This window comes from Prionailurus bengalensis, chromosome C1 (genome assembly GCF_016509475.1).
Source record: "Prionailurus bengalensis isolate Pbe53 chromosome C1, Fcat_Pben_1.1_paternal_pri, whole genome shotgun sequence".
NCBI classification, from domain to species: Eukaryota; Metazoa; Chordata; class Mammalia; order Carnivora; family Felidae; genus Prionailurus; species Prionailurus bengalensis.
The window spans coordinates 168,684,805-168,828,983 of NC_057345.1; the positions used below are offsets into that span (position 1 = coordinate 168,684,805).

The 144,179-nt window shown below is 36.8% G+C and overlaps 1 protein-coding gene and 1 pseudogene across 3 annotated transcripts; both read right to left on the reverse strand.

The window, feature by feature from the left end:
• Nucleotides 1-10,854: 10,854 nt before the first annotated feature.
• On the reverse strand, nt 10,855-68,762 carry CWC22 (CWC22 spliceosome associated protein homolog). 3 transcript variants are annotated; one of them, XM_043577201.1, is made up of 20 exons: nt 68,495-68,762; nt 53,147-53,285; nt 48,278-48,345; nt 46,226-46,336; nt 42,985-43,230; nt 39,307-39,435; nt 37,628-37,796; nt 37,195-37,248; nt 35,263-35,398; nt 34,962-35,168; nt 34,807-34,869; nt 30,305-30,409; nt 28,847-28,928; nt 24,590-24,650; nt 20,509-20,586; nt 19,685-19,837; nt 17,881-18,008; nt 16,263-16,364; nt 15,947-16,167; nt 10,855-11,697 (listed from the first exon to the last, which is right to left on the reverse strand). In XM_043577201.1, the coding sequence occupies exons 2-20, from the start codon at nt 53,171-53,173 to the stop codon at nt 11,111-11,113; spliced, it is 2,727 nt and encodes a 908-aa protein (XP_043433136.1). In that variant the 5' UTR covers nt 53,174-53,285; nt 68,495-68,762; the 3' UTR covers nt 10,855-11,110. The 3 variants fall into 3 exon arrangements, with proteins under 3 accessions (XP_043433136.1, XP_043433137.1, XP_043433139.1); XM_043577202.1 differs by lacking the exon at nt 68,495-68,762 and adding an exon at nt 56,451-56,579; XM_043577204.1 differs by lacking the exons at nt 10,855-11,697; nt 15,947-16,167; nt 16,263-16,364 and having other exon boundaries at nt 17,877-18,008; nt 68,495-68,723.
• Nucleotides 68,763-113,109: 44,347 nt separating this feature from the next.
• Nucleotides 113,110-114,376, reverse strand: LOC122479701 (annotated as a pseudogene).
• Nucleotides 114,377-144,179: the final 29,803 nt, after the last annotated feature.

Genomic DNA, 144,179 nt, shown 5'->3' on the forward strand with positions numbered 1-144,179 from the left:
AATGATTTTCATCAGTTTAGGATTTTTTGGCCCCATTTTCTCTCTGCCCTTTTTGTACAACTCCAATTACATGTATTATTGACCATTTTATACTGTCCCACTTATCTCAGATATGTGTTCCACTTTACTTTTTTCTTTCTCAGTTTTCTCTTTGTGTTTAAGTTTAGATAATTCCTATTGACTTACCCTTAAGTTCATTAGTTTGTTCCTATGGTATGTCCTCTGGGCATATAAGCCCATTAATAACTTTTCATCTTGGTCATCATAATTCTCATTTCTAGGACTACCGTGTGGCTCTTATTTATAGTTTTCATATAATATATGCCCCATTTTTTTCTGATATTCCCCATTTTTTCACATGTATTGTTCATTTTTTCCCATGAGTTCTTTTAACACTTCCTATTGTGGCCACATAGTTGTGTTAATCATTCACCAGAGTCTCCCTCATCCTGCATCTCTGATTGGCAATATACTTCAGAAGGGCAGAGGTCAAGAGATAGAGGTATGGCCTATAATGGTACAGCCAACAGAATTAATTGGTTACATAGCATTCTCCTAAAACTTAAATTATTCTCCTAAACTCACAATCCCAAGTCTCTTAGCGTTAAGAACATCATAAAAATTACTGGCAGCCCTACTACATTGCAAAGGTGGATGCCAATGCGAATTTATGTTGCATTTGAGGCAGAAGCTGAAATCATTGGATCGGTAGGGATCAAAATATTACCTTTAGATGTGTCCAAAGAGGAGAGAAATCTTTCTTCCAAAGTAGATTCCACAACCTTCCACAGTAAACTTGTTCAATTTCTCTGACAGGAATATATTTCTTCAAAAAAAAAAAATCATGAAGTGCTGAAGAACAGTTTTGACTATTGTTTTCCAAATAGACAGTTAACTAATCAGCATGGTTTGTGGGAGTAAAACTGTAACTAACATATCTGAAGGTTATTCCTGAAGATTTCAAAGAAGCCGGTTTAGGAAAACAAAACTAAACAAACTCAACAGTGATAAAAATAATGTAACAAACATTGAAAATATTTTAATAATTACGTTTATGTTGTGAAACTATTCAGGGGGAAAGGAAGAATGAGAAGAAATCTCCATCATTATTAAGAACATCTGTTAAGTGCATATTAGTTTTATGTGGTAGGTATTATATTAATTGCTGTGCAAAAAGTTCAGGGGTCATTACTGTGCATATCAGTTAGCTTTTGTTGTGTAGCAAACTACTCTACATCCAATGACTTAAGGAGAAAACATTTATTAATTCTTAAAGCTCTGAGGGTTGCCTCCTGGTCTGTGCCAGCCAGGTCAGGGCCCACTCCCATTTGGTGCTTGGCAGCCAGTTTGGTCTGGAGGGGTGCAGGTGCTTTTTTTTATATGTGGCAATTGGCTCGGTGTCAGCTAATGGCATGGCCACAGCCACTCATGATCCAGCAAGCTTAGCATGGGCTCATGCACTTGGTAAAGGAAAGATTTCTAGCATCAGAGAGGACAAGCCCCAATGCATAAGACTATTCAAGCTTCCCTGTGCATCATGTGTGCTAATGATCTGTTGGCCAAAGCAAGTCATATACCCACATGCAAACCTCTCACAGAGGTGTAAAAATAGATTCCTATTGTGAGCAGGCCAAAATTTGAACTGGGATTCAAATTAAAAACTCAGCTTCAGTGTTGGGTATCTCATTTGGTTTCAACAGTGCAGTAATAAGAATATACCTCTTAATGATAAGTGGCACCAGGAAAGGGATTAGAGAAATGACCATGGTGCAGTCTCTCACATCACACACCTTTGGTTACCGTTTACATGAGGCAATAATTCCAACTGCATTTGAATTGGAAAGAAGGTCAAAAGCACAGTTTACTATAGGAGATTTTACACATCTGTATCTTTTTTCTTTTAACTTGCTTTTGCTACTGAAAAGAAAGTATGCAAATCCTAAGCATTTATCAGTCAATGCACTGGCACAAAATAAAGACATTGTGTAACTAACACCTATGTTTGGGATTAGAACAATACCAGCATCCCCATAGTCCCATTTATCCTTTCTCTCAACATACTCCACTCTCCTCCCCCAGAGTAACCACTATCCTCACTAGATTGTTTTGCCTGCTTTCCTACTTCATACTGTCCAGAACATACAACATGTGCTCCTTTGAATTTGACTTATTTTGTTCAACATATGTGCCTTTTTTTTTTTAAAGTAGGCTCTATGCTCAGCACAGAGCTTAACATGGGGCTTGAACTCATGACCCTGAGATCAAGACCTGAGCTGAGATCAAGAGTAGGTATTTAACCACCTGAGCCTCCCAGACATCCCAAAGTATATGCTCTCCTGTTTTATCTATGATATTGGACATACCTATGGTTTTATTTTCATTTCTGTACAGTATCCCATTGCATGGATAAACTACTAATTTATTATCCATTCTACAGTTGTTGGACATTTGAGTTGTTTCCAATTTTTTGCATTAAGAATAATGCTATTCTGAACATTCTTTTACACATCTTTTGGTGCACATATGTACATATTTCTGTTGGGAAGAAAAAAGATTTAAAAAGTTCACTGTTCTTACTGTTTGTGTAAGTAGGTACCCAACATGCAGTGTTTTTTTTCCCCAGCTTAATTGAAGTATAATTGACAAATAAAATGGTAAGATATTTAAAGTACACAAAATGATGATTTGATGTATATATACATTGTGAGTTTTCTCCCATCTATCACCTCACTTCTCACTTTTTTGTGTGAGAACATTTATGTTCTGTTTTTTACAAATTTCAATGATAGAATACAGTGTTATCAACTATAGTCACCATGTTATATATTAGATCTTCCCCTTATTCATCTTATAATGGAAAGGTTGTACCCTTTTACCAACTTCCCCTCATTTAACGGGTAGTGTTCTACTATGCACTATTGAATGCCTAGTAGTGGCATTGCCGGCTGACAGGAAGCATGTACGTTCAAGTTTAGCGGATGCTGTCAAACAATTTTCTAAAGTAATTTTTACTCATTTATACTCCCTTTGCCTCTGTGCATTTTTCCTTTAATTTGATGTTATGCATAAATTTTACCTTCATTTTGGTGTCCTAGGTTTTAAGCTAATATGTTCTTGTCTCCTACTTTCTCTTGCTCTACTCTAAAATAGTTATGTTTGGACTCCAATTGGGCTAACAGTAGTTGATTCTTCATTTAAAACTTCACAAAATCGCAGGAATCCTAAAGTTTATCAAATTATTCTGCCTAGCAAACAAACCAAAATATTCTGTTTCCCTGTTTGTTAATCATTGAGCATCTGCAAGAGATTTTTAGATTTGAACCTGGGGCTACAAAGGAATGTATAATTGAACTTCTGACCTCTGAGAAGTATGTACAGTAGAGGACTTTTTTATCGGCAACTCCCGGCTCCTCCCCGGCGCCTCTCACCTCTCTTACCACTTCTCCAATACTTGCCGCTAGCCAAGGTGAGCAATGCGGGATCTTTCATGAGCCACAAATACAATTTATCCTCTTCTCTTTTCTCTCTTCGGAAAACTACCCATAAGAATTTCCTTTTCTCCCTTTTTAGACAAAAAATACTGTTAAGGACACAAACAAAATTATTCTCAAAACTTGAGGAATGGTGGCAATATTTACTTTCGCATTTTGTATTTGAAGGAAGAGTCTGCAGGTATTTGTATATAATGGGATTTTCAGACTGCCTTTATATTGTGTAAGAGGATTGCAAGTGTTTGCAGTGTCCTTACTGTTCAGTATTTCATACTGTAAATGATCAGGAGAATACATTAGTTGTTAAGGTAAAGTATCTTTGTGGCTTAAAGGAGGTATTATAGCTCTCAAAATAGCTGCAGTTAGTCCTTTTCATTGGTAATATGAAACCAATTTTTGTTTGTGAATTGAATTGTTACATCTGTACAATACATTTCAGAGCCCACAAAGAGTGTTATGGGAAAAGTGAGGTTCTGTTATCGACAAAAATAGATCATCAGTAATAAAATTAACCTCATTTAAAATTAACCTCATTTAAAATCACTAGTAATAAAATTAACCTAATTTAAATCACTCACTTAGATGTTTCTATAAAGTACTAAGAGCCACCCAAAGGCACTTTGTTGTATTTTTTCCACAGGACATCTTTATTGGGTATATATTTATTTCCTTCTATCTTTCTTTGAGTAAAAGTAGGTAAGCACAAATATGGTGAGGTGGGAATAGCTGCCTTTACCGTCCAAATGATTCCATCCTGTTCATCAACAGGAATCACCCTGATTTAATACAGATGTTTCTAGTGCAAGTGGTATAAATCCAGATCAAGTAGCTTAAATAGAAAAAGGATTCATTGGCTCATAAAACTGAGAGTTTAGCTTCAGCCACATTTCAATTAATTAGGGACTCAAACAGAATTGTCTCCGCCTCCATCTGGGGGCTGCCTGCTTTTGAGATGCACTGCTCCTTTCTACTGCAGATTGGCTGTTTCCCCAGGACCATGGATGCTCCAGCTTCAATAAACAGCCTTCTTGCTCTGTGTGCCTTTAGACATGGCCCTGTGTTTCACGCCCCAAACTGCAGAACTACTCGGGAAGGATTCTGGGTAGATCAGCTCAGGTCACGTGCTCATTCCTGAAACCATTACGTTGCTCAGGGGATTGGGTCCTCTGTATGGCCAGGCAAAGGGGTGCTTTTATTGGCAGGTTCTCAGAATTATCTGATCAGAGAGAAGGAATAATCCTCAGACAAAAATTGCAAATGCTGAGTACAGCCTTCAAAGGGACTTCACATGTATTCGTCATAAAAACTGTTGGGGAAGGGACAATCTCTGGTTAAACAAAACAAGGTGTTATATAAAGTATGGGACTCATAAGGACTCTTAATTCATACCAGATACTTGTTTCAGGATCTTTTCCTGGAGGGACTCTAACTCGTAGGAGATTAAATCCCATTTTTCCAATCTTTTAGGTCTTATGATGCATGAAATTACTGATTAAATGACTAGTTAATTCACTTTAGCAACCATTTGATGGTCACTGAAGTGTTTGATCAAAAATTGAGGTGTTTGGTTATTGGATAATCTAATTCTCTATTATAGGATTAAAAATAATGCAATGGTAACAGCTGGTTATTTTCCATTCCTAAAATGTATTGGTTATAAAAAACAGTTACAGTGAGAAACCAGAACCTATAGGAGACAATCTTATTAACAGGCTAAGAATCATGCATCCATTTGCAAAAAAAAAAAAAACTCCCTCTTAAAATGTCAACAAGAATGTCTTCCCTAAAATGATATGGTATTTTGCTCAAACAAAAACAATTGGAACATTGCTGTCCATTACTCTATTAAATGAGTATTAAATACTCATTTAAAACAAATCTTACCCTTACAAAAAGTAGAGGACAGAATAGTAAGACACAGCTTCATATGACTGGGAACAGTGATGTTCCCAGAATAAGCACTATTATTGTGATCCACTGAAGGGTAGTTCCTAAGTGCTAGGTCTATGGCTGTGGTGGTCAGCTAGGGACGACATTACCTTCGAGGGCATTTTGGCAGTGTCTGGAAACATTTTTGATTGTTATTGACTGGGAGATTGGTGTTACTGGCATCTAGCAGCTAAGGCCAGGGATACTGGTAAACATTGTACAATGTGCAGGACAGCCCCCACAATAATTAAGTGACCCCAAATGTCAATACTACTGAGGTTAAGAAGCTCTGGTCTATACAAGGTGCAGACAGAAAGGCAATATTTAACACAAAACTCATGGCTGATTAATGTATTATCTACCTAAGGGGGTAAGATAAAAAATAAAAGTGATCTCGCAGTACAATATACAGGTGCTAATCACACGCTCGTTACTGCATGTGCCTTGAATTGCATCAAACGATATAGAAGGAAAAGCCATTGTTGGGTTCTACATCAGAGCAACTTTCACATCAATAGCAAGGTGGATGTGTGTTGAATCTTGGGTAGGTGAATAGAAGAAGGATAAATTTCAGGTGGAGGGTAGGAAGGAGGCAAAAATTCAGAAATGAGAGAAATAGCAGTGTCTTTTCAGGACAGTAAATAAGCAGCCCAGCTATTGCAGAGTTTGTGTGGTAGGGTAGCCTTAAGAAAAAAATCTTTCACCAGTCATGTGAGATAAAGCGATGGGTGGAGTCCTGGCCTTGCCACACTTTACCTGGGTAGACACCAGTGTGCAAGCTGTAAAATTGGGATATCTTCTTACCTTACAGTTGTTGATGTGAAACTTAGGGATTCTAAACTGCCTGCCCCAAAGTAGTGCTCAAAGGATGGCAGCTTCTAGAACACACATTAAGAAAGACAGGTTGAACTTGAACTTTAAAGAAACCAGACAGAGTAACAGGCTGGGAATTTACATTTATCCTCTAGGCTAGAGGAGTCATTGAACTTCAAAGTACAAAGAAGTGACAGGATGGAAATAATACTTTAGATTATTGAATTCAGAATTGAGGTAGATAGCACATAGGTGGTCAAACTGTACTATTCTTTTGGCCTTTCTGAATAGCTAACATTTTTCAAAGTGTGAGTTTTTACTTTTTAAACTTTGTTTTCCCCCGCAAGGACTTAGGCTCAATTGAAAACAGGTCCTGTTTGCTCTTTGCTATCTCCTCGGAACAGTACTTGGAGCACAGTAGGATGATGAATAAATAAACTAAGTCAGGCCACAACATACAAAGGGCCAGAACTATGGTGGTGGTGGCATTCTGGGTGGGAAGACAGTGACATATGCCAAAGATTTCCAAAAGCAATACTGATAGAATTTGGTGATCTGGGGAGAGGGGACCAGCTTTGAAAATTCAAAAATGGGAGATCTGTGGAATTGACTGCAGCTAAGTGAGAAAAGATGTGGCTCTGAGGAAAAATGAATTGTATTTTGGATCCATGAAATATGAGGAGTAGGCCAATGAAGTGCAGAACTAAAACTCAGCTAAAGTTTTAGAGCAAGACGGGACTGCTGAGGTTAGCAAAGTAAATGAGTTTTCTCACGAAAGATGACAGAAGACTTCTCCCATTATTATGAGCAGAAAGTAAAAGTGATGAGGTTGGTGTAACAAATAGTGTCATTTCAAGATTAAATAATAGCTTTTGAGGGTCTAGAGTTACAAACTAGCTACTCAAAAGCTAATTCACCCAAAGGGATCATAATGTGTGGAGTTTTAATAAAATAACTTTGGGCTGTTTTAAACTTAAAAATAAATCATTTTCAACATTTAAAAATCAGAAGCTATGTAAAAATCTTAATTCTTTAATTCTCTTGAGAATCTGGCAGATTTGTCAGTCTTTGGACTTCTTAAAAAAATTTTTTTTAATGTTTATTTTTGAGAGAGAGACAGAGACAGAGACAGAAACAGTGCAAGTGGGAGAGGGGCAGAGAGATAAGGAGACACAGAATCCAAAGCTGGCTCCAGGCTGAGCTATCAGCACAGAGCCCGACAGGGGGCTTGAACTCACCAACTGTGAGATCATGACCTGAGTTGAAGTCCAACGCTTAACCAACTGAGCCACCCAGGCGCCCTGGACTTCTTTTTAAAAGATTTTTTTTTTCTTTTTACATTTATTTATTTTTGAAAGACAGAGAGAGACAGAGCACTAGTCAGGGAGGGATAGAGAGGGAGGGAGACACAGAATTCGAAGCAGGCTCCAGGCTATGAGCTGTTAGCACAGAGCCCGACATGGGGCTCGAACTCAGAAACCATGAGATCACGACCTGAGCCGAAGTCAGACGCTTAACTGACTGAGCCACCCAGGTGTCCCTGGACTTCTTCTTTTTTTTTTTTTTTTAAATTTTTTTTTTCAACGTTTTTTATTTATTTTTGGGACAGAAAGAGACAGAGCATGAACGGGGGAGGGGCAGAGAGAGAGGGAGACACAGAATCGGAAACAGGCTCCAGGCTCTGAGCCATCAGCCCAGAGCCCGACGCGGGGCTCGAACTCCCGGACCGCGAGATCGTGACCTGGCTGAAGTCCGACGCTTAACCGACTGCGCCACCCAGGCACCCCTGGACTTCTTTTTTAAAAGCACAACTGGAACAGAGTAACCGTTGCTGCCTTTAAGGGGCTCCACTCCCCAATCTGACTGGTCTTGTTTGTGTTGAGTTGGCAATTCCTGGTCTAGTGGTACTATGTCAGCATTAGTGACAAAAATAACAATAAAGATAGTAACACCGAGCACTTAGGTCTATGCCCTGTTCATGTCACAGAGATCTTCATTACTTAAGGGAGGCACTATTACACTGTTGTACAAATGAGAAAATGGAGACACAAGGGTCAAAGGACCTGCACAAAAGTCAACAGCCAGCAGGTGGCATAGGTCAGATAAAAGCCTAGTGAGACTGAAACGTGCAGTTAGCCAGTTTTCAAGTGAAATGGTAATAAGTTACTCAATATGAACCTGAATCTTTTCCTACAAGCAAGTGAAAAACTGGAAGGGCAATGAGAAATTTTCACAAAGTCAATACATCTGAAGTTTTGATGAAATGAAAAGATTCCTAGAAGAGCACTAGTAAAGCAGGTGAGCGGGATGGGCAGTGGTCAAAGTGTGATGCTTGAAGAAGAGATTGAGAGATGGTATGGATTCTGAAGTAACATAAAGGGGATGACTATGGGCGTAGGTCGTTAGGGACATACTAGCGACAGAGAAACCCTGGATGCAACAAATTGAGAAACAGAAAAACAGTGAGCAATGCATGCAAAATATATAGGTCATAGCCGATCCTTAAAAAAAAAAAAAAAAAAAAAGCTAATCCTAAGAAGTAAAAAGTCAGAAATGGCAAACATAGTCAACATGTTTCTTGTCCACATATTAAAAGAACAAGAGTGAATGGCAGAGTTTGCATGTAAGCATACCGTATTTGATGCTGTAGAAATGCACTGTGAAGACAACAGTACCGTTCTGTCCCCTTGACTCCCATTCACTGTGCCCTGATGGGACTCAGTTACACTCAAATACATCTGCTTAAAGATAGTTAGGTATTCTGTTCACTGCTTATGTTAAAAGTAAATAAAATAGGGGTGCCTGGGTGGCTCAGTTAAGTGACCAACTTTGGCTCAGGTTATGATCTTGTGGTTCATGGGTTCAAGCCCTGCATTGGGCCCTGCCCTGAGATCCTGTCTCTCTCTCTCTCTGTCCCTCCCTTGCTTGCGCACTCTCCCCCTCAAAAATAAATATATATATATATATAAAAAAAAAGTAAATAAAATAGTGAAGAGGAAAAAAAAATCCAACTAGTTGAATAGGAAATGTTAACATAAATTTCCAGACAATATTTGTTATAAAGAAACATCTATACCCAAGCAGTTCTTTTTGCTTACGTTCCTCCCCATAGCAATCTACACATACCTTCTTCCTTTAACAATCTGGGCAAAGTCACCCTATCAGAGATCTATGACTTTCCTATGGAAAATTACCAACCACCCGCTAGTATCATGACCTCTTCTCCCTACCAACTATAGTCCGAACCCCAGTGAGAACTGAGACTTTGTTTTCCTCATGGCTTTATTTCTAGTTCCTAGAACAGGGCTGGGCACATAATAGAAGCCCAATAAATATTATGTTTAAAAAATTATCTACTTTAATAACTCTTCAAGGTCCTTACTACTCAATTAAAAGAATGGTTTCCTGTTTTTACATTTAGAAATTTTAAACTTAAAGTGAAGAAAAAAAAGCTAAAATTTTTAGTCCATTTTTTTTTTCCTTTTTACCATCCCCCAAGTTTAGGGTTCAGTTACAAAAATAAACCCTCATTTATTTCCTTTAGGGCTCACAGTGCTATGTGTTCCTTAAATCCAATTTGCTGAGCTTCATAGTTCTGTAAAATGCACGGTGTCCATGACAGTACCTTCTAATGACAACTCAGCATCTTCTAACCACCACAGGAGGAGAAAGTGCTAAAAAGAATTTTTCCAGGCTGCCAAATCAATTAATACTTTTTTTGTTTTGTTTTGTTTTTGCGGGGCAGGAGGATAGGAGGAGGAGAGGATAATATTTATTTATTTACATGGACTTTATTGTTACTTATACTCCAGTTTTTGAACAAAATAGAAAACATTTTGAATCAGAAAATGCCTGAAAGTCAAACATTAAAGATGGTGGTCCCATTACTCTTGAAACCAGACATCAGCTAAAATGGATTTCATGTACTTTAAAAGTGAACAAGCACAAGTTGTCTATTTGGTAAGTAGGGTTAAATGCAGGTAAATCTAAAATTTCAGAGGCAGTATTTTATTCCAAAAGTAATAAATGATATGGCCACATATTAATTGGTGAGAGTTACAATGATGGAAACCTTTAAAATTCTTATAAAAAAGTGGAATTATTTCAGTTAAGCTGTTCACATTTCTCATGACTATGTTTTCCAACAACCCGTTAATCTAAATTAAAAGTTAAATACACGTTAACTCACCAACAACAATATAATGTCAAGGCTCAGAAAATGCACTAATCACAAAGAATTTCAATTAAATGTTAATCTAGCAGTCCAGAGAGAAGAAATGTTATTAAACAGAGAAGTCCTAATTATAAATAACTGTGTATCTGTTTAAAAGACTAACATACCCATAGCTTCATGAAAACACCTGTTAAAAAAAATTACACATACCTATCTTGTTCAAGATGTAATATGAGACTTGAAATAATTCGTTTTTAAAAAAGGGTGACCCCTAAAAGAGGTTCATAGCATCTCATAACAAAGCAAAAATGTTACATGGAAATGGTTCACCTATTTTGGTCTCTAGTTATATCTATTAAAAAAAGCCACTACTAATTCATATAATAGTTCTGTAAACAATTGGAAACATCAGGAAAAAAAATTTTGTCAATGAAAAAAAATCACTGATTCAATGAGCATTTGATCATTTTATTAACAAAATATAAGCAAGATTACATCCCTCTCTGGTGAAACTTTTCAAATAATTTTATGTGGAGGGCCTTGAGATGTATCAATTATAAAACATGTTTAAAATGAAAAAATTTTAAATGTACAAATACAAACCAGTACTTTATACAAGAATTCTCTATAAAGTTCGTTAATGTAAAAAATAATTTGTTTCAACTGAATATAAGGCAAGTTCAGTTTCTGTAATTTTGTAGCATTACTTTTTTTGCTTTGTTGGAGACTTTTCTCTTCGCCAGTCCGGATGTTTCCTGGATTCTCTGGAGGGTTCAGAGCGTCTGCTCGATTTTTCCCATCGCTTCTCAGCACCATTCTGACATCTATCCTCATCACTTCTAGAACCCGAATGTTTTCTGTTCTTTTCTCTTGACTTTGACCTATCTCTTCTTGTAAAATGTTCACTGTCCTTATTTCGGTGCCTGTGCTCATTTTCGGAAAAAGAATTTCTTCTCTCTCCTCTCTTCTTTTTGGGATCACCATGCTTATTTTCCAAATCTGTGTGCATTTCTTGGTCTCTGTCATTCATGATTCTACTGTAACTATTTCGTTCAGCAGGGACACCTCTGTCTGCACTGTATTTTGTTATGGGATTTCTCCAGTTTGGCTCTCTTGAATTTTTATCTTTATGTTTTTCTGACCTCCTTTCTCTTTCAGTCCTTATTTCCTGATGCCTTTGCTCCAGTCTTCTTTCTTCTTGTTTCCTATCATGTGTGTGTTGTTTCCTGATCAATTTATCTACTTCTTTACTTCTGGTGTTCCCTTGTCCCTTTTTTCTTTTATCTTTAGCTGCACATGTAAAATGAAATAGTTAGCTTTTATTTTAATCTTTAATTTCATAATTTAACAATGACATTTATTGGTCCATTGCAGGCTTGTTAATTCAGATAAACTGGATGCAAAAGTAAATTGATTGAACGGAAAGTCTACTGACAATATTTCACAAGATGCATAATTTTAAGAATATACGACATATCACCACTAGTTACCAAAGTACTGTTTTGATCCTTAGACTCAAAGCAGTAAACAGAAACTTTAAATGAACTACAGCAAATGTAAATTTTTTTTATAAGGTGACTAGCATGGTATATTTCCATTACAAATTTTATTCAAAAACAGAAATTTCAGCCCATGTGCATTATGTCATATAAAGTAAAGTACTGTGTCAGATCTGGTTACGTTAATAATCAAAATACATGCCAGCAATATCCCCCTTAAAGGGGAAAGGGATGACTAGTTTGCTTAACAGCATGAATATATATTTTTCAAATAAAAACCTCTTCCTACAAAAAACAACAGTTCTGCTATCAGAGAAGCACTACCTGCACCAGAAAGAGAAGTGATGTTATGACATAATCACAGGCTTTATGAGAGCCATGAAGGCTTGATTTCTGAGAAAACTCTTCTGAAAAGGCCTAGAGCAATTTAATCTGATAGAATCACAAATATAAATGTTAAATAATCACAGTGAAATTTTAAGGTATAAAACAAATTTAATCACTTTATCTGTGTGATTTCTTTTGGGTACATAAATCAAAGGTGCTGAGATGACCAAAATTTCTGTCAAATTCATATACATATAGAAAGAAGAAAATATGGAAGAGAAGTGTCCACTTTCGTCCTATCTCCACCCAAATCTCACCGTACCAACCTGTATTTCTTCTGCCAAATGCCTACCCTTGGCACAGTCCATTGGTTTGCCACTAAGGATTTATTTCTCTGGCTCCTATCAAGCAGCTCAGCTGAGCAGCAGCTCGCCAAGCAGAAACCATCTGGCTGTGTGCTCCATCAACGTCTCTCTGACCCTACTCTATGCTACTCTCAGGGCTTTGCTGACATGAGAACCCGAGCTCCACCACAACGTGCAATCTCCCGTCTTTGGCATTTGCCTTACAATTTTCTAATTTGGGGATAGTTCATACCGCTTTTATGCTGTTTAATATTTTACTAATAAAACTGAAAACTCTCTACTGAAATTGTATGATGAGGCAAATTAATTTTGAATCAGCAAGATCCCTTATTGCAGCAATTCATGCTGTGTTCTCATCTGTTCTCAAAACAGATAACCGTGAAATAACAAATTCTTTAGAATTAAAAGAGGTGAATATTAAATGAACAATGTTAATATATTTTAATTCAAGAATAAGACTTCCTGTGGACAAATGGAATCTTACTCTGATAATTTAAAACACCAAGAGTCCCACAATTCTGGCTGCCACACATTACGTGACACACTTTCAAGTGCCACAAGCCAGAGAACCAGAGTGTAAAGATCAACCTTCCAACCTACTAAGACTATGGGGAAAAGTGCTGCTTCTCTGAAATATGCATTAAGAAGTTAAGAAGAAATGACATGCATTTTGGACAATCAGACTACGTCTTATTCAGACTAAGATGCTACAATGGAAGAAAGAGAGATGACCCTGGGGAAAACAACAGAGACCTCCTCAGAAAATGGCACATTTGAAAATCCTTTACTAAGCATTTCCACTTCCAGGGAGAATGGAGAAAGCTGTGGAAGACCAGGGCTCCTGCTGAAAACAACTAGAAGTGCCAGATAAAAATGTAAAATCTTCTGTTTAGAGGCAATAAAGATCTTAAACAACTTGAGATGTTCTAAAGATGGGTGGTGCTCAAAAAAAAGGATGGGGGTATGTTGAAAGAACACAGGGGTTAACCTGAAGGAACTCTTAACTGCCAAAGCTGAAATGATCTGAACAAAATAAATGATAGTACTGGATTTTAACTCATAGAATAAGATAAATATCCATGAGTCCAGACTGATGAAATATACAGTTAATAGATAAATGGGGATTGAGGGACAACTCTTACTTACAGAAGAAATTCAATTACTAAGCGTAGAAGAAAAAAGACAAACATAAACATCACATTCGGCAAACACCACGGCAGTTAAGTATTGCAGACAAGGTCCAAAGATAGATGCTAAAATTGAACAAATTATCTCTCTACAACACATTAATTTACAGAGAAAAGGAGTTTCCAGAAAGAAATCCAGAAGATATCAACTTAACCAAGTGATCAGTTAATGTCATGCCAGTATTATGAACTCCCAGATAACATGCACTAAGAACATATCATTTCTATGACATTCTGTCCAAAAATGCATAACCTCAATCTAATCATGTAAAAACATCAGACAGATCTCCATATTGAAGGGCATTCTAAAAAATAAGTGACCAGAGGACTTCAAAAGTATCAAAGCCTTTAAAAACAAGGAAAGCCTGTGAAGAACTATCAACAGGTTATAGAGGACTTAGGAGAAATACAGTTAAATGCATGTAGGATACTGGAACAAGAAAAAGGACATTAATGGAAAAACTGGTGAAATTCAAATAAGATCTGTTGTTTGTTTAACGTGTTGTTTCAATGTTAATTACCTGGCTTTGATCATTGAACTATGATTATGTAAAATGCTAACACCAGGGGAAGTTGGGTGAAGGCTATATGGGAATTTTCTGTACTATTTTTTCAACTTTCTTTACGTAGAATAAGGACCCAGATTCAAGAGAAGGCAGAACCATAGAGAGGTAAGCTGACATAATATAGCCACTTGCTCCCTGCAGGTTGTCTGCTGATTCAGGGCTGCTGCTGAGGGACAGAGAGACCAGCAGAGCTCTGGCAGCTGCACAGGGCTGGACATACAAGAATAGAACGGAACTATTTGCAATATATATGTGCAACCAAAGATACATGTCCAGAAAACCTAAAGAACTCCTACAAATCTATATAAAAAGATAACAATAAAACAAACAAAAACAGTGGGTAGCAAAGGACTTGAATAGCCATTTAACAAAAGGAAACTACCCAAATGGCCAATAATAATATAAAATAGTGCTCAATTTCATTAGCGATCAAGAAAATGCAAATTAAAACCACAATGCAATACCATGACATATCTACCAGAATGGTTAAAATGAAAAAGATAGCCAAGTGAAGTGTTGCAAGGTTGGGGTCAACTAGAGCTCTCATACACAGCTGATGGGGGCATAAACTGAAATAACCACTTGCAAAACTGGCCGTATCTACTGAAGCTAAACGTACACACAACCTACAACCCAGGAATTCGCAGTGAATCTCTAAGTACACACCCAACTGCAATGCATATGTGTATATATACATATGTATATGTATATGTATATGTATATGTATATGTATATGTATATGTATATGTATGTGTATACATATGTATACATATGTATACATATGTATATGTATATATACACATACCAAATGTAAATAAGAGTATTCATGGGAATATTTCTAAATCTAAATTGTTACTGAGTAAAAGAGATGTTAAACTAACTGCAGCATACTCATATAGTGGAAAACTATACAGCAAAAAGAACGAACTATAATTAAATGCAATATTACAGATGAAGCTCACAAAAGTGATTGTGAAAGATAAGCCAGACAAAGGAGTTCACAAAACATAGTGATAAAGTTAAAAATAGGCACAACTAACTTATGGAATCACAAATGAGAGTAGTAGCTAACATGAGGCAGTGGACAGGGGAGTGGCAATAGCTATTAACTCTTGTTATGGGTAGCTAGCACATGGATATGTTCTTCTCATGAAAATTTCTAGAGCTGTACACTTGCGAAGTATGTATGCATTTGATGCATGGCACGTGTCAGTAACTAACACAAACCCTCACTAATTAAAGTAAAAAACTATAATTTATTTAAAATATAAACACCAGGAAAGCTGTAAGCTGGACTGCAGGCATTATGAATGTATGGTATTTCAGTCATCATTCAAATAAATATTTACCAATGAAATATCTTCATTTCTATGAAAAAGATTCCAACAGCCAATCTTAGCATTATAAATGATGTAATTCACTACAGACTCCAGCAGTGACAGATGATTATTTATATTATTAATCGTGGCTTTTAAACAACTGAACTCTAAAATAATTAAGCAATCAACTTATTTTCTTCCCTCACTGTATATAAACATCACCAGCAATATACTTGTTAGAAAAGAGCTCAATCAATTATAAATGAGTTTCAGTACCTGAGGCAGAGCTCTGACTACTGCTGGATGAAGAATCGCTTTCCTCACTGGAAGACTCCGAACTGCTATCACTGCTGTCCGATTCAGAGGCAGAGGAGTCAGACTCTGAAGATGAGGATGCGGAAGAGGAAGAGGAAGGAGAGGATTTATTTGGCTCAACGTCTGGTTTCTGTGCCACAATGACCTTTGGTGTATTTTTGAGATGCTCGCGCAATTCATCCCTAATTAAAGATACAACCTCTGTTAGTTTTTGCTCCAAAGGCAACTGTGGGATAGCTTTACAAGATGAAAAAAAAATCCTGAAAATTATCCTTACGTTAAACCTCCAAGTCCTATAGAAGTAAAGAAGTTGATGGCAAACCGAGTGTTTCTTGGATTATCTCGGGGTAATAACCCTTCAAAAAATGGCTGTAGGGTTCTAAAAGAAGAAAAAAATGAACCAAAGAGAACACATTGCTTGAAGATTAAAAGGCAAAGTTCATATACAGTCATTTTTCAGATTTTCTATGTATTACGAAATTAATAAATGAAATACAATCAAGGAGGTGATTTATATCATTTATTAGGTTAGACTACATGCTATCTAAATGAATAGGGTCAAGTCATAATTTACTGTACTTGATTTCTATAAATATACAACAGAGGATTTAAAAACATTTTTATACACCACACACATATTGTGCAACATATACAAACACACACGCACACACACACAGTATGTGAATGTATATAATGCAAAGTAAAAACAAATCTCTGTTGTATACATATATCCACATGGATGCATGCACAGCACTATGCATGGCATTGGGGGTTGGGGAAAAATCGTCAACAAAAGGAAGAAGTGATGGATGAAGACTGCATGTAATTACTATTTCTATGGAGGGGAACAAACAGAAAACATTAACAGTACAAGGTGGTCTGGACATGTCCTTTGGAGTGCTACACCGAATGACTAACCAGCAGAGTCAGGACAAACTGTTTCATAGAAAAAACTGACAAATAAGAACGAGGAAGAGTCTGATGGATAGACCAAGAGTGTATATTTCTAGCTCTGGAGGTAAGGAAGTACGAACGAGTGGAGCAATGTTGGTGCAGGCTGTGGAGAGGGGGGAGATAAACCTGGTGAAGTAGATGGAGACCAATAAGTAAGTCTCTGAAGTCAAGGGGAGTAGACAGAATAGCACAGAGAGGGCATGTTGAGCCCAGAATAGAAACTGTGTCGAAGAGGAGAGGGAGGCTGAAGAGCAGAGACCATGAAGAGTAAGGCAGAATGACAAGAAAGTGAGGAGCCACAGTGAGGAAGTGGTCAACTGTCTAAGGGAGGCTGGGAAGTGAGGGCTGTGAGGGCTGAGAAAAAGTACTTGATTTGGCAGATAGTCACTAAGAAATCTGAAAGGATGATTTCAGTAGTGTGAATGCAGTAGAAGCCAATGCGAGTGGCAGGAGGCAATGTGAATATACAGGAAATAAGAAAACTGGGATAGGGATTACACGACAGTCCTGGAATAAGGCCCTAATTCAGTGTAATAATGTGGACAATTACATGACTGAATCATCTGTATATATTCACAATTGTCCACTGATAACACAAAAATTAATATTCTAAGGTTCAAAATTAGCATTAAAAATGAAAATAAAACTGTAAGCACTCATTATTGGAAAACTCCAGTGGGCATGCAAAATAATCCTGTGTGTTGTAACTAAATTCAAAGAGGCATTAATTCTGTGCTGTCTCTACTGGGACTAAAATCCATCACTAAAATTACATGTTGTCCTGTGCCACAGAACATGAGATTCAGAGTAGTAACTAATGGATGAAGAAAGTCCTAGGGGCTTATCTCTTGTTTTTACGACTAAGGGTGGACTTATGTCGCTAAAATGGAGGAAAATTCCTGAGTACAGTAAGAATAAAAAGTGCGTAACGATAAACTTACTCATCCTTTAATCTTGCATTAAGTTTAGGAAGACCCATATATTCACACAATTCTTGGAAAAATATTTTAACAAAAATTCTACTGGATGATGTAGTGGTTTCCTCACTCAGCTTTATACATTCAAGAACCTGAAAATTAAAATTAAAAAAGACAAGTTTATTTTGTTCAAAAGACAAAATGACCAACACTGATAACTTGAAGTGTCTCTAAAGAATTATCTGTGAATATCTTTCTTTGTCCTAGTAAGTATTACTTCTTGGCAAAGTTTAAGACTACCTCTCTATGCTAATTTTCATAATGCTAAGATGCTACAGAAATAGAGTTCTTTCTTTCTTGAGTAATGTGCTTTTTATAGCAGAGATATATTCTGCCATGAGTATATAATGCTGAAGCAAAGATTACTAGCTCCTAAAACTCACTCATCAAAACATGGATGTATAAGGGTTTGGGGCAAACTGCCACTTAGAGCATTAGGCTATAGTTTTGTATAGGACATATACAACAAGAGTAAAGACAGAAAGAGTGATGGCTTGTTCTGAATATTAAGATCGAGGCTTAAAAACGGAAGTTCATGGAGAGAGGTTTTAGGACAAATAAAAATAAAAGTAACCTCCAGTTTTTATGAGTTCTGTGTTCCAGAAACCCATTTGCTTCGATTGTTTAAAAACTTGATTTCATTTTCATTCCCAGAGGGAAAAGAAAGAAGTAAAAAAATTATTATGATCAGGCTCCTACGTCTGCTCACAAAATGCCTATTAGTACAGCTAGACATGTTTAGTACCTACAGTATTACAACAGTCCATCCAATGTTTATGAGCTCACTTTGTTGCTTCATTCTATCATCAGGTTGTCATATTCCACAGTGTGATCCTTTTCTTTCTTTCCTCTTGGATGTAATTTCCTTCTTTCAATTTCACTTTTCTCATAACCTATCACTTTTTATTTTATATTAGCACTATGGGCATACCTTACCTTATATATTTCTATGAAAGCAGAGACCATAAATAATTCACTCTGGATGCCCATTATCTCTCTCAAGTGACTAGGCTCTTATCTAGTAACTAAATGAATGGTTGTTGGACGAACAGAGGTTGTACAATAAATGCCAGCTTCATGAATGCATTTCAAATTCCAATCCAGTGTACATTTCTGTATCAAGAATATCTTATCTTGTTCTAAATAACTATGGCTACATGATACATGACCACCAAAGTAAGATGTATGTGGTATATGAGTGTGCATGCATGTGTGCACACACAGAGAAGACAAAAATCTATTGTTTTCCCTGAAAACACCACTAGCTATCACTTTTAAAAAGCACCGTGATGTTTGAACTGTTAATATCACCCCGGGTTGTATTTCTTAACACTCATGTTATTTACTTAGCTTCTCGATCTCATGTTATCTGAATATAGCCTCAAAGAGTGCCATTACAGTAAAAGTTTGGTATATATTTCATTTAAATTTTTTTTTTTTTTTAATGTTTATTTACTCTTGAGAGAGAGACAGAGCATGAGCTGGGGGAGGGGCAGAAAGAGAGAGGGAGACACAGAATCCAAAGCAGGCTCCAGGCTCCGAGCTGTCAGCACAGAGCCCGACGCAGGGCTTGAACTCACTAACCGTGAGATCATGATCTGAGCTGAAGTTGGATGCCTATCCGACTAAGCCACCCAGGCACCCCAACTATACATTTCATTTTAAAGTACATTTCCTACATAGGAAAAGTACGGCTATACTATACTTAATACCTACTTGAGAATAACAGGATTAGGAAGGAAGTATAAATATCGATCCATCTACTTACACTCCATGGAAGTGAATCAGTGTATAAAAGGTGAGCAAACATCTTAGCAACATTTCTCAATTTGTTTGTTTCCAAGCGATGGATGGTATCATATTGTTCTTTGAATATACTTTCAAAGGATTCCATGTATTCTTTTTTTAGCATGCAAAATCGCTAATAAATAAAAAAAATTGAATGTCAGTACTACTAAAAGTTGACTGTCAATACCATTATGAGTATATCAGATCCTCCTAAATTTATTGAATCAAAAATTAGTAAATCTTTTATACATCACATTACACAATCTTTTTGTGCTGTATGACAGAATGCTCAAAAAAAAAAAAAAGGATAATATATATCATCCCTATTTACTTGGGATTTATATGCTAAAACAAAATTATACAAGTATCTTATCATAGACACATACATTTGCATAGTATACAAATATATTTCTCTGTGGGTAGAGTTTAGATTTAAAAACTTATTTTAACTCATGATCTATTTGTGCTGCCTGAACATGCACTTGACTTCAAAAACAGCTTTGAGATTTTGAAAAGGCAACATTTAATTGTCCTCTTTGGGAAATTGTTACAAAGCATATAGAATCTCAAAAAGTTCTGGAAGAGACCTATGCAATGTTAAGGCACCACAAAATGAAGTAGGAAAGGAGGAAACTACACAGGGTAGGAAACGTGAGGAAGGGAAGAGCAACGAGATTTTATCAGAGATATGCTATTGTATTAGACCAGACCACAAAGAAGACACAGTAATTCACAATATTCATGTTAAGGATTCCCTTAGTGATGCTATTAAATTCCAACAAGAAAAATGAGGCTGGAACTCACCCCAGCTAATAAGCCAAAAAATTTTTCATAGGTCCTTTGTTGGGCACAACAATCAAGTATCATGTTGCAGAGTTCTTTCTATTTGGAAAAAAAATTCATTAATGATTCAAAATACAATGAATCCATGCTATAATTTATCAATATGATAGAGACAGCCTGAATTTTTAAATAAGATTTTAAACACACAAAATTTCCTAAGCTTTGTGAGCTTAAGTTATTAAGACAAAATAAAAAATTCAATCTATGTCAGGCCTATAGTTTTTCAAAGCCTTCAGTCTGGCTGACAGTTTCCAAGGTCATCTATGCTAATTAGATTATAAAATTCTCAATTCAAATTAAGTATGAACCACTTCAATAAAATCTACTATATGAAAAAGATACACCAAGAAAAGATTGAATAGACTATATTCTAAAAAGATCCTACACAAAATTTTTTAAAATACAGATCATCAATATACCACCTGACAGGTTTAGTTACATACCTTTAAACTCAATTCTTAAGAATATATTTAATTAGTATGGAAAAGGTAGAAGATGAGTCTTTATTTAGGCATAAATAAGTATAGCTACAACATTAACTTAAATGACATTCTGGTTAATAAAGAAAAAATGTATTTAATTTTTTTTATGTTTATTTTTTTGAGAGAGAGGGAGAGACAGAATGTGAGCAGAGGAGGGGCAACGAGAGAGGGAGACACAGAATCTGAAGCAGGCTCCAGGCTCTGAGCTGTCAGCACAGAGCCCGACGTGGGGCTCGAACTCGCAAGCTGTGAGATCATGACCTGAGCTGAAGTTGGACGCTTAACTGGCTGAGTCACCCAGGCGCCCCAACAAGAAATGTATTTAAAAGAATAAAGAAAAAAACACCTCTGTGGTTGGATTTGCTAGCCTCAAAATAAATGTTATACATATAGATCTATTGACAAATCTATACAAATAGATCAAATCATTCCATAACTGCTGGAATAATATATTGCCAATCAGCTATTTTTGTGCTTTGAAAATTCCTGTATAAAAATTCTGTTGAACTATGGGTGCCTGGGTGGCTCAGACAGTTAAGCGTCCAACTTTGGCTCAGGTCATGATCTCTTGGTTCATGGGTTCGGGATTTGCATTGGGCTCTGTGCTGACAGTTCAGAGCCTGAAGCCTGCTTCAGATTGTGTGTCTCCCTCTCTCTCTGTCCCTCCCTCACTAGCATTCTTTCTCTCTCTAGCTCTCAAAAAATGAATAAACGTTAAAAAAAATTATTTGGGGGAAAAAAAATTCTCTTGAACTAATAAATGCAAGAGTAAATCCAGGACCGGAAATACCATCATCACAAATGATTTATAATTTTAAAATACTCAAATGAAATATCCAAATATTCAAACTGTATCAATTTCACTGATGATGAAACTCAGACAACACGGACACATCATTGGAGACAAAATGAAAATAGGCATATATTCATTCTCTGACCACTGTTGTAGTAGTGATTAAGTATCTTTTTCTACAAGACATTTATCAAAAAGTTAAAAATTATTTTTTCCAAATATAGTAACTGTAATATACCTGCTTTCTATAAATGGAAAGCCAGCCTACAAAATATAACATATACCCATTCAGTTCATTTTTACTTCTATTTAATTTTACCTTTATATTTTCAACTAGCATGGTAGCCCCTAGCTGTATGTAGCTAATTAGTTGCATTACTTAACATTACATAAAATTTCCATTCTTCGGTCACACTAGTCACATTTTCAAGTACTCAAAATCCGTATGTGACTAGTGGCTACTGTACTAGACAGTGTAGAATATAAATATTTTCATCATTGCAGAAAGTTCTATTGGACCACGCTGCTCTAGAAGTTGATAGTCTACTTATAAAACACTCTACTCAAAGGCCTTAATTCACAATATGAGGATATTTTTAGATGTCATTACATTGCTAAATTATTATTTTTTATGATTACTCAGAAGTTACCTCAATTAAATAAAATGCTTCTCAATGTGTAAGTTCTGAAAAGATGTACTATGTCAAAATTTTAATATAGTAGTAAAAAGTTAAAATAAGGCTTTTCTGAGTTCTGCCATATTATGTTAATTTGATATTAAAATGCATTTTCAACTCTTTCTACCAACATTGTATTTTACAGTAACATAACAGTTAATCAGGTTTTAAACAATATAACATAGTAATACACTGATAGCATTGCTAATAAAGCCAGTGCTACTTGCAAAACAAATTACTTTCTTCCCTAGACTAAATGCAATTATAAGAGTTATTCCCTGTGGCTTAGAATAATTAAATATTTTAACATTTTAATTAAATATTATAGCAATTTCAGGAGAGTCTTTTGAGTGCATGAAAATAGATGTACTAAGACATTCTTCCAAATGCTATCAAAATATGTTGAGGTTAGTTCTAGAACAACTATCCTCTGAATTAGTATTAATAAAACGTATAAAGACTTAATTATACTCCTCAAATAATGTGACAAGATCATATAGTAATTTCAGTTTCAATTATAATTTTAAAGGTTAATTCCCTAATTTATTTCCTTTCAATGGTGACACATCAGGTACACCCAGGGTACAAATAGGTATACTGTTATTAATATACCAAAAAATAAACTTTAAGAGAGAAAAAAGAACTTTTTAAATTTGAAAAAAATAATTTCATCTCAAAATTACGTACCATGGCATTTCAAGAAGAAATCTATAATCTAGAAAAAAGGTTGGTAAACTTTTTCTATCATAGGCCAAATAGTAAATATTTTAGGCTTTAGAGGCCATACGGTCGCTGTTGCAACTAGTGAATTCTGCTGCTATAGGGTGAAAACAACTATACATGATCCACCAACCAATGGGCATGGCTGTATTCCACTAAAATTTTATTTACAAAAATGGGCAGTGGGCCTGGGCTACAGTCTGCCAATCCCCATAACAGACCATATTTAAAGCCTTAAGACAAAGCACTCACACCTAATGGTAACAGCTCAGATAGACAAGATCTTTTAGAACTAGAAACAAAACTGCCTACAGTTGATATATTCACTCTGGCATCTCTGCTGGGTCTACCACATGTAAAGCAAGATGTGAAGAACAAAACCCTAAAAGCCTTGGCTCAGGTTCCAAGGATTTAAAATGCAGATGGGCAGGGAGCAACATACACAAGAATGCAACTAGCAAAAAAACCCAAGATAATCTACTCAATCCAGTCTTTACTATCTTTGGCATTAGGGTTCCATGATACTTTGAACAGTGAAGTATACGGAGTTATAAGACTATGAGTCCCATGGACTAAGAGGGGGCTAATATGTACTTTATGGACCACTGAATCCCTGACACCTTGTAGAGTGTCTGACATGTAGTATATGGTAAACATAGACTGCTGAATTAATGAATGAAAAAAAATGACACAGATTCTTCCATATACAATTAAAGTAATGTAATAACATGTATGGTGACCTTTATAATTTCTACCACAAAAGAATGCTTGAGCACATTAAGTAGATGGGCTAAGCAATTCACTAAGGAACACATTTCTTATTGTATTTAGGCCACCTATTTGATTTATAGGCAACCACTCAGAAACTCATGTAATGTGTAGTGGTTCTGACAGACTTCTTCCTTTTCCCCCACATCCCATTTAAGCAGCCCATTTAAAAGTAATTTTTTTTTTTTCAATGTTTATTTATTTATTTTTGGGACAGAGAGAGACAGAGCATGAACGGGGGAGGGGCAGAGAGAGAGGGAGACACAGAATCGGAAACAGGCTCCAGGCTCCGAGCCATCAGCCCAGAGCCTGACGCGGGGCTCGAACTCACGGACCGCGAGATCGTGACCTGGCTGAAGTCGGACGCTTAACCGACTGCGCCACCCAGGCGCCCCTAAGCAGCCCATTTAATTCATTGCAATGAGTAGCACTTATGAAACACCCTAGGACTAAGTTTCAAGTTACTTTAAAATTTTAGAATAACTACATTAAGAACAGAATATCCAATACTGAGTTATTTCAATTCATAAAACCTATGAACTGCTTTAAACATTTTTATAAACTATATTATTTCCTAATAGAAGAAAAAAACATCAACTTACTGTTTGGCTTTCAGGAAACTCCATTTTCAGCAATTTGTGAGCACATTCTTCAAAATCTAAGCTGTAGAGATAAAACAGACACAATAGGTTAAAAACTTGCAGCATAGTTGAACTATGTTTTATAAAAAAAAGGATCTTACTTTAATAATTGTTTTAAATAAGTTTTTTACAGTAACTTCACAGTACTCTATTGTGTATAAACAAAAGACATAGCTCTTAATTCTACAAAGAATGAAGTATTGAGACATACTACAACATGGATGAACTCTGAATTATGCTAAGTGGAAAAAGTCAGATATAAAAGACCACATACAGTAGGATTCCATTTATATAAAATGCCCAGAACAGGCAAACATATAGATAGAAAGTGGACAAATTTTATTACACTGCTAACTACTTGCACTTATCTCTGACCCAAGTCAGGAAGAGATAAAGATGCTCCAGAGCCCATCATGACATCTAGGGCTTAATCACCACATTTACAAGTTATCTTGATTCATACTCAAACACAGTGCTTTTGTGTTACATTTTCAAAAACTAAGTATAAAAATAGTAAATAACCAGAATCACTTACAAGGAAAAAAACTGCTTTTATGCCATATAAGTTGCAGTAAAAATAATTCTAATATGCTTAAGAGAATTATCAAATTCAATGTGAATTCAATTTAGGAATAATGCTAATGTATTTGTACTTTTTGCAGAATGTTCAACCTTTATTCTTTTGATAACATCAGGATAAAATAATCAGAATGATTATGAATTTAGTTTTATAATTCCTTTGTATTCCTTAGTTTCTGATACTTATTGAGCTTCATAAGCACAACAGAGTAATAACTGTGTATGGTACAATGTAATGGAATTAAGAAAAAAACTATAAAGAAAAAAGAAATATATCAAAAAGAGCTTTTGCAATGGGAAATATTAAATATCTAGCACTAAGATTAAAACATTAATCGGGGCGCCTGGGTGGCGCAGTCGGTTAAGCGTCCGACTTCAGCCAGGTCACGATCTCGCAGTCTGTGAGTTCGAGCCCCGCGTCGGGCTCTGGGCTGATGGCTCAGAGCCTGGAGCCTGTTTCCAATTCTGCGTCTCCCTCTCTCTCTGCCCCTCCCCCGTTCATGCTCTGTCTCTGTCCCAAAAATAAATAAATGTTGAAAAAAAAAATTTTTAAAAAACATTAAACTACAGTTGATAAACTTCAAGAATATAGCAGTATTACCAAAAAGTATTTTGAAAGACACTGTTTTCTTTTCTAGTTTTAATTTTCCTCAAGAAACAGAATTAGTATGCAGGAATAAACCTATGAAATTTCTGAAAAATAAGTAGTCAAGGAAAATATTTTACAACTGTCCTTTTATCTAGTAAGTACCAGGGAGAAAATTAACTGTATGATAGACTCTTTTCCTTCTTGCTTTATTTTAAAAGTATTTGGTGACTCCCCATATCAAGATTGTTTTGAAGTTACACTAAACGTGAATATTAAATGAACTAAGTTTGATATTTCAGTTATCTTAGGTTGCTAAATCAAATGAATTTCAGGTTTAACACAAATAAGTATTGAGGGAAGGGTACAGAAAAAAAGATTTCAGGGGCGCCTGGGTGGCGCAGTCGGTTAAACGTCCGACTTCAGCCAGGTCACGATCTCGCGGTCCGTGAGTTCGAGCCCCGCGTCAGGCTCTGGGCTGATGGCTCAGAGCCTGGAGCCCGTTTCCGATTCTGTGTCTCCCTCTCTCTCTGCCCCTCCCCCGTTCATGCTCTGTCTCTCTCTGTCCCAAAAATAAATAAACGTTGAAAAAAAGATTTCACATGATACTAGTTTTCAAGCTGTGTTTACAAATGGTTTTGTTGATGTTTCCAACCTAAGAAACTCTGATGGGCAACGACAGTCCCACCTCCTTCTAATGCTACAGCTTCAAAAATGCAAAATCAGAGTGGAACATCATTTGAAAGCAAGAATAAACAGGAATGTCTACTTTTCAATAACAAAACCAATGGTGTTGTTTTATGTTTTGTGTCAATGAGAGAGGGTCATTTAGGAACCAGGATAGTAACAAGATGATAAAAAGAATACTGGTGAGATCAGTCAACAAGTCTAAAAGGAAAGAAATAAAAACAATAAAATCACCACACAGTTCAGCTGTCCGACCTTAGTTTTGTTTACAAGATTTCCGAAAGCAAACTGTATGATGCCCTCACTGCCATCTGACTTGATAAGTTATATTCCATTCTTAATTTATATTTTGTATAGATTGGTTTACTATCAATGTAAGACTAAAAAAAACTGGAAAAAGTAGACACAAAAAGTCTACAATCCAATTTCCTCTCAAGACAACCACTGTTGAGATGTTATATACTACTTCTAGAATCTGCCTACCTATTGAAACAGTGAAGAAAATACTACTGGTACAGTACTATACAGTATACAGTTTTTTCCCCACTGAACATTAAGTCAGACCACTTGCCCAAATCAGCAACAATTCCCCACTAGCCTGATTTTCAATGGTGGCATAAACTGGACATTTTGTTATTTATATTGGACAAGATGGTCTCTTTTTTTTTCCATATTGAACAATTCTCTCTGTAATTCTCTGTCAGTATGTATATCTTTAAGAAAAACATCCTTTTATGAAAAAGGATTGTCTAACGGCATGGACACTAAGTCCTTGATTCACGTTACCAAAAGGCTTTCCGCAGACAGTGTATCCCTTTAAATTCCCACCGATGTTTATATGTATCTCACTAAAATCATTAGTACTGAGTACTGTTGCTTTGGGAAAAAAACCAAAGTAAATCGCTTTGCTGTTTTAATGACCAACAATAGCATTTATTGTTCTAGAGTGATATTTATTTGATAACTTTATGTTTCAGGATCCCATTACATGAATCCCTCAACCATGTCCTTTAAACACCTTTCTGCTGAAGTCTGTGTGGTTCTTTCCTAAAATTTGTATGAGCTTTTAATTAAGTACATTTTGTTATACGCAAATTTTGTTATAAATAAATTATTTTTACTTGGCATTTGGGGGCTCAAAACTCTTAACAAATACTAACATATAATACAGTATTGCTGTTACTAGAGTTCTTACCACTCTGTAATTGTGACTGTGACCTAATGCTTCCTTGTTCAAATATTTCATGTGATTCAAGGATTATCAAGGTTTGGTAAGCTAAAAAAAACAGTTTTATTTAAATAATTATTCAAAGAGCTCCACTGTAACTCTTTCAAAATTAATGTTAACAGCAATATTAAAGCAGTGAATCTACTGTTTACAAGTGATTACTGTTGAATTTGTAAAAAAGGATAAATGAAAGGTCAAACTCTAAGAATTTTTATCTGTAACAAAAACTCCTCATTTTTCTATTTTAAGTTTGTATGAAAAAATATTTAATAGTTTTTCTTTCATTTGAGAGGCAAAGAAATAGGTAAGGATAAACCAAAAATATTTCTAGCCAATGTTTTGCTTTTTAACATTTTTCTTTCTGAAGATGAATCTAAGCCAAAAAGTTTTCAGACAGAATAAAAACAGGATGACTCCTACGTATGAATCATTTTTGCTATTACATCATATGAAATGGAAATATACAAAACCTAGTAAGAAAACAAAACTGAGAAAACATTCATCCTCCAGTGTAAAATGTAAACACTGTGCCCATTAAATCAATAGGTTGATTCGCATAAAAAACGACAGATGTACTAAGCATTTCATATTTCATTTATTTCTCTTCAAAACCAAACTCAGCCTTCAAAGGGAATAGGATATTCGTATGACATCATAGTAGTTCTTACTTAACATTACTTCAAAGGGTCCTCAAAACCTCCTAATTCCTATTTCTATTTATATTCATTTCCATCTGCACGGCAAGTCAGTATCCAAAAGTTATCATAACAGTGTTTCTCTGCTTAGAATCAGAATTAGAAACCAAATTAAAAAAATACTAAATTTCTACTACACAATTATATACTGTGCCAGCTCTATAATATAGAGTTGTTTTCAGGTTTTTATTAGTTATATTTAACTATGAGGAATGACAGTTAAAAGAACTCTGTTTAATTATGTAACATGAATAGACCTTCCAAATAAGAAAAGATAATTTTCTTTTGAATCAAAGAACCAACAGTAGGGATCTATGAAGTTGGGCAGGTAGTTTGAGAATCCCTGAAATGGTATCTAGTTTTCTGTTATCAGATACTAAAAATTTCATCTTCTTTTCCATCTCCTGTGAAAAGCAAGGATCAACAGAGCTACAGTATCTTACCTTGACTGAATAGCAAGATAAATTGTACGACGAAATGAGACTAGATTGATTTCTGTTTTGTCATGAATAGTCACTTTTTGTCCTGAAAGAAATTAAACATAACCAATTACAAAACTACAAAAATAAATGTGAAGAAATGTACATGTATCTCTACATAATAATTTTTCATAAATATTTAGAATCTAGTTTAATAATAATACTACTCTCTTCTGCGGAGTTCAAAGTAACCATTTCTAGTCTTTTGTCATATCTTAGAGTATTTTAATAACTTGTGTCAGTTCAAAGAAGTCCAGAATCAAGCCAGAAATATTATTTTTGTTTCTGTGCCACTTGCTCATTTAGACACTATAAAAGGCAGCGCTCATGGTATTGTTTGCTAAGATACTATTTCTAGAGTTATAAACATGACAATTTGGAAGAACTGTAATTTACAGGTAGAAATTCAGTTTCAGAGAACACTGGATTATCATGACAGACTGGATGGGTCCATTTTAAATATGTTTATTTATCAAAATTGTCTCATCTAATTCATGGAAACTTCTCTTAGAAATATTTCTTTTTATCTGAACAGTATTTTCACATGAAGCAAAAATTCTGAAGTAAATGTAGTACACAGGTAGTTAGGAAACATTTTAAATAAGAAAGACACTGGAAAAATTGAATTTACTTTTATAAAATATGTTGTAGAAAACTAATTACACTTCAAGACAGAGCTAAAATGCATTGTGTCTTAGAAGGAAAAGACATACTTTTAATATTTTCAAGTATGTAATATAAGTAAATAATGACCAGTGTATGTACGTTCTGATGTTTTAACTGAGACTTAACCAAACTAAAGTTCTGAGCTTACTTTTCTGTGAAATAAAGCAATCAAAGCTAAAGAAGATCATGCCTGCTCTGTGCAAACACAGCTTCTGGCCTCCCCACTCTATTTTGCCAAAATGAATAGAAAATATCTCATCACTTTCATGTGTCACATTCATGCCAGGGTTGCAGAAATCACATGCACTCAACATGAATGCATCTTTTTCACAGTTTATAGTCACATGCATAAAATGTCAAATTAAAATTATGCTGATATTAAAAAAATGATTTCCTTGTTTAATACTTTTAGAGCAGAGTTTTCAACCTTAGTAATACTGACATTACTGGCTAGATAATAATCTGTCCTGGGGGGCAGTCTTATGACTTGTAGTATGTTTAACAGCATCCCTAGCCTCCAGCTACCAGATGCCAGTAGCAATTCCCAGGCCTCCACAGATTTTATTTTAGAGATTACATTAGAATTAATTTATAATTAATTTTAGAGGATAATGTTAGTTTAATAAATTAAATAATATAATACATAAATAATAAATAAATTTAATGAAAAATCCTAATTTATTTTAGAGGATTACATTAAAATTAATTTAATTTCAGAATATTTTACAGTATTATTTGAATGAGCTACACTTTTACCTTCTTCATCTTCTTCTCCCTCTTCCTCTTCTTCTTCCTCTTCCTCTTCACTACTTCCAGCATCTTGGTCTGTGTTTGAGTCACTATCTCCTTCATCAAGAATTTCTACCAGAACAAAGTATAGGAAAATATCAGTGAGCAAGTGATACACATGAATCTCATTCTGAGAAGATAATTCTCAGTTGGCCGAAATCCATAGTGTTGTTCCAGTTTACCACCCAACAAAGATGATCACCCAGGCCTATGTTATTGCCTAGGTGGTCAGAGAGCCGTATGTATCATTCTTCTGCCAGCTAGAAAATGGTCATAAGATAAGGAAGGGATGAAAAGAACAAAGAAATAGTAGATGAAGGTTTTCCAAAACAGCAAGACCACTGGAAAAATAAATTATGAATGGAAACAGGTACACTGGAGTCAAAATAATAGTTCAGCATCAAAAAAGAGATCGTCTACTATAAAAAGCTAAGGCTAGATCTAGAAAAAAAGAATTTAGGGTAAGAATGTTTTGTGAAAGATGAAGAACGAAGAAAAAATAATTGCATAATTTAGTGTTTACTTTAAATAAACAGTGATGAGATTTTTATTCTTATGTATACTTAAATAGAACATTACAATTAATCTAAAGACTTTCCATATGTAAACAGAAACAGAAGTTTAAAAGCCTTAAAAAAAAAAAACTAGTAAGATAAGCGCTTCACTGGAAAATTGCATCTTAAAATACAACTCACCTTCAGAAGGAAATGAAAACAGTGATGTAAATCAGACAATACGTGGGTCCAGTCACCATATTAATAGTTAACAAATGACAAAAACTAAAATTGTATTTTGCCCAATGGTGTCCTCTATTAATCAGATAAAAGATTTTACAAACCTGGCTAATACTTCACTTTTGCATTTCTAGTACAATCAGAGATTTTAATATAAAGTTTTGGGGTGAACTTATTTTTAGGAAAATTCTACTTTCTTATATTTAACTGAGCACTATAAATCAGGAGCTACATATAACACTTAATGTTAGCAGAAAACTTCCTATCTTAAAAAATAAATCATTTTATTAAAATGAAGAGGTGTCATTCAATCCTTAGCTGACACACAAATCCCAAGAATACTTCTAACAAATGTGACTTCAAGTAATAATCTAATGTGTCTAGTTTCCTATTACATAATGTGGCTTAGACAGACTTTTAAGAGAGGAAACTATTTAGCATTCAATAGTAGGAAGACAGGCACTCCTGCTGTTTTCCCAAATGCTGTAAGACCTAAAACACAAGTGCACCTGGGTCACTCTAAGGTGCTAATTACTAAAGCTGTGCCCACTTCCTGCTGTGGCCATTTTTTTAATGCCAGTTCTAGAACATTTTATGAAAGAATGAAGGTCAAATGAATTGTCTAGTCGTTTACATCATCCTCTCCTCATCTCTCCATTTTAGAATCTACTTACTGAAATCACTTAGGCAATGACAATTGGATTTCATTAACTGAATGAAGCAGTGGTTTCAAAGTATGCTCTGTGAGTCCCTTAGGGGTCAGTGAGGCCTGTCAGGTGGTCTGCGAGGTCAAAATTGTTTTCATAACAATACAAAGACATTATCTGCCTTTTCACTGTGCTGACATCTACAGTGGTCCAAAAGCAATGGGGGTTGAAACCACTGCAACCTGAGCACAAATCAAGGCACCAAACTGCACCAGTCACTGTGCTCTTTACTGCCATGCTCTTGCAGGAGGTTTTAAAAAGTCAGTCTGACTTAAGAATGCCCTTGAAGAGGAAGGGCATTTCATTTCATTAAATCTCAGTCCTTATGTGTAGGCATATATAGGCATGAACAACAAAACATGAAGTTCATGTACGGCCCTTCTGTTAAAGACAGATGCACAATGGTGATGGTTATCTTAGAGAAAAGCACCTATGTGACTGCTTGACCTGCCATGGGAATTCGCTACATTTTTCATTTTTACTTGACAGAATGGCTGACGTTAGTTGTTAGGCATTCTGTCAGACATTTTCTCAAATATAAACAAAGTGAGACTGTCACTTCAAGGAAAACAATTAAAAATATTTACCCCCATGATAAAATCAGAATTCTCAAGAGAAAATTAGAGTTTTAGAAAACTCGTATCCATTCTTGTGAGCTTGACAGTTTCCCAATACTCAGAGTTCTCTGGTAAGACAGGTGGCAATATTAATAAATGTGATTTCTTGATACTGTGCTAATTTAATTTTGATAATGTTAACATGTTAACACTTGGAAGATATGCATAACTGCGTGAATTGCTATTTCCCAAATGATCAGTGGAGCATGTTATGAAATCATGCATGGGTAAAAGATCCATTCAAAGTGATATGCCAGGGGATTTTAATGTAATAGAGTATGAAAATTCATGAATACTGTTTCAGGTTTCACATTTCAATTAATCTTTAAGAAACTATCAGCTTTTGGGGGCACCTGGGTAACTTACTCAATTAAGTGTCCGATTCTCGATTTCGGGTCAGGTCATGATCTTATGGTTCATGTGACTGAGCCCCACTTTGGGTTCTGTGCCCACAGCATGGAGCCTGCTTGGAATTCTCTCCTTCTATTTCTCCTTCTCTCTCTGCTCCTCCCCATCTTGCACACTCTCTCTCTCTCTCTCAAAATAAATAAACATTAAAAAAAAACCAAAACCACCCAAAACTATTAGCTTTTAAATACAGGCATACTCTTAAGGAAGAATATACACATTATCTGAAAAGGCTATTAAAATACTTCTCTCTTTTCCTACCACATATTATCTGTGAGGCGAAATTTTTTTCCTATACATCCAAACAACCTATTGCAATAGACTGAACACAAACAATATGAAAATCCATTTCCTATTAAGTCAGATATTAAATTGTACAAAATATATGAAACATGCCATTTTTCTTAAATTTCTTTTGTCTCCTAAAGTAGTCATTAAGAGTAGAAAGGGATCTTGAGTTCAAAGAGTTTAAGAAAGTGCTACAATTAAAGAAAGTACCACTTTCCTGGCACTGCCCAACTGCTGATATCGTAAAGAAACGGATGGAGAGTTCCCAAGTTAAAAAAAACAAACAATAACAAAAAAAACAACAGGTATGGTAAAAATTCCATAAATCCATTTAGCATCTTTGAGGGATACTGTAGAAAAGCAAGTTCATAAGAAAAGAAGGCAAAATGGGTCCAAGGAATTCTCCATGTTTAGAAACTAAATTATAATAGCAAAAGGAATCTGGCCGTTGCAGTGAAATGCCCCTAGGAACCTGGTACCTAAGAAGAGAAATCTATTTATTGAACCAGATTTGTAGAATAGCGTATAGAAATGTGAAGCTGCTTACACTTTACTTGCTATTTCATTCTACTTCCAAATGACTAAAATAGGAAATGCAGGCAGTGACAGAGCTCTAGGCTGTCTGCTTGCTTCCTGAGAGATTTCAGAACAGTAAGTACTTCTCACACAAAATCACAGCTTGAGGGAAATGGAACTCATAAAATTGTAATTATAATATAATTATATAGGTAATTCTGAATATTAGCTTTAGAAGAAAAATGATAACAAATGTGAAAAAAAAAACATTGCCTAAATACTGGCTCTACACTTTATTTATCCTTAAACAAGTAACATTTACATCAAACAAGTTTTGTAACTTGTTCTAGGTCACTTAGCTTGTAAAGGCAGACAAAATACAAACCAAAGTCTGTCCAAAGTTAGTGTTTACAATACATCGGCAACATACAAATGATAATAATAATCAATTTATCAATTTATTGACCATTGATACCCTGTCTGGAATTATTGATTTTATCAGGATATCAATCTGCTCTCAAGAAATAATAAAGTACAGCACTTTATAATAAAAGAATAGCATTCAGTTGATCATTAAATCAGGGGTAAACTTAAGTACTAATTCTTAGGTGGCAGTGAAGTTAAAATGAAAGCCACCAGTAATTCTTAAGTGGTAGTAAATAAAATAAAGGCCATTAGTAATATATGGATATTTCTTAAGAGGAATAAGACTTAAGGGCTGTATAATTTAAACACAGGGAAAGAGGAGAGGGACAAAGAGGTAAATAATTTAGAATGAAGTAATACCACCAACAAGCACTAGGCAGAATACTAATGCATGGGGAAAAAAGTGAAGAAAATGGCTTCATAAGAGCAGAGATTTCATCAGGTCAGTGATCTAAACCTTTCTATTAGTATTATAGAGCTACATGAATTGCTTCTACTAATCCAAAATAGACTATAAAATTCTACCTACCTTTCTTTAAAAATTTTTTTTTTTTTTTTTTTCAACGTTTATTTATTTTTGGGACAGAGAGAGACAGAGCATGAACGGGGGAGGGGCCGAGAGAGAGGGAGACACAGAATCGGAAACAGGCTCCAGGCTCCGAGCCATCAGCCCAGAGCCTGACGCGGGGCTCGAACTCACGGACCGCGAGATCGTGACCTGGCTGAAATCGGACACTCAACCGACTGCGCCACCCAGGCGCCCCTCTACCTACCTTTCTTAATAGCTTTGTACTTCTCTTCATTCTCCATGAAATTAGGATCCATCTTGAAAACATCTTAAAAAAAGAAATTAAAAAATAGTGTTTATTTTCTATACTTACATTTGTTGGTGTCCCACGTCCCAAATCTCCCCCAACCCCTGACTCACTAAGAACATCTTCTGGATTATAGTCATCCTCCAGAGGAAGCATATGAGTGAACTGATCATCTTCTTCTACTAAATCAAGTCCTTCTAGGATAACAGGGTGGTCCTTAAATCCATCCTTCCGTACAGCAAACATCACTTCAATCATATACTGAACTCTTTTATCAATTTCAGACTCATGGAGAATATTTCGGAGGCGCTCAAATATAGCTAAAGTTAAAATCAAAGAAAAAAAACAGGAAAATAAGCAAAAAATATAATACTCAAGCCAAAGCTCGATATCAAACTGAGAGCATATACTTGCCATTGATTCCTCTTGGTGACACCTGTGTTAATTTAAGGCCACATTCCTTGAGAAAACCAATAGCTACTTCAACACTATCGTCAGTTGGTCTTTCCAGGAGCAAAGTGAGCATCTCTAGGCATAAAACTTCATGTGCCTTAAACAGAATGAAGACATATGGAATAGAGAAAATACTTTTAAATACATTAACCTACTATTAACAGTAATTTAAAAAATTAGCAAATCTTGTTTTTGCAGCAATAATATTATACATTTGATGAGCAAAGTTTTATAATGCATATAGAAATACTCCAAATATGGGATACAATTTTTTTTACTTTCATTAGGCATCTGTTAAAAATTTCCAGATGATTGTTCCAAAAATCTGAATTATACTGAATACAACTATTTGATTTATCTCCAGAAGAAATAATTCTTCTTACACACTACATGTATCAAATGATATGTTTATAGGAAATGCCATAATTAACTTCCAAATATAAGCTAAAAATTATGTACTAATTTTTTACAATCACTATGTGAAGAATAGTAATACTATTATTTTTTCTAATACCCTTCTTCACAACCATAAGTCTTTACAGCCATTTCCTAGGTCATTCTATCAGCCACTCTGTTATTTAGCAAATAGTTCATAAATTATATGAATAATTTTATCCAAAAATATCTTAACTGTTTCTGGTACTCAAGGACACTTTTGAAATACTTCCCTCTATTTTTTTTTTTTAACTAAATCAAGTTATTTACACTGGTCACGTTTGAAACTTAGTACTTCTAAATAATGCCAGGAAGGGTGGGAATAAAATTCTCCTGAGAAGCTTTGCTGTAAAAAGAAAATGTACCGGGAGGCACTTTTAAGACACTGTCTATATGCCTTTCTAAGGTTGGATCCTTCTTTGAGATGGGGAGGGAAACAGTCTAACTCTTAGGAAAATATTCTTTCCATTGAGCACAATATCAAAAACACGTCTTAACAGTCTTATATCAGTGATTAGAAAATATTGCCCTGTACCATAATTGAGAATCTAAAATATTTAACATTTTAACTGTTTTGTAGCAATGCCAAAAATATCTTCAAAATGAGTGTAGTTAATATACATTCAAAACTAAAACTTACTATCTGTTCTGTTATAGGCACGTGAAATTAAGTCTCTATGGTCTTAAGAAGCAGGTTAGCATTGTAGTAATTTAACTCATTAGGTTAAAATCTAATAGATTTCTAAGAGTGAACCTGGAAAGCATTTCATGTAGGAAAGAATTAAAATATTAATGGTAGATAAATAAGATTAAGTGTGACTTCAAAATTCTTCATCTTATATGTAGAAAGAAACCTTTGAGTGCTAATAAGAGCAATTTTATTATTTTCAAGTTTAAACAGAAATTAAATTAAAAAAAAACCCTCTCAAATAGATCAATGGATGAATACAAAATAATCATAAAACCTGAACAATAAAAAGACAAAACTATTTACATTTAAAACAGATTAAAATTACTTAGAATTACTTAAAATTTATATTTTATAAACTGATTCTAAGAATATATGACTTTATATACTATGTAGTTGCAGAGAAAAGAATTTCTTATAGAATAGAATATCAGCACGAGGTTCTCAAAACAACGGGTACAGGAGAAAAGAGTAGAAGAAATATCAACTTTATTGTCTTATAAATATGATTAAATTATATTCTTTGAAGGAATAATTTATAGTTGAATAACCACATACAGTATTATCAATGTGATAAAATACTGTTCTGTGTTCCTCTTTTTATTTAAGAATGTTAAACACGTTTATTATAGTTTTAAAACTAAAATATCATCCAAGATACTTCTCTGAAAGACTACAAGGCGAAACAAAAATAGAGATGTGTCAATGAAGTGGCATCAAGCATGTGGTCTAATGCCACTGAACGGCATCAAGTATTAAAAATTACTTACCACGTTTTGGTTAATAAGATGTGCCACAAATTTTGAAGCAGTCAAACAAAGTTGCTGAAAAGTGAACAGAGACAAAGTAAATCTATAAACTATAACCAATTTGCAGTTAACTACTGAATCTCCAGCTCACTTACACACTCTACTTAAAATATGTAGCACACAAACGTAATTTTTATAGTACAGAAAGTTACAAGATAAAAACTATTACATGTGAAATAGTGCCGTTTCTGGCTAAATAATTACAATTCTGCAGTTATAGCCATTGTGTCTGTGGCTCATCATTAGTCGCCAGGGATATTTAATAAAACAAAAAAATGTTCTCATGAAAGGAATGCAAGGAATTCCTATGTAGCAATCAATATTGCTTACCACTGTTGATAACAGATTAGTCTGTCCCTATGTGGCAGGCAATTTACAAGCCCATAATATATACCTTATCATTTCTTCGATAGCCTTTTCGAAAATTAAGAATTAACCTCTTGAGGATTAATTCTCCGATTTGTGGAAATTTTGAGTTGATAATTGCCACTAATGCTGCATAAACATGGGTGAAGATCGGAGAAGCACTCTGTGCTTGCAAAACAGATCTGGACAGCAGGCCTCTGTTTAAAAAAGAAAAAAAAGAGTCAATAATCACCAAATTAATTAAAAGAAAAAAAACATTTAAAATCCAGCAATATGACTCATCTGTAAATAAACACAATAGCTAAAACTGGACTAAATCTTCCTCACCTTATCTAGTCTTACTGATAAACAAAAACTTTTGAAAAACAAAACTTCGGATCTGTGCTTTTTTTAAAACAGCTTTGTCTACAATTATTTTCTTCAAAATTTTTTTTCTCTAAATTCCTCTTTTCCTTGCTTATGTCTCTTCGATCTAATCATGAATTTGAGTTTTTAAAGCATTTTATACTAATATGTTTTACATCTTCAAAAAAGTGAAGGTAAAAAAGATCTGCATCAAAAACTAATTTTGAAGTTGAATTTCCACTGTGAGCCCATCATTTATATAAAATTAATTCTGTGATTAAAGACAAATTTGGATGGTTTCCATCTTTAAGCCTATGTTAGTAAAATGAAGATTTGGAATACTGCTATGAGACAGACACAGTTAAAGCATTGCAATAATAATGCTAAAACAATGACAGGAAAATATAAGGTTCCACTTCTAACTCATTCCGAAGTGAGCATGGTTGTATACGCATTTGATAAGGGGAGAAATGCAAAGTGAGCTAACTGAAGAGTTATTTTTAGCAATGTAATGACAAATAATTACCGGATTGCCAAAAGGCAGGAAAACAATATCTTAACAGTTATTAGGTTTAACTTTGACAACTGAATCACCAGAGTAGAAAATGAGAAAAGAACACCCAGCTTATAAACTGTGAGATCTTAAGCAACCCATAAAGCTTCTGCTGCTTTCTGACTAAAACAGGAGAGCTCTACCTACCTTTTAAGGACAGTGGGTGCCTCTTGGTCAACTTTTATATCCCCACAACATGCTACACCTTACTTTATATGACATCCCCACAATGTTTTTGAGATGATAAATCAAGGTCATGTGAAATGACATCGGAAAGCATCCCTCAGATTTTAAAATAAAAAATAGCATATGAAATATTTCTATTTCCTGACCCTTTTAAAATCATGACCATTTAAAACCACAGAGAAAATGACTGTCACTCCCTTCTGCTTTTCTAAAATTTACCACTGATTTTTCTCACTTCTTTCCCATTCTCACTTTGCTTTCATTAGAAATGAACGTTATATAATAACATTTTAATAATAAATAAATATTATAAATATAATAAAAACAAAATATTCATTATCCCTCATGAGTTTAAATTAGAAGTATTCAGTAAACAAATATCTGCCCCAAAATCAGTATGTGACATCAAACCTTCTCAAAAAGCAAAAACTCCATGCAATTTCTAATAGTGAAGCACAAGTTATTTGTTAGTAGTTTACATTTTTACAAGAACTGCATTTTAAATAATTATTCTCAACTACTATTAAAGCAGCACAATGAATCAGTGATTATTGTCCATGTGGATATTATGTTCCTTTGAAAAATTGCTATGAGATACTATAAATAAAATAGTTGATGCTTACCTTCCTCTAACTATATTTTCTTGAAGAAGTTCTTGAATAATAATACCTATATTAGAAATGTTGACTTTGTTGATAAGACCATTGATTGACTTCTTTAGGGCCTCCCAACTCATCCTCTGGTATGCTAAGCTAAAAAGAATTGATTTTAATAAAGTGAAAACTTACACAATGATTACAATAACAAGAGGTTATAATAAGAACTTAAAAAATACTTAGTGTTCCTTTGTTTTTAACATTATATTCACAAATGACCTCAAAGTGCAGTAAAATATATGACTATATGACTACAAATACATAGATTATATCCTAAACCATATTTGATGTTCTGTACATATGATGCTCATCTATAGATCACTTCTCTTTAATAATATAATAAAACTGTGTAAGGATAATGTTTTATTCTTATATCCATGTACATTACAAATCATAATATCCATTTATTAGATTCAATGCATATTTATTTTACATTATAACATTCACTTACTTTAAATTATCTTTAAAAAATATTTAAAAATGACAGTTTTAAAAAATTTAAATTATAATATGAAGTATCAAAATATAAGCCATAAAAAGGAGATTTTTATTATGACCTTTCTCATAAAAGCATGAAAAAAAGCAAATATTTTAAACTATAAAGAAATGGTAAAATTTACAGGAAAAGGGAAGGTCACATGAAATCATAGGGCTGAAAGACTGTTTGTTGTATTTTAAAGAAAGAACATCTCTACATTTAGGCAGTAATCCCACAGCTATATTGGCTGTTTTTTAACTTAGATCTCAGGCAAATAATTTAGCCTAATTGGGTTTATTTTCTTTTAAAGTTCTAAAATTTTATGGTTTTTACATTTATTTCTCTGTGAAATATGATTTCACCTGCAGAAAGTCATCTTTTTTTTCTTCCTTATACTTCTCTGGCAGTCTGGTGAAGCTGATGGACTTCTTGGAATAATATATATAAATATATAGGACTACAAAGGATAGCAATCATATTTAAATAGTTTTCAAAGCACAAAAAGAAAAAAAGTTTGATACAGTATTCTATGTGTGTGTCTTTTTTTTTTTTTTTTTTTTGAGACAGGGAGAGACAGAGCATGAACGGGGGAGGGGCAGAGAGAGAGGGAGACACAGAATCGAAAACAGGCTCCAGGCTCTGAGCCATCAGCCCAGAGCCTGACGTGGGTCTCGAACTCACAGACCAGGAGATCGTGACCTGGCTAAAGTCGGACGCTTAACCGACTGTGCCACCCAGGCGCCCCGTGTGTGTCTTTTTAAAAAATATTTATTTTTGGGAGAGGGAGAGAGAAGGCGAGTAGGGGAGGGGCAGAGAGAAAGAATCTGAAGCAGGCACTGGGCTCTGAGGTGTCAGCACAGGGCCCGATGCCAGGCTCAAACTCATGAACCGCAAGACCATGACCTGAGCTGAAGTCGGAAGCTTAACCGACTGAGACATTCAGGAGCCCCTCTATGTGCTTAACACATTAAATAATACAAGGTGGTGGTGGGCCTAATCACTTCTTTAATTTCCAAATTAGCATGGCCATACACAATATTTTGAGATATTTGCAACAAATAGTCTGTTAATACTATGATCTACTGCCTACATTCCTAATATAAAGAAATGCCAAATTTTAGTGAGAGATTAGGAATAATAAAGATGCAATTTTTTTCTTTCCATTTACATCCACAGATTGCCTAAATTCTACCCATGGGTAGAAGGTCTGTAGGTTACGAGTCCCTGTTCTGGAGTGGCTTACCAAGGCAGAGGTGGTGAGAGCAGTCTGCCCTGGTGCGGAAGAGTTATTTCATCACTGACATTGTCCTCAGAAGATACTGAGGACAAAAAGTGGACTCACCTGCAGTTAATTACATTGTTTTTAAATTCCGTATAGATCATGTATCCCCTAAATGCCTGCATCTGAGGTGGGCAGAACACTCCCAATGGCCCCCAACCTCATCCCTTTAGTATGCTATTATTTGAGAAAGAAGATCAATGGCTTAAAAACTAGACTAATTAATAAGATTGTTGATACACAATCAATCTCTCTATATAAAGCTTGGAAAAAAACTAATCAAGTACAACTGTACTTCCTAATTAAGAAGCCTAATTAAGAATACAATTCACCTGACTTATTATCTACTAAAAGCAAAGTCTGTAGGCTTCTTTTAGAGACTTCTACTTCTCCTTGTTCCTTGTCCCCTATGAACAGACTTAAAATGTATATAAAATTATCTTCCAGGAATCTGTGTAAAATTACAAACACTGTGGACTCTTCTCCACCCACTTTATTTACAAGGAAGTAAGACTTGGCTTAATAACAATGTTTCTGGTCTTTTACAATTAGGATTGCTTTGGACAGAATTGGGGATCATGACTCTTTCTCACTAATGTTGCTACTACTGCCTCGGAGAGCAGAGAGCAAAATGCTTACATGCTCATGAAGCTCCTACTGACCACAGAAGCCCTTTCCAAATCCCTTCCCAACATAACACTGCAGGCATTGCCAGCAAGTACTGGAATATGACACATACAGAGAAACTTACTAATTAGTTTTAAATTTAATGTCATCTAATGTCCCTTTCTAGCTCATAAATTTTACAAATTTTATCTCAAATATTTATACTTGATATAAATGGCATTTCTACTTCCAGCCAATTCATGAAGTAACTTTAGATTTCATTTATAAAAAGGTTCTCAAGTACTTTCAAGTTGCCATTAAAATACCTATGAAAGATGTGGGAACACTACTGGCTCACCTGGAAATCTGTTTTTCTTAAAGTGTAGCTACCCTCTATCCCATCTTTTTATTACCTAACTGGCAACTGAGTGATCATTTCAATCTTGGATTGTATTACCTCATTCTGCTAGAGAATAACATCTTGAAAACTTAGCTGTATTTTCATACATAGTTCTTCTCGTCTCAATTATTTTGAAAAGGGAAGTGAAGATATGTATTTTCAGGGTGTATGTTCATATATGAATTTCGACTGTTTGCCTTAGCAAAAAATTATAGTCTAACATGGCATGGTCTAAGAAAAGTATGGGTAGAGAAAACTGTCAACTTCATGTCATAGATTAGTATAGGAGTTGGCAAACTACATCCATGACCCAAATGCATCCTATAGTCCATTTTTATAAATAAAGCCTAACTAGAACAAAGCCATATTCATTTGTTTACATATTACCTATGGCTGTATTCACAGCATTCAAGAGCAGAGTCGAGCAGCGGCAACAGACAGAACAACGCATAAAACCTAAAATATTTACTACCTGGCCTTTCACAGAAAAAGTTTGCCACTCTTGGTTTGGTATAACTGGAAAGATCCATTTTAGCTCTAAAATATCAATAATGCTCTTGGCTATCTATGAAAAATGGATACTACTAATAGGCATGCATACAGCTATAAAAGGAATAGTTTGAAAATAGTAAAAATAAAAGATCTTTCCTTAAACTCTTTGATTTACTCATGCAAAAAAATAAAATGTTGAGCTAATGTCAGGGCAAATAGTAAGCAGAGCTCCAAAGGAGCTTACGGAATAAAGAAGAGAAGTCTAATTTGAGGTCCCTACCATTTTGGACTGGTAATGTAAACTCTCAATAGCCAAGGTTAATTAGACCACAGTTGATTTTTTTTCAGAAAGGGTATCATCGCTTTGTACACTTAGTGATATTAACATGCCTGTTTTTATCTGTAATCTGCTCTTGCATCATCCTGAGCTTTGCAGGAGGAATATATGCTCCACCAGTACGAGTAAGAAGAGGATCCAGTTCATCTTTCTTCTTCTTTGCAGTAGGTTCATCCTGAGCAGGGGAATTCTGGGTCACTGATGGTTCTGGGCTTCTTCTCCCAGGAGATGGGGATTTCCGAGACCTTTTACGATCAGCATCTCTTTCTCTTTCTCTGCGTTTTTCTCGGTCCCTACTTCTGTAATATTTAAACAAAACTTTTTTTTTTTGGAGAAAAGACCATATAAATTACATTCTTAAATGAGCTACATACCAAATGAGCAAGACCATTTGCAGGTCACAAATTCAGATAAGGAAAAGTGGTTTGGAATGGTGAGGAAGTGCTTCACAGAGAAGATAGAACTTAAAAGAGGTCTTCAAAGCTTGACAGAATTTACACTGGGGCAAGTAGAGGAAAGTGGAGGAGGAAGCAGGGCATTCTGCAACTAGTGGAAGACAGAGTAACTACTAGAAAAGTGAGCAGGGATGTTCAAGCTAATTAGCAGAATAGTCAGGAAACAATAAGGAATCATGTATAATGGCAGTTGGAAAGATGAATTTGAGTCAGACTATGAAATCTTTAAAGACAAGGAACAGACTTCAAGTTTTTTATACTGGAGTTGATGGGGAATCATTAGTAGCTTCTGAGTGTGATAATGACGTGAAAATAGTGTTTTAAGAAGACAATTTAGCCTCTGACATACATGATAAACTGTATAAAGAAGAAACCAGAATTTATCTCCAAATGGCAATTTAGAAGTAAAATTATCTTAAAAAACTGTAACATTTGAAATTATTCCTCCATAGAAGTGGCATTTAAAACCTCAGAATATCAGAAACATCTGGTTATTCGAGACAGTGTAAAAAAAATCAACTATTTTCTACCTATAAGTGCCCATTCTTAAGCTATCATTTTTGTAGCTGAGTATCCATTCTGAAGCTAACATTTTAAAACAGTCAAGGTATTATTCTCTGAAATGATCAAGAACTAATGGGAAACAGTGAGTGAGTATCCATTCTTAGGCTAACATTTTTAAAACAATCAAGGTATTATTCTCTGAAATTACCAAGAACTAATGGGAAATAGTAAATACCTGCTTTTTGCTATTTTTTCTGAAAAGAATTTGTCCTGAAAGGGCGGGCCTACGCCAGCCGACTCCATCTTGTTCTGTGTCCTTCACCTAGACCACGCCTCCTCCCTTTGAGTGACCTCCCGCTCACCCATTCAAGCTTCCTGATCAAAACACGCCACTTCCCCAGCCAATCAGCTGCCCCTAGACCCCTATAAAACCTTTGTGCTTTTGAAACTCGCTCTCTTTCCCTGGTATCTCACCGCTGCGTTGGTGCAGGTAGGGGATTGAGCTTGAGCTAGCTCGAATAAAGGCTCTTTGCTTTTGCATCGGACTCGGCTCCCTAGTGGTCTTTGGGGATCACGAATTCTGGGCATAACAGTCCACTTAGTTATTTTTTACCTATACTACCTGGGAAACTCAGATCATTCTGCTCACACTTTGGGCACCATGAGTTAAATGAATATAGTAAATAAAAACAAGTTTCATTTATCACTATTACCAGAAAACTGCTGGCTAGATTTTAGCTAGATCTAGGAAGGGTGTATTTGAGATGGTCTGTCTTAACAAACAGTAATACAACTTACACACAAAGAGAAAGCAGTCACCTAGCCAGGTAGATGCAGAGAAGCTGCTTTGAAACTTAAGTATACCACTATCCACGGAGACACAGTGAACAGAAGGGAAGAAAAGTGGTTCCAAATAGACACGTTAATTAGTCACAAAGCCAGGTGCACTGAAATCTAGGCAGTGATTTGCAACTGAGTTGCTTCTTATTGTGAGTGTGATATGTTCCAAGAGAGCAGCTACAGCAGGAATTTACTGGCAAGGGTTATGATTCTTCTGAGAAACACTAGGTAAGACTGCTAGCTGGCTGATAAACTTGCATCTTTATAATTTTAATATTTGGGCCTTCGGAGTGCAGAAGTAATAGAGTCAGTCTTCTTTGAGACTAAATAGCATCTCTTCCAATGCTTTCAAACTGTTAGCTTTTATTTCTACATAATACACAGTCTGCTTACTTCATAGTATTGTTGTACGGATCAAATGAGACTAATGTACATACAATGGACCAAAAACAGTTACAATGAAGCAGTAGTCAGAGATTTTGGAAAAAAACATGGGCATTGGAGTCAAAATTGAGTTCAAATCCCAGTTTCATTGTCAACCAGATAGGCAACTGCAACCTCAGGTAAATTACTTAATCCCTTCAAACCCACTTTTTAGAATTTGTAAACTGTGAAAAATAGTTATCTAGTTTTAAGTGTTTTAACCGTATTTGACAAAGTATGCAGAATGCCCAGCTCACCAATTATGATGGCAGTCGTTGTTCTTAATGGGTGTCATTAAGGTGATAGCAGATGAGCCTGGCTTTTGGAGGTTAATTTAATCTGACATTTTGGTTTTAGATATAGTATATTAGAAAGTAAGTAGTGAGAAGGAAAGTTTGGCTGCAGATATCACATAACGTGATTAGCTCCAAACTGCAGAGGAATTTAATCAAAATTTTAATGGGGGTATAGTCTTGGTAGTCATGGAGTGGGTAATATGAGGGAGATATCAAAAGGATACAGACCTCAGTGAACAATAAAATATGGTAGACAAGTTTTTGAACATGGATGACCAATAATAAGGTGGGTAGTCAAATTCTCCAAAGGCTCAGGAAAGAATATATTTAGATAAAAACTAGACAGGCAGCTTCACTCTCACTGTCCTAGTGCCATCATGCAGCAAAGTAAACTGAGATCACTCTATCCATATAGTATCAATGACTTTCATTCAGTAAGGGATCTCAAAAACTCATCCTCATGCACTACAGTATCATATCATGAATAAGAGCTTAGGCTCAGGGTCAGACAGACCTGGACTTGCCACAGACTTGCTTCTAAAACAAAAACAAATGACTTAATTCTCTATGCCTCAGTTTCTTCATCTATAAAATACACAATAGTATCTACTTCATATATTTACTGCAGTAAGGAGTTAATCCACATGAAGTCTTTATTAGAAACCTGGCACCTAAGAACATCCGTTTAAAATTAGCTATTATTGTTTTCATTATGAAGCGTAAAAAAAAATTTAAACGAGTGTGATTTTTCTATAGTTAAAATTTCCAGTACTAACCGCAACTCCATGCTACCATCATGAGATCGTCCTCTTCTTGAACGCTCATAGTCCGACCTGCTGTAATCAATGCAATCTCTATCCCGAGGGGATCTGTCTTGTTCTTCATATCTAACACATAAAATAAGAAAACCAAAGTTATAAGATGAAAACAACTGTTATAAATACTTAGCAAAGTCATATACTGGTAATGCTAAAGTAACTCTATGGCTGAACAATGTCTTATCAAACTATTTTTAACAAACAGCTTATTTGGTTGACATTCATTTAGTCTTGACTGTAGAAGCTTTCAGCTTGTGTACAAAATAACTACTAGAGTTCACGTAACCAAACCTGTCATCCTGATTCACACTGTCTCAAGTAAAGGATTATATATCTGGATATCATATGTAGTTAGCATGAAAAAGGCCACCCTGCAAATGACTCGTTTGCCTAGTTGACTCATTTTATCAAAGCAATAACCACAAATGAGACCAACGTCATGGGTTGGCCTCCATAAAGAACAGTTTAACTCACTCCAACAGACATCCAAAAAACATCAGCTGTTATTCTTGAATCTGCTTTACCGAATAGCAGTGCAAACAGATTGAAATTATTAGCAAACAAGGATGACAGTATAAGATCTGCCTTAAACCTAAAACAATAAAATCAGAGAACCTTAAGAGAAGTTAAACATGTACACACATAATAAACATACATAGTAACATACACAGTAATTATAGTGATTCATATTTCATGTATAGTTAACCCTTGAACAACTGCAGGTTTGAATTGTGAGGGTTCACCTATACATGATTTTTTTCCAATAAATACAACATAGTACTATAAATATGTTTCTCTTCCTTATGATTTTATTAATAACATTTTTTCGCCAGCTTACTTTATTGTAAAAATACAGTATGTAACACAGATAACACATGCAAAATATTAGTTGACTGTTTATGTTGCTGGTAAGGCTTCTGGTCAACAGTAAAGTATTAGTAGTCACTTTTTGGGGAGTTAAAAGTTATAAGCAGATTTTTGACTGCAGAGGGCACCACTGCCTCTAACTCCCAGGCTGTTTAGGGGTCAACTGTATACCTCTACAAGTAATTTATATACATACAGATATAGGTGTGCATCAGTACATGCAGAGAGTTGTTTTTTTTTTTTTCTTTTAGACAGAGTAGATGATTGATGAAAAGTACTAAGTAGTTGCAAACCATCACAATTAACTTGATGTCAATGAAACAAAAGTTTTTAGAGATAGCAGAGTGGCATAAGAAGAAAAAGTACATACGGGGTAAGGCAGAGATCAGACAACTGAAAGAAGGTTTAAAGGATGCTTTTCCCTTCATAAATTATTTTTAATGGTCATAGTTCACTAAGTGAAATAATCAAAGTACTACTATGAATGCCTGATGAACATTAATAGTAATATTTGTAGGGGTGCCTAGGTGGTTCAGTTAAGCATGTGACTCCTGATTTTGGCTCAGGTCATGCTCTCACGTTTTGTGGATTCGAGCCCCCCATGAGGTTCTTCACTGACAGGGCGGAACCTGCATGGGATTCTCTGTCTCTCCCTCTCTCTCTGTGTCTCTCCCACTTGTGTGCTCTCTCTGAAAATAAATAGTTAACTTAAAACAATAGTAATATTTCTAGATCTTTGATCTTAACACAATTATAAGATATGATACACATAAAAGCATTCTGAAATCTATTAAGAGCCATGTATAGGACAGTGGTAACAAAAGCAACACTTCAAAATAATTTCAACTCCGTTTTCCATTTTATAAACTTTCATTTAGTATCCATTTCAATTTATAAAACTTTAATTTTTTGATATGCTGAAATTATTCTTTCTCACCTCCAAAATTAGATAAAATCTAGAATTATTTACTAGAAACTACCAGAACAGTCATTCAAAAATGATTTGTCCTCAAGCTTATTCAAATAATACTGAAAACCATCAAAAATAAATTGTTCACCCTAAAATTAGGAACCTAACAGCTAAATAATTTCTTAAACTTATTACAAAAAATTTAAATTGCAGAAGCACATAAAATTATTTACCTGTCTTCTGGAGAGGAGGTCCTCTGATATGAATTATAGTTTTCCCTTCTGTCATGACCAGAAGAATGCTTTCAAAGGGAAAAAAAAGAGGGGGGGGGGCATTTAAAAAATTATGATAAAAACACACAGAAAATGAAATATGTCTTTCAGAAAAACAGAAGTGCCATACAAATTATTTCAAAACATTTTTTTAAATCATAAGAAAAATACATGTTATCTAAGTAGTACATAAGATAAAAGAAAATTTTACTCCTAGGTAAATATCTGTGGCAGATCTCTGGTTTCACTATGGACCAACCACTTTTTTGAAACAAGAAAAATTCAAGGTAGAAGAAAGTAATTCTCAAATTTGTGATGCTAAGTTACTTAGTTGATATTTTATTCCTATATAATAAATTATAAATGTATAGAGTATCATTTTTTTTTTTAATTTTTTTTTCAACGTTTATTTATTTTTGGGACAGAGGGAGACAGAGCATGAATGGGGGAGGGGCAGAGAGAGAGGGAGACACAGAATCCGAAACAGGCTCCAGGCTCTGAGCCATCAGCCCAGAGCCTGACGCGGGGCTCGAACTCACAGACCGCAAGATCGTGACCTGGCTGAAGTCGGATGCTTAACCGACTGCGCCACCCAGGCGCCCCTAGAGTATCATTTTTATAAAGACCTTCTCTTGGTGAAAAACAAGACCAAAGTTTTTTCTTGGTGAAAAACATGACTAAGGGCCAGAGGTCTTCTGGCACAAAGAGCTCACTTCTGTGGTAATATCAAAGTCTTATAATACTGCACTTACCTCCTTGGATCTACTTTGACTTATAAAACCACTTTAATCCAGGTTAGTAAATCTGAATAAACAGCTAGAAGAAACCAACACTAGTATATTTATGAAAATTATTTTTTATTTTCAGAAAACATTTGAAAGTCTGATATGTATAGCACTATGTTAGACTTTAAAGATTTGAAAAACACGATTTGTGAGAGATAGCTCCTATGCCAAATCCTTTGAAAAAAAAAAAAGACATACAAATAAGTAACTGCACTGTAACATGAAACTGAAGAGACATGTCACAGGAGTCAGAAATATGAACTATCCAGTGAGAACACATCCTAATTTAAAAATCCAAATATAGTTAAAAAGCCAAAATATTTATCTCTGTAAATAGGTAAGTTTTTTACATTACTGGTGAAAATTCATGTTGACCAGTTTTTTGTTTTTTTTTTTAGAATTAAAATAATTTTAACTACCTAATTATAAGAAAAGAAAAATTGTATGTTTTTTTAAAGTACCTTCACCTAGAAATCTAAGAAAATGTAAATCAAATAATGAGCAACTTGTTCTGCATATTTATATGCTTGCCTCCTTAATAGGAAAAAGATACATTTCAAAATAGAAAGTTATGGGGTGCCTGGGTGGCTCAGTCAGTTGTGCATCTGACTTTGGCTCAGGTCATGATCTCGTGGTTTGTGAGTTCGAGCCCCATGTCGGGCGCTGTGCTGATAGCTGGGAGCCTGGAGCCTGATTCAGATTCTGTGTCTCCCTCTCTCTGCCCCTCCCCTGCTTGTGCTCTGTCTCTGTCTGTCTCTCAAAAATGAGTAAATGTAAAAAAAAAAAAATTAAAAAAAATAGAAAGTTATCTGCACAGAAATACAAACTTCAACTTCTTGTTTTATGAACATCTAATTAACAGCAGTTTGAATCTAACATTCTCATAAATATATTGCCAAACAATCTCATTAACTATTGAATTTTTCTCCCCCCACAACTGTTGAATTTTTCTAATAGTATATACAAACTATTGTATATAGGTGAATTAGCATGTGATCAAAATTTATAACTTACAGTAGCCATAGTTTGGCTACTATTTTATACTGAATACAACTATCTTAAAATCTGTTTCTATGTTTCTAATGCATATAAGAAAGTTTTAAAAATTATTTCCTTTAGCAACACAATGAAGTAGGACATTTGTTCAGTATGTAGGACATAGATTTCTACAAAACCTGACACCAAGATCCTAAACCTAAAATGGAGCACAAGATTCATTAGATTCATGGCAACATCAAATATAGTATTCACTGATCATTTATTACAGGACACAGCTCTTCCTGTGTAGATACTCTGGAGGATACACAAGATAGGAAAAACCCTCAGTGAACTTAGGATCTTATGGGAGAGAGACGATTGTAAAGATTTCCGTAATTAAACATATCAGATTGTAAGTTCCTGAGAGAACAACAGAGATAAAAAGGAGAAAAAAAGAGGAGGATGAAGAGGAGGAAGAAGAGGAGGACAGGAGGAGGAGAGAGAGAACTCAACAAAACTGCATGGTCTACTTTTTCTTTTATAAGGCACAGCAATTATTTTGATTACATTAGGGAAAAGGCCTCAGTTCTTTGCTAATGATTTTTAACACATCTCCGCAACATCTGTTGTAGGCATGGGGGGAAACCAAAAATATTGAAGTCGTGAATCAGAATTTCGTAAATATGATCAAGTTAACGTGACTGGCACACATAGAAGTGCTAACAGGACATCTTGAGTAGGGAACAGTACTGAATACTGAGGGATGACAGTGGGTAGAGGAGGATTTGAACTCCGGATTTGGTAGATGAACGGGATTTCACTCATTTTTGACATGCGATCCAAATAATAACCTGAATTTTCCTATTTCCTTTATCATAAAGTTCAGATTATAAGTCAGAGTAGCAGTTGAAAATAATATATTGTCACAATTACCTTAAAAAATTCTCTAAGTTGTTCATTAAGCAAAACAAATGTTTATATCATGCAGTTACCTATAGTCTCTAACAATATAAACAGAGCAGTATATGAAGGTGAGTGGAGCAGAAACCCTGAATCCAGACCTCTGAGCATCCATTAGCCTCACGGAACAAGTCTTTAAGAGCAAGGAGAGGAAGGGCTGGCAATAGGTGGGTAACTTGCTTCTAGATAGCTAAGGAGGCTGCAGTAAGACTCAATGGAAAAGCAAGGAATCTTCAGCTAAAGCCTCCTGAACCTAGCAGGTAAGTCCTCAGAACATTAAAGGAAGATGTGAGCTTTACCTGAGGTAAAAATGGGCCCCACCCAGCTTTTGGACCTGCCTGTAGCTAAAAGGATGGAAAAAGGGAGGCAGACTAGATTGAGTACTAGCAGAGAGAGCTGAGCCATCAAGCCTGAAGGGCATGTGACTGAAGATAGCCACTCTCAGCCTAGGGGGATGTCACAGAGGACTCAGCAGGACCACAGGAGGCAAAGGTGGAGAAGCACAGTATAAGAGGAGCAGGAAGAGGATCCTGAGAAAGACTAAACATGTCTCCCTCTGTGAAAAAAGTATCCAACTAAATCTGAGTGCTCTTGTCAGTCAAGAGCCAGTTACACACCAGGTCTCCTTTTTCTTTATGTCCCCGGCTCTTAGTATAGTCTGCAACCTACTAGGCCCACAATTAATCAACTGCTTAAGTGCCACTGGACCAACGAGTACAAGTCCCAAGGAAGCAGATTCCAGAACAATATATGAAGGTATCTACTGACAGATGGGTCTGCTTGAGACAGTGAGTTCCCACCAAAAGAGATGCAAGGACGGGCTGGGTGTCTACCTAGCCTTCTGCTCGACAGTACAACAGTCAACAGGATTTAGAAAAGATTGCAGCAGAGCCTGCCTCAGTGCCTGGTGTCCACTGTTAAGCTCGGTCTACTGGTTCTCTTTAAAGAAGAAAGTTTAGGGGTGCAGGGGTGGTGGGGGAGAGAGGAAGGGAGCAGTGCCTAGATCTATAATTAAAAATATACCCTCCCCTTTACTGACTCTAAGCCCCAAGAAATGACGCGCCTGCTTGTAGATCTGTGAAACTTAAAAAAAGTGGAATGGTTTGTTCTCCTGCTAAGTCCAGTAACAGGCAGAGGAGCAGCTCTGAAAGTAGATGGAGTTACTGGTTCTGTTACTGCTCTGACTGTATCTACCACTCTACCTTTCTTACAGCCTGCTTCAGCCACGCTAGACTCCGTCTTCATACTTGTTGTTTACTCTGCCTGGCACATGCTTCTCCTGGTCATCTGCATGGCTGACTTCTTCATATCCTTCAAGTTTTTGCTCAGATAGCTACTTTTTCAGTGGGTCCCTATTAAAAATTGCAACTTCCAATGCTAACGATCAACCTTATCCTATTTCTTTTGTCTACAGCCCGAATCTAACACTTAACACTGTACCATACGATAGAAATGACTTATGTATTAATTTTATAATTTATTTTGTCTTCCCCTACTAGAATGCAAACTCCACAAAACCAAGGATTTCTGTTTTGTTTACCACTTTACCTAAAGTACTTAGAACAGTCACTGGGACATAATTAAGAATTTAGTGACTATCTGTTAAATAAATAAGTGTATAATGTCTAAGTAAAGGATGACACAGAATAAAGAACTCATTTATGCATATGAAATATTCAATAAAAGGCTCACTTGTAGATAGACATGCAGGAACTATGATCAACTGAGGAAGCAGACACCTGTCCCCCATTTCATGCTCATTCAGGAAAGTATGCTCTTTAAGAATGGTGGATTCTCTTGCCCTGTTATTTACTTTTCTTCTGCATGTGCTCACTCACATGCACTTTCTTGATTTATGCAGGCATTGATATACACACACATGTACATGGACACATACATGCGCACACGTCCCGCATGTTCTCTTCTCACTTGTCCTCTTGCACACTATTGCTTCTATCTGACCAAGGATCTACATTTGAAATTGTCTAAGTTAGATATGCGTACAATGTCTGTTTCTAATGTCCTATTTATGTAAATGCATTTTTGATTAAAGGACAGATAATGGACTACAAGCTTATGTTCTTCATTATAAATTTCAAACACTTACTTTTATCTGTGCCACACTACTTTTCATTTTTTGTTGACAGTGGTCTGATAAATCAAAGACTCCTTAAGTTGGTCCAAATAACCGGTACCAAACGGTATGAATTCCTTGACACTTTACTTTTGCTGTCTGCAAACGTTACCTGTGAAATAGACCAAAGAAAGTTTTTTGTTAACATCGATAAAATGTATGTGAAATAACAACATATTATTTCCACACAATGAACACTTGACCATCTTATTTTTCTTAATCACTAGGCACAGATATATAATCAATAATTATATAAAAATTTAAAAAGTCCTTAAATGGTTCCACATAACAATGTATAAAGAACACATATGTAGAACAGACTCTGAATAAGAGAGCAAATAATAACATTATTAAACACCATAAGGTATTTTAGTCTAATGATGGAAAGGAACAAAAATTAATTTAATAACTGATGTCAGATAACTTTATTCAAATCGTTTTCATTGAGGGAAACCTATACCTACATCATAAAACAGTGCTGTGGTATTACATTAAACAAGTAAACAAAGGAAATGATATAAGATAAAGTCTATATAAACCGAGCACAAAATATCCCATGTTTCTATATAGACTAAGAATGAAATATCCAATTATCATTATCTTGTAATAATGATCACTCAGAAATAAATATGCTCTGCATAAAAATATAAGTAATTAAGTTTTAATGTAATCTATCAAAGGTACATGACTTCAGATATATTCAGGCATGAGAACTAAGTATTTGGCTCAGAATAAACCTAGTCACCAATGTTAAATGCTAAAATAAAAGTTTTCCAATATCTATCTGTTAATTACATTTTAGGAATTTTTGAAAAATGCTGAATTGCTAGTTATGTTAACACAGAACTGTCATTTAAGTATTTTATTTTAATTATGTATCTAAATGGTTTATGGTTTGGTGTAAGGTAATGGAATCAACAAAAATCAAATGAAAGAGTAGAAAATAAGAGATTTAAAAGAGGTAGAAAATACAGAGAAAGAACTGTGCCAGTACCAAAATAATTGAATACAACTAGGAAAATTTTTAAGCTTGAATGCCAGAAAGGTTTATAGATTATCTAGTCCAATTCCTTCTTTTTATAGATAAAAATAATGAAGGTCAGATAAGTTATTTCAATGTCCTAAGCAATACTACCAGTTAATGGCAGACCTATAACTGGAAACTTAGCCTAAGGACACCCAATTAAATTTTCTTTCCACTAGACCACATACACAAAAATAATACTAACACTATAAAGTGACACAGAGTTGCTATCATTTAATGCAGATAGGGATATACACAGATCACTAAATCAAGAAAAGTTTCTATTACAGTGGTTAGCATGGTATCAAGGTTATTAAGAGCAATATATATGAGATTCTTTACAAACTTAACGTATAAAGTATAATTGCAGCCTAAAGCACACCACCAATTAAGTATTTGTAGCTGCAGTTAGATTAGCATGCTGCTAGGGGACTCTCAGAAGGGAGAGAGCCCGAGAAGAGGAGCCGCATGTGCCCAAATCTCTGACCACCTCTGAACCAACACATGAACAAAACAGTACTCAGGATCAAAGAACCGAACTGTGATATGAATAGCTGCCTAAGAGACAGAATTTGCAATTTAAGTCTAATCAAGTAAATTGTCTAAAAAGTCACCACTCCTCAGAGGAAAGTAACAGAATGTACAGTCTTAACTAACAGTTATAATGACCAGAATACAATTAAAAAAGTTATCAGAAAACTGTGGTCCAATCTTTAAAAAAAAAGATAATCAAAGACCAACATTAAGATGGCCCAGATGTTGGAATTGGCATACAAGGTTTTTAAAGCATATTCCAAAGCACAAAGGAAAACACGCTTGCAAGGAATACACAGGAAATTTCAGCAAAAATGAAACAAACAAAAGCAAACAAAAACAACAATGAAAAGAATAGAACCAAAATGAAATTTTAGAACTGAAAAATATATGAAGTGAAAAACTCACTGGTTAGCCAAACCTAAGGCAAAATGGAGATAATAGAAAGTCAATGAAATTATATAATCTAAAAGATAAAAAGTATCCAATCTAGAAACAGACAAAAAAATTAATGAACAGGGACATGTAGGACAATTATCAAAAGGCCTAATCTACATGTAATCAAAGTTCATGAAGGAAAAAAATGGTATAGGAAAAAAATATTTTACGAAATAGCCAAATTTCCCCCCAAATTTGGCAAAAGGCATAAATTTACAGATTCATGAAGCACAGATAATCCTAGATAGGATAAATACAAAGAAAACCATGCCTAAACACACAGTCATACAGGGAAATAACTTATTTCTGACTTCTCATCAGAAACTAAGGAGACTAGAAGACAATCTTTAAAGTGCTGAAAGATTAAAAAAAACCTGCTACCCTAAGATTCCAACAAAAATAATATTAAGAATGAAGATAAAGACATTTACTAATTAAAACAAACAAAAGAAAACTAAGAGAAACAGAATGCAGCACCAGCAGACCCATTCTCCAAGAAATGCTGCAGTTCTCAGGCTTTAGGGAAATGACACCAATGGAGACTTCAGAAAGTAATGAAGAACACTGGAAATGGTGACTTCTTCAGGAAGTATAAAAGACTACTTTTTCCTTCACTTAAAATACATAGGTCTGTTTAAAGTAAAAATAACATCTTGAGGGTCACCTGGGTGGCTCAGTCAGTTAAGCATCTGACTGTTGGTTTTGGCTCAGGTCATGATTTCACAGTTCATGAGTTTGAGCCCCACGTCAGGCTCCATGCTGCTGGTGCAGCAGAGCCTGCTTGGGATTCTCTCTCTCTCTCTCTCTCTCTCTGACCCTCCCTCTCTCAAAATAAATAAATGCACTTATTAAAAAAAAACATCTTGAGGGGTTATAGTGTATGTAGATGAAAAAGACACATTAGGTAGCATATACAGGAGGAGGTAAGATAGACCTACATGATCCAAGATTTCTAAGTTTTTTTGTGAAGTGGTAGTAATTAATATCAAATCTAAGAAACTTATGGAAAGTTAAGGATACATATTGTTTCCCCTAGAACAATGACTGCAAAAGTAATGTTAAAAAATATAGCTAAAAAGCCTGTAGATAACGTAAAATAGAATTTTAAAATATTTAAATTTAAAATTTAAAATTAAAATTAACTTAAAAGGGCAAGATAGAGCAAAGGAGCAAAAAACAGAAGGAGGAAAAAAAACAAGATGGCAGACCTAAATCTAACTCTGTTAATTATATTAAATATTAATGAACAAACAACTCAAACAGAAGCTACTTCTCTCTCACCTCAGGTGGATCCGACCCTGAAGGCATGATCTTGTCTCCACTGGGTTTTAGGTCCCATGTGCCTTCTCAGACAAGATGACTGTGCCGTATTACACAAATTTCATGACTTTTTTTGACATGACTCATTCCTGTATTTATGGCTATAAACGTATAGAGCCATGAAACTCAAAATTTCACTCAATTAACTTTTGCTTAAAGGTGATAGTTTTTACCCCCACTAGCCCAATCATTATATCATTTCTAACAAATACTCATCACCTTTATCACCCAGCATCATTTATCTATACACTCATTCAAGAACAAATAATATTTACTACTTCTGTTATTTTGCCAGGCACCTTTCTAGGCACTGGCTAGACAGCAATGAACAGCCATATCAAAATCCCCTGCCCACATTGAGCTTATATTCTAGTTCTAAAAAGTAAATCTATAATGATAAGCACAGCACTAAGCTGCTCAAGCAAAGTGGCTGGTTAAGTTTTTTTTTTTTTTTTTTGCAAATGCCAGTTTCATTCAAATCATTACTTAATGTAAAACTGGTTCCCTAGTTCATTATGTTAAAAGTAATTAAATTATGAACACTTGTGTATAGAATTACTAGTACATATATTGGGGCCTACCTGACTTACTACATCAGATGTGTAGGGGAAAAGGGATGCCTAGGCATGCTGGTTTCATGAAAGTATCCCCAATGTATTTCCAATATCCAACTCATCACCAGGTTGCCTCAGCTTTCCAATTTTGGATGAGAAATCTTGGTTCTCAATTTGCCATAAATTGAGAGTAAAATTGTACTTTACTTTAGGTAAAATACAGAGACTTCACAGCCTACCTCCTTTATAATGTTTAGTCAAAAATCATTTGGAAAGGAACACATACATTCCAAATGTATTAATCCTTACTACCTCATTGGTAAGAAGCATATATATGTGTGCAAAAGAATATCAGTAAGCAGTGATTTTTAAATGAGAAATTTTGGGCACAATTCATAGGGAGAAAATTCTCAGTGGTAATGCACTGATTGCCGCAGCACAGGTTCTGTGGGAGTTTAAGATATATGCCATGATAATTAAAGTAACATTACCTACTGCAACATGGCCACAAACAAACATAAGCACTAAAATGGAGTCATCCAGATGATAAAGTATGTTTATAAAATGCTTTTATTATTCTTAAGATTAATATAAAACATGAAAAATTGAGAAAGGAAGAGAAAAAACCTACATCAACAGAGAAGTTAAGCCTTCCTAGGTAAACTGGACACAAATTTCATATACATTCATATATAAAGACTAAAATAACTTCTGTAAAAATATTTGCCTGTAAGTTTAAATAAGCTTATTAATTAGTGAGATCTGGAATATATTTTATGGAAAAATTAAAAGCCTAGAAAACTATGAATGTCCTTAATTTGTTCTTATTTCCAGGATAACCAGTGACTCAGTCCCTATAAAATTGAGACTATAGTATACTGCAGTGGAGGATTCCATTCTCATTGGGTTCTATTATTATTATATAAATTAATCAGAGTTACTTATTGTATACAGGAGTTTTTGCTTCCCTACATTCATCTAAACACTCCTTCTATAAACATTAGGAAGTGAATTGTCCAGAAGGAACATCAAAAGAATCTGTGAAAGACTCCATCTAGTTCTGTTTACTATTTACAGGAAATAACCTGATGGATGCTGCTGCCATCATCACCACCACACATCACCTGCGACTGATTTCAAGGACTTTTTTGGTCCAGAAGCAGAAAACACTAAAAACTACTTCTGACCAAGGCTACAGAATAAGGCCCTCCTTCCCCTGATGATAGAAACCACTGATGATAATGCACTTCTTTGTGTATTTTTGTTTTTTATCCTCTTGGTTATTTATTTTTTCTCTCCTTGCTGGTTGATGCTTCTAAATCTGTACAATGGAACTTTCTACATTAATGGAAAGGTTCATATTCTGCACTGTCAGTAGCCACTTCATTAACACAATGGCCACTGGCCACATGTGGCTATTGAGCACTTCAAATGTGCCCAATGGATTTGAGAAAATTAATATTATAATTTTATAATTTTATTAATTTTATAATTAAGTTTATTTTTAATTTGAATAGCCATATGTGGCTGGCTAGTGGTTACCATATTGGGCAACATAATTCTAAATGATTAGTAGACACTTAGGTCTTTTAATCATGGTACTTCAAAATCCTTGTCCTTGACAATTTCCAGATGTGGTATTAATTCTTTAGATACTGACAAAGTAAAATAACTCATATCCAACTTGTGAGAAAAGTCACTTGGTTATTTTCTACGAAAGGTTCAGATTACGGGAAATAAGGGATAATATAATAATCCTGGTCCTAGAGCCTGTCTATGTTTCAATCACCAAGGTGTGATCTCTATAGTCTTAAATGCAGTGCATCCACCATGATGCCAAACAATAGTTTAACATAAACGTCAAGAAAACATGGCACTAGACATACTAGGACAATCACAAACTTGATACATGATCATGACCCACTGAAAGACAGTGTAACTATTGATTGATCGTATCTCCAGAAGATAATGGCCTGTTCTGCAGCTGAGGCTGAGTAAGCAGAGGTACTAATAAAGTTAAAAAATAACCCTGATGGCAGCTATGAAGGGAGAATTGACAACTGAAACAGAAACTACTACTTATAAAATGGATTCTGCTAACTTGAAAAACATAAATATTATGCCAGTTTAAGTCACAATATACTTATCATGGATTAGCTAAGGTCATACTCTTATTTCTAGTTACTTTAGACCCATCTGTTCCAAAGTAAGACCACAAAATGATGTCTGCAAGGACCCATAAGTTTTAAAGATATGACCATTTACTGTCCCAGCAACTCGCTAGTTTACAAATTCAAATTCTGCCCAATCACTGCCAAGATGATCTGATAACTAACCTCTAGTCTCACAAAGATAGTAAGTACCCGTTCTTAAACCACCTTTTTGAGATGCTCTATGGTCCTCCACAGTATACTGTCTCCTTTGCTGCATATTAATACTAAACTTTGACAGCTAATGAGGTATGTCATTGGTGATTATTCACTAGTGAGCTTTCACATACAAGCCTAATGATCCAGTTTCTCAAATAATTCAATGCCATGGGGGACAAAAAAAGAAAAAAGAAAAAAAGGAGGATAGCTATTATAGAACAAAAGAGACAACAGATTTAGTGTGTGGCCCTTGTTTAGATCCTGAGTTGAACACTTTCCCTTCTCTAAAAGGGGATGTATTTATATAGTAGAACCCACTTTACCAACTTGAATTCAGTACTAACTCAACTGACTAATAAACTCTACCCAACTTTCCTTCTAAAATGGAGGTAGGCTGAAGTTCTTATTTCTGAATAAGGGATGAAATAATGGAAGAGAACATTTTCTAATCCAGTTCAATTGTCAACTTGCTAAAATTAGTAGCATGTTTACATCATGGTTTTTGGACGGGGAGGGGGAGAATGAAAATACGGTGGGACCCAGACTCTCAGAATTACTTAAATCCTTATTACATATTTTCCATCCAAGAGAACTTATCTTAGTATGTACCTGAAATAAGACTCATTTCAAAATCACCTGTTACCTAAATACTGTGCCCAAGTTGATAATGGAGATACTTTAAGCTCTAATACTAGTAATATATGAACTTTAATATTTTCCTCAACTTATAAACATGTATTCCATTGATACAAAAGTCATTTTAGAATAATATAATGATGAATGTCCTGAAGCTGATGTGCAGTGGTGAATGTAGACTAACCATCACTGTTCAAAACCAGCCAATGGGAGAACTGCCAATGTACACAGTAGCTCTTCAACAAACTAATCTACCCTTGACACTAATACAGTCTATATAGCACATTACAATGATATTCCTGAGATATCCCAGAGATGAACAATTAACTACATATACTTTAGAAGTCTGAAATGTGTAATTTAGATTAAGATAACAATAGCAATAAATAATGATAAATTACTGCAGCCGCAAAAATACAACACTAGGCATTTCATTTATATATTCTTATTCAATCCTCACAATTACCTTGCTTTGTTAATTTTTTAGCCATATTTTCAATGGGAGAACTGAGGTTCAAAGAGTTGAAACAATGTGTCCAAGTAAATTATAGCTAGTAAATGGCAGAGCTAAAATCTAGATGGTTTATCTGATGCCAAAACCATCTGATATTGCATCCCAATGAAAATGACATTAATATATGGATCCAATATTGGTAAACTATAAAACGTAAACAGATATAGTCTCTACTATACAGAAAATCTTCCTATCCTAAACTGACCCATTTTTCCGAAGTTTCAGATAGCAAAGGTTTTGATATTAATATAAAGCCCTACCCACTTCTTTTTAAAGATGCAAAATAATACTTTAAAGGTTCCCTTTGTTTAATTAGCATAGCCGGAATTCACTCTGACCAGGTACAGTATAAGCAAATAAGGCACTTGACTCCACTGTGCAAGATTCACCATTTTCCTTGGCTATCCTTGGTTCTGAAACCTGGTTTCTCTTCTCAACTTACCTACACATACATATACACAGCAATTTTCTGTGTATTTTATTTCAAATTACCTTACTTATCTAAATGTAATGAGTTTTCTTTCTCATCAGTGTGTGTCATCTTTTCCTTTCTACCCTTCAACCATCATCACCAAATAATTTTCTGCCAATCAAGCACACTCTGTTAGATTTTCATGTCCCAAAATGTAACTGTGAAATTGACAATTTTACAAAGTAGACTGCTACTACAATTCTAACAAAAAATGCATAAAGTCCTATCATCGTCCAGATTTATACAGAATACGCCCATAAGGAAATTCTGGGAGTTCAACATGTGCATGCTTGATACTTAGACTAATTGGAAATTCCTGCAATGAGAGCGATTTATCTAGAGTTTATAGCTCTCGCTGCTCTTCTTAGTATCACTATGTGGATTTTATGATGAATTATTAAATTTCTCTCTCCTTGTCACAAGTAAGCAACTCAGCAAAACCACACCTGCTCTCCTGAACAACGAGGGCATTTTATGATAAGAAGATGGTAGTTTAAAAATTATTTTCCCATCAGTGTCAGCAAGCATCAGAAGGCAAAATATTTAATAATGTTTGTAGGATGCACTTTAGATTGTTAACTGGAAACTATGAAATTGTAAATTCTGTAATTATCTTAAAAGTTCAGATGATGAAAACGTCAACTAATGGCTGTAATGCACTGCTTTCTCAATGATTTCTGTTGAGCACTCCTACCGTTGTCCCCGTTGTCCCCAAGGCATCCTCAACCAACGTGACTTGCTGTAACTGTCATAAATTAAAAGGAAGTCAACAAAGTCCATTCCCTTTCCTTCAGGTTGCTCTACTGCATTCTACACAGTAACAGCACACTTGACAAATGTCAAACATGATAAGAGTTAAAAAAAAACAATCTTAGTTGCTCAATAAGGGAAAATGGTAATATTACACAGTATTCAAAAGAAAAACAAGTTTAAATATGTTCTAAATACAAAACTGAAATGGGAAGGAGATAGTAGTAGGATCCTCAAGAAAATCCCCAAAGAGGACCCAAGCCCCTGGCCCTTCCACAAGGCAATTTTCCTTCCCAGGGAAAAGATACGAAAAACACATTGGCCACATTTCTTAATATATGATAAGATGTCTATGGCCTTTACATATCTGTATTGAAGGAAAAATCCTTTTAAGAGAATTGCTTTCCTACTATTGTTTCTTGTTATTTTTAAAAATGCGTACATATCGGCGAGAAATATGCTGCATTATATACCACACAAGGACAAATGATGTTGTAATCTGATTTCAGCATAGGTTCACAATTTCAAGAAAATAAAAGCATCTGAACACTACTATCACTATAAGGAAAAGTCACCAGGTACAGGTGATGATCCCTTGTCTGCAATTATGGAATCTGAAAAGCTCTGAAAATACAATATTTCTTTTCCTTCCTTTCCTTTTTTTTTTTTTTTTATAGAAGGATAGTTGACACACAATGTTTCAGGTATACAACATAGGAATTTGACAACTCTATACGTTATGCTATGCTCAGCACAACTTACAAAGATTTTTTTTCCAGTTTATTTATTTTGAGAGAGAGTGAGCACAAACAGGGGAGGGACAGACAGAGAGGGAGAGAGAATCCCAAGCAGGCTCCACCCTATCAGCGCAGCACCTGACACAGGGCTCGAACTTACGAACCGTGAGATCATGACCTGAGGTAAAATCAAGAGTCGGACGCTCAAACAACGAAGCCACCAAGGTGCCCCACAAAGATTTCTCTTAAGTTTGTGGGAAACTCATCTGGCAGCAAAACTTGACCTGCACCAACCTGAGACTTAAATGTGACTCTTCATTTGTTGAACTGTAGAAATATTAATGTGTTTGATTGGAAGATATTGCCTGGGATTCCAAAAGGGCTATTACTTCATATGTGCACTGTGTTTCTTTAAAATCTTAAAAATTCTTGGGGCGCCTGGGTGGCGCAGTCGGTTGAGCACCGACTTCAGCCAGGTCACGATCTCGCGGTCCGTGAGTTTGAGCCCCGCGTCAGGCTCTGGGCTGATGGCTCAGAGCCTGGAGCCTGTTTCCGATTCTGTATCTTCCTCTCTCTCTGCCCCTCCCCCATTCAGGCTCTGTCTCTCTCTGTCCCAAAAAATAAATAAACGTTGAAAAAAAAATTAAAATCTTAAAAATTCTGAATGTCAAAACAGTTCTGGCTCTAAGATTACAAATAAAGAACTGTAGACCTGTACTCTTATTGTTTCCTAGTCAATACATATACCAGGTGTGCTCTTTGACTTCTAACCATTTGAATGACTGAAGATTCCCATGTTCAATTATAGGGCTGGGAGGTGTGCAAATAGTACCTGGATACTATTTGACTTTTTATGAGGAATAAACAAAATATAAAGGCCTTTGATTAGTCTCTGACTCTGTGCAGGGGAGACAGCCCCAATTTGGGGACATCCTAAGACGACGGTAAAAAGACACAGATTAGTAAAAAAAAAAAAAAAAAAAAAAAAAAAAGACAAAATCTAAAAGCTCTTAACATTTTAATAAAAATTACTCATTATAAACTGAGAGGCGGTATTATCCCTCATTCATTTCCTATATCATGAAGCCAGTCCATACTGGTCTGTATTTAACCAAAGAAATTAAAAGTGATATAATCGTTTCAATATGCTACTTAACTTTTTTTAAGTTTATTTATTTATTTTGAGAGAGAGAGCACATGCAAGCTGGGGAGGGGCAAATTGAGAAAGAGAGAGAAAGAGGGAGAGAAGGATGGAGAGAATCCTAAGCAGGCTCTGGACTGCTGGTATGGAGCCCAACATAGGGCTGGAACCCATGAACCATGAGATCATGACCTGACCTAAAATCAAGAGTCAGATAATTAAATGAATGAGCCACCCAGGTGCCCTCCTTCTAAGCTTTTAAAATGGAAATTTCTGTCTCAATGCTTCATGCATCAACAATCTGTTTCCATATAAAAATCTTTAAGAGAAGAGTTCTTCAGTAGTACTTCCTGTAATTACTGAATAAAAACAAATCCTAAGGGAGGAGTCTGCTGCTACTACTTGTATCACTCAGTCACTTGTATTTACAGCCTAAGCCCACCTCGTCTTGCCTTAGTTTCTCCACACACCCTTTGGTTCACAATTCAACTGCACAGCAACAGGACTGAACTTTCCTCACTAACTCCAGCATCTTCATTCACTGAACAAACATTATGGGTTTTCTTGGTCTAGTGATTAAGCTAAGTTTTATATCCATTTTCACAATAACAAATAGATAAAACCTTAAATTTCAAATCTATACCATAACCCTCACCACTTTACTTGATAGTAAAAGAAGAGTCTTGTAGTAAAGAAATAGCTTTAGTGCTTCTTTATCACCCACTGAATGCTTTCTTTTTCATTTAATGTTAAAGTTTGAATTTTTGCAGAAGAGTCTCTTTTGTAAGGTCATAAAAATTAAGACACTTGGTACAGGACTAACACAGGTAAATGGAACTAGAACAAAAATGATGAGGATAAGCCAAAACTGACACTTCTATTAAGAAGTTGTAAAGTAGTATAGAAAAAATAAGAAAGTATAAGGTTAAGAAAAAGAACAGTATGGTTGTGGTCTTTTTCTGTTTTTTTACTCTACCCCCTATTTTTTGGAAACAAATTAAGAATAGGGGGTCAAAGGCAGTGTCTGTTAATAGTGAGGCGATACATACATTAAGCTGCGCACAAGGAACTGGGATCTGAGAAATTAAAGTTGCTAACGTCAGGAGAGAAGAAAAGTCTAAAGTGCTGTAGCAATGTTATAGACACAGTATTCCTGGAAGAGAGGAAGTGCAACTAAGTGGGTCTGGGGCATACAGAAGAAAGTGGGTCCAGAAGCTGAATGCTGTAGTACAAGTAGGAAAGGGGGAAAAATCACTTCTCGCATGAAAGGGGAAAGAAGTCATTCAGGCAATGAGCTCAGCATGTGTAAAGACTGAGATATAAAAAAAGAGTTTAGGGGATTCTCAGTTGTTTGAGTACAGGGTGTGAATGTAAGATTGAGCAGAAATGAGATGGAACATGAGACTCATGAAGCTAAAGCATGAAACACCTTGAATGAGAACAAGATTTTTGAGATTCTTGGTCACTGCTATACATTGAGAACCCAGGACAGTACTTACCACTTCACAGGTTCCAATTCTAAAATTAAACATAAAAGGGGGCGTGTGGACTTCTAATGATTATTCCCATTCCTTGTTTTTTTAATGTGTTTATTTTGAGAGAGTGTGTGTACATGCGTGCGAGTGGGGTAGGGACAGAGAATCCCAAGCAGGCTCTGTGCTGTCAGCGCAGAGTCCGAAGCAGGGCTCGATCCCATTAACTGTTAAATCATGACCTGAGCCAAAATCAAGTCACACGCTTAACTGACTGAGCCACCTAGGTGCCCTGATTATTCCTATTTCTTCCCACAAAGAACTCTCTATAACGATACTTAGACAACTTTTACCAAGGAATACCACAGCAGACTTGTCTTAACTATCAACGCTGACTTCTAGGAAGCCCTGAGCTGTTTGTCATCAACTGCATCAAGACAGCACTATCAGGGGTCATCCCTTGTCTTCACCCCATGTTAACCTGGAGGGCTGAATAAATTTCCAATTTATGGAAGATGAAAAAAATACCAGTTCCTTTAAAGGCACTGCAAGAGGAAACCTGATCCTGAAGGTGCAGTTACTTCAACTTGCAAAACCATGTTTAATCAGTGAGTCTATTTCATGTCTTTGAATACTCATACCACTTTATTCCCCCTCCCCCAAAATGTGTTCCTCAGCTTGCTTAAATAAGTATATGGGCTGAATACATTCTGTCAACACTCAGCACAGCTTTGAAAGTGGCCTTTCTGATTATTAATTAAAGAGCTATTTAGTAAACCACGTTTTAAGATTTTTAAAGAAAGTTTATTTGAGAAAGAAGGAGCACATGCACGCAGGAGGGGCAGAAAGACAGAGGGAGAGAGAGAATTCCAAGCAGGCTTTGTGCTGTCAGCACAGAGCCCGACATAGGGCTCCATCCGACAAACCCTATCATGACCTGAGCCGAGATGAGGAGCCAGATGCTTAAACAACTAAGCCACCTCGGCACCCAGCCATGTTCTAAGTGTTAAAGAAAACTTGGAAGTGGTGGTCTCCACGGAGAAATTTATGAAGTAATCTCTAGAGACAAAGCACTTTATTTCATTACGGAGGCACCTGTCACCAAGTCTAGAATTAAACCGTCTTGATAAAATAATTGAGGGAAGAACACACAGGACCTTTCAGGTGGAAGTGCTGAACTCTGTCTATCCTGATCCATTTCAATTAGGCCTAGTCAAGTTAAACATGACTGTCCACTTAGTCTCTTCCTCCGATTAGCTTCTATAATCACAGCAGTCTTAATGTCTCCAGGCCAAGGTAATTTATACCATTTTTGTTGTTGCTGTTGTTGTTATCTATTCTCCGGGAAAACACTTACTAGCTTGGCTACAAATAGCAAAGGCTTGCTTTAGTCCACTGCTTCCTCTCCTGATGTATTATTTTGGAAGAAAATGCTTCGAAAATTTGCACTTTATTGTAGGCACTGAAATGAAATGTATACACTGAGATAAAATATTTAGGTGACAGGTTCAGTCCAGAAGTATGATGAAACTAATGTGCCAGAGGCCTTTTTGTTTCATCACCCTCCCATGCTAAAATTTTCAAACATTACAGAAGAGAAATGCAACAAGGAAGCCCACAGAGTCATCAGTATGGTCAGCTATATTATCAATAACCACCTCTTTCTTAGGCCAGCTAGAACTTACGTTACAGAGATACCAGGTAATACAAAATTCAGTCTAGATACAAGTGGGTAGTAAACAGAAAATAATGTTTGTTAAGGCACTGGCGCTGTAAAAGTGTGTTCTCTTAGATGGTCTCAGGTACAACTTACTGTCGATCACCTGGCAATGTACAATCATCAGGGAGAACACAAACCAGAACCCCAGTCAAATGGGGTGGGAAATGCTCCACGAAAGTGGAATGGGCACGGAAACATGGAAGAGCAATATTCAAAAGCAAAGAACAAGAACTGAAGCATAGAGGATTCATCAACTATATTACAACAGTAACAATAATAGTTAACACTGTAGGCCGGGCACTGTACACAGGCCTTATATATAAGCATTGTTATTTATTTTTATCCTCAAAACAACCCACTAAGTTAGATATTATTATCATCCACATTTTTCAGACGAGGAAGCTGAGACTAGAGATGTTAAGTAACCTGCCTAAGTGACAGAGTTTCTAAGGCCTGAATCAAGACTGGAATCTTTGGCTTAGGAGTCCATCACCCAGCACCCACCCTAGCAGGTCTCCTCCTCCTACAGATGCTGCTTGTCACAATGCTTCTAAGAACAAAGTCACACTTTTAATGCCAATTCTAAATCCGCTTTTCTAGAGAAGGATAATTGAGGCTAACTCCCAGATTCACAGGCAATCCTAAAACAAGTTTAAACATGATGAGGAGGCAGGCTAACTAGTTTTCTGAAAGCCAAGTTTGTTTTTCTATCTGCTATTGCTAGTCTGTGGACACATCAAAACGTAAAAGGAACTGTTAGTATGCTTTCAATCAGCTATATCTTGCATCTAGAACATCCTTTCTTCATTTTTTTTCCCCTTATTTATCTCAAAGAGATAAATATCTCAAAGAGGTGTTGCGAGGGTGAAGTGAAAATTGGTAAAGCGGTTATTGCAGTTAAGACTCAATAAAATTAACTATTACGATAGCGATATGCACAAGTGTATTGTAGGATCCGGAGCTCCACAGAGAGGTGGACATACTGGAGATCCAAGTTGGAGAGTCAGTACCTTATTGGAGGTAGATCAACTTACGGAAGGATAAAGGACGACAGAAAAGAGCCCCCAGGACTAAACACTAGAAAGCATCTAGTATTTACAGGGCAAATGAATGAAAAAAAAACGATTAATGAAAATGTAAAGAAGCCGTCACAGGGATATACGCTGGATGGAGGCATAACAGTGTAACTTCCACTATTTTTTAACTAACCACAGTTCCTTAATCCCACTCCCACGGCCTGGGGCCCGGCCGGTAAAAAAGGGGCCTCGGGAAACCTAAAGGACTTAAGAAGTTCTAAGTGATCCGCGCCGACAAGACAGAGACCCAGGCGCTGGTGCTAGACTTCAGCAACAAAAACACCACGGTCAGACAGCTCCAGCAACCTCACCAGGAAGCTAGGTCCGTCCGCGCAGGCGGGAACGGAGTTCACGGCCCCTTCCCTACCCGCTCAGACTCCTCCGCACTACCGGCACTCACACCTCAGTCTCGGGGGCCGGCGCGCACACCTCCGAGCTGCCCGCGGAGGTACCAGCAAATCCTTGCTCACCCCTAGTCCTCTTTCTATTCCCACCCGGTCCGGCAACCCGCCACCCCCAATCTGGTTCGCTGCCTGAGGCGAGTCTACGGAGTTCGGTAATTACCTGGAGCTCCACCGCGCCGCCATTACACCGGACGCACGTCACTTCCCCTTCTCCGGCCCCGGCAGTGCGAGGAAGGCGGAACGTGAAATACATACAAACCTGACGCTAAATTCACTTTAAAACGTTATCTTATTAATTTACTTTAAATACTATAACTTAATACCACGTTGAGAGCAGTTGGTCTGGCCACAATTTCCTCTTTCCAAGACGGCGACAAAAGAGAAGTTAATGCAAACTACAAAGTCCAGCATCCGCCGCCAGTAAGGACGGAAATGACGCGTCAATTGTAATTTTTAGAAGGTCGCAATGTACGACGGGAATTGTAGTTCTTCTGAGTAGGCTCCCGAGAGCACATCCAGGCGGCTCATCTGAAAGCTGATAGTGATGAGGATTTCTCAAAATTTACTTTAAAGCTCTTTCTCTGCAGTTGGCAAGAAGTAGACCTCAGTAGTCATTTTTTCTGTGGAAATCTTTAAGAGGAGAAGACAGACTTTTGGCAGTAGTTAGATCAAGAGCCTATATAAGGAAAAATGTTAGGAAACGTTAAGTGCCTACTATGTCCCAAGATTTCAAGCTGCGAGAACGGGAGGATTTTGGACCACAAAGTGAAGTAATGAGGAAAAGCTAATTTTGTAGAGAAGATGATGCTTCTAATTGAGTTTAAGGTACCAGCTGGCAAGACATCGTGAGGATAAGGAGATTGGCTGGCCAACTTGGAAATAGCGAACTGTGCAGAGATCAGAGGTAATTCATGAAATTGTTTTCTTATGCTTTACTTTTCAAGAGTAACAAAACCTAAAAAAATTCAACTGCTTGTTACTGTTTTGGAAACTATCTTTTCCTAAAGCAAGTATATCTTTATTCTCCCCACCCTTGTGTACACCAGGCCTGGTTTATCCAAACATTTCTCTATTACGATTTTAGAGTACTCATGCGAGTAACCTTTTCTTTGAGGCAGAAGAGTACAGTGATTACAGATAAAGATACTGGAGAAGTTCTCTTTATGTTTAACTCTTAAATCTATTGATATACTCATGGGTAATTTTTCTGGGGCAGTTTACTTAACACTGTGTGCCCATTTTCTGATGTTGCGGGGGGGGGGGGCGAGTGCCCATCCCTAGAATACTCTTAAGAACTGAATTCGTTGATACACTTGATGTATATGAGATAATTCTTACTACATAACAGTATTATCCATCCTTTTTTTTTTCCTATCTAACATGTTTGACCATAAAGGCACATTTTGGTGTCTTTAAATATTTAAGTAAATAGATTTCAGTTGTACCAATACAGGGCATAGGAGATGAATCTGGTAAACATTTGTATCCATACTGAAAAGAAGCACAATACCACCTCTACAATTATCAGTAGCAATAGGAAAGTTAGAATTGAAGCTAGGGTAGTTAGATGGAGCTGGAAAAGACTAGGTTTGTCGTTTTGGAATCCAGGAAGCAAACTGTGACATAGGGTTAAGAATGTAAAACAGGGGCGCTTTGGTGGCTCAGTCAGTTGAGCCTCTGACTCCTGATTTTGGGTCAGGTCATGATTTCACAGTTTGTGGGTTCACGGTGTGGAGCTTGCTTGGAATTCTCTCCCTCTCTTTCTGCCCTTCCCCTATGTGCTCTCTCTCTCTCTCTCTCTCTCTCTCTCTCTCTCTCAAAAATAAATAAATAAATAAATAACCTTTTTAAAAAAGAATGTAAAACAGTAAAAGTAAAAGGGAGGAAACTGGCTTGGGTATGGTAACTTCAGAGCAAAGATGAAGAGTCTCACGCTGGGATGAAGAGTCCCACACTGGGATAAAAATGGCTAGGCCCTTGTAACACAGTTTTGCTCAGTCATTGGCTGGAGCCACCCCAAGAAAAATGTGGCCACCATTCAAAACCTGATATACAGTTGGAAGTATTAACATTTGAATGGTGTTACCTAACTACTCCTAGCAGCTAGGCAAAGAGCCTTTTCTTGAAAGGGTATCTGAACAGAATTTCTCTGTCACAGTCAATCCCTTGCACCATTTAGATCCACTCTGTATACACATTCAGAGAACAATTCCTCTAGGGTTCCAGTGGCTTCTTTTCCTGAAAAGAAACTTAGTAGAGAGAAGTTAGTGGGACAAACTGTAGTCCCCATCTTTGCAGTTGGTTTTGAACCACAGCTGAACCATTGCCTTTGTCCTCCACTATTCATTCTAAATTCCCCACACTCTCAGCTACCAATTCTGCTGGTCTTAGTAGTTACACTAGTTGTGTGAAAACCCTAGTTCCTGAGAAATTTGAACCCTTAGTAATAATCACCTTCTCATGCAGGTGCTGCTGCAGTTGGCTATTAACACTCACTATTCGCCAAGGTAGCACTAAGAGTTGTCCAAATAGATCACCTGAGTGTCACACATTGTCTTGCTTGTTCCTGTTATGTAACATCAAGCCTACATTCTCCTGATGATAAGACTTAGCTTTTCCTCCCAAGGTGTTAACTCTTCTTTTTGCCTCCTTTTCCCTGAACTCAAGAAGTCCAAAGTGCCTATGCAGCAGATGAAGCTCAGTTCAATGGGACTCTTGCTGTGTCCTCTAGCAAGAATATAGCACCTTTGGGGACTAGGACCTCTGATTCCAAAAAGGTCAGAGTTGCAGGTATGGGGACCACTATGTCTCCCTATGGGTCAGTGGGAATGATTGTAAATGGGGCTAATCCTGTTTTAATCCCTTGTTTGTGGACCCATATATTGTTCCTACTGGAGATTCTAAGCTATCTCAAAGTCTACTGTACGCTGGGGAACAGCACCTCTTCCTTGCAGAGTATTCTCTTAGCAGGTGCTTGAACTTTACCCTTCACAGATCATTCCAGTGCTCTATTAGGCCACCAGCTTCTGGGAAATGCAACATGTGATACAACCAGTGGAACTCATGGTCGCAGGCACTTCCTACACTAACTACCTTTACTGTGAAGTGATTTCTCTGGTTGGATGCTGTGTTGTATTGTGTTCCATGTCTGTGAATTAGGCATTGTATAAGTTCCTATATGGTGGTGCTGGATAAAGATTTGTGGGTATGAAGTGCAAATATATACCCAATACGAATGTATAATCTATTCCCATGGGATTGAACTATTGCCCCTTTCAGGATGAAAGGTCCCAATGTAGTCAACTTGGCATGGAATGGCTGCTTGATCTCCTAAAGGAGTGATGACATATTAGAAACTCAACATTGCTCTCTTTTGCTGGCAGGTTGAACGTGCAAATGAGGCAGTATCATAGGTAGGTGAATGGGCCTCATGCTGATGGACCCCATGCAAAGACTACATTTTTGCCACCATAACCATTTCACTCAAGTGTTCATTGTGCCAGCACTATAGTGACTGCTAACAAAGACAAGCTAACATCAACTAGCTGAGTAATTTTGTTTATTTGATTATTTAATACTTCTTCTGTAATGTATACTTTCTTGTGGACATTGATGTATGATAAAAAGATCCTCACACTTTTTACTCACAATGCTATGCATATCCACATGCATCTAACTCTTTAAGTCCTCCTTGTCTGCAATTCTTTTTTTTTTTAACATTTATTCATTTTTGAGAGACAGAGTGTGAGTGGGGGAGGGGCAGAGAGAGAGGGAGACACAGAATCTGAAGCAGGATCCAGGCTCTGAGCTGTCAGCACAGAGCCCGATGTGGGGCTCGAACTCACGGACCGTGAGATCATGACCTGAGCTGAAGTCAGACGTTTAACTGACTGATACACTGAGGGGCCCTTCCTTGTCTGCAATTCTTAAAATCTTTTTATTTTCAGACTTCTGACCAGTCAGCCAGGCTATGTGGCATTTCCTATTAGTCTATTTATGCCCTGACATCAGGGCACTTCTCCTTACCATACAAAGTGGAAGACCAGGTGCACCACCTGAAGCTCTGCCCATTAGGAAGCTCTCCTGTCTTCAGACTATTTGGGAGTGAGCCTGTACTGCTGTCCAATTTCAGGTTTCATCCACATACGTAGCCAATTCATCTGTAAACTAAACTCAGCCATTTTTTTCTTTCTTCGGCTGGTGATCAAGACACCACCCCTACCCCAATATGGCCATCAGTACAAGCTGAGAGAGGGTGTTGATGCAACTGAAGGGTGATATCAAGGTCTAGACTTATCTGTTCACGTGGATTTTTTGTGCCTCTGCTATTCTTTGTGCGCCATCCCAAATATAATACTTTCATCTTATGATGAATTATGACTGGGTCCTCCAGAATTTATGACATGATGGGTTCAACAAGACACATTGCATATTGTGTCACTTAGTGTCCCATGGTCAAGCATTCCCTCTTTTTTTTTTCCAGTAGCATGCCAAGACTTAACTTTTAAAAAATGTGCAACCTTGCTCCAGAACCCCGAGGGCTTGAACTGTGTAAGATTTCTATAAACTCCATATGCATCTTTTCCCAAAACTGACAACTCTTAACACCATAGAAAGTGCCAGATCCTATGGCACAAGTACCAAGGCTTTTTGCATCACTACTCAGACCTGCTGCAGAGCTCTTTTGCCAGGTTGTAAAGCTGGCAGCTTTTAATGTCACCTAGCATGTGGGCCAGAAAAATATTTCTAGGTGTGAATTATGTTGCTTACAGAACCCAAAGCAGCCTCCTAGGCACTGTGCTTTCTCCTTTCTTGTAGAGGATGCAAGAGGTAGCAGTTTGTCTTTTACTTTGAAGGGAATGTTCTAGCACTCCCCAGAACACTGGACATTTAAACCCTTTAATGAAGGACAGATCCCTAATTATTCACAGGGTTGATCCCCTACTTTCTAGAACACAAACCTCCAGCATACTAGCCAACACTTGCTCAACATGTTTAATCAGCATGGTATCATTGATATAATGGATCAATATGATACTCTACAGGATTTCCAGATGATCTGCATCTCTTTGGACTGTATTATGAGAAAGAAAGGAGAGTTAACATAGCCATGGGGTTAAAGTGTCAATGCATATTGTTGCTTGTTTATTTCCTTTGGATATTAATATTTCTAATTGTGTTCATTAATGGGGTAAAAAAGAATCCATTCTCCAAATCAGTGGCCTGTGCTTGAGGCCATATTATCCTGCTTCAACAATGGCACTTTGCTTGGCAAGACAGCTGCACTTGGGGCTGCTAGTTGGTTGAGCGTCCAGTAGTCTACCATCATTCTGCTAATTTGTCTGGTTTCTACATTGGCCAAACTGTCGAATTAAATGGAGGTGTGATGGGAACTACTATTCCTGCATGCTTTATGTCCTAACGGTATTGTTAATCACCACCCTTTGGCATTGTGATATTGTTTTAGATTTACTTTCTTGGCCAGGAGAGGCAGTTTCAAAGATGTCTACTTGGCCTTTCCCACTATGATAACTCTTACTCCACAGGCCAAGGAGAATATATAGAAATGACTCCCAACTGTGAAGTATATCAATTCCAGTTATACACTTGGGATTGGGTAAATGACCACTGAGTTGATCTGTGAACCCAGTGGACCCACTATGAGCCAAACTTTGGCCATAACTCCATTTATTACCTGGCTTTCATAAGATTCCATTTCAATAGTATTGCCATGGTGTTGCTTCAGTTCTTGAGGTATTAATGTTGACTCTAACCAGGTATCTAATAGTCCTCAAAATATGTGGGTACTCCCCTTACCCCAGGACATGGTAATTCAGATAAGTGCAAATGGGTCTCCTTGGGGAAGGTCCAGGGGAATCACCATGATATATACTTGACATGGTGTCAAGTCAGGGTGATCAAGACATGGTCAAGTCAGGGTGATTCTTTCTGAGACCCAGAAAAATCTTCAGTCAATGGTTTGAAAACTGATACAGAACCAGGAACTGGGCAAGAGATTGTGACTTTTTATTGGGGTGACCAGTCTCTTGCTTATTTATTCTTTCATTTAGTTATGTATATGAGGCATTACTCTCATTGACAACCCATATATTTTGCCCATAGTGACACCCTATTCTGTTAACCATCTGTACAATTCACTCTTGGCCACTATTCCAACAACTGGTACTATGATTCTTGTGACTCTCTAGCTTCTGAGGGTTAAGTATTGCCTTAGCCTCTATTGCTTCAGGGACCCATCATCCTCGCTGCTACAAATGAACCAAGTTCCATGGCAGCCTCCTCTTTTTTTTTTTTTTAATTTTTAAATTTTAATTCCAGTATAGTTAACATACAATATTACAGTAGTTTCAAATGTACAATGTAGTGATTCAACAATACTATACATTACTCAGTGCTTATCATGTTAAGTGTATTCTTAATCCCTTTAATCTATTTCACCAATCTCCCCATCCACCTCCCCTCTGGCAACCATCAGTTTGTTCTCTGTATAAGAGTGTTATTTAGTCTGTCTCTTTTTTTCACTGTTCATTTGTTTTTGTTTCTTAAATTACACATATGAGTGAAATCAAATGGTGTTTGTCTTTCTCTGACTGACTTAATTTCACTTAGCATTCTACTCTATGGTTCCATCCATGTTGTTGCAAATGGCAAGATTTCATTCTTTTTTATGGCTGAATAATATTCCATTATTCATTCCATATGATGGCTGAATAATATTCCATTATACATTTTGGATACTAACCCTTTATCAGATAGGTCATTTGCAAATATCTTTCCCATTCAGTAAGTTTTCTTTTTAGATTTGTTGATTGTTTCCTTTTGCTGTGCAGAAGCTTTTTATTTTGATATAATCCCAATAGTCTATTTTTGCTTTGTTTCTGTTGCCTCAGGAAACATAGAAAAATGTTGCTATGGCTAATGTCAGAGACATTACTGCCTGTGCTCTCTTCTAGGAATTTTATGGTTTCAGGTTTCACATTTAGATCCTTAGTCCATTTTGAGTTAATTTTTGTGTATGGTGTAAGAAAGTGGTCAAGTTTCATTCTTTTGCATGTTACTGTCCTGTTTTCCCAACACCATTTGTTGAAGAGGCTTTTTCCCATTGCATGTTCTTGCCTCCTTTGTCAAAGATTAATTGACCTTATAATTGTGGGTTTATTTATTGGATCTCTATTCTGTTCTATTGCTCTGTGTGTCTATTTTTGTAACAGTACCATACTTTTGTGATTACTACAGCTTTGTAGAACAGTTTGAAATGTAGGATTGTGATACCTTTGGTTTTGCTGTGCTTTTTCAAGTTTGCTTTGGCTATTCAGGGTCTTTCGTGATGCCAAACAAATTTAAGATTATTTATTCTAGTTCTGTAAAGATGTTGTTGCTCTTTTGATAGGTATTGCATTGAATCTGTACATTTCTTTGAGTAGTATGAACATTTCAACACTATTTGTTCTTCTAGTCCATGAGCATAGAATATCGTTCCAATTATGTTCTTTTTTTTTTTTTTCAGTTTCTTTCATCAATGTCTTATAGTTTTCAGAGTATAGGTCCTTTACCCCCTTGGTTTAGTTTGTTTGTTTGTTTGTTTATTTATTTATTTATTTATTTATTTATTTATTTTAAGAAATCAAGTTTCTGTTCTTGGCATTTTATTGACAAGGCTGTTGATCCTTTTTCTGGGCCGCTGTGGTTTTTTATTTTTATTTTTTTTGGTTATTTGCTTGTTTTTGTTTTTTAATTTACATCCAGATTAGTTAGCATATAGTGCGACAGTGATTTCAGGAGTAGAATCCAGTGGCTCATCCCTACCTTTAACAGCCAGGGCTCATCCCAACAAGTGTCCTCTTTAATGCCCCTTGCCCATTTAGCCCATTTCCCACCCAAAACTCCTCCAGCAACTCTCATTTGTTCTCTGTATTTCAGAGTCTCTTATGTTTTGTCCCCCTCCTTGTTTTTATATTATTTTTGCTTCCCTTCCCTTATGTTAATTTGTTTTGTATCTTAAATTCCACATAAAGTCATATGATATTTATCTTACTCTAATTTTGCTTAGCATAATACACCTAGTTCCATCCATGCTGTTGAAAATGGCAAGATTTCATTCTTTTTGATTACCAAGCAATATTCTGTTGTACGTACACACACACACACACACACACACACACACACACACACACGTATATATACACCATATCTTCTTTATCCCTTCATCACTTGATGGACATTTCGGCTCTTTCCATACTTTGGCTCTTGTCTATATTGCTGCTATAAACGTCAGGGTGCATGTGCCCTTCAAAACAGCACACCTGTATCCGTTGGATTAACACCTAGTAGTGCAATTGCTGGGTCATAGGGTAGTTTTGTTTTTAATTTTTTGAGGAACTCCATACTCTTTTCCAGGGTGGCTGCATCAGTTTGCATTCCCACTAACAGTACAAAGGGTTCCTCTTTCTCTGCATCCTCACCAACATCTGTTGTTGCTTGAGTTGTTAATTTTAGCCATTCTGACTGGTGTGAGGTGGTATCTCCTTGTGGTTTTGATTTGTATTTCCCTGATGATAAGTGTTGTTGGGCATTTTTTTCATGTGTCTGTTAGCTATCTGGATGTCTTCTTGGAAAAGTGTCTATGCATATCTTTTGTCCATTTCTTCACTAGATTCTTTGTTTTTTGGGTGTTGAGTTTGGTAAGTTCTTTATAGATTTTAGATACTAACTCCTTATCTGATACATCATTTGAAAATATCTTCTCCCATTCTGTCAGTTACCTTTTAGTTTTGCTGATTGTTTTCTTTCCTGTGAAGAAGGTTTTTATCCTGATGAGGTCCCAATAGTTCTTTTTGCTTTTGTTTCCCTTGTCTCTGGAGACATGTTTAGTAAGAAGTTGCTGCAGCCAAGGTCAAAGAGGTTTTTGCTTGCTTTCTCCTCTAGGATCTTGATGCTTCCTGTCTTACGTTTAGGTCTTTCATCCATTTTGAGTTTATTTGTTGTGTGGTGTAAGAAAGTGGTCCAGGGTTTTCTTGAGGGTTTTTATCAAGAAAGGCTGCTGTGTTGTCAAATGCTTTCTATGCATCTATTAAGAGAATCCTGGGGTTCTTATTCATTTTTTTGCATGTAGCTGTTCAGTTTTCCCAGCCCCATTGACTGAAGAGACTGTCTTTATTCCATTGGGTATTCTTTTCTGCATTGTCAAAGATGAGCTGGCCATACGTTTGTGAGCCCATTTCTGAGTTCTCTATTCTGTTCCATTGATCTAAGTGTCTGTTTTTGTGCCAGTACCATACTGTCTTGGGGATTATAGCTTTGTAATACAGCTTAAAGTCTGGAATTGTGATGCCTCCAGCCTTGGTTTTCTTTATTAGGATTGCTTTGGCTATTTGGGATCTTTTCTGGTTCCATACACATTGTAGATTGTTTGTTCTAGCTCTGTGGAGAATGCTGATGTGATTTTGATAGGGATTGCATTGAATGTGTACATTCCTTTGGGTAGTAATGACATTTTAACAATATTTGTTCTTCAAATCCATGATCATGGAATGTTTTTCCATTTTTTGTGTGTGTTTTCTTCAATTTCTTTCGTAAGCTTTCTATAGTTTTCAGCTCTTTGGTTAGGTTTATTCCTAGGTATTTTATGGGTTTTGGTGCAATTGAAAATGGGTTTCTCTTTTTGGTGCTTCATTATTGGTGTATAGAAATGCAACTAATTTCTGTGCATTGATTTTATATACTGCGACTTTGCTGAATTCTTGGATCAGTTCTACCAGGTTTTTTTGTAGAATCTTTTGGGTTATCCATATAGGATATCATGTTATGAGAGTGAGAGTTTGAGTTCTTCCTTGCTGATTTGGATGCCTTTTAGTTCTTTGGGTCACCTGATTGCTGAGGCTAGGACGTCCAATACTATGTTGAATAACAGTGGTGAGAATGGACATCCTTGTCGTGTTCCCGACCTTAGCGGGAAAGCTCTGTTTTTCCCTGTTGAGGATGATGTTAGTGGTGGGTCTTGAGTATATGGCTTTTATGATCTTGAGGTACGATTGTTCCATCCCTACTTTCTTGAGGGTTTTTATCAAGAAAGGCTGCTGTGTTGTCAAATGCTTTCTCTGCATCTATTAAGAGAATCATGGGGTTCTTATTCTTTTTAAAAATTTCTTTTAACTTTATTTTGAGAGAGAGAGCGCGCGCGTGCACGTGAGTGGGGGAGGGGCAGAGAGAGAGAGAGAGAGAGAGAGAGAGAGAGAGAATCTCAAGTAGCTTCCCGGCTGCCAGCACAGAGCCCTACCCATCTGGGGCTCGAACTCGTGAAACCGTGAGGTCATGACCTGAGCTGAAAGCAACAGTCGGACGCTTGACCGACTGAGCCACCCACGTGCTCCTTATTCTTTCTTTTTTAATGTGATGTATCACATTGACTGATTTGTGGATATTGAATCAGCCTTGCATCCCAGGTATAAATCCCACTTAATCACAGTGAATAATTCTTTTAATGTATTGTCGGATCCAGTTGGCTAGTATCTTGTTGAGAATTTTTTAATCCATGTTCATCAGGGAAATTGGTTTGTGGTGCTCCTTTTTAGTGGGGTCTTTGTTTTTAGAATCAAGGTAGTGCTGGCCTCATAGAATGAGTTTGGAAGTTTTTCTTCCATTTCTATTTTTTGGAACACCTTTTACAGGATAAGTGTTAACTCTTCTTTAAATTAAATGTTTAGTAGAATTCCCCTGGAAAGCCATCCGGCCCTGGACTCTTATTTTTTGAGGAGATTTTTGATTACTAATTAAATTTATTTACTGATTATGGGTCTGTTCAAATTTTCTATTTTTTCCTGTTTCAGTTTTGGTAGTTTGTATGTTTCTAGGGTTTTGCCCATTTCTTCCAGATTGCCCAATTTATTGGCATATAATTGCTCATAATATTCTCTTATTATTGTTTGTATTTCTGCAGTGTTGGTTGTGATCTGTCCTCTTTCATTCATGATTTTATTTATTTGGGTCCTTTACTTTCTGTTACTTTCTGATCAATCTGGCTAGGGGTTTACCAATTTTATTAATGCTTTCAAAGAACCAGCTCCTGGTTTCATTGATCTGTTCTGTTTTTTTGATTTTGATATCATTGACTTCTGCTCTGATCTTTATGATTTCCCGTCTTCTGCTGGTTTGGGGCTTTATTTACTGTTCTTTTTCCAGCTCTTTAAGGTGTAAGGTTAGGCTGTGTATCTGAGACCTTTCTTTGGGGTCAAAGGCACAGCCTTTGGGCTGTCATGTTATCATTCTCATTGGCTTCCATGTCCTTTTTAATTTACTTTTTAATTTCTCTTTAACCCATTCATTATTTAGTAGGATGTTCTTTAATCTTTAAGTATTCGTGGTCTTTCCAAATTTGTTCTTGTGTTGATTTTGAGTTTCTTAGTGTTGTGGTCTGAAAATATGCATGGTATGATCTCAGTCTTTTTGTACTTGTTGTGGTCTGATTTGTATCCCAGTATGTGAACTATTCTGGAGAATGTTCCATGTGCACTCTAGAATGTGTATTTCTACTGCTTTAGGATGAAATGTTCTGAATATATCTGTGAAGTCCATCGGTCCAGTGTATCATTCAAAGCCATTGTTTCCTTGTTGATTTTCTGCTTAGATGATCTATCCATTGTTGTAAATGGGGTGTTGAAGTCCCCTACTATTATGGTATTATTATCAATGAGTTTCTTTATGTTTGTGATTACTTGATTTGTATATTTGGGAGATCACGTTGGGGGCATAAATGTTTATAATCATTAGCTCTGCTTGGTGGCTTGACCCCTTAATTAAGATATAATGTCCTTCATCTCTTGTTACAGTCTTATTTTAAATTCTAGTTTGTCTGATATAAGTATGGCTACTCCAGCTTTCTTTTGGTGACCATTAGCATGATAGATGGTCCTCCATCCCCCTATTTTCAATCTGAAAGTGTCTTTAGGTCTAAAATCGGTCTCTTGTAGATAACATATAGATAGATCTTATTTTCTTATGCATTCTGATACCCTATGCCTTTTGACCGGAGTGTTTAGTGCATTAACATTTAGAGTGAGTACCGAAAGATATGAATTTTTTGCCATTGTGTTGCCTGTAGAGTTGGAGTTTCTGGTGGTGTTCTCTGGTTCTTTGTAGTCTTTGTTGCTTTTGGTCTTTTTTTGTTTTGTTTCGTCTCTTCTCCCCTCTGAGTGCCTCCTGTATAATTTCTTGCAGGGCTGGTTTAGTGGTCACAACTTCTTTAGAGTTTGTTTGTTTGTTTGTTTGGGCAACTCTTTATCTCTCCTTCTATTTTGAATGACAGCCTTGCTGGATAAAGAATTCTTGTCTACATATTTTTCTGATTCAGTACAATGAATACATGCTGCCACTCCTTTCTGGCCTCCAAGTTTCTGTGGATAGGTCTGCTATGAGTCTGATCAATCTTCCCTTATAGGCTAAGGACTTTTTTTTTTCCCCTTGCTGCTTTCGTAATTCTTTCCTTGTCTGTGTATTTTGTGAATCTGACTATGATATGTTTTTTTGACAGTTTTTGTTTGTTGAATATGATGGGAGTTCTCTCTTCTTCTTGGATTTTGATGTCTGTGTTTTTCCCCAGACTAGGAAAAGTCTCCCCTATAATTTGCTCACCTAAACCTTCTACCCCTTTTTCTGTCTCTTCATCTTCTGGTACTCCTATGATTTGGATGTTGCTGCTTTTTAATGAGTCACTGAGTTCTCTAATTCTATATTGTGTTCTTGTGCTTTAGTTTCCCTTTTTTCTTTCTGCATCATTATTCTCCATCATTTTGGAGGAAAAAAAATTAATAAAATAAAATTAAAAAATTAAATTAAAAAATTAAATACAACACAAAAAATCAAGTAAAGGAAGCTAGATTCTAGGTGAGTTGTCATCTGGATGTTGAAAGAAGCTTGGTAGAATAGAGAAAAAATGGAATGAAAAGAAGAGGAAAAAAATTAAAATGTTTAAAAATTAAAAATATATACAATAAAATAGAATATAATGCAATGAAGAAAGTGAAATAGAATTTAAAACTTTACAAAAAAACTAAAAAAACATAGTGAAAAGAATTTTAAAAAATATTTTTATTTTTTTAAAAAAGGAAAATAAAACTAAATTTTTCTCTCTGTGTCCAAGGAAAAGCAAAGAAAGGAGAAAAAGAACAAAAATAATTTAAGCAAAAGCAAAACAAATAAAGAAGTAAAAAAATGAATAAATGACCCAGCAAACAGACTAAAACCCAAATGAAGTTGCATCCAGTTTCCCCTAGAACTCATACTATGCAGCACTCTATAGTTTGTGTACTTAGCAGGTTGAGAGACTTGTGGTGGTCCTCTAGGGCATGTGTTTGGAGGGCACAGTTGGTCAGGGCTTGGTGTAAAGCCCCCATTCTCCACTAGGTGGCGCTGCTTAGTTACTGGAGTCGATCCATGTGGAGCTTGCACAGGATAGGTGAAAATGGAGTCACCCACCTTCCCAGTCTCTGGCACAGGAACTCTGCACTCTCATCTAGTGGCAATTAAGCATCTCCTTTTGTCTCTGGCTTCTATCCACTTTTTGCTTCTACACTGTCTGTGTCCAAGCCGTCAGCCTGACAGGCAGCACCTCTCTCCCAGTTTTATCCCAGATGGGGCTGTGTTTCCAAATCTCTCAACCCTGTGGCTTTGATCTGCTCTGACCCTCTGGGGGAGGGTCTTACTGAGCAATGGCCAGTTGCCAGCTTGCCCAGAGAACATTGATGTGATTGCACCATGGAGATTCAGAGATTGTGGCCCTGTGCCAGACTGCCTGAGAAAAAGTTCATGTGATTATGCAGTGGCTAATGTTCAGAAATTATGGCAAATCACAACACGCAGTCATTGACAGGTTTCACCTCAATCTGGTGTCTTTGTTCTGATACCAGCAAACATGGCTGTTCTCCAGAGTCCTTTTGGACCTTTGCCTGTGGGGAGGCTGTATCACCTCTAACAAATGCCCTCCAAGCAGAGGAACTGCTTCTCCCTGTGTGGCCCTCAGTCCCCTCAGACCTCACTGCCCTGCTTCTGGGGATTTGCCCTTCTTCTCCACCAGAGCACCACCAGGTAATGAGTGCTGGAATTTCCAACTCTGTGTTCCCCTGTTTATAGAGTCCTAATGGTACTGAAACCTGCTCTTTTCTCCCCATCTGTGGTCCTGGGGAACAGAATTCTTGTTTGGTCCCTTGTGAGTGTTTCCATTCTTCCTCTTTTCCTCCGGCTACTTTTGTGGCGAGTGCTTCTCCTGTACTCTCCCAGTGTGCCGCACTTCTTCCCCCTTTCTCTACCCACCTCTGCAAAAACAGCTCCCTACCCTTGCAGCTTCCCTCTGTCCCAGTTCACCTCTCTGCAGCACATACCTGCTGGGTTCTGTGGCTCAAGGTATGCAGATTGTTGTGTTAATCCTCAGGTCAGTTTCCTAGGTGTGCAAAATGATTTGGTGCTGATCTACCGTCATTTCAGGGACGAAAGAAGCCGAGAACTTCCATGCTGCTCCACCATCTCGGCCCCACCCAGTTCAGTTTATTTTTTAGGTATGTTATTATTTTTAGTGCAATTGTGAATGGGATGGTTTTTCTAAATTTCTGTTTTTGCTACATCAGTATTAGTGTATAGAAATGCAATAGATATCTGTATATGGATTTTGTATCCTGTGACCTTACTGAATTTATTTATCAGTTGCAGTAGTTTTTGGTGGAGTCTTTAGGGTTTTCCATATATAATCATCTGCAAACAGTGAAATTCTTACTTCTTTCTTACCAATTTGGAAGCCTTTTATTTCCTTTGTTGTGTGATTGCTGTGTCTAGGATGTCCAGTACTATGTTGAATAAAATTGATGAGAGTGGACATCCTTGTCTTGTTCCTGATATTGGGGGAAAAGCTCCCAGTTTTTTTTTTTAATATATGAAATTTATTGTCAAATTGGTTTCCATACAACACCCAGTGCTCATCCCAAAAGGTGCCCTCCTCAATACCCATCACCCACCCTCTCCTCCCTCCCACCCCCCATGAACCCTCAGTTTGTTCTCAGTTTTTAACAGTCTCTTATGCTTTGGCTCTCTCCCACTCTAACCTCTTTTTTTTTTTTTTTTCTTTTTTCCTCCCCCTCCCAAAGGCTCTCAGTTTTTCACCATTGAGGATGATGTTAGGTGTGGGTTTTTCATATATGGTATACCCTTATCTATAGTCAGCTCTTACCTGTAAAGAAGACCAGCACTGGACATCCTCGTGATGCTAGTGCCCCTCTTACTAGCACATTCCTATTAACCTTGTGGAATATGTTCTCCAAGCCGTCATGGAAAATACTTTTCTGGTAGGTTTTCTGGCCTCATATATTCACTGTAGCATATCTACTTTCCTGGACTTTTTGTTTCCTTTCTCCAGGGTTAGCTATGGCAGTTCAGGTATTTCATTTTACTCAGCATGAGTCATTACTTTCTCCAGGTGTCTGGGAGTCACCCTACCTGAGATTTCCTCTACACCGTTGGATCCTTTCCAGTGTGTTCAATCCTATATTCCAAGAGAGTACCCCCAAATCAATAAACTTTTCGTATCTAGTATTGTTGAGCAATTATACTACCGTATTGTGCCAAAGACTAATTGTACCCCATACACCACCTGGGATGGGCTCTTCTTTGCCAGTCAAGCAGTTAGGGATACAGTCTCAAAATCCCAACTTACCACTTGCTTTTTTTTGGGTCATTCCTGGTACCACTGTGTCAGTTGGGACTTCTGAGAAGTGGACACTGAGGTGGAGACAGGCATATAAAAGGTTTATGGGGGTGTAACACCTGAGAAAGGAAAAAGCAGGAAGTAGGATTGAGTAGGAAGAGTCAACAGACCATGATTCAGGTCTAACAAAGTCTCGGAAAGCTCTACAGAGAGGTCTAGAGTGAAGATTAACTATTAAAAGGGTCTTGCATTGGGTCAAAGTCTAGGCCCTGTGACACATGTTGCTTGGTCATTAGCTGGGACCACTCCAGGAGGACCATGACCTGAGCTCCAAAGCAGAGGCCAACTGGAAGGAGTTAATAGTTAGAGGCCATAAGTCCTTTCTTGAAGAGGGATGTGAACATCTGAATGCTGCATTTCTATATGTTGCACAACAAGTAGTAGCACTGGAGAGATTCTATAAATAACTATGTTGGTTTGGTATGTTCTGTATTAGTATTGGCCCTGTGGAAAAGACTGTACTAGGTACTCTGAACTATGGATATTTCAAAGAAGAGGGTACAATTTTCCAACGTAACATTGCTTGAGAAACTGTCAGTCTGTACCAGGAGACCAAGTCAGAATTTGCAAGACACTTTTCTGTCCAAGAGCAGACACAGTATTAATTATGGTGGCCTTAATAAACTAATGAGGAAAATTTCATGTAATTTATTCAGAATATTTTTGGTGTTATTTTAATTTTGTAGTTCTCATAGAAGAGAGTACCTTCTTCTTCTTCTTCATCTGCTTTTCGAAGCTATTTCAAATTTTCAATTCAATTGACTCTGCCTTTGGGATCTGATTCTCACTGACTTGTAAGAATTGAGAAACAACTATTTTTCCTGAGTCTCCTTATTTTCACAGCAATGTAATTTTTTACCTAGGATTGATGAGAATATTTCCTTAATACATTGGACAAAACATTTATGCAACATTTATGTAAAGTGTCACATTTGAGAATAATTCTCCTTTAATCATGTATCAACAGGGGTTGACTATATATGGAGACCAGCTCATGAATGACATTAGCTGTTGACTTTAGCTGCGGAGGCCAGCCAGCTGAGTAATAACCATTGCCTTGGAGACCAGAGGACCTGGGAATACTGCACAGATTTAAGGGTCCTTGCTAATTCCGTTTTGTATAAAGCCTAGGGGCAACTTGGAGAGGAGGTGGGGGAAAGATGGATCTAGAGCACTAAAAGTTTAACCTAAATACCTGAGCATTACTTAGATTTCTTTCTTTCTTTCTTTCTTTCTTTCTTTCTTTCTTTCTTTCTTTCTTTCTTTAAGAGGGAGGGCAGTACTGACCCACAAGGGGGTGGTTTGGAAATGTGTAAGGATGGTTAAGGTTGTCAGCATGCCAGGAAAGACTGCTACTGGCATTTGTAGAGGAGGTGATGAGAGGGAGGGAGTGCTAAATGTCTGCCAAGCTCTAAGAAGAACTGTCCCACCCAGTGTGCCACTTGAGTTATCATGAGAAATATGAAAGGGGTTGTTTAAATCACAAGGTTCATTTGAGTTTAGAAGAATGGCTTAACAGTTTGGGCATTTTTGTTTGTTTGTTTTTTTGTTTTTTTCTGTCCACACAAACTAGTGGGTAAGGCTCTTGAGAAATATAAAATTAGTTTAAATCAAATAAAGAATTACCATTGCTTCCCATATCCAATTTGTAATGTGACAGGTCCTGTTACAGCTATGCTTAAAAGCATACTTAATCCAAATACAGAGTAATTATAGCCATACTGTTAACGTTAGGAATATAGATTCCTGGAAGGAATGAAAGATATTCTTTAATTGATTTTCTTTAAGATGTGTTTTTGTTGAGGGTGCCTAAATCACAGATGATGGAGTTAGTCACACCGAAAAGCTAAAGCTTTGACCCACCGTTGTGTGACTTAATTCATATCATATTTTGAATGTTTTAACAAGCTTCCAGTGCTTATGTAACCCACATGTAATAAGTTAAAAGTGCTCTTGGAACTATTTCTGACAGTTTCTTTGAAAACACTTTAATTGGGGTGGCCAACAGCTTTTAACTGCCATAGGGGATGTTTTGATATGGGAGACGGGTGGCAGCAAAACCAAAAACCCACTAAAGAGGGTTCTCTTGCACCACCCCCCAAGCCCACTCTCCACCTGTGTTTTTCTTTCTGTTGATGTTTCCAGAAAACTGTTCTTTTCAGACAAACATTAAATTTTTCCAGGAGGCAAATAGTGCATTTTTCTGTAAGTAAAAATAGCAGCAAGACAAAACAGTTTACAGGAGAAAGTGGAGACGAAGAGGAGAATAGGGTCTACGAGTAAAGAAGAGCAAAAAAGGAGCAGAAACACAGTGAAAAAAGAGAAGGTTGGGAAATGGAAAGAAATAAATGAAATGGTAACAAGAATGGACATTTCTGAGTCATAATCCAACAGGCATTACCAGTGACTTTGTAGTGCAAACAAGAGGCCAAGAATCCTTTCTTTAGTACAAGAGAAGGAGTTGATTTTGGTATGTGCTATGTGCAGGAATCTCAGCACGACTCAGGCCTTTCGCAAACAGGAGGGAACATGCTGGGCCTGGCTGCAAATGGTGGCCTGTGTGAGAGAAGCTGACAGAACCAGTCCTAGGGAGAAGAGTGTGCTGGCTCAACATGATATCCAGAGCCAGATCACTGGAGTTGAAATTTACCAGCTGTATTAGTTACTCATTGTCACAGAAGAAATTAACTCTAAGGCTTAGTGCATAAAACAACATTTATTATGTCACATTTTCTGCAAGACTGGATTCAGGTATAGCTTAGCCAGGTCCTCTCACAAGACTGCAGTCAAGGTATTGGCCAGGGCTTCAGACATCTTAAGGCCTGACTGGGAGAGGGTCCCTTCCAGGCTCACCCATGTGGTTGTTGGCCAGCTTCCCAATGGCCTTTGGCTGGAATCATCAGTTCCCTACCACTGATGTGGATTTCTCCCTAGGGCAGCTCACAATAGGGTGGCTGGCTTCCATCAGAGCAAACAAGTGAGAAAGGGTGCCACAGGGCACACTGTAATCTAAAAGTGACATCTCATTTGGATCTTCTTCCTTTCATGAGAATCAAGTGACTAGGATCATCCCATGCTCAGGGGGAGGAGATGACACAAGGGGTCATCTCAGAGGCTGCTTTATCCCACCAGATAGGAGCCCAAACTGTCAAGTCTCAGTTTCCCTCACTCTAAAGTGAGGACAAATAAGGCCATTGGTAGCATTAAAGAACACAATAAACAACATTAGAGTTTTTTAAGGATGAACTAAGATGATATATGTAAGATGCGGAACATAGTGCCTTATGTAGAATAATAATTTTGAAATATTGACTGCTTTTCCTCCTAGGGATTTCTTTTTCCTTTCTCCTATGCAAGCAGTTGGTTTTCTTGGCTCATTCCTGAAGACTAAGATATGGCAAAATGGGACCAGGCTTGCTGGTTTTCCTGGTTTGGTTTCCAAAAGCCCAGATCCTTATAGAAACAGAAAGTTTGGGATGGAGAACAAATATATAGGAAAAATTGTAGGGATAGAGCAGGTTTTAGGAAAGAAGAGTAGAGTGAAGGCTGAGCTTTCTCCTGCTTAAATCATGTACAGCATATTTAAAAGGTCTTTTTTCCCCTAATTCTTTTTTTTTTTCAACGTTTATTTATTTATTTATTTATTATTATTTTTTTTTTTAAATTTTTTTTTCAACGTTTATTTATTTTTGGGACAGAGAGAGACAGAGCATGAACGGGGGAGGGGCAGAGAGAGAGGGAGACACAGAATCCGAAACAGGCTCCAGGCTCTGAGCCATCAGCCCAGAGCCTGACGCGGGGCTCGAACTCACGGACCGCGAGATCGTGACCTGGCTGAAGTCGGACGCTTAACCGACTGTGCCACCCAGGCGCCCCAACGTTTATTTATTTTTGGGACAGAGAGAGACACAGCATGAACGGGGGAGGGGCAGAGAGAGAGGGAGACACAGAATCGGAAACAGGCTCCAGGCTCTGAGCCATCAGCCCAGAGCCCGATGCGGGGCTCGAACTCACGGACCGCGAGATCGTGACCTGGCTGATGTCGGACTCTTAACCGACTGCGCCACCCAGGCGCCCCCCCCTAATTCTTTTGAATAAGTTTGGCAAAAGTTATGGACATTTAAATAAGCAATTCAGTGAAGGAAAATGGCTAGACTATAATTATGAAGAGGGAAGGTCTCTACAATCTCTCATTGAATCATGCAGCATGTGTTTGATAATCCTCGGATTAAGTAGAATGAAAGTACCCTAAAAAAGTAATAAAGGGGATTTCACTACCTGAAGTTGAGGTTTATATTGAGTTAAAATTTAATATCACTTGGTAGTATTTTTAAAGTCCTATATCTGTAGTTAGCAAATTAGTTAAGACTATATTAGAATACTTCAGATATTCTATTGACACTCAAAGCTATGCTAGGAAAAATGCTATTTGGACAGCTTAAAAGTCAGTGTTTAATGCATCAGGACATTTAGGTATAAAAGGAAAAAAGGCTATTTCTCACATTTGTGTGTTTAATCAGTAGGAATTATTATTAAGCACAGATCACAGAGGCACAATGAAGAATGTGAAGTTTAGGAAATTGTTCTCTACTTTCAAAATTTCTGTCTCATTGAGACTTTTTTTGTGAAGGATGATTTTTTTTTTCCATCTAGTTGAGAACTTCTATGAAAGGCCTTATTTGCCGTACAATTCTCTTATCAGATGTCCTTCCTGATTTCTCGAACTCCAGAGGGAGTAGGCTTGTTTTGCAAACCTGTCTCAAGAGACAGACTGTTACAAGTGGTTAAGGTGACTGGCTCCAAGACAATCACGACTGCCAGTATCTGTACCTTGACCCTGCCTTTGTACCTGATTTGCTAGCTGTTTGATCTTGATCAAGTTAATTAGCATCTTTTAACCTCAGTTTTCCTATCTATAAAGCAGGAATAATAATAATATTACTTAAAGGGTTATTGTGAGAATGAAATGAGATAATCTGTGAATATACTTAGAACCTAGTAGTTCAAATGTGTCTGGCTCAAAAAACATGAGTGTGTTATTATTAGCTGGAAAAGTGTTGCTCATTTTTCTCCACAAAATCACAGTGAGGTTTTTTTGCTCATCCCCATTATATTTATTAATATAATTTATTGTCAATTTGGCTGACATACAGACACCCAGTGCTCATCCTGACAAGTGCCCTCCTCAATGCCCATCACCCATTTCCCCCCCTCTTCTACCTCCCACCAGCCCTCAGTTTGTTCTCTGTATTTAAGAGTCTCTTATGTTTCACCTCCCTCCCTGTTTGTAACTATTTTTCTCCCTCCCTTTCCCCATGGCCTTCTGTTAAGTTTCTCAAGATCCACATATGTGTGAAAACGTATTATACCTGTCTTTCTCTGATTAACTTATTTCACTCAACATAATACCCTCCAGTTCCATCCATGTTGCTGCCAATGGCAGGATTTCATTCTTTCTCATTGCCACGTAGTATTCCATTGTATATATAAACCACATCTTCTTTATCTATTCGTCAGTTGATGGACATTTAGGCTCTTTCCACAATTTGGCTATTGTTGAGAGTGCTGCTATAAACATTGGGGTACAAGTGCCCCTATGCATCAGTACTCCTGTATCCCTTGGGCAAATTCCTAGCAGTGCTATTGCTGGGTCATAGGGTAGGTCTATTTTTAATTTTCTGAGGAACCTCCACACTGTTTTCCAGAGCGGCTGCACCAATTTTCATTCCCACCAACAGTGCAAGAGGGTTCCTGTTTCTCCACATCCTCTCCAGCATCTATAGTTTCTTGATTTGTTCATTTTAGCCACTCTGACCAGTGTGAGGTGGTATCTGAGTGTGGCTTTGATTTCCCTGATGAGGAGTGATGTTGAGCATCATTTTATGTGTCTGTTGGCCATCTGGATGTCTTCTTTAGAGAAGTGTCTATTCATGTCTTCTGCCCATTTCTTCACTGGATTATTTGTTTTTCGGGTTCATCATCATCTCGTAAGTACTTTATCTAGTTTTCTTCCCATACTAGTTATGCCCCAATGACAAACAGGACTTCTAACCCTTAATTGCTCAAATCACAGCTTTGACATTTTAAAAAACTTCACTGTAGTCATTCAAGAGATGATAGTGCAATTCAGGAAAAGAAGCCTAAGATGAAGGTGTGTGCCACTTCTCTCAGAGTTCATTATTCATGCCTTCCAAAGAGCCTCCTAGGCAGACTACCTCCTTCGTCTCTCCTGCTTTGCTGCCATCTTCCAGGGCTTGACTCATTTTCCCCCGAAGGATGTCTCTTCACTCCTGCTTTCTCTCTCAGGGCCCAGGTCTGCCATTTGCTCTATGTCCAGCTCTTTAAAGGAAAAGCGAAAACCAGGTGACATCATCATAATCTCTGCAGAGGTAACACATGGTCTTAAGTAAAATAGAGCAGATTCCCTTCTCATTGTCTCATGTATTCCATCCCCACTTTCTCCTTTGCTTTGCTTTGCTTAACTTAAAGGCCCATAAACGTCTATAATGTATTTTACCAAGGAGCTGTCTTTCCCCAAATGCAAATTTTCTGCTAAGCCTAAACAACAGGCACAGATTTGAGTCTGATTTCATCTAAACCAGACTCCAACCAAACCAAACCAAAAACAAAACAAAAAATAAAAAAAAAACCCACAAAAAACTGTCTTTGTAATTTGTCACAGTTCCTAAATTAATGTTTTTAGTACAGATGAAAGTGGGGAAGATATAAAATCAAAATGGTTAAGCTGTTAGTGTGGGCAATTGCAGCACATTTCTGTGAAAGATCCTGTAATAAACTATATGGTGTTGTCCAACAGAAATGTAATGTAAGCCACATATGTAATTTAAAATTTTCTAGTAAATTACATGGAAAAAAAGGTACAATTAATTTTGATGTTGTATTTTATTTGTAAAATATGTCCAAAATATTGTAATTTTAGCATATAACCAATAAAAATATTAAGGATGTAGTTTACCTTTTTTTCATGCTGCATCTTAGAAGTCCAGTGTATATTTTACATTTAAAGTGGCTATTTGGACTAGGTACATTTTGAGGGCTTAAGAAGTACATTTGTTAGTAGCTACCATATTGGACAGCTTAGAGAACTTACTTCATAATTGCCCCTAATGGGACAGTGTGATCCTTCATTGACTAAGAGCTGCTCCTGAGGGAGTTAATTTCTTCTGGCAGGCTGGCATTCCAGCTAAGCTTGCTTCTGTAGCCAGAAAGGCCTCAGGCAGAGAGATGCCAGTGCTTGTGCTAAAAAGCCATTAGAAGAACAGTCCACCACGGTGTAGGTGACCTCTGCAGAGGACAAGGGATATTGGTCACAGTATCAACAGTGTTTGCTCTAACCATTTGAAGCAGTAGCTACCACCATTCTTTTCCAGAGCTAGTTAAAAATGGCGAAACCCCATATCAGGAAAATTACTGAACAAATGTTCTTTCTTCTCCTTGACAAAAAAGGGTCTCTGCTCATAGATATGAAATGATAATATACTGAGTTTGTTTTCCCTTTGTATTTCCCCATTTCAAGCCTGCAAGTGGATAGAGACCACCTTCCTCAAGGAAGGTTAGTGATAGGTCTAGAAATAGAAACCACTTGCCCTAAGATTTTGCTGGCTTTTGTTTTCTGAAGGTAGGCACATCTGCAGGGAAGACTGCTGTTGTGGCAGGGAAGAGAGGCTCACATAGTGAGAGAGGGAGAAGGCTGGAGGCACAGAGGTGGGTAAGTCTGCAGGTATGAGGAAATTAGGCCCCATTCAATGATAGTGCCCTGTTTTGGGAGGATGGCAGGATTGCAAGAAGGACCGGATGGAGCACCGAAGGTGGCAAGACCTCAGGTTTGCCAAGATTTCATCGCCTTTAAGTCTGGCACAGAAGTCAAGTACCCATAGGCATCTCTGCAGTGATGGAACAAAGATTGGATGGGGCCTTTCTGGAGATTGCTCTGGGTGAGACTTCTGGACATTTGCAGGGCTCTGGACCCTAGTAAATTTGCATTCTTTTTTTTTCTTCTGGATTTGATATTTAAACTTGTCAACATTATCTCTAAAAAGGTTTCATGAGGTTTACTGGAAGTACAGGCAAGATTTTTTTAAAAATCCCAGATTTCATGAAACCAGTACAAACTTTTCACTTTTCACACTCTAAGACTGCTCCTATGTATCTGTTTTTCTGGCTTCCTGTAAAAAGAAGAGCATTTTTATTTCAGATAGTTGATATTCTTCACACATGCACACATGTATATTGAATTATACACTCCAAAAATAAAAATAAGACCTTGAGGCAGTAGCTAGAAAATTACACATGCATTTTAAGCAAGTTGAGTGAATATTTAAATAGAAGCTTCCTTATTATTGCTGTTGTTTATGAATTCTAAAATTTTATTTTCATTTAATTTTAAATAAACATACTTTCAGGCTTACAGAATATTTATAAGAATAGTGCAACAAATTTGTATATACCTTTAAGCAAGATTTCTCACATTTATCATTTTGCCATATCTGCTTTATCATTCTCTTTCTTTTTCTCCACATACACAAGCACATATATACACACCTCCTCTCCTTTCTCTGTCTTTCCACCTCCCTCGCGCCCGCGTGTGTGTATGTGTGTGTGAATCTTTTGAGAGGAAGCTATAAAAATGATGTATTTACCCTTAAATACTTTGGCTTTTATTTTCTAAACACAAAGACATTCTCTTATGTAACCATAACATGGTTAGAATCTGGAAATTAACATTCACAAAATACTACCATCTAATTTATAGATCTTAGGCAAATTTTGCAAATTTACCAGTCCTTCATGGCAAAAGGAAGTCCTAGATCACATGTTGCTTTCAGTTGTCTTGCCTCTTTTGTCTGTTTGGGTCTGGAACAGTTTTTTTTGCATTTTGTAACATTGACATTTTTGAAGAGCTTGGGCCAGTTATTTTGAAGAATACCCTTCAATTTGGGTTTGTCTGATGTTTTCTCACGATTAGATTTAGTCTATGTGTTCATTTTGATAGGAAAGCCCCAAAAGCAATGATGTATTTTTTTTCTCAGTGTATGATGTCAGGAGGCACATGATGTCAATTTCGCTGAGAAAGTCTTATTATGAAATAAGTATTAACTAAACTGTGTTTTTCCAGTGACATAGTGATTTACATTAAGTTACAACATTTGTTACATTGTCCTTAATTGGTAACAATTCATACACTGATATTTTGAACTCTTAGAGTTCATTTGTTGATTATAGTCCCAGTGTCCATTTCTCAACTTGTCCCTTTCACAGAAGACTTTAATTTTCTCTTTGGGGTTGCTTTTCCACCTGGGGAAACCAGCTGTATCCCTTCACTCAACCAGAGGATATGTGATCAAGGTCAGTGAAAGTATTGCATTGCCCTGGAGTCAGTATTGTTTCAAGGATGGGATTTTACCAAGGCAATCTAATTACAGTGAGCCTTGAGATTTTTGATAGGAGTGCTGGAGTAAAGATGCTATTTCCTTCTGGACAATGTGATAGGAATGTGAAGTCTGAAATTGTTGCAGCCATTGTTATGTTGGGGACTAACCTGGGATCAATGCTGGCCTGTGAAAAACAGATAACTACTAACTTTACAAATGTCAAGATTAAGCATGACCTGAAGCCTACTTATGAACTGTTTGGCAGCAATTCTAAACCAAGGTTTATACTATCCCCTATTTTTGATTGTGAGGGATGCTATTGTCAGAACTCATTACTACAGATATTTAGTTTCTGAAGTCAGGAATGGTACACATTTTGTGATGTAAAGAATAGTTCTGAATAATAAAGAATTGTCCTAGCTAAAATGCTAATAGTGGTTCCCAACTGAGAAACACAATGTTTTACATTTGGATTGGAATTTGTACTTATTTTCACCTGAAGGTATTCTAGTTTGCCGGAATACTGTTCAGATCAGGGAGTATGTATGGGTACCTGTAGACAGTGTGTTTGTCACTAGCATCTGTTTTGATGGTCAGGGCTCATGTCGTCCTAGTTTTTAAATGTTTTGCATATTATCCCTGCTACTAGACCCAGAATTCGCTGCTCTAGGTATGCTATGTCTAGGATGAGCCTTAGTTCTCGGCTTCAGTATTTTATATTTATTTTGAGAGAGAGAGAGGGAGAGAGAGAGAGAGAGAGAGGGAGAGAGAGAAAGAGGGAGATGGAGAGAGGAGCAGAGGGAGAGAGAGAGAATCCCAAGCAGGCTCCACACTCAGTGCGGAGCCCAGTGCAGCGCTCAATCCCACAACCCTGGAATCATGACCTGAGCCAAAATCAAGAGTTGGGTGCTCAACTGACTGAGCTATCCAGGCACCCTTGAGCTTCAGTATTTTTAGTGAACCCTTTCCCAAATCCTAATTGTATCTGCAAAGTCCAAATGAGGAACTGCTATCTTGGTTTTCTGATTTTATACTCCAACCTGTCTTCTTATTGGCTTAACCTCCATCCTCTTAGCTTGGACTCCTAGACACTTGGTAATTTCCTTTTCCCAGAAATTAGAGCCACGTCACCAACATCATGATTGGAGGACTCTTTTGATCAGGCATCCTAAGAGTACTATATTTTGCCTGTCTCTCAAAAATACTCATAGAAGATATTGTTGTAGCTACACTAAACGACCTCCGGTTTGCCATTGCCAAGGTAATGATGCCATTCTTAATTGACTCTGAGCTTGTTAAACTCTTCTGGGTATTGAGATTTGGTGTGTGGACAGCCTCCCACCAGGAGGCCAAGTCTTGAAGCACATTTACTACATCCAGTCCTTCTCCAGTCTTACGCTGCGTCTTCGGTTTCTGTTCCACCATGCGTCATGCCTGAACCTCACAGGTTAAAACAGTCTCCTCAGGAAATTACTATGACTCTCCACCCTTCTGAACCATCTAATTCTTCTTCAGAGATAAAAGCAGAGAGATTGTTGGGTATTAACTGGTAGTGGTAATGTATTAAACTATAGAATGAAGATTTAAGACAATTATCTAGGTAGAGAAATTTACATTAAAGAACAGAGGAAAAAGGTGAGGTTTACTTTATAGTTACTAAGATTAGCTTTTTATATTGATATTGTCATTGAGGATTCCTAAATATTTGGTGAAGAGGGATTGCTTTTAGTCTGAAGCATTTTTCATCTTTATTCAGGTATACTTGATAAATAAAATTATAAGGTATTTAAAGTATACAACCTGATGTTTTGATATATGAACACATTGTCAGAGGATTTCCCCTCATTGAGTTTATTAACATATCTATCATCTCACATATTTACTTTTTATTCTTACAGCAAATTTCGATTATACAATACAGGGTTATTTAATTTTTTAATGTAATCTCTACACCTAATGTGGTTTGAACTCACAACCTTGAGATCAAGAGTCACATGCTCTACTGACTGACCCAGCCAGGTGCCCCACAATACAGTGTTATTAGCTGCAGTCACCATGTTTTACATTAGATACTGGTACCTCATTTTACTTTATGATAGAAGGTTTATACCCTTGGCCATCCTCTCCTTATCTCCAATCCTCAGTTCTTGGCAACTACTTTTCCACTCTGTATCTATGAGTGAGACTCTTTTTTTTTTTTTTAATTCCACATATAAACGATACATGTAGTGTTTATCTTTGGCTTGTATTACTTAACTAATGCCCTCCCGGTTCATCTGTATTGTTCCAAATGTCAGGATGTCCTTCTTTTTTTAAGGATGAATCATATGTCATTGTATACATATGCCACATTTTCTTTATCCATTCATGAGTCAATGGATACTTAGGTTGTTTCTGTACCTTGCCTATTGTAAATAATGCTCCAGGGAAGCATTGTAAAGAGTGTAAAGATATCTCTTTGAGATAATGATTTTGTTCCTTTGGTATATACCTAGAAGTGCAAGATCATATGGTAATTCTGTTTTTAATTCTTTGAAGAATCTCCATCTGTTTTCTATAGTGGCTGTAGCAGTGTGCATTCCCAACAATAGTGTATCAAGCATTCCCTTTTCACCACATCTTTGTGAGCATTTGTTATGTCTTCTCTTTTTGATAATAGCTACCCTAATAGATATAAGGTATTAGCTTATTATGGTTTAGTTTGCATTTCTCTGATATTTAGTGATATTCACCCTTCCATGGACCTGAAGGCCATTGCTTTTTGTTTGTTTGTTTTTTGTTTTTTGTTTTGATATTGAGTTGTAGGAGTTCCTTGTATATTTTGGATATTAACTGCTTGTTGGCTATATGATTTGCAAATATTTTCTCCTATCCTATTCTTTAGATTGCCTTTTTATTTATTGATAATTTCTTTGCTATGCAGTAGCTTTTTAGTGTGATATAGCCCCACTTGCTTATTTTTGCTTTCTGTACCTTTGCTTTTGGTGTGAAATCCAAGAAACCTTCACCACATCGAAAGTCAAGGGGCTTACATGCCTATATTTTTTTCTAGGAGTTTTATGATTTCAAGTATTATGTTCAAGTCTTTAACCATTTCGATTTGATTTTTGTGTATGGCATAAGTTAGGGATCCAGTTTCTTTCATTTACATGTGGCTATCCAGTTTTCCCAACACTTTCAATTGAAGAGACTGTCCTTTCCCAGTTGTATATTCTTGGTTCCTTTGTCAGAAATTAATTGACCATCTATGTAATTGTTTATTTCTGGACTCTCTATTCTGTTCCATTGATCTGTCTGGTTTTATGCCAGTACCATACTGTTTTGATTACCATGGCTTTGTAATATGGCTTGAAATCAAGTGTGATGTTTCCAACAGTATACTTTGTTCTTCTTCCTCAAGGTACACTGGCTCTTCAGGGTCTTTTGTGGTTTTGTACAAATTGTAATATTGTTTTTTTCCATTTCTTTAGACAGTTTCATTGGAATTTTGATATGGATTTCATTGAAAGTGTAGATTGCTTTGAGTAGTACTGACATTTTAACTATCAATTCTTAGAATCAATGAATGTGGAATATCTTTCCATTTATTTATGACTTCAATTTCTTTCATCAGTGTCCTATGATTTTTGAGGTACAAATCTTTTGCTTCCATGGTTAAATTTATTCCTAAGTATTTTATTCTTTTTGATGCTATTGTAAATGTATTAATTTCTCTTTCTGATAGTTGATATATAGAAATGAAAGTTATTTTGCATATTGATTTTGTGGCCTACAACTTTACTAAATTTGTTTATTAATTCTAATAGACTTTTGGTGGATTCTTTAGGATTTTTTTATATATGATATCATGTTTTCTGCAAATAGAAATGATTTTACTTTTTTCTTTCCAATTTGGGTATTTTTAAATTTCTTTTTCTTGCCTAATTTGCTCTGACTCATTACTTTTAGTACTATATTGAATAAAATTGGCATTCTTGTCTTATTTCTGATCCAGGATAAAAAGTTTTTGGTATTTCATTATTGAATATGATGTTAGCTGTGGGCTTGTTAAATAGGCCTTTATTAAGTGATGTATGTTTCCTTTATACCCAGTTTATTGAGCATTTTTATCATGTAAGGATGAGTTTTGTCAGATGCTTTTTCTGCATTTATTGAGACAATCATATCTTTCATTTTGTTAATGTGATGTCACATTGATTTGTGGGTGTTGAACCATCCTTGCATCCCTGGTATAAATCCCACTTGGTTATGGTGTATGATCCTTTATATTATTGAACTCTGGTAATATTTTGTTGAAGATTTTTGCATCTTTGCTCCCTCAGGGATATTAACTGGCGATTTTTTTTCTTGTTTTCTTTTCTGATTTTGGTATTGCAGTAATAATGGCCTTGTAACATGAATTTGGAAATGTTCCATACTTTTCTATTTTTTGGAAGAGTTTGAGAAGGATGGGTATTAGTTACTCTTTAAATATTTGGTAGAATTCACTAGTGAGACCATCTGGTGCTGGACTTTTCTTTGTTGGAAGGTTTTGGCTTACAAATTCAGTCTCCTGATAATTGGTCTTTTCAAATTTTCTATTTCTTCATTATTCAGTCTTGGTAGGTGGTATGTTTCTATGAATTTATCCATTTGTTCTACATTGTCAAATAAGTTGGTGCATAATTGTTTATAGTAGTGTCTTCTGATACTTTATATTTCTTTGGTATCAGTTACAATGTCATCTCTTTTATTTCCAATTTTATATAGTTGAGACAGCTCTGTTTTTTTACTTGGTAAGTCTTGTAAAAGTTTGTCTATTTTGGTTATCTTTTCAAAAAACGTGTCTTAGTATTACTGACCTTTCCTATTGTCTTTTTTAGTCTCTATTTCATTTATTTCGACTTTAATCTTTATTTCCTTTCGTCTGTAAGCTTTGACTTAGTCTGTTCTTTTTCAAGTACCATGAGATGTTGAGTTAGGTTCTTTGAGAACTTTCTTTTTTCTTCACGTAGGCATTTATTACTATAAGATTTCCTCTTAGAACTGCTTTTGCTGCATTTCATAAGTTTTGGTATGTTCTCTTTCCATTTTCATTTGTCTTAAGATTATGTTTGATTTATTTTTTGGTTTCTTGACTTATTTGTTGTTAGGAACATGTTGTTCAATCATGTATTTGTGAATTTTCCAGTTTTCTTACTGATTTCTAGTTTCATACCATGTGGCTAGAAAAAAATGTTTGATCTGATTTCAATTTATTAAGACTTGTTCTGTGGCTTACCATATGGTCCATTCTGGAGGTGGTTCCATGTGTGCTTGAGAAAAATGTGTATTCTACTGTTGTTGGTTGGAATATTCTGTATATGTCTGATAGTTTCATCTGATCCAATCAATGCACCTTTAGCTCCAATGTTTGCTTTTTGATTTTCTGTCTGGGTGAACTATCCATTGTTGAAAGTGGATTATTGAAGACCCCTGCTATTACTGTATTACTGCCTATTTATTTATATCTGTTGATATAAGCGTTATATATTAAGTTGCTTCTATATTGGTTGCTTAAATATTTACAAATGTTATAACCTCTTTTTTTAATTTAATTTACTTCCAAATTAGTTAGCATATAGTGCAATAATGATTTCAGAAGTAGAATCCAGTGATTCATCCCTTACATATAACACCCAGGGCTCATCCCAACAAGTGTCCTCCTCAATGCCCCTTGCCCATTTAGCCCATCCCCCCACCCAATCCCCCTCTAGCAACCCTCAGTTTGTTCTCTGTATTTAAAAGTCTCTTATGTTTTGTCCCCCACTTTGTTTTTTTTAATTACTTTTGCTTCCTTTTGCTTATGTTCATCTGTTTTGTATCTTTGAGTCCACATATGAATGAAGTCATATGATATTTGTCTTTCTCTGATGACTTATTTCACTTAGCACAATACACTTTAGTTTCATCCATGCTGTTGCAAATGTCAAGATTTCATTCTTTTTGATTGCCGAGTAATAATCTGTTGTATATATATACCACATCTTCTTTATCCATTTATCTGTTGAGGACATTTGGGCTCTTTCCATACATTGGCTATTGTCAATGGTGCTGCTACAGACATTGAGGTGCATGTGCCCTTTCAAAACAGTACTCCTGTATCCTTTGGATAAATACCTAATAGTGCAATTGCTGGGTCGTAGGGTAGTTTTAGTTTTAATTTTTTGAGGAACCTTCATACTGTTTTCCAGAGTGGCTGCACCAGTTTGCATTCCCAGCAGCAGAGCAAAAGGGTTCCTCTTTTTCCACATTCTTGCCAATATCTGTTGTTGCCTGAGGTGTTAATTTTAGCCATTCTGACTGGTGTGCGGTGGTATCTCCTTGTGGTTTTGACTTTTATTTCCCTGATGATGAGTGATGTTGAGCATCTTTTCATGTGTCTGTTAGTCATCTGGATGTCTTCTTTGGAAAAGTGTCTATGCATGTCTTTTGCCCATTTCTTCACTGGATTATTTGTTTTGGGTATTGAGTCTGATAAGTTCTTTATAGATTTGAGATACTAACCCTTTATCTGATATGTCATTTGCAAATGTCTTCTCCCATTCTGTCAGTTACCATTTAGTTTTGCTGATTGTTTCCTTTGCTGTGAAGAAGGTTTTTATCCTAATGAGGTCCCAATAGTTCTTTTTGCTTTTGTTTCCCTTGTCTCTGAAGACATGTTTAGTAAGAAGTTGCTGCAGCCAAGGTCAAAGAGGTTTTTGCCTGCTTTCTCCTCTAGGATCTTGATACTTCCTGTCTTAACGTTTAGGTCTTTCATCCATTTTGAGTTAATTTTTTGTGTGTGGTGTAAGAAAGTGGTCCAGGTTCATTTTTTTGCATGTAGCTGTCCAGTTTTCCCAACCCCATTGACTGAAGAGACTGTCTTTATTCCATTGGGTATTCTTTTCTGCATTGTTAAAGATGAGCTGGCCATACGTTTGTGAGCCCATTTCTGAGTTCTCTATTCTGTTCCATTGATCTAAGTGTCTGTTTTTGGGCCAGTACCATACTGTCTTGGGGAATTATAGCTTTGTAATACAGCTTAAAGTCTGGAATTGTGATGTCTCCAGCCTTGGTTTTCTTTATCAGGATTGCTTTGGCTATTCAGGGTCTTTTCTGGCTCCATACAAATTTTAGGATTGTTTGTTCTAGCTCTGTGGAGAATGCTGATGTTATTTTGATAGGGATTTCAGTGAATATGTAGGTTGCTTTGGGTAGTATTGACATTTTAACAATATTTATTTTTCCAATCCATGAGTATGGAATGATTTTTCCATTTTTTGTGTGTGTTTTCTTCAATTTCTTTCACAAGCTTTCTATTGTTTCCAGTGTGTAGATTATTCACCTCTTTGGTTAGGTTTATTCCTAGGTGTTTTATGGTTTTGGTGCAATTGAAAATGGGATCAATTCCTTGATTTCTCTTTCTGCTGCTTCATTATTGGTGTACAGAAGTACAGCTGATTTCTGTGCGTTGATTTTATATACTGTGACTTTGCTGAATTAATGGATCAATTCTAGCAGTTTTTTGGTGGAATCTTTAGGATTATCCATATACAGTGTCATGTTGTCTGTGAAGAATGAAAGTTTGACTTCCTCCTTGCCAATTTGGATGCTTTTTATTTCTTTTTTAAAAAATTTTTAAAATGTTTTTAAATTTATTTTTGAGACAGAGACAGCATGAGCAGGGGAGGGGCAGAGAGAGGGAGACACAGAATTCGAAGCAGGCTCCAGGCTCTGAGCTGTCAGCACAGAGCCTGACATGGGGCTCGAACTCATGGACTGTGAGATCATGACCTGAGCTGAAGTCGGATGCTTAACTGACTGAGCCACCCAGGTGCCCCAAGGATGCCTTTTATTTCTTTGGGTTATCTGATTGTTGAGGCTAGGACTTCCAACACTTTGTTGAATAACAGTGGTGATAGTGGACATCCTTGCCCTGTTCCTGACCTTAGCAGGAAAGCTTTCAGTTTTTCCCCATTGAGGATGATATTAGCATCTTTATATGATGATATACTGTCATCATAAGACAGATGATATACCGTCTTTAGTATATGGCTTTAATAATCTTGAGGTATGATCCTTCCATCCCTAATTTCTTGGGTGTTTTTATCAAGAAAGAATGCTGTGTTTTGTCAAATGCTTTCTCTGCATCTATTGAGAGGATCATGTGTATCTTATTCTTTTTTTCTTAAGTTTATTTATTTATTTTGAGAGAGTCAGAGACAGCATGAATGGGGGAGGGGCAGAAAGAGAGAGGGAGGGAGAGAATCTCAAGCAGGCTCATTGCTGCCAACACAGAGCCCCATGTGGGGCCTGAACTCATGAAACCGTGAGATCATGACCTGAGCTGAAAGCAGAGTCAGACGCTTAACCAGCTGAGCCACCCAGGTGCCCCTTATTCTTTTTTTATTAATGTGATATATCACAGTGATTGATTAGCTGATATTGAATCAGCCCTGCATCCCAGGTATAAATCCCACTTGATTGCACTGAATAATTCTTTTAATGTATTGTTGGATGTGGTTGGCTAGTATCTTGTTGAGAATTTTTACATCCATGTTCATCAGGGAAATTGGACTGTAGTGCTCCTTTTTACTGGTGTCTTTGTTTTTGGAATCAAGGTAATGCTGGCCTCATAGAATGAGTTTGGAAGTTTTCCTTACATTTCTATTTTTTGGAACACCTTCAACAGAGTACGTGTTTACTCTTCTTTAAATGTTTTGTAGAATTCCCTTAGGAAGCCATCCAGCCCTGGGCTCTGGTTTTTTTGAAAGATTTTTTGATTACTAATTCAATTTTTTTTGGATAGCATTGATTTCTGCTCTAAGCTTTATAATTTCGTGTCTTCTTCTGGTATTAGGATTCATTTGCTGTTCTTTTTCTCCAGCTCTTTAAGGTGTAAAATTAGGTTGTGTATCAAAGACCTTTCTTCCTTCTTTAGGAAGGCCTGAATTGCTATATACTTCCCTCTTATGAGTGCCTTTGCTGCATCACAGAGGTTTTGGGCTGTCGTGTTATCATTTTCATTGGCTTCCATGTCCTTTTTATTTTCCTCTTTAATTTCTTGGTTAAACCATTCATTCTTTAGTAGGATGTTCTTAATCTCCAGGTATTCTTGGTCTTTTCATATTTGCTCTTGTGTTGATTTGGAGTTTCATAACGTTGTGTCTGAAAATATACACGGCATGATGTTGATCTTTTTGTACTTGTTGAGGGCTAATTTGTGTCCTGGTATGTGATCTATTCTGGAGAATGTTTCATGTGCACTCAAGAAGAATGTGTATTCTGCTGATTTAGGATGAAATGTTCTGAATATATCTGTGAAGTTCATCTGGTCCAGTGTGTCATTCAAAACCATTGTTTCCTTGTTGATTTTCTGCTTAGATGATCTGTCCATTGGTGTAAGTGTTGGTGTTGAAGTCCCCTACTATTATGGTATTATTATCAATGAGTTTCTTTATGTTCATGATTAATTGATTTGTATATTTGGGTGTTTCATGTGGGGGCATAAATGTTTACAATCATTAGCTTTTCTTGGTGGCTTGACCTTTATTTAAGATATAATGTCCTTCTTCATCTCTTGTTGCAGTCTTTATTTTAAAAAATTGGGGTCACTTGAGTTACTCAGTTGGTTAAGTATCTGACTTTGGCTCAGGTCATGATCACGGTTCGTGAGTTTGGACCCCATATCGTTTTCTGTGTTGATAGCTCAGAGCCTGGAGCCTGCTTCACATTCTGTGTCTCCCTCTGTCTCTACCCCTTCCTCTCTCATCCTCTGTCTCTCTCTCTCTCACTCTCAAAAATAAATATAAAAAATTAAAAATAAATAAAATGTAGTGTCTGATACAAGTATGGCTGCTCTAGCTGCCTTTTGGTGATCATTAGCATGATAGATGGTTCTCCATCCTCCTACTTTTAATCTGAAGGTATCTTTAGGTCTAAAATGGGTCTCTTGTAAACAGCATATAGATGGATCTTGTTTTCTTATCCATTTTGATACCCTGTGTCTTTTGATTGGAGCGTTTAATCTGTTGACATTTAGAGTGAGTGCTGAAAGTCATGAATTTGCCATTGTGCTGCCTGTAGAGTTGGAATTTCTGGTGCTGTTCTCTGGTCCCTTCCAGACTTTGTTGTTTTTGGTTTTTGTTTTGTTTTGTTTCATCTTTTCTCCCCTTTGAGAGTCCCTCTTATAATTACTTGCTGGATTGGTTTAGTGGTCGTTGAACTCCTTTGTTTTTGTTTGTCTGGGAAACTCTTTATCTCTCCTATTTTTAATGACAGCCTTGCTGGATAAAGAATTTTTGGCTGCATATTTTTCCAATTCAGCACATTGAATATATCCTGCCACTCCTTTTTTACCTGCCAAGTTTCTGTGGATAGATCTGCTATGAACTTGATCTGTCTTCCCTTATAGGTTTAGTACTTTTTTTCCTTTACTGCTTTTATAATTCTTTCCTTGTCTGTGTATTTTGTGAATTTGACTATGATATGTTTTGTTGATGGTCGGTTTTTGTTGAATATGATGGGAGTTCTCTGTACTTCTTGGATTTTGGTGTCTGTGTCTTTCCCCAGATTAGGAAAGTTTTCTGCTATAATTTGCTCATCTAAACCTTCTACTCCTTTTGCTCTCTTTTCATCTTCCAGGACTCCTATCATTCAAATATCATTCCTTTTTAATAAGTTGCTGAGTTCTCTAATTCTTATATCATACTCTTTAATTCTCTCTCTCTCTTTTTTTTTTTTGGATTCATTATTCTCCATAATTTTGTCTTCTGTATTGCTGGTTCACTTCTCTGCTTCATCCATTCTTTCTGCTGTGGCATCCATTTGAGATTGCATCTCAGTTAGAGCATTTTAAGTTTTGTCCTGACAAGCTTTTACTTCTTTTATCTCCACAGAATGGGATTCTATGCTTTTTTCCCCACCCCTGCTAGTATTCTTATTACTGTGATTATAAATTCTAGTTCAGAGATCTTGCTTATATCTGTGTTGATTAGGCCCCTGGCTATCATTTCTTCCTGTTCTTTCTTTTGGGGTAAGTTCTTTCATTTTATCATTTTGGAGGAAGAAAACAATAATAAAATTTAAAAAATTAAACAAAGGAAGCTAGAGTCTAGGTGTGTTTTGGTCTGGTTGTTGAAAGAAGCATGGTAGCATAGAGAAAAAAGGTAAAGAAAAAAGAGAAAAAGAAAGTAGGAAAAAGTTTAAAAATTAAAAAAAAGCATAATAAAATAGAATAAAATGAAATGAAGAAAGTGAAATAGAATAAAAAATATACAAAAAATGAAAAAATATAGCAGAAAGATAAAAAAATTTAAAAAGGACATAAAAATAATTTTTTCTCTTTTAGTATCCATGAAAATGGAAAGAAAGTAAAGAAATAACAATTTAAGCAAAAGCAAAAAAAAAAAAAAAAGAAAAGAAAAATGATTAGGTGGACCAGCAAACAGAATGAAACCCAAATGAAAGTACATCCAGTTTCCCCTAGAAGTCAAACTGTGAAGTACTTTATAGCCTGTACACTAAGCAGGTGGAGAGACTTGTGGTGGTCCTCTAGGGTATGAACTTGCTGTGTGCAGTTGGACAGGGCTTGGTGTACAGGCTCTGTTCTCTACTAGCTGTTGCTGATTGGCTTACTGGGGTGGATTGGTGAGGCGTGTGTACACATGTATGTGAAAGCGTGGGTGAGGTGAAAATGGTATCACCTAGCTTCCTAGTCTCTGGCACAGGAACTCTGCACTCTCACCTACTGGCAGTTAAGCACTCCTCTTTTGTCTCTGGCTTTTGTCCACTCCCTGCTTGTACAGTGTCTGCGTCCAAGCTGTCAGCCTGCCAGGCGACTCCTCCCTCCCAAATTTTATCTCATTCAGGGGTGTGTTTCCAAACTTTTCACTTCTGAAAGCCCTGTGGCTTGGAGCTGTGCCAACCCTCTGGGGGAGGGTCTTCCTGTGCAATGGCAGGGTGCTGGCTTGTCCCAGAGATGTTCCTGTAATCTCTCTGTGGCAGAGGTTCAGAGATTGTGGCTATGTGCTGGAACCTCAGAAAAAGTGTGTGCGATTGCTCAGAGGCAGTGGTTCATGGGTTATGGAAAATCACAACACACAACTGGCACCAGGTGTCACCACACCCTGGTGTCTTTGTTCCAGTACCAGCAAACATGGCTGCTCCCTGGGGTCCCCTGGGACCTTTGTTTGTGGGGTGGCCAAATGGACTCTACCAAATGCCCTCCTAGCAGGGGAACTGCTTCTTCGCATGTGGCCTACAGACCCCTCAGACCTCGCTGCCTGCTCCCATGGATTCACCCTTCCTCCCCACCAGAGCACTGCCAGGTATTAAGTTCCAGAATTTTAGACTCTGTTTTCTCCTGTTTATAGAGTCCTAATGGTATTGAAACCCTCCCCTTTCTCCTTATCAATGGTTTTGGGGAATAGATTTCTTGTGTAGTCCCTTGTGTTTCTACTCTTTGTCTCCAGCTCCTTTGGGCAGAGTGCTTTTCCTGCACTCTCCGGTGTGCTGCACTCTCCCCCCCCCCCATCTGTCCTCTTTCCACAAAAACAGCTCCCTACCCTCTGTAGCTTTTCTCTCATCCATTTCACCTCTCTGCACTGAGTACCTCCTGAGTTCTATGGCTCAAGTTATGCAGATTGTTGTGTTAATCCTCAGGTCAATTTTCTAGGTGTGCAAGATGGTTTGGTGCTGTTCTAGCTGCATTTCAGGGATGAGAGAAGTTCAGAACTTCCATGGTGTTCTGCCACCTTGGCCAGAAATGTTATATCCTCTTGATGAATTGACTTCTTTTATCATTATATGATGACTTTGTTTATTTCTTGTTATAGTCTTTGGCTTAAGTCTGTTTTGTTTGCCATAAGTACAGCTCCCTCTTCTTTATTTTGGTGTCCATTTGCATGGAATATTTTTTTGTGTTCTTTAAGTTTCAGTCTGTGTGTGTCCTTAAAGTTGATGTGTCTCTTTGTAGGCAACATAGGTGGGTCTTATTTTTATACATTCAGCAACTGTATATATTTTGATTAGAGAATTTTAGTTTGTTTATATTTAAAGTAATTACTGATAGGTATGGACTTACTCTTGCAATGTTGTTGTTTTCTGGTTCTTTTGTAAATCCTTTGTTCTTTTTTGTCTCTCTTGCTTTCTTTTTTCTGTCATGGTATGCTTTGATTTCTTTCTATTTATTATTTGTGTATGCACTATAGCTTTTGCTTTGTGGTTATCATAAGGCTTATGTAAATTATAACAGTCTGTTTTTAGCTTGGAGCAATTTAACTTTGAATGCATAAAAAAGCTCTACATTTTTTGCTTCCCCCAACATTAAAAATTTTTTTAATATTTATTTATTTTTGAGAGAGAGAGAGTGAGACAGAGCACAAGCAGAGTAGGGGGCAGAGAGAGAGGGAGACACATAATATGAAGCAGGCTCCAGGTTCTGAGCTGTCAGCCCAGAGCCTGATGGGGGGCTTAAACTTGTGAATCAGGAGATCATGACCTGAGCTGAAGTTGGACACTCACCTGACTGAGCCATCCAGGTGCTTCTTGTGTTTTTGATATCATAATTTACATCTTTTAAATATGGTTTTTAAAAATGTTTATTCATTTTTGAGAGAGAGAGAGAGAGAGAGAGCAAGGGAGGGGTAGAGAGAGAGGGAGAAAGAATCCCAAGCAGGCTTCATGCTGATAGCACAGATCCCAACATGGGGCTTAATCTCACGAACCATGAAATTATGACTTGAGCCGAAATCAAGAGTCAGATGCTTAACCGTCTCAGCTACCCAGGCATCCTGACGACTTATATCTCTTTATTTACGTTGCGTATCCATTAATAAATTATTGTAGTTATATTTATTCTTAGTACTTTTATCCTTTAACTTTTATACTAGTGGTAATAGTGGTTTACCTACCACCATTGCAATATCATTCTTCATTCAACTATATATTTACCTATATGACTGAATTTAACCTTTCATATGTTTTTATGTAACTAATTAGCACCCTTTTGTTTTAGCTTGAGAACAAAACAACTCTCCCAACTTATGTCTGCCTTCTTCTGTCTTGATAAACTCTCCCAACTTCTGTCTGCCTGGGAAACTCTTTATCTCTCTTGTAATTCTGCAGGACTACTTTGCCAGGTAAGGTATTCTTGGTTGGCAGTCTTCTTCCCCCCATTACTTTGGCTATATCATCCAACTATCTTTTGGCCTGCAAAGTTTCTACTGAAAAATCTGCTGATACTTTTATGAGGGTTCTCTCTTCATAGCAATTTGCTTTTCTCTTGATGCTTTTAAGATTCTAACAGTTTAATTGTAATGCATCTTGGAGTGAGTCTCTTTGGATTTGTCTTTTTTTTTTACTCTCTGGGATTCTTTGATCTGGATGTCTGTTTCTTTCCTTAGGTTAGGGAAGTTTTAAAGCTATTATTTCTTTGAATATGCTCTCTTTTTCTCTCTCTTCTTCTGTGATCCCTGTAGTATGAATACTGGCCCATTTGATGGTGTCCCATGAATTTCTTAGGCTATTTTCATTCTTTTTCATTTATTTTTCTGTTAACTTCTCTAATTGGCTGAATTCCACTACCCTGTCTTTTGAATTTTGTTGATCCTTTTTTTTTCCTTCTTCATCTAGTCTGATTTTGAGTCCATCTATTGAAAATTTCAGGTCAGTTATTATTTTCTTCAGCTCTATGATTTCTGATTGGTATGTTCTTATATTTTCTATCTATTTGTCAAAATTTTCACTGAATTGTTCTTCTGACCTTAGGAAACATCTTTATGACCAGTATTTTGAACTCTTTATTAGATTAATTACTTATTTTCATTTTATTTAAGGTCCCTTTCTGGAGTTTTACCTTATTCTACTGTTTGCTAAGTATTTCTCTATTTCTTCATTTTCCTAACTTTGTTGGTTTCTGTATATTGTATAAAATAGCCACTTCTTTCCCTCTTGACATAATATCTCATGTAGGAGATCAAACCTGTTAATCAACCCGGCCAAGCTCTTGGCTTTCTCTCGGACTTCTGTGATTGACCAAGATGCCTGTTCTGTTTTAGTGGCTCCTGGTAGTTAAGTCTTGTCAGTGTTCCAAAAGGGAGGATTACAGTTGGCACCTAGATGTAGATTGATTAAAAGCTGGAACGTTAGGCAGAAGCTGGGAAAGTATGTACTTATGTCATAGTCAGGCCCTAGATATGTATTAAAGTTAGAAGCTTGAGTTGTGGGGCAACTAGGTGGCTCAGTAGGTTAAGCGTCAGACTTTGGCTCAGGTCATAATCTCACAGTTCTTGGGTTCGAGCCCTGCATCAGGCTCTGTGCTGACAGCTCAGAGTCTGGAGCCTGCTTCAGATTCTGTGTCTCCCTCTCTCTCTGTTCGTCCCCCACTTGCACTCTGTCTCTGTCTCTCTCAACAATAAATAAACATTAAAAACAAAAACCAATCCCCCCCCTTCCCCTGCCCCCCCCCCAGCTCATTCATTAGTTTTTAAGAACCTAGATCCTTTTCAAGGAAAGACTTGGAGAGGAGCATTTTCACCTGCTTCTTCTGTATTGAGCCCTGGAGGGATAGCTGAGTAAGAACTCTTCTTTGTTTCCTATAATCCTGTGAGACTGGCTGCTATGAGAGCCAGGTGATTTGCAAATCTGTCCCTTGAGTGGCAGCTGTAAAAGTTGGAGTGCAGACATGTGTACAAGCTTCTTCCAGGGAAATACTGGTGACTTGGAGCAGGCTGGAGGGAGAAAACAGGGGAGGTATCTGTTGGTCTTCCCAGTGTCTGGAGATGATGGCTGCCAGCCACTAGATGCATGCTAAATTAGAAACCTGGCCCTCAGGCAGCAGCTTTTAAAGTATGCAAATAAATCCCTCTCATAGAGAGACTGGAAGAAGGGTATTTTTGCCTGCTCTCTCTGTGTTGAGCTCTGGGGTGATAGCCCATTAAGAATTGCTTCTTTGAGGGTGCCTTGAAGCTCATTCAGTTAAGCGTTCAACTCTTGATTTTGTCCCAGGTCATGATCTCATGGGTTCCTGAGTTCTAGCCCCATGTCAGGATCTGTGCTGACAGTGTGGAGCCTGCTTGAGATTCTCTGTCTCCCGCTCTCTCTGCCCCTCCCCTGCATGCATGTGCTCTTTCTCTCTCTCTCAAAAATAACATTAAAAAAATTGCTTCTTTGTTTGCTGTATCCCTGTGGGGCTCATGAATGGAAACTCCATTGGCTGTCAGAACCAGGCAATCCAGAGACCCATCCCTTGGTCAGCGGCTGGAAAAAAATGGGGTATAGATGTATGTACAAGCTTCTTTCAGGGAAATACTAGTGACTTGGAGTGAGTGGAGGGAGTAGATGGGGGAAATGTTTGCCAACTTTCCTAGTCTCTGAGGGAGGATCAGAGCCCCTGGATGCCTGCTAAATTAGAAGCCTGACCTTTAGGAAGCAGCTTTTGATATGTGTAGATAAACTCTTTTCAGGGAATGAATGGGAGATGGGTATTTTTTGTCTGTTCTCACTGTGCTGAGCCTTGGTGGGGATAGCCAGTTAAGAACTGTTTTTCTGTTTGATACAGTCTTGTGAATCTCATGGATGAAAGTCCTACTGGCTTTCAGAACAAGGTGTTTGGGAGCCTGTCTCACAGGTGGGAGTCTTAAAAGTTGGAGTGTTTGAGATAGGATCCCAACCCCCTTTGCTCCAGAGGGAGAAGTTGGCTGTTGGGTGTTCCATTCTTATTGCATAGTGCTTGCTGTACTAGGTGTGGGTTTTATGGCAAAAGTGTGTCTTAGACTTTCCTACCCATTTCAATATATTTCCTTTTTTTAATGTTTATTTATTATTATGAGAGAGAGAGTGAGCATGAGTGTGGGAGGGACAGACACACACACACACACACACACACACATACACACACACATACAGAATCTGAAGCAGGCTCCAGGCTCTGAGCTGTCAGAATAGAACCTGATGCAGGGCTCAAATCCACAGACCACGAGATCATGACCTGAGCTGAAGCCGGACACACTTAACTGATTGAACCATGCAGGCTCCTTTCAGTGTTATTTTCTCATTTGCCCAGTGTATAGGAGTAACTCAACTAGTTTCTGTATTTTTTCACAGGAAATTGCTCCATGTATAGCTGCATATTTGGTATATCTGTGGGGAGGAGGGAAGCTCAGGAGCCTCCTCTGTCACCCATCTCATTGACTCTCCATTTTGATTCTGGTCTCCTAAAGTATTGAAGGTACCATGGTTGGAAGCAGGGAAGAGGCTGACAATGAAATGGGTGTACATCAGAGGAACACAGATCCTGACATCCATTCTGCTTCATGACTATATGCACCTACCGTAGAAAAGAATCTTAGCAAAGAGGGGGGAAGCTAATGGCAAATTATTTATAAAAACCTATCAGATGAAACAATATACTATCCACAAGAATAACATAAGAAAACAATATTTACAGTAGTATCAAATGTAATAAAATACTTAGGAATAAATTTAACCAAGGAGGTAGAAGACTTATTCAGTAAAAACCACAAAACATTGCTAAAAGAAATTTAAGAGAAGACAAATAAATGGAAATACACCTCGAGTTTTTGTAGAGTGGAAGGCTTAATGTTGTTAACATGTCCATACTACCAAAAGTAATCTACAGGTTCAATGCAGTCTCTATCAAAATTCCAACAGAATTTTTTAAAGTCTTTTTTTTTAAAGTTTATTCATTTATTTTGAAATAGAGAGAGAGTGAGCATGAGCAGGGGAGGATCAGAGAGAGAGAATCCCAAGCAGGCTCTGTGCTGTCAGTGCAGAGCTAGATGCAGGGCTTGAACTCACAAACCGTGAGATCATTACCTGAGCCGAAATCCAGAGTCAGATGCTTAACTAACTGAGCCATCCAGGTGCCCCTCCAACCGCACTTTTTGAAGAAATAGCAAAATTCATCCTAAAATTTTTGTGGATTCTTAAGGGACTTTGAATATTCAAAACAATTTTGTAATAAAAAAACAAAGTTGGAGGACTCACACTTCTTGACTTCAAAACATACCACAAAGTCACAGTAATGAAAACAGTGTGGCATTAGTATAAAGACAGACAAATAGATTAGTGGAATAAAGTAGAGAGCCCCAAAATAAACCATCACATATATAGCCAAATGTTCTTTGACAAGGGTGCCAAGACTATTCAATATGAAAAGATAATCTCTTCCACAAATATTTTTGGTAAAAGTGGGCATATATATGCAAAGGAATTAAATTGGACCCTTATCTTTTACTGTATTCAAAAATTAAACTGGATTAATGACATAAAGACAAGACCTAAAACTATAAAACTCCTCGGAGAAAACAAAGAGCAAAAACTTCATCATGTTGAACTTGGCAATGATTTCTTGGAATACGACCTCAAAAGCACAGAAAACACAAGCAAAAAAAGGAAAAATAGGACTGCATTAAACTGAAAAACTTTTATGCATCAAGTGGCTCAGTCAGAATGAAATAGCAAGCTGCAGAATGGGAGGAGATATTTGTAAGCTATATCTGATAAGTGATTAATACCCAGAATAAATAAAGAACTGCTACAACTCAACAACAAAAAATCAAATAATCTGATTAAAAATTAAAAGTTAAAAATTAAAAAAAGGCTTTGAATAGAAATTTATCCAAAGAAGATATACAAATGGCCCACATGCATACGAAAAGATGCTCAACATTAGTAATCATCTGAAAAATGCAAATCAGAACCACAATGAGATATTACCTCACAACCATTAGCATGTCTACTATTAAAAATAAAAACACAGATAGGGTGCCTGGGTGGCTCAGTTAAGCGTCCAACTCTTGATTTTGGCTCAGGTCAGAATATCACAGTTTGTGGGATCAGGTCCTGCATTGGACTCTGTGCTGTGTGGAGCCTACTTGGGAGTCTCTTTCTCCCCACCCTCAATATAAATAAATAAACATTTAAAAACAAGACAGAGAATAATAAGTGTTGGTGAGTATGTGGAGAAATTGGAACCTTGTACACTGTTGGTGGGATTGTAAAATGATGCAATTGCTATGGAAAACAGTATGGTAGTTCCTCAAAAGTTTAAAAATAGAAGTACCATATGGTCCAATAATCCTTCTTTGGGGGATATATCCAAAAGAATTGAAAACAGGGACTCAGAGATATTTGCACATCCATGTTCATGGTAGCACTATTCACAATACCTAAGAGTGGAAGCAACCCAAATGTTTATCAGCAGGTGAGTGGATCAACAAGAGGTGATATATACATACAATGGAATATTATTCACCCTTAAAAAGGAGGGGGATCCTTTTTACATTTTTTCACATGCTACAGCATGATTGGACCTTAAAGACATTATGTCAAGTGAAATGAGCCAGTCACAAAAAGACAGATACCATATGGTTCCTTTTATATGAGGTATCTAAAATAATAAAATTTATAGAAAGCACACTGGTGGTTATCAGGGGTTGGGGTGGGGGAAATAGAAGTTCTTTAATGATTATAGAGTTTCAGATTTGCAAGATGAAAAGGTTCCAAATATCTGTTTCACAATAATATGAATATACTTAACACTGTTGAACTGTAAATTTTAAAATGGTTAAGATGGTAATTTTTTTTTCAATAGCACTATGCAGTTTTATTAGCCAGTTAAGTACAGGAGCATCTGGTAAGATCAGGACAGAATTGGGATTTAAATGTGAACAGATGTAACATCTAACAGTTTGGAAGAAGCCACTATATACTCTTTTCATAAACATGTTTTTTTTTTACAGAGCCAGTACTGTACTAGCCATTAACCCAGCCAAGTGTACTGAAATAGAAAAGATACAACAAGAAAAATAGCTACATGAGAAACACTTTAGGAGAAGAGTCTTTCCCCTTTTGCCTCTAAAACAACAACATACAGTCTAGATCTACCTATATAGTCCTACATTAGCTTCTAGAATATTTGTCAGGACAGCAAAAATGAAATGACACTGGCCAGTACAGTCTTTGGATATTTGGGAAAGGGAAGGGGAGAAAGTCAGTTCTCAGAACAAATTAGTCAGCTTCAGTTTCATCAGCAGGATCTTTGGAGTCTTTGTTCTTGCACACTTCACATTCTTCATGTGCTTGCCCTTCTCTCGCAAATGCTCCAGTTTGGCAGCCATTTGTGCCTCTTGCTCTGTTTATTGGCATCCATTTTGTGGGTCAGCTTTTCTTCTGCCATTTTACCAAAGTTGTTCTCTGCTGTTGCTTTCTGAAGCACTTTTTCATGTTCTCGTTCCTTGATAATCTGCTTCAAGACTTCGACTTCTTGGGACTTGTGTTTTTCTTCTGCAGCTTCTAATTTCTTCTGAATTTCCTCCAAGGAAAGATCCTTATTTGAAGGGGAAAGGGGGAATTCTGGGACAGATTCATTTGACTGAGGGCTGAGAATCAGCTTAAAAGCCTGGCCTGAGGCATACTTCTCCAGTTCTTTCACGGGGATATCAGAAGAAGCCATGGCGAATGGACTACAAGACTGGCAGTGCGTTCTACTCAATCCGCTGGTAAGGAAAACCCTGCTTGGTCTGAGCCACCTGGCCACACTCTCCAAGATGGTAAATTTTATGTTATGTAGTTTTAATCACAATTTTAAAAACTGTAAAAATATTATGTGGTTTTTCAACTCTTTGTTTAGATTTTGTTATATTAATTGAAGATACACCATCATTTGTTTCATAAATCATTTTGACCATAAAGACACTTTCAAAACGATCTCTTTCCTTCCTCCACTAGTAGGAAATACAGTCTTATTTTGCCAAAGAGAAAATATAAACACAAACAAGTAAATCCCGTTCTCATCCATATGGTTCATTTCCAGACCGCTTTAGAAATTGACTTAACTAAATCAATCCCCAACTCTTCCTGACTCCAGTTCTTTTAAGCTTAACTTTGAAAGGATCCAGGGAAGGTGTATGAAAAGGTCAGAATCTATCTTCTGAGCCGTAGTTCATTAGAAAATTTCTATCACTATGTGTGTGCCCTTCCATTATAGGTACAGGACAGTTTCACAAGAACTGATTTGTGAAGGAAAGTGAAAAATAGAAAGAAATGCAAGTTGAAAGAAATAAAATCACGTCAGATATTTAGAAACATTTAGAAGGCTTCTCTCAAGTATTCTATTTAACATGTTTTCTTGACCTTACTCAAGTTGCTTTTTCTTTATTCTGCAGTTGAGGATAACTTTGTCTTTCCTTCGTTCCTTCCCTTCCTTTACTTCTTTTATGCTTTATTTATCTTTCATTAATTCAGTAGGCATTTGGTGCCTGTAATCATCTTATGAGTTTCTATTAGGTCTTTAGTTCTTCATAACATCCCTATGATGTAAGATAGTCTGTAGATGCAGTGCTACACCAGAGAGGGAGGGATGACCAATTATTTTACTGTCGGTAAACTTGAGTGCCTGTTGCCTATTAATTATCACATGTGCTCCAGTGATTGCCCTGTTCTGGAGTCTATACTCCTCAGTTTTCACAGGAAGCTCTTTGGGGACTATTTTATTAGATATTATAAAAGGTTAAAGAGTATGAAGCAGTAGGGAGAAGATGTATTTGTCGTCTACCGAGTGTCTGATCTACCTGTGTGTATTTAGAACAAACAGAATCAATCTTTTTAACTGTTAGGAATCAAGCATTCCTGTTAGGAATCAACATTTCTTGAATGGCCAGTGGTGCCATTATGGATATCACTATTTTATAGAATATTAAGATAGGAAAAATTTTTGAATACCTATTTTTGCTAGGCATAGTCCTTTTTTTTCCTTATAATGTTATGATGTATGAATAATTTATTACTCTCTTTTATAAAAATAAGAGAACTGAATTTGGGCAACTGGCTCAAGATCATCCAACCAGTAAATGAAAGACAAGAGATCCAAACCTAGGATAATCTATCTCCAAAGTGTCTCTAAGCTTTCTATCTTGATGATTGGCCACATTTAAAATACTTAATAGCTATAATTTTATTTCAAGAGGAATAATTTTATGTACTATACGAATTTCACTTCAGGTATTTATAGATTAGCACTTTTAACCCTTCTTTCTTGACACAAAGACATTTTCTCTTAATAAAGACATTTGCATGAAAATGAGCTAATCCATATTGTAGTGCTTTATCTGTTCAGTCCATGTTATAGGTTTATCAGTTCACATTTTCCATATTTCTTACTTGAAAGCATAAGCCTTGGTGTGCTGAAAGATGACAAAAAAGAATTAATAATCAAAACCTGAGGAGAAAGCTGGGGCCAAGAGTCCCTGGAAACGAAAATGTGTTGAGTCAAGAGGAATGACATTGCAATAGTAAGGCTTTTTTACTGACAAACACAATATCTGGGCATGTGCCTGTGGGGAAAGACATGTAAAAGCAGGGACATTTTAAGAGTTTGTTAGTGTGCAACACTTAGCTCTTGAAAATTGTGTTTTATATCTTACGAAGAACTCATAAGTGTACCCACATCTCATTAAGTATAATTTCTGCACAGTGAACAAGATGTAAATGCTTTTTATAGTTTTGTTGTTTAAATTATTTGTGTTTGGTTCTGATTTCTAAAGAATAATAATGCTTACTAGAGAATTATTTTGAAATGAGACAATCTAATCTACAGATTGTACTGGGTAACTTAAATTGTTATTAATATTAAATTTAATGATCAATGAAATAAACATCACATTTATTTTGTAGACTTTTAATTATTTTATGTTGGGAGTCAATAACTTTTGTTTTCAAACTAGAATACTGTTTTTTTTTTAATGTTTATTTTTGAGAGGGACAGAGAGAGAGAGAGCAAGCATGCATGAGAGTGGGGTAGGGGCAGAGAGAGAGGGAAACAGAGGGATCTGTCTGCTGCACTGACAGCAGAGAGCCTGATGCAGGGCTCAAACTCACAAACTGGAGCATCATGACCTGAGCCAAAGTTCGACCCTTAACAGATGGAGCCACCCAGGCGCCCTCAGAACAATGCTTTTTAAAAAGGATCTTAACTAAGAGATCATTCACATACCATACAATTGTGCCATTACAATGTGCAGTTCAAAGGGTTTTAGTACATTCACAAATGACTCCTACCATTACAACAGTAGATTTTAGAACATTTTCATGACCTCAAAAAGAAACCCTATTCACTTTAGTATTACCATCCCTACTTGTTTCTCTTTACTCCCTGCCCATCCATAGGCACCCACTAATCTGCTTTTTATCTCTATTGATTTGTTAATTCTGGATATTTTATATAAATGGAATAATTAACATTTAGTCTTCTGTTACTGGGTTCTTTTACTTAGCATGATGTGTTCAAGGTTTATTCATGCTGGAGCATGTATCAATAATCAATTATTATGGTTGAATAATATTTCCATTGTATGGATATACCATATTTTATTGATCCATTCATCAGTTGGACATGTGGGTTATTTCCACCTCTTGCCTATTGTAAACAGTGTTGCTTAATTATTTGTGTACAACTATTTATTTGAATGCCTACTTTCAGTTCTTTTGGGTATATATAAGAAGTGGAATTAGTAGATCATATGGTAACTTATTTAAACTCTATGTTTAAATGTTTGAGAAATTGCTATTCAAAAGTGGCTGCACCATTTTACATTCTTACCAGCAGTCTAGGAAAGTTCGGATTTTTTTCACGTTCTTGTCAACATTTGTTATTATCTGGCTTTTGATTCTAATGTCCTAGTAGGTACAAAGTGATATGCCGTGGTTTTAATTTACATTTCTGTGATGACTAATGGTGTTGAATATCTTTTTATGTGGTTGGTGCCCACTTCGATATCTTCCTTGGAAAAACATTCATTTAAATATTTCACCTCTTTTAAAAAAATGGCTTATGTGTCTCTCTAGTACTGAGTTGTAAAAGTTCTTTGTATACTTTGGATACAAGTCTCTTATCAGATACGTGATTTATTTTGTCTCCATTTTGTGGGTTGGCTTTTCACTTTCTCAGTGGTATCCTTGGAAGCACAAACATTTCTGATTTTGCTGAAATTCAGGTATCTATTTTTCTTTTGTCGCTTGTGCTTGTGATGTCATATCTGAGAATCTTTTTCAAATCCAAGGGAACATATCCTTTGCTTTTTTTTGAGTTTTATAGTTTTACAATTATGCCTTTGATCTATTTTGAGTTAATTTTTGTGTATCCTGGGGCAAAGGTCCAGCTTCAACCTTTTACACATAGCTCTTCAGTAATTCCACCTCCATCTGTTGAAATACTCCCTATTAAATGGTTTTGGCACCCTTGTCAAAAACTAAGTTGGCCATAGACATATGATTTTATTTCTTGACTCAGTTCTATTCCATTCATTTATATGTTTATACTTTTGTGAGTACCACACAGTTTTGATTACCAATGACTTGTAGTAAGTTTAAAATCAGGAAATATAAGTACTCCTACTTTGTTACTCTTTTTCAAGATTGTTTTGTCTATTCTGGATCCTATGTAATTACATATAAATTTTACAATCAGCCTGTGAATTTCTACAAATAAGTAAGATGGAATTTCTCATAGGCATTCTGTTGAATCTGTAGGTCAGTTTGAGGAGTATTGCCATATTGTCTTCCAACCCACGCTCATGGATGCTTTTTCCATTTGCTTAGATTTTCTTTAATTTCCTTCAACAGTGTTTTGTAAATTTCAAAGTATGAGTTTTGCACTTCTTTTTTTTTAAAAAAATTAATGTTTATTTTTGAGAGAGACAGAGCATGAGTGGGGGAAGGACATAGAGAGAGGGAGATACAGGATCTGAAGCAGGCTCCAGACTCTGAGCTATCAGCAGAGAGCCCTACAAGGGGCTCGAACTCACTAATGGTGAGATCATGACCTGAGCTGAAGTTAGATGCTTAAATGACTGAGCCACCCAGGTGCCCTATGAGTTTTGCACTTCTTTTGTTGAGTTTGTTCCTAAGTATTTTATTCATTTTGATGCTATTGTAAAAATTATGTTTTTCTCTTTTTTGTATTGAGATTATTCATTGCTGGTTCATAGAAATACTATTGATTTTTGTATATTGTCCTTATATTCTGAAAACTTGCTGAATTAATTTTTTTTTTAGTTTTAATAATTTTTTAGTGTATTCCCTAGGATTTCTTTTATACAGTATCATGCCACCTGTGTTTGGACATAGTTTTTATTTATTTATTGTTTTTAAGTTTATTTTTAATGTTTATTTTTGAGATAGAGAAACAGAGTGTGAGTTGGGAAGGGGAAGAGAGAGAGGGAGACACAGAATCTGAAGTAAGCTCCAGGCTCTGAGCTGTCAGCACAGAGCCCGATGCCGGGCTCAAACTCACGAACTACAAGATCATGACCTGAGCTGAAGTCCAATGCTTAATGGACTGAGCCCCCCGGGCGCCCTTCTTTGGATATAGTTTTACTTCTTCTTTTCGAATCTGGATGTATTCTGTTTCTTGCCTATATTGTCCTAATTTGAACCTCCAGTAGAATGTTGAACAAAAGTGCTGAAAAAAGCATTTTTGTCTTGTTCCTGATCTTAGGGGTAGGGCATCTAGTCTTTCACCATTATGTATGGTGTTAGCTATAATGTTTTTTGACGGTGGCCTTTACCAGGTTGAGGAAGTTTCCTCGTATTCCTTCACTGTCATGTGGGTTTATCATGAAAAGTTACTGGATTTTGTCAAATGCTTTTCTGGTGTTTATCGAGATAATTGTGTGATTTTAATTTTTCATTCTATTGATATGATGCATTAAATTAATTGATTTTCAGATGTTAAACTAACCTGGCATTCCTGGAGTAAATCCCACTTGGTCATGGAGTATCATTTTTTAAAAAATATGTTACTGGATTCAATTTGCTAGTATTTTGTTGAGGATATATGCATCTGTATTCTTAAGAAATATTGGTCCATAGTTTTTTTTGTTTTTTGTTTTTTTCCTTGTGATGTCTTTGTTTGGTTTTGGCATCAGGGTAATACAAGGTAATGAGTTGGGAAGTGTTTCATCCTCTTATATTATTTGGAAGAGTTTGTGTAGAGCTGTTATTAATTCTTTGGTATAATTCACTAGTGAAGCCATCTGGGCTTGGATTTCCTTTTTGGGTAGGTTTTGGTTAATAATTCATTCCCTTCACTTGTTGTAGATATTTTGAGATTGTTTTTTCTTGAATCAATTCAATAGTTTGTGTCTTCCAAAGAGTTTATTTCATCAAAATTATCTAATTTATTAGTGTACAGTTGTTCATAGTATTCCTTTGTAATACTTTTTTCCCCCTCTAAGTTTGGTAGTAATATCCTATCTTTTATTTCTGATTCTAGTATTTTAAGTTTCTCTATTTTTTCTTGGTTAATCTATCCATAGGTTTGTCAAACTTGTTGACCTTTATAAAGAACCAGGTTTTTTAAAATTGATTTTTCACTATTGTCTTTGCATTCTCTATTTCATTAATTCCTGTTATACTTTTTATTAATAAAATAATTCTTATTATTTTCTTCCTTTAGATTTAATTTGCTCTTCTTTTTCTAGTGTTTTAAGGTGGACGCTTAGCTTTACTATTTGAGATCTTTCTTTCTACATATAAGCGTTTGCAGATATAAGTTTCCCATTAAGTACTGCTTTAGATACATCTATCATTTGTATGTTGTGTCTTTATTTTCATTCATCTCAAAATATTTTCTGGTTCCTTATTTGACTTCTTCATTGAACCATTGATTATTCAGGAGTGTGTTGTTTAATTTTCACACGTTTGACGATTTTTCTAATCTTTTTCTATTCTACTTTCATCCCATTTTGATTGGAAAATCTACTTTGTATTATTTCTGTCCTTTTAAGTTTTTGAGGTGTGTTTCATGGGCTAGCATGTGATCTATCTTAAAGAATCTTCCTTATGCACTTGAGAAGAATGTATATTCTGTCATTGTTGGGTGAAATATTACATAGGTATCTGTTAAGTCCGGTTGATTTATAGTGTTGTTCTAGTCTTCTATTTCCTTGTTAATCTTCTGCATAGCTGTTCTATCCATTATTAAAAGTTGAGTATTGAAGTCTCCACCTATTATTGAATTGTCTCTTTTTCCTTTCATATCTATCTAATACCTCTTTTATAATCTCACTTTTTAAAGGCACTCAAATACCACAGGCCAAGATCATTGTGCCTCTGGTGCTGAATGGGAAAATGGTACAAGGTGAAAGGTCTCCACTGACAAGGTCTGAAGGTTTCAACAGATATGAACTTATTTTGTCAAGATTATTTACTCTGAAACCTCTGGATTTCTAGTGATCTAATTTCCAATGATTGAGGATGGAGGCTAAATTCTCACTGCAAGAAGAGGAGAAAGAGATTTTTTAGCTTACCAAATTCTAAAAACAAAGAGAAATTCAACTTATGAAGTGGGGATAAAGAGAGACTGATTTCTTCCTTTGGTATTATGTGTGGAAGCAACAAAACAAGAAAGGAATAAGAAATAATGATAGAAAAATGTAGTTTACTCTTGGGGGAGGAGACTGACTTATTCTCTCAGAAACCGTATTTGCTACCATTAAACCCACTTACCTTCTAGTCACTATTGTGGAACTTACATTCTCAAGAGGTATGAGGATGAAAACATCCCTAATCAAAAGACACTATTTCTAAATAGAGCTTTTATCCTGAGTATTTTTCCACTTTTCTTCCCACGAGTTAAATATTGATACCTCTTTTATGACCATCCCTTAAAATTACCATAAGACCCAGGTCTGGACATCCAGATGAGGTCCTTTCTTTCCCTGGGGTAGTAACCTTGTTCCCTTGGCTAGGTATAGTCAGAGGTGTCCCAAAACAAAAGGCTGGATCCCCAGATGTTTGCCAAAGAGAAGAAAAAATGCAGGATGTAATGTCATATTTCTATGATCCTTTAATTTCATCCATAAAATGTTCCATTTGTTTATACTGGGGAAGAGAGAGTTCAAGGCATCATTTCATAATGGCCTTGTACCTGGATACATAACACACCCTTAACCTTTGCTGGAGGCATCTGAAGTGAGAGTGTTGCCGATGATTGCTTTTTCACTAATGCTGACAAAGGGTCTTGTGGAAATATATTGCAGATCTTATGAATTTCTTTTTAATATATTGGTGTTTAATAATATAACTATAACCAATGAGTAATAATGCTTAACAGACTTTCACTTCTTAGTAATAAACAATTTTTAAGCTAAAATAAAAGAGTCTAATAAGAGTAGAATATATGACAAGTTAAATTTTGATTAGAAGTTACTGTGAAGTAAAGACCTAACTAATGAAGCCCTACTTAGGGTGGGCCAGTCAGAGAAGGACACTACATGGGAGTATCTGGCTTACCAGAAGGCATTAAGAGGGATTTCAGTGCTGAGGATTCTTCACAGAGTAACAGAATATAGAGTAGATGATGTTTGGAGGGGGCCAAAGAAAACTTTTCTATTTCATAAATTTGCCTACAGCTAACTCTGCCCTGTTGACATTAAACTGGGCTTCACCAATTTCTGGATCTTAAAAACATATAAAAGTAAAAATGTTATGTATTACCTAATTAATTTTTAAATAACACCATTTGTTATTTTGGGACACTGTCTCAGATTGCATCAACCCATGACAGCAAGTAATGGTGGACATTTATCACTTTTAATGATTCAAATGAGTACTCCATGTACTTCCTATACTGTTCCCCAGAGTTACTGAAAATAAATCTTTGGGAATGCAGCAATTCTATAGAATGCTTATTTTGAGTTGTTTGTAGGGCTTCCTGGTTTACAACATACACCTTTAGAAACTTAGCAATCTTGATAGACAGTTTTAATGCCCCAAATGAAGCAATAATTCTAAGAGGAAGTGTTCTTTTGGGGACTCTGACTACACTCAGAGTTACCAGAGAGGCGCTATTGATCTGGGGGGTGAAAAAAATAACAAAAGCTGTGTTCCCAAAGCTCCAAACTCTTGTTAGAACAGATTGTCCCAGGGGCAATCTGGGTGGCTCAGTCGGTTAAGTGTCCGACTTCAGCTCAGGTCATGGTCTCACGGTTCATGAGTTTGAGTCCTGCATTGGGTTCTGCTTCAAATCCTGTATTCCTCTCTCTCTGCCCCTCTACTGCTCTCTCTTTCTCTCAAACACAAATAAAACATAAAAAAAAAAATTAACCTTCTTGTTAAAATATAACAGGTTGTCCATATCTAGAGTCCCCATGGAATGAAAGACCAGGCCTCTGGGCATTGTCTCCAGAGTCCTAATCTACGTTAAGACTGAAAGAGTTAAAGATTATCACAGGGAGGTACCTGGGTGGCTCAGTATGTTAAGCATCTAACTTCAGCTCAGGTTATGATCTCAAGGTTTGTGGGTTTGGGCTTGCATTAGGCTCTGCACTGACAGTAAGTGGAGGCCCTGCTTGAGATTCTCTCTCTCTCTCTCTCTCTCTCTCTCCCTCTCCCTCTCTCTCTGCCCCTCACCACTTACAATTTTCTCTCTCTCTGTCTCTCAAAATAAATAAGTGAACTTAAAAAAATTCTTAAAAGATTATCACAGGAAGTATATATGGATATGTAATATTGTGTGTGTGTGTGTGTGTGTGTGTGTGTGTGTGTGTGTGTGTTGGAAGGAAGAGGCAGGGAGGAAAGAAAGATGGGAGCCAATTCCAGATCTTGCATGACCTTAAAGCTTGAAACTTCATTTAGCAAGTTAAAACCAAATCCTCAATCTCAAAATCTCAAATGCCCTTTGAGTCACTTAGGACTTTGCTTAGAGCGTTAAGAATTAGACAAAGGAAATTCTCAACCACTGCACCTGCTCATACTTCATTCTTGTTTCATCATATCCAAGATCTGAAGGATTGTTTTTATGCTAGGTTAAGGTCTAGGATAGGTTTAGACCTGAGCTTCCTTCCATCTTCCCTTCCCAGACTTCTTTCACCCCATTTTTCCTTCTTGGGTCTCTCTTGATGTTATTCTTCCAGGGGTAGTAAAGACAGAACTGATCGCTCTGGTTTGATTTATAATCCTTTTGTTTTTCCCTGTCCTTGAGAATCAAATCAAGAGAATGAACTTTGATGCCCTTTAAAAATCATTACGTCTCTCCTCTCTCAACTCTCTCTTCCCTCCTAATCTTTCCCCACAATGATGGTAATGTTAATACTGGAGAATCCCATTTCAGCACTGATCTAGAGAAGGTCTTGTTCTTCTTGAACTTGGATGAAATCAAGGGAGGCCTCTGCAAGATCATATCTCTATTGCCATAGAGACTGAGAGGAGACAGTTGTTTCAAATATTAACAAAAATCAGTTTGGGGATGGTATATTTTTCCCATTATGATTTTAGGAAATCATAACATTCTTATGCTTTACAGATTAGAAAATTGAGTCTCAGCCAGGTTAAGAAACCTGCCTGAGGTGTCAGAATGGCACAACTCAGCCTTCTTGACTAGACTAGTTTTCTTTCTACCATGCCATGGCTACTACTTAATAGTTTATTATTTTATGTTTTATTTATTTTTATAAAAGGTTTTGGCCAAGGGAATTTCCCCACCATAATGTATGAAGTTAGTCTGATTCAGATTAGAAGAATGAAGTCTTGAAAACATTTCCCAATAGGAAAAGAAGAGAGAGGCAGAAAGAAAAAAAAAATAGATTATGTATTATATATCAAGGACTATTTACAATAAAGAGTCTATAGATACCACATGGTTGTTTTATTAAATATAGAGTCAATTTAAAGATTTACAGGGGCTCACTGAAAGAAAATGTTGTGTCATTGGATTAGAAAAGAGCATTCACATGAATACAGGATTGTGTGTGTGTGTGTGTGTGTGTGTGTGTGTGTGTGTGTTCAGTTTCTTTTGATCTTATTTTGGTTTGTCAAATATAGTAAATGAACAACTTCTGATAAATGACTTGCATGGAGTAGGGTGTAACAAATGATGATGATGATGAAAAATGTCCTTAGTAAGATGTACTTAGGAACACTGCATATATATATATTTGCCTCTCTTCTTCTCTCCCATAGCCCACTTCCCTCCTTTACCCTGAATTGCTATCAAGAGGGGCAGAACCAATATATATTTCTACTAATTGTATATATGTGTACCACTTTCTTTACTGTCTTGGCAACACTGGGTACTATCAATTCCTTTATAAAATTTTGCTACTCTAAAATGGTAAAATTAAATCTTATTTTAATCTACAGCTTCCTGATTACTAATAAGGTTGAGTCTATTTTCTAATAATAGTAATAATAACCAACATTTATTGAGTGCATATACCATGACAATTATTTGATAATCCCTTACGTGTATTGTCTCCTTTATTCCTGATAGTATCCCTGTGAGTTAGAATATCTGATATTTACATTGCAGGTGAAAAGGTATAGAAGGATCAGTGACTTGTCCAAAGCCAAACAGCTAGTAAGTGGTCACCTAGATTTGACTTTAAATGACCTGAGTCTAGAGCCTAATGCTCGTAAGAATTTTAAGTTATCTTTTTAAAAAAAGTTTATTTATTTTGAGAAAGAGAGAGAGAAAATACCAAGCAGGCTCTGTACTGTCAGTGAAGATATGGAGTTTGAGTACACAAACCTTGAGATCATGCCATGGGCTGAAATCAAGAGTTGGACACTTAACTGATTGAGCCACCTAGGTGCCCTATATATTAACTTTTTTTCCATATGTTTGTTGTCCATGTGGATTTCCTTTTATGTGAATGATCTATTTTTTTGTATACTTTGTCCTTTGTTTTATTTACATAGCCACTTGATGATGAAACTTTATTACCTAAAGGGTAGTGATTTTTTTTTTTTTAATTTTGTTTCCAATGCTTGGACCTGTAGCAGATCAAAAGACCAACTCATAGTAGATCAACAGGAAATTACTTTAATAATTTTTAGAAATTCTCAGACTTATAAAATTATGTTGCAAACCATTAGAGATTATTTTATGTTTTGTTTTGATAATGGAGAAATTTCTGGGTCTTCATTTTCAGCCCCAAAATAGTAATTAAAAATGTTTATTATATTTTAAAGTGAATATTTAGTGGTTAGACCTACTTAAGACATTCTTAAATTAAGCACTTAAAAAACCCAACTCTTTATTTTTTTTCCAAGGAGATGTACTTGCCAAGAATATTTTAATCTATGAGTATATTACACAATTTTAATTGGCAGAAAACATTTGTACCAAGTTAAAAATTGCTTGAGAGAGGCTTCCAACAAAATTGTCAATCTGAGATGTTGACTTCCTTTTTCCCTGTTGAAACAGTGAAGGTCACAAGTTCCAGTTAGTATGTTTTGGCTAGTTTTACAAAAATGAATACTACAGGCCAACTTCTGCTCTTTCTCTTCATTTTTTCTGGATTCCTTCGTTCATTGGTTAATAGAGTTTTTGCCTTTCAGTTAAGTTCTTTATTAAATTGTTTTCTAAAGGAATACAGAAAAGTTATCTGCTTGACTTCAGCAATGTAAACCAGCCAAAATAAACACGCACACACATACACACTCACTCACTCACTGAGACACAAACAGCCCTGTGTTTGAAACCAAATGAATATTTCAAATGTTGTCCTCAGTTGTTTGAGTCTAAAGTTGTATGACAACTGAAACTATGCTATTAAAACAGGAAGTAGAATGAAACCACTGCTCAAATATTGGATAACCTTGGACATTTCTTTGGAAATGCTTAGTTCACATCATTGCTATTTTGTTTGTGGAGTGCCTGCCCTGAATACAGGTGAGGGACTATGAAGGATTTGCTTGGATGGTATGGTCAACAGTGGATGTTGGTCTAGACTAATAATGGATCTCCTTCCCATTCATTAGAATGGCTACACAGACAGAATCCCCTGGGTTTAGGCCACCCCCTCCCTTCTATCTAATCCAGCTTAGGATCTTCTCACCTCATGTCTTTCTTTTTTTTCTCAAAGCCATCTCATCCATTGCTCATTCTCTCACTATCTTTCAACGTAGATTCTATGGAAGCAAGATGAAGAGAAGCAGGAGGAGAGTAAGCCTATAAGCCACTGAGGCAGCTACTGTTTCCATTCTTACCCGTGTTCTCTCTCAGCCCTAGGACTGGTCTCAGAATTTTAGAATATTTCCCTTCATTTCTCAAAAACTATCCCTTTCCCCTTTCAGTTTCCTACCAAGAGACTATGCCCCATATGTTCTTATGAACTGCTTTAGGATTCTTCTGAACACGAGGCATATTTTACTACATAACCCTGCTCTGATCACCTGTGTCCTCTTTATTTTGTACTAGCATTGAAGCAGAAAAAGATGAAGAAAACAAGCTAGGTATGTGGCAGTCTTTTAAGCCACGTTTTTATTTATTCATTTATTATTTGTTAGCTTTCCTGCACTATCACTGACATAAAATTTAACAGTATTTAAAGTGTACATCATGGTGATTTGATATACATATGCATTATGTAAGTCACATTTTATCTTTAAATCCCATTTTATCTTTAACTATTAAAAATAAAACTGTGAGAAAACCCACAAAAATAGTTTTATGCTTGCTTTAAGACCAAGAGAAAAGGGTAAATTCTGTGAGATTACCATGTTTCTCACTTGGCCAGAGAAAAGCCCTAGGCAGAAGCAAAAGATATAATACTAAAAGTAGAATTAGCTTGGCTAATTGTCAAGACTTTTAGGAGATAAGGAAGGGGGTGACAGGGTTCTGCCAAAGATGGTGGCCTCATTTATTTTCGCTCTCAGGAGCCCTTGACTCCAGTTCCTAAGAACCCCATCAAGCCATATTCTGTTGGAGCCCCTCCCCAGGCCATGAGAACTGCAGCAGAAACTTGAATTTGGGAGTGTGAGGAGGTGTTAGGGAACAAACAGATAGAACCACAGCTGAGTTTACTGTGTTGATGTGTTTTGTTTGGCCAATATGGTCTGTCTGCCGTCCATCCTTCCTCCCTTCCTCCTTCCCTCCCTTCTTTCCTTCTTTCTTCCTTCCTTCTCTCCTTCCTTCCTTTAATTTGAAAGCTGTGATCTTCAGTTTACCACTGGCCCCACACTGTCTGTTAGTAAATATACAAGAGTTTCAGTTTTTTATCTGGGCTGCCCAATCTTGAAGACATTTATGATCCTGATTATAATCCCATAGGTGAAAATGGAGCATGGGGAGATGTGTTTTTACTTCTTCCCAGGGCTTTGGTAGGGTGAGGCCTTTTATGGCTAGACCTTAAGGGAAAGAAGAACAGGCTTCTCTGAAGCTCTGTAAGTGTTTTTATGTTTTGTTTTTAATATTTTTTTAATTTCACTTCTAAAGTAAGCCTTATACATTGTATTCTCCAACATTGTTTACCTTCTTTAATACACAAGCCTTCATTTTGCTCTGTACTGACAGTGTCCATGCTGAAATGCTGAATGCAGTTCCCTACAGAAATGTGTATATATCTATATCTATATCTATATCTATATCTATATCTATATCTATATCATCTATATCTATATCTATGTATACGTATATATATACACACATGTGTACATATGTGTACATATGTGTATATATGTATATGTACATATATCTGTACATATGCATACATATGTATATATGTGTACATATGTGTATATATATACGTATATGTACATATATATATCTGTACATATGCATACATATGTATATATACACATATATTGTTCTTTTGAAAAATCAATAGCAACAAAAATAGAGCCAGTTCTGACACACACCCACACCCACGTATCCCTGATCTTTGTGATTTTTTGTTCAGAAAAAATAGTTCAGGTTTTCAGGTGAGAATTCATTTGTTGAAAGCTGTAGTTTTAAATTTAATTATTCATGTATTAGTCAATGAAAAGGCAGCATTTATTTAGTCGGATTTCAAATATATACCTTTTTTCTTAATGCATTCACTGTAATTTTTGATATAATGAAAAAGAAAAGTATTACTGTAAACAATTTCAGACCTTGACCTCATTCTTACTATAATTGGCAATGTAATCTATTTTCTCTTTGCTGTTAGCTTTTATCAGGAGTTTCTGTGCATAGTGCAACTATTTGGCCATAAAGAATTAAAAACTGAAAGAAAAACAAAAAGAGTATATAGGAAGGTCCATCCAAGAAGAGGAATCTTTCTTTTTCTTGGTAATTTTCCTACAGAATCAACCAACCACTGAGCTTTCTTAACTTCATTTCCAGGGAGGGGTGAGAAAGTGCTAGACACGGACTAAAGAAAACTATCTGATAAAAATAAATTAACAAATTTAGTAGTTGGGGTGAAAATGAAATGTAATAAAAACAATAGAGTGCCTTTTGCTGTAGCTGTGAATGATATTCTATAAAAATCAGTAAGAACAGAAAAGTGGTTAAGATGGTAAATATCATGTTATGTGTATTTTATTGCAATAAAAACTGGAAGGAAAAAGAAACCAGAAATGAGAAAAGTTATGAATTGTGATTTGACAGGAGAACTTCAGTTTCTTTTTTTTTTTTTTAATTTTTTTTCAACGTTTTTTATTTATTTTTGGGACAGAGAGAGACAGAGCATGAACGGGAGAGGGGCAGAGAAAGAGGGAGACACAGAATCGGAAACAGGCTCCAGGCTCTGAGCCATCAGCCCAGAGCCTGACGCGGGGCTCGAACTCACAGACCGCGAGATCGTGACCTGGCTGAAGTCGGACGCCCAACCGACTGCGCCACCCAGGCACCCCCGAACTTCAGTTTCTGAAGATCACAATGTCAACATGAGAATGGCCATTCAAATAAAGCTAACTGGCACGTGTCTAAAATCTTCCATGTCAACTACAGTTAAGTTTGGATATTTTTCCCATTTAAACTATGATCATAGTTTAATCCATAGAGTAGGAACAGCAAAGCAAAGGAAAAGAAAGCTTGTAGCAGAGGATATTCTTGGAAATTGATGCCTTTCACTAGTATCCTGTGCAGTTTGAAAGCATATAATTTAATTGGATGAAAATCAGTTAAGCATCCATTAAGGAGCTGTTTGAGAACATTGTATCATTAAGTAATAGTTGCTGATTTTTCTTAACTGCAAGTAGGGAATGTGAAGAAAACGTTGGAGTAAAGGGGACATTTTGGAATAACAGTTTACCTATAAAACCTGCTCTATAGTTGTTACAATTCTATCTCGCTCATTTGTTGTACTTTTTAGGATTTCATTGGTGCTCGTCAGTAGGGAGAAGAAACTAAGACTAGAAGAAACCTAGACAGGAAAAACAGGTCTCTCTGCTGGTTGATGGATCTTAAACTACTTTTGGTCTATGGATTCTTTGAAAGTTTGATGAAAATTCATTTGCATATACCCCAAACTATCAATATACAGAATTAACGTTGAGGGTTCATGGATTGTCTGAAACTTACTCATGAGTCATCCGGAGTTCTGTGGATCAAGAGAGAAGAATCTTTGCTCTAAGATTTGCCTTCAAGTTGGGTAGTTAGCAGTCCGATGCCCTGACTAGACTTTGTCTCATCGGTGGTCTAATTTGGAAGATGGTAGATAGCAGTAGAAGGATTTAGGCAGTGCTCACATGGGAAGCTGGGGAGGCCTCAGAATGAACTCTCCAGATCATCACATTATTCCAAACCAGACTCCAGACTACAGCTGAGAATGGAAGGGGCAGGGTTTCCCCTCTCCATAGCAGTTTCAAACAGTTAAGTTAACCAGGTTCACAATCCTCACTAACAAGGACAGCCCTAATAGTCAGTACTAAGCAGGAACTTGAGGCAGTACCTACAGTCAGTACTAAGCAGGAACTTGAGGCAAATCTTCCAGCGTGAGTGAACCCAGTAGGGATTTGAATGCTATGTGCTGACTGGAGGGCCCACTGGAGCTAAGGGCTTATGCTTGCCAAATGGCAAACCTTTTGCAGTGAACTAAATTTGTAAGCATCAAGGAGACCTTTTTTGCACTTCATGCCATGTTTGTAATAACCTTAGGAATTTTAGAGCTGAAACCTATGACTGAATATCATGGACTGTAGTTGAGTATGGCTAAAAATGTAAGGTAGAGTTCATGGTGTCTGTACATTTTATTTCTGAACATGAACATGGACTGAAGTATATAGAAGGTATTGCAGTAACAATACATCTATTGTTATTGTTATTGTAAATGACATTTACCCTTTACATAGAAGACCACACATAAAGCTGCCTTGTATAGAAATGATATCTTAAGCGCTGCTGTTCTCCATATGCAAAGGGCAGATTAGAGCTTGTTATATTATGCAGTTTCCTAGCCAACTCTCTGAATCAAGCCGGTTGTCAGGCATGACCAGATTTTTTCTCTTCTAAGTTAGTGATTGAGACTGTGCTTTAAGAAGAACATATTTATTATTTGGTAATTTTTCCTTCCTCTTAATGGCTTGCATCATCAGACTCATCCCCCTGAGCATGGCCTGATTCAGTATGTCATCTGGCATATCCACACCTGCCACATTTCAGCCCTGCTCTGTCAGGCAGAAAAGTCCAAGCAACATGCTGTTTAAATGGAGCCATGCTGACAGTTTCCGTTCATTCAAATAACATCTGTGAGATTGCATGGATTAACATTCAGATGACAGAAATCTTGTTTTTATTCAAGTAAAGAGATAAGGACTGGTTCATTTTATCCATGGGCAGGCACTAGAGAAGACTCATGTCTCCTCACTGGCATGGATCAGTGATTGTTATTTTACTAATGGTTTTACATCTAGCCTGCCAATAAATTTAGGCCAGGGTCCTACTACCCTTATAAAGAAAACTTCACTGGATATGCAAATAGTGCTATGTTTCTTAGTATTGGGGAATTGTATTTAACTAATTAAAAACCTCATTAAGTGTCCCTTCTCTCACTGCACTAAAAGAATCTACTTTAGAAACTTCTGGGTTTGCCCTAACTCCTCCACGTGCCTGCTTCATTATTCAGGAGGATGGGATGTAAAACATGTATGTTAGAATGACAGCGCTGTGTCAGGGATTGCTTTTGGTCAGTTGGTAAGTATTACAAGCTCTGTGACCTGAGGGAGACTGAGGAACACGGTGGGAGGAAATGGTAGAGGTCAATATGCAGAACACAGGTGTGTATAGATTCTTCTATTGTGGGAACTGATAACTTTATTTCCACATTGGAGTATGGACACCTTGCAAGGAGCTGCTCATCAGCAGGTGTAGACCTAAGGACCATTTGCAGAGCACTAATCATAAAGAAGGTGTCTTTATGTAAGCTGCCTATTTGTGTAGCTTGGGACAGGTGGTCTTTGTGAGTGAAGAATTGCTTTCTTATTGTTGTAAGTGCTGATTCATAAATATAAGCCTTGACACAACCCTAGAGTCTAGTGTTTTTGAACTCTTTTTTTCCTGGGCCATTCCTAGAAAAACCTGGGAGGTAGAGTAGATTAGTGTCTGATGCCCACCTGCTCTTTGTTTCCACTCCTTAATGTCCTCTCCCCTTCAGAAACCCATGGTGTCTCAGGTCTCCTTTCTTTCTTATCTCCATTAAAACCTGTATCTAGTAAAAAAAAAAAAAGTCAGAATTATATCCACATCCACATTAAGCTTAAAAAATAACTGATTGCTGACTTTTGATTTACCTGAAACAAACAGTAAAACTGGACAAAATACCTGAAACAGTGGTTTTCAAGACATCCAGTGAAGGACAGTAATCTCTGAGAAATAGGGGAAAATGAAGTGAGGCCTATGATGGCCTCAACTTAACTACACTGAGAGAGGGGTGGGCTATGTTGTGCTGGTACAGGGGGATCCAGGTGTAGCCTGGTGGACTGAGTTGAGAAAAGTGAGGGTGTTTTTGGTTGTCTTTATGACTGGGGATGTTGTAGACATCTAGTGGACAGCAGTTGATGGAACAGTCCTGAATAACAAAAAAATTTCTAGCCAAATTGTGTAAGTGCCACTGAAGAAACACTGATACGTGGCCTCTGCCAAGAATGCTGAGGAGGGTTAGGGAATATCCAAGACTTTCTGGTGTAACAATACTGGGATGCTGAGGATAGGATAATTTCTGAAAACATGAGAAGCATACAGTTAACTATTTACTTTAAGAATTATTTACAGAAGAAAATATTACGACATGGTATGTATTTCAGCCACTCTGAGGGCTTTAGGGAGAATTTTCTTTGTTTAGGATATTGTAAAAACCTGTGGTCCTGAAGCATCCCTTCACTTGTAATACATTCTGATTGCTTTTGAATTTTAATTTTATCCTGGCTTTGCCTCTTGTGAACAGGTGTCTTTAAATAAAGAAACATATGGTTTTAATGTGGCTTCATGAACTGAGAGTCATATTCCTGCAGATGAAATGACACTTCAGGCAAAGTGCAGGCTGCCCACCTCAGAGCTTTCTAATCATTATTTATAAGTAAACATCTTGCCCTCTTGGTGATAAATGAAAATAAGCAACTCCTTCTATATAATGACTATATTAATTATGAAAGCAAAATCATAATTATGCCGGAAAAACAAATCTTTACTTCCAAAGAATAACATTATTTTTGTCTTACAGTTGATTAACATAGATAGAAATGAATACTTGGGTATTAACAGACGATTGACATATTCAACAGAATTATTTTTACACATAGCTTGCCTTTATGGAGGAGAGTTGAAGATAATTGTTGGCTAATACGCATTTCACTTCCTTTGCTCCATCAGGGCTCTTTGAGTGTTATTCCATGGAGAAGAATAGAGCTAGATGCTAAGAAAGTGAACAAGACGGCCACTGCCTTTGCTGTCTTCCTTGTTTAAATTACTGTCTGTTCATACAGTGAAGTGGTTGGGGCTGGAGATGGGTGTTTCTAAGTGGGTTTGGTGCAGAAAGGATACAGAGAAAGAATCAATCTGGAGTGGAGTGGGAGTTGGGGTCTGGGGAACGTTTCTGGCACCAGTGAATGACTCCGAGCAAATCGCATTACCCACTGGGCATCAGTTCCTTCATCTGCAAAATGAATGAATTGCTCTTTGATCTCAAAGGGTTTTTCCAGCTTTAATTTATGAATGGAGGAAATCTGCTCTTTGCCTCCAGGGATGGGCTTTCCTCCCACAGCAAAGTTTATATGCTAAGCAGAGACCTTTATCCTTCCCTGATGATTCTCTTCCTGGTTCACCCTGTTATACAGAGCAAGATGACAGACTGGCTGAAATCATAGACTTTTCATTCTTGTCTCCTGATCTTTTTGCCTTAGGTGAGAATCATAGTTCTCTTAGATCCCTTAGGAAACTTTTCAAAAGGTTGAGGGCTCTTTAGTTCTGATGATTATTATTTAGCACAATGCCTGGACAGGCCCAGTGTTCTTACATACTTAATTTGTTTTAATGAACTCTGACAGGCCGACCTGGCCTAACTCAATACATTTGCAGTTTTATTGAGTATCTTTCCTATTATTCTAGTTTAGCTAAAGCATTGATGTCTTACAATTTTTTTAATTTTTTTAACATTATTTATTTTTGAGAGACAGAGAGAGATAGAGCACAAGCAGGGGAGGAGCAGAGAGAGAGGGAGACAGAAAATCCAAAGTAGGCTCCAGGCTCCAAGCTGTCAGCACAGAGCCTGACGCAGGGCTCGAACTCACGGACCGCAAGACCATGACCTGAGCTGAAGTCTGCTGTGTAACCAACTGAGCCAACCCAGTCACCCCTGTGTCTTACAATTATTAACATAAAAGCTTAGAAACTTACTTTCATATTTTTATCTGAAAACATAAAGAATAATAGCATTATTTATTTGTCATGGCAATATTTTAAACAATGGCTAAGACACAGTAAACATTCAGTAAATGATAACTGTTATTCTTTTTCTGATTGCTAAAGTTTAAAAATGTTTCAAAGTTTGGTAGGGCAAATATCCCCTCATTATTTTAGTTTTTTAAAAAAATCACTGAATATTCTTACATATGACCTTTAGAATGCTTTCATTAAGACCCAAAGGGGGTCAGGGGGGTAGAATGGTGCTGTCATATTTACAGCATAAGTTTCCCCATTTCAGTTACCTGATGTACAAGCTAACAATCCTCTCCCCCTCCAGTGGGGATATGTGTGACATTCCTTAGGTACTTCTGGCTGTCCAGGGACAAGGGAAGGGAAGAAACAAATGGTCAACTGGTAGACATCACAGTCATGCAGGACATGAGCCTCCATCAGTTTGCAACTGTCTTAATGATCTACAAGAAAAAAGGCAATCTCCAGAAACCTATAGACTCAATTTTCTGAGAGCCCTAACATCACCCTCCCCTCCAGAGGATAGAAAGTCTTATATAATCAGTTACTCCTCACAATCTCAGTGCAGCTCTTTCTGCCCATGGCTCCTGTCCCCTTGCTTTAAAAAACCACCTTTTGGCATCCAAGACCTCTCCAGAATTCTTTCTTAGCCATTGGCTCTGAGCCCCAGTACTCCAAACCACATCATTACCCATTGCTGTGAAATAAGCTACCACACAACTTGGTGGTTTAAAACAAGAACAATTATTTCTCACTATCCAGCGGGCTGACTAGGCTGAGTTGGCCAGTTCTTTTCTGCTCCATGCAGTATAGGCTGACCTTGCCTATGTCCTCATATTCAACTGGGAGCTCTGCTGCAGTTGGTCTAGAAGGTCCGAGAAGGACTCTCACATGTTTGGAGTCTCAGTTCTTACTGTTGTTTAGATGTCTCAGGTCTTGTCCACATGGCCTTTTTCTCTTGCTAGATACCTTGGACTTCCCTTCTAGCATGGTAGCATGCTTCTAAAACTGCAAAGATGGTAGCCCCAGGTGTTTTACAGCCTGGAGTCAAGGCTGTGAACATCACTTTCCACTGCATTCTGCTAGTCAAGTCATCACAAATTTAGCCCAGTGTTAGAGAGTGGAGAAATAAATTACACCTTGTGATAGAAAGGTAACAGTCAGGGAGGAGAGAATTTGATGGTGTCTGATAATGGGCCGGAACCAGTATTGGTTAGCAAGTTAACAGTCAGGAAAAAGTGCTGGATGTGGAGCAAAAGCCGGGGGGGGGGGGGGGGGGGGTTGGGGGGGGGCAAGCTGGAGCTCATTGAAACCTCTGTATCTGTCACTTCATAGAACTGTTACCAGTTTCAAAGACCGATGGCTCCTGCTTAACTTCTGCCTCTCAAATACTATTCAAATATTCCTTTGGGTCACTTGTAACTTTGAACCATATGGAGAGGGGGCATCTGGGAACTTTAGCTTAACCAAGTTGAAAATACAATGATCCAGTAGACTATTTAAGAATGTGAATTATCTCTCCATTATTTCAAGTCCTCGTTTATACCATTAGTGGTGTGTTTGCTAGTTCTGTTCATATAAGTCTCCATATTTTTTACATGTGTTAATGAGGTTTCGTTGTCTTTAAGGCTTGGGTCATTCTTTTGCATTTCTTTTTCAGTGGCTGTGCAGTTTTCCAGCACCATTATTGAAGAGACTGCTCTTTCCTTGGTACATATTCTTGGCTCCTTTATTGTTGTTGTGAATTAATTGATCATATATGTGGGGGTTTATTTCTGCATTCTCTATTGTGTTCCATTGATCTTTGTGCCTCTTTTTATTCCAGCATCATACTGTTCTGATTACTATGCTTTTGTAATATAGCTTGAAGTCAGGGAGCATGATGCCTCCTGTTTTGTACTTCTTTCTCAAGAATGCTTTGGCTATTGAGGGTGTTTTATAGTTCCATAAATTTTAAGATTGTTTGTTTTATTTTTGTGAAACATGCCATTAGAATTTGATGGACATTGCAATGAATCTGTAGATTTCTTTGGGTAGTATGGACACTTTAATAACACTGATTTTTAAAATCCATGAACATTAAACATCTTTCCATTTATTTGTGTCTTCTTCAGTTTATTTCATCAATGTCTTATAGTTTTCAGTGCATGGGTCTTTACCTCCTCACTTAAATTTATTCCTAGGTATTTTATCCTTTTTTTTTTTTTTTTTTTTTTTTTTTTAAATTTTTTTTTTCAACGTTGATTTATTTTTGGGACAGAGAGAGACAGAGCATGAACGGGGGAGGGGCAGAGAGAGAGGGAGACACAGAATCGGAAACAGGCTCCAGGCTCTGAGCCATCAGCCCAGAGCCCGACGCGGGGCTCGAACTCACGGACCGTGAGATCGTGACCTGGCTGAAGTCGGACGCCCAACCGACTGCACCACCCAGGCGCCCCGGTATTTTATTCTTTTTGATGCAGTTGTAAATGGGATTATTTTCTTAATTTGTCTTTTTGAGATTTTGTTATTACTGTGTAAAAATACAACAGATTTTTGTATGTTGATTTTGTATCCTGATAGCTTGATTTTTTTTAACTTCTAATTATTTGGTAATATGGTACATGGCCTCTTTTTGTTCTGTTGTCCCAGAACCTACAAAAATTAGAGGGGGAGCCTGACCAAACTTTATTAAATAAAGTTATGACAGTTAAATCCCTGTCTTCTTAATTTAATGAAAGGCTTTTATTATTTCATGGCTTCATATCATGCTGGTTATTCTGCTACTTGCATTTGTTATTTGATTAATTTCATAGTCAGCAGGAGTATTTCCTTGCATAAATGTTAGGAAGAGTTCATAATTGTTATATTTTCTGAATAAAGGAGTTTCTGGGAAGGTCTTTTTGTTGCCCCACATATAATCTCTCACCTGTCTATTGAATTGTTATGTCGCTATCTTTTCTTCTAAAATGCTTCACTTGTAGGGGCGCCTGGGTGGCGCAGTCAGTTAAGCGTCCGACTTCAGCCAGGTCACGATCTTGCGGTCCGTGAGTTCGAGCCCCGCGTCAGGCTCTGGGCTGATGGCTCGGAGCCTGGAGCCTGTTTCCGATTCTGTGTCTCCCCCTCTCTCTGCCCCTCCCCCGTTCATGCTCTGTCTCTCTCTGTCCCAAAAATAAATAAAAAAAAAAACGTTGAAAAAATAAAATGCTTCACTTGTTTTTATATAGGAAAAGGATATATTGATACCAATATGATTGTTTTCCTGTTTCATTCAGTTCATTCAGCAATTACTTATTGTGAGTCTACTGTGTCTAGTGTAGATAACTTGATTTCTTCTCCCTGGATGTTTATAATTTTGATTTTTGAAATTCATTTATTCTTACTTTTTATGTTTATCTCTTCCTCCTTTCCTTCTGAGTTTAGGAGAATTTCTCTAGGTGGTCTCATTCATGTTTATGGTATTTCTGAAGTATGCAATCTACTGTTGCCATAACTATAATGTTTGTAATTCAGCTCTTGCTTTTAATTTCAAAGCATTTTTTTTCCTGGTAGCAGAGTGTTCTTTCTTTATAGAAACAATGTCCTCTTAAATATCTTTGAGATTATAAATTGATATTTTCATTATTTATTAAAAATTCTGTTTCATGGAAGAATATTTGCTTTATTACTCATTCATTCAACAAATATTTACTGAACACATTATGTGGGAAGACATTGTTCTAGGCACTGGGGATATATAAATGAGCTAAAGGGATTTTATATGGGTGTATAATATATCAGTGGGCTAAAGGGATTTTTAAATTCCTGCCTTGGGGAGTTTACATGCTAATGGGGGAGGAAACATTAGCAAGGAACATATTTTTGAAGGTCACGCGATCATTCACATGGTCGGTGGCTTGTTGGAAAGACTCACAGGACTCAGAGGCAGTTGTACTCAGAGCTACGTATACAAGTCAGGATACACAGAGGGAAAGGTCACATCAGGCAGAGTCTGGAGGTTTCCAGACACAGCCTTCCAAAGTTCTCTTTCCCATGGGCTGGTATGTCACAGAGAACTTGCTTGTCCTTCTAACAATGACTTGTAGTAACACATGTGCAATGGCATTGTTTTCTGCCCAGGAAAGCTCACTTGAGACTCAAGAGTCCAGAGTTTTTATTATGGGACAGTCACATAGGTGCATTCTCCCTATGCAATCACCCACATGTTACCAAACTTCCAGACTCTCAGAAAGAAAGCAGTTGTTCACCATGAATCACACGTTTTCACAAAGAGCATAGGCAAGGAGAGCTCGGTGCCCCTGACATACAAATGGATCTTATTAGTAAATAAAATAGGGAACATTCCAAAATCCAACTTAACCAGGCCAGCTGAGGGCCAGCCCCCCAAGCAAGCCTTTTTAAAGAACAATAACAGTAGCTCTTCTATGTGAGCCATTTTCTGCACAATATTAAATTTAATATAACATCATAAAGGGCATGAAAAAATAGAGCAGGATAAGGAGGATAGGGGTGCCAGATGGAGAAGCAATGGGAAAATAGATTCTAATTTTAAGTAGTTTGTTAGGGAGGGCTTCAATGAGAAGGTGATATATGTGGGCAAAAGCATGAAGGCGGTGAGTCACTGGGCCACATAGATAGTTGAAGAAAGAACTGGCTTACAGAGGAACTCTCAGAGTGCAAAGGAACCGTGGTAGGTGGGTGTCCATTATGTTCAAACAGCAGCGAGGACAACAGTGTTGCTGAAACAGAAGAGTATGAAGGAGAGATTAGGAGAGGTGATCAAAAAGCCAATACTTGGATTTTCATTTACTAAAGTTTTTCATATGCTTTTTTTTTTTTGCTTATCCTTATATGGAGATTTCTTTTAGTGAGAATTGTAACTGGTTCTGCCAAAATTTCATGGTTTTCTCATCAAAATTTTAGTTCCAAAGTAAAGAGGAAATTTTACATTTTTAACATTTTTACACTAATGTATTAAATGTTTTCTTGCCTAGAGAGTAGAGTGGAATGGGGACTGTTTATAGACAGAGTCAGTTAGGCACAGTGCCTTGCCTAACTTCTATGGCAAATGAAATTTCTTTCTTTAGCTTGAACAGTGGGGTAGCTGCTCCTTGTGCTGGCTTCCGCTATTCTCGCTGGAATTTTTTCTAGCATTGACCTTTCCCCCTCCCCCCTAAATCTTCCCCAGGACAAGTCCTCACACCAAGCGTCTGAATTAGGAATGTTTAAGTCAGGTTGAAGTTATAGTTGTGTGAGTAGAAGGCAGTAGACCTGGTCTGGGACTGCATTTCAGATCTCTGCTTATTATGTGTATCAGTCTGAGGTCAGCCAGAGCAGACACCTTTTTCTCTAATTGGCAGCAGAATCTGTTGGAATCTCTTATGGCAATTCCCTTTTGAATTTGCATATTTGCATTTAAGAGCGGGTTTGCAGACACTGGTAAGTGAGTGGCAGTTAGAAACACTGTCTAGACAAGAGATGTGCCTGTGAGCCTCTTTCAGTAGATGGATTGTAATGTTGTTTTGGGAAGCACCCTAAGGTAAGTGTCCTCGCTCACCTGGAGAGGGTATTGTGGTTGATAACTGATGTCCTACTGTGGCACAGAAGGCAAGAATAAGCATGTGCTTTCTATGTATTCAGCGTTTCCGTTCTAGATCTAATGGAAGAATGACTGCAGTTGCAGTTGCCAGCGCTGTTAAAAGCAAATAAAGGAGCTCTTTGGGAACTGGAAAGGAACTAATTCAGGTTTTCCTCAAGTGATGCCATAGAGCCACTGCTACATACAGTCTTCAAGTTGTATATGGTATCAGCAGCAGCATAAGCTTTCTTGCAGTTAGTCCAGAAATCCTCCATTTCCTATAACCGGATCCTGCCATCGTTTAGTTGGGGAAGAGGTCCAAGAGCTGCTGGGGTCATTAAAAATAGTACCATGCTCAGAGAGAGGTTAGTTTATATTGGTCTCTAAGAGATTTAGAGGAAGATAACATTAAAGTCCAGAAGCATGGTGGGGATCTATTCTAGTTAATTATAGTTAGGAGGCACTTGGGAGAAATTTGGGTTAGATAGAAAATCTTTCTGGGACCAGATGTTTATGGAGACCTAAGTAAGTGCTTAACCCTTACCTAATTCTCTACATGTGTCCTACAGTATAAGCCCCTTTCGGGCAGGGACTCTGTGTTACCTCTAGTCCCAGTACCTAGGTCCACTCTGTGGACCCTCAGTACACATTTGTTGAACAGCAGCAAGCTCTTGCTGACCAATCCTATGACTTCTAAAGTCCAGGTTAATCACTTGGTTCAGGCATCTTTCCATTTAAGAGCTTAGATTATGTTATGGAAAAATTGTTGCTCCCAGGTCAGTGTTTTTAGGCACATTGGTAAATAGTATACTTTTTTTCGAGGCCCTCATTTGAAATCTCTGGAAAATGATGTGTTCCTTCCAGGGAAGTTATGAGGGTTAAACCAGAAAATTCACAGTTTCCGAAGGCCCTTTGCTGGAACATAATAAATGTTAGTTTCCTTTTCTCCTTTCAAACGTGACACCTTAAGATAAAATATAGCATAATCTTTAAGATGAGACTAAGGTAATAAAATTCAAAATGGCTTTTGAAGTTTATTAAAGTTGAGTACTCTAACCTAGATATAGTTTTGCTTTTTGCCTGTTTGTTTGTTTAAATGTAGCTTAAATCAAGCTAAGAATCAATTCAAACAACTTTTTCAATTAATTTTGGCACAAATAGAGCTAGTTTGCTCATTATGTTATTACTGTCTGGAATCCTGTTTTCTAGTTTAGTTTATGACTCTGGGAAAAGCTTTTTGGTCTGATCTAATGTGCCTTTTGAGAACAATTAGACTTGAGTGGATTTCAGAGAAGTGTTCTGTGAAAATTTTGATTATGTTTTTAGTTCTCTGCTACTCTTAAAAAATAAAGACATTGATACATATGTAAACCTTTAAGGTGATTACAATCATGTTCACTATCCCTAATATTTGTAAGGTTATCAGAAGATTCTCAGAGTAATTAAATAAAGGTCTTTCAGTTTTTATGTTATACATACCATATCCACTTTTTTTATTTCCAGATGGGAAAATACAGTGTAAGCTGAATGGCAGAATCTATCAGCCTTGTATAACCTCTGGAGAAATATTTTTAGTCCTTAGAACTATCATATAAGACTAGCTTTGACTGAGTTTCTGGTTTGTATATGTACAAAACAACAAGAAGTGAATTATTAAGAAGACTGAAAGGGAGGATTACTCAATGTTAATGGAGCTTATTTCCCCAAATTTATAGGGTCTCCATAGCAATTATATTATCGGAGAAAAGGCCAAAGTTAATTCACCAGTCAGAAATTATAAAGTCTGCCAGAATGCTATTACTATTTCATAAATAAGTAGAGTGCCAAATACTAAAGATTTAAAAATTTTATTAAAAAAGTACTCCCTGTATTTTTTTTAGCCCCCAGCATCTATTTCAAATCTGAAATAATAGCAGTTTTGATACTTGAGCTCTGATTTTTTTGTATATATTTGAGAATAGTGTTGTTGTTGTTGTTGTTGTTCTCCTCTTCCTCCCCCTCCCCCTCCCCCTTCACCTCCTCCTTCTCCCCCTATATCTCCTCCTCCTCCTCCTTTTTTTTTTTTTCTAAATAAGTCTCTGGCAACATCAGCCTGAACAGGAATATAACAGAGATAAATTGACTTCATGTTTAAAAATCTCAAAGAACTTAAGATACAGTTTAAATTGCATCAAAAGAAGGAAGTATTTCCTTCAATTTGTAAAAATGGCCAGTTTGAAATTATGCTTTCAAGAAATAATTTTAGTGTGATAAATTTGAAACAGAATTGATATTCTAGGGTAACATCTAGAGACTTCTTGAAATGATTGTAAGATTATCTAATAGGATCTCAGTGTTTTGCACTAAATTTTTGGAAATTTTAATGAAAAGATCAATAATTGCAGTAAAAACATCTTTCAAGATATAAAAATCGTTATCACATGTAAACAGGCATTACATGTGATTTCCGTTATGTTATGCTACCAAGTCTCTCAAAGTTATCGCAGTATTTAAATCCCAGTGGAAGGACTGGAGTCAGGTCAAGTCAGACTTGTAAAGTATGGTACATGAAATTCATGTTTACTGCCCAGAACTTCCGTATTTGGTAGCTTTTTTACATTAATTTTTTTTTAATGTTTATTTATTTTTGAGAGAGATAGAGAGACAGAGCACGAGTTGGGGAGGGGCAGAGAGAGAGAGGGAGACACATAATCTGAAGGAGCCTCCAGGCTCTGAGCTGTCAGCACAGAGCCCCATGCTGGGCTCAAACCCACACACCCATGAGATCTTGACCTGAGCTGAAGTCCGATGCTTAACTGACTGAGCCACCCAGGCGCCATAGCTTTTTTACATTCTTGATGTGAATACCCAGCAATCCCCATTTAATTATAGACATACAGTGCATGTATTTTGCCCTCTATGTAAAAACCTGCTTCCAGATAAAGAACAGATAATAGATAGCTCTAATTTTCTTTAAACAAGTAAACTGGTGATTTTTTGTATGCCTTTGAGGAATTAAAACAAACAAACCAGTTTTCTTTGCTACTATCAGTGATCACAGAAGGCAGGTATCCAAAACTACCAGAATCTACACACTTTGCATCAACTCAGTCCCTGCTTTCGTAATATTGCCGTGGATTACTGAGCCAAAGAAAGGTCTTGTACTTTACTAGTCTGGTGCCTTTATTTATGGAGGTGATGGTGGTGGGTGGTAGGTGAGCCGGGAGGGTGGACTGAGGCCCAGAAGTGATGCAGTTTTGCCATCCTCACACATGTAGTGTCAGTGGAAGATTGAAAGCCAGACCACCTGGATGCTTGCACAGAACTCAGCCTTGTGAAAAGCAGTGTATCATGTGCTGATTAAGTGCACTAGCTCTGCAGTTAGAGCTTCTGGGTTTCCCTTTGACTCCAACTCAACCGTTGCTATTTATTTAACCTGTGCCTCAGCACCTATCCCTATCATAGTCTTAGTGGGAAGATTAAATGAAGTGAATGAAACCTAAGATAGCCTAGCATGGTGAGCACTAGATAAATGGTAATAACATCATGCTGCCTTGAGGAGGCTGGTCTGCTCTGCCTTTTGACCTATATTTAGAATCATCTCAGCGATTAGTAGTTTCAGCCTGTGCCATAGTGTTATGTTTTACTTTTTCAGCCCATTAGGGAGGTTATTCCTGTTGACCCATGCCTTGACCCATGCATAAAATGCCATTAGACCCTCCATAAAAAGGAGCATTGGGCTATATTTCCTGGGTACTTGTATACATTAAACTGAAGTTCATATAAGTCAGTTCTTTAAGTATGAGGTAGAGATTTTTGTAAGGATTTTTGCTGCCCGTTTCCAGGGAAACAGCCATTTAATTTACTTGATATTTCCCTAATGGACTTTATTAGGGTGGTGAAGTCACACTCGAATTTGTTTCTTTTGCACATACTAATTGTTGCTGCCGCTGCTGAGACAGCACCATGCTCCCCAGCCTGTTTGACTATGAAGACAGCTTGTGTAGCTGGGACAAGAACTACATATTTGTTCTTTCTGGTCTGGTTGGCAGACGTTTCATCTCTACGTCTGTGGTAACCCATGAACTTCTTGCTTTAGGAATTATTCAAGTGTTTCCAGAAATGTAGTGCTGTGATTTTTCTCCCAGTGGCTGTGAGTTATAGTTCACATGGATGCTAAATTGTTTTAATCTTGGCGTATTGTTAAAAGATGCTCCCATCGTGCCACCTCAGTGAATAACATTACTCATCTGACAGAGAAATTTTTTAAAGAAATACTGCCCCCTTGTGTTGTAATATGGTATGCTATTGAAGGAGGGTAATTTCAGAAAGAAAAGCTTGTAAATTCTTTTAATTCTCCATAAGTATAGTAGATCTCACTTTGAAAATTAAAATAATGTGTATTCTTTATAACACTTGAACATGTTAATAAGTAGTAACAGAAAAACAGGATGCCTGTTTCTTGTATCTAGTATTATAAAGGGCAAT

Excerpts from the sequence above, each read along its gene's own strand:
- CWC22 (XM_043577201.1), bottom strand. The coding sequence starts at position 53,173 with ATGAAAAGTAGTGTGGCACAGATAAAA. Across the intron at positions 39,436-42,984 it reads CAGATTACAGATAAAAACAG|CTTAGCATACCAGAGGATGA; the intron begins GCATGTTAATAT and ends AATTCTTTTTAG. Across the intron at positions 37,797-39,306 it reads GAAAATATAGTTAGAGGAAG|AGGCCTGCTGTCCAGATCTG; the intron begins GTAAGCATCAAC and ends TTTTTTAAACAG.